General features: G+C 42.3%; 5 protein-coding genes across 5 annotated transcripts; 4 read left to right on the forward strand and 1 right to left on the reverse strand.

The window, feature by feature from the left end:
• The first annotated feature begins 23,173 nt into the window (after positions 1–23,173).
• On the forward strand, positions 23,174–35,866 carry gpatch1 (G patch domain containing 1). Its single transcript, XM_079555206.1, has 20 exons — positions 23,174–23,259; positions 24,189–24,323; positions 24,430–24,515; positions 24,741–24,901; positions 25,193–25,290; positions 25,383–25,441; positions 25,971–26,210; positions 26,309–26,456; positions 28,364–28,443; positions 28,667–28,883; positions 29,983–30,351; positions 32,369–32,550; positions 32,630–32,757; positions 32,833–32,921; positions 33,773–33,996; positions 34,681–34,984; positions 35,075–35,152; positions 35,248–35,366; positions 35,456–35,586; positions 35,778–35,866. The coding sequence occupies exons 1-20, from the start codon at positions 23,187–23,189 to the stop codon at positions 35,809–35,811; spliced, it is 2,955 nt and encodes a 984-aa protein (XP_079411332.1). The 5' UTR covers positions 23,174–23,186; the 3' UTR covers positions 35,812–35,866.
• Positions 35,867–45,729: 9,863 nt separating this feature from the next.
• Positions 45,730–49,634, forward strand: LOC306962499 (WD repeat-containing protein 88-like). The gene is made up of 11 exons (XM_079555642.1): positions 45,730–45,843; positions 46,353–46,463; positions 46,582–46,670; positions 46,752–46,815; positions 46,893–47,031; positions 47,271–47,400; positions 47,532–47,716; positions 48,854–48,936; positions 49,034–49,102; positions 49,193–49,291; positions 49,397–49,634. The coding sequence occupies exons 1-11, from the start codon at positions 45,745–45,747 to the stop codon at positions 49,526–49,528; spliced, it is 1,200 nt and encodes a 399-aa protein (XP_079411768.1). The 5' UTR covers positions 45,730–45,744; the 3' UTR covers positions 49,529–49,634.
• Positions 49,635–51,805: 2,171 nt separating this feature from the next.
• Positions 51,806–53,462, reverse strand: mesd (mesoderm development LRP chaperone). Its single transcript, XM_079555554.1, has 3 exons — positions 53,281–53,462; positions 52,614–52,846; positions 51,806–52,520 (listed from the first exon to the last, which is right to left on the reverse strand). The coding sequence occupies exons 1-3, from the start codon at positions 53,434–53,436 to the stop codon at positions 52,256–52,258; spliced, it is 654 nt and encodes a 217-aa protein (XP_079411680.1). The 5' UTR covers positions 53,437–53,462; the 3' UTR covers positions 51,806–52,255.
• Positions 53,463–54,846: 1,384 nt separating this feature from the next.
• Positions 54,847–57,479, forward strand: tlnrd1 (talin rod domain containing 1). The gene has a single exon (XM_079555913.1). The coding sequence runs from the start codon at positions 56,263–56,265 to the stop codon at positions 57,325–57,327; it is 1,065 nt and encodes a 354-aa protein (XP_079412039.1). The 5' UTR covers positions 54,847–56,262; the 3' UTR covers positions 57,328–57,479.
• Positions 57,480–71,056: 13,577 nt separating this feature from the next.
• Positions 71,057–108,576, forward strand: il16 (interleukin 16). The gene is made up of 25 exons (XM_079555363.1): positions 71,057–71,084; positions 80,027–80,294; positions 82,904–83,177; positions 85,605–85,720; positions 86,244–86,361; positions 88,005–88,151; positions 88,221–88,326; positions 88,432–88,577; positions 89,977–90,099; positions 90,494–90,608; positions 90,693–90,766; positions 90,858–91,116; positions 93,539–93,656; positions 93,734–93,866; positions 95,789–95,876; positions 97,562–97,785; positions 98,514–98,651; positions 100,053–100,128; positions 103,106–104,079; positions 105,535–105,674; positions 105,926–106,061; positions 106,236–106,337; positions 106,811–107,030; positions 107,252–107,380; positions 108,317–108,576. The coding sequence occupies exons 1-25, from the start codon at positions 71,072–71,074 to the stop codon at positions 108,472–108,474; spliced, it is 4,395 nt and encodes a 1,464-aa protein (XP_079411489.1). The 5' UTR covers positions 71,057–71,071; the 3' UTR covers positions 108,475–108,576.
• Positions 108,577–111,428: the final 2,852 nt, after the last annotated feature.

Raw genomic sequence — 111,428 nt, forward strand, 5'->3', positions numbered from 1 at the left:
AATACTTTATACTATAATAGTAAAAATGGATGGATGGATGGATGGATGGATGGATGGATGGATGGATGGATGGATATTATAAGGCCACAATTTGTTGAAAGACAATTAGTTTGAAGATGGAAAATAATAATATCAAGACAAGATCAAGACTGAATGTGCCAAAGCGCTGTATAAATCGAGACCATTTACTCTCAGCAGAGGAACCGTCAGCCTCCTCACCCTCTCCGCCTCTTCCTCTTCAGTAGCTCAGCACTGATCTGCTCATTTACCTGTATTTTTGCTCCCCAAACTCAATGCCCAAATAAGGTGCAGGAAGAGGCTGTGTTTGTTTAGCTGGAGGTTTTAAGTGGAGCGGCTCAGACTTTAATTCTGCGTCTGAAGAAATAAATGTTTGAAAACAAAACAAACCTCTGAAAATGAGTGGATTATCTCGCTCTCTGCAGACAAGAGCCACCTCAAGAGCCCATAATCGGTCTCCCACGTGTCCCTGCAGCAGCACGGTCCGCCCACACCCTGTACCTGTGCTCACAGGACGAGAGCTGCAGCGTAATGTTTACCCAAAAGCCTGACAGGGCAAAGTACGAGTGCGGTTTTCATGTTTTTCTAATTATTGCTTAGTGTGATGAGATGATGCCCGTGGTCAGTGCGGAGTCGATCGCAGATTTACATATATCAGTGAAGTGGCAAATGTATAAAGGATAGCACTAGTGACATTGTAAAAGAGGAATTATCCAAGGATAGAACCCATTAGTACAATTTGGCTGCATTTACGGAAATTCTACCAGTTGGAATGTCACAAAGACTACGTTTACATGCAGTCAATGATCCATTCATAACCGGAATATTAGTGATAACCTGGTTGCACATGGCCATCTAAACACCAGCGAAATGTTTTTAAAAAATCAGAATATGACACCTACTTGTATGAACCATCTGGCCATGAGGCACAATAGTGTCGCGTACTGCTGGGTCAGTACCTGCACCAAAGCGCAAAAGTCTGATACTTTGGAAGGCTAGTCACAGAGTGAGCGTCCTCTCGCTGCAAATAGGATCTCTGTCAGGCTTCTCGTCAACAGACTCGTCGCACGCTGCTCTGTCGCCAGAGTCACAAGCAACAGAGGCCAAGCACGTGCAGGTCCGACTCCACATTCTACAGGACTTTCCCTGCACTTTGCCGCGAAGATAAACCCTGCTAGCATGCGGCACTTGCCTCAGCTAAACACACACCGTCTGAAGTCGGAAACTGCTACGGCAAAACGTCAGTCGGAGCTACGATTGTCTCTTTGAACCATCGCACAGTGGAGAGGAGTCCCCCTGTCGTGCAATGTGACATCTAAAAATCCTTTAAAAATCACTCGGCCATTAAACATTAGATTAAGATTCAGTTCAGTCAACATCAAGGTCATATTTGCATTTAGATCTTCGATCTTAATCTGTAGGCAAAGAACAGTGAATAGAAGAGTGTTATTTCAAACCATGGAGACAGATTCATCAGCAATGAAAACCAAAACCCTAAAAAAAGGTGTCCTGGAGCGTCCTAGAGGCCTCCAGGATGGAAAGTAATTCACCATGTTAACTACCCATATGGCCACTGAGTAACTGAAAGGTCAAATACGCAGTAGAATTTTTTTTCCCCCCTATAAAAAGTTACACAATGCACCTTTAAAAAGACTTAAAAGGCTCAAATAGTTAAAAAAAAATCATTTTATAAACTCAGGTAGTGTTTTACTATTTCAGTGGTTCAATATTTAGGAATATTTGTTCTCAGAAGCAGTGGGAGACAAAACTGCAGCCTTTTCCACATATTGGTTCAGAATTACCTACAACCCTGGTCAGCGTCAACAGAGAACGTTCCCAAGATCTTTGTCATCGAAACCTGGGCTGATAAGATGACACTCTGCACAGCAAAACATCACACTGCCTGTTTTTGGAGGAATAAAGACAATCTGTTGGTGAACTGCACTGTTTTTATTTTGTTGGTTTTAAACATCACACTCAATTTGGTTTTCTTTGGAGTTGACTTTATTTCAAGTGTGATTAGAGGTCCCTTCCGATCCCCGCTTTAACTTTTGTTTGTTTCGAGAGATTGTTTCAGAGCCACAATTATAGGTTTCGGTTTTGGAGACGCAAACTCAGTATAATGTGAGGGAACCACAGCACTGCCTATTGAGCGAGGACATGGACTCGGAGGAGCAGAGGGGAGAGGGAACTGGGCCCAGAGCTGTCGTAAAAAATAAATAAATCCTTCCTTATTCAGTCGGGGGGTGTTTAAAGACTCCAATGCAAGTGCTGCAGCAGCCAAAAGGTCTAAGATACAGTCCCGTTTGAGACCACTTGAAAAATGGCAAATAATTCACATTTTGCATGGTTGGATCTTAACAAGGTTCCAAGTAGAACTTCAATACAAGAAGAAAAGAGAGTGAGACATAAAAACAACAACCATTAAACTGAAATAATGACTCTGTTTTGCTGCTGATCGACATGCCTTTAAAAGGCCAAATCTGTGCAAAAATGTGTATTCAGTGTCATTTGCTTTCAGGTATTCACACTGTCGTGATGTCCTGATGGCAAAGGCAAAAAACTTCTCATTTTGAGCATGTTTGGGTTGTTGAGCAGCATAAGCAGAGCCCCTCGTAGCGCGCTATCGCTGCTGAGGTGGGACGCAGTAAAACGTCAAAAAGTCATTTGAAATTTCTTAGATGATCCTGAACAAAAATGTCAAGTGGAAAACCCCCCAAACATTTCACCAGCACTGAGCCGGAGGATCCGACTGGCTGTCTGTAAAGACATCGGACGACCCTCGACCCAACCGTTACTGGAGCCGACTGCAGCACAATAACCATCAGCGACTCAAAAAAAAAAACCTTGTCAGTGGTCTCATCTCCTTGAACGCCACAGAACTGTCCGTTTGGACTTTGGAGCGAGACCAAACGTGGGACATTGAAAGGTGGAAGAAAGTTTTATGTTTTGTTGTGTTGCAGAGCCTGAGGCCCTTGTCTGTGAGAACCACTGGTTATTGAGCTGCAGTCGGCTCCAGGAACAGATTCATTTGGGTCGAGGATCGTCCAGTGTCATGACGGACAGCCAATCAGATCCTCCGGCTCAGTCTTTTACTTGATTTTTGTCCGGATCTTTTCAGAAATTCCTAATGATGTCTTACTTTGTCCCACCTCAGCAGCGATGGCGCGAGGGGATCTTATTATGCTGCTTAAAAACCCAAACATCCACATTTTTGCACTGACTTGGCCTTTAAAGGCATGTGGTCTTAAACTAAATTCTTCTTGTAGCATATTGAAGTTCTATTTAGAACCTTGTTAAGATCCAACCATGCAAATTGTGATTCTTTTTTTTTGCCATTTTTCAACTGGCCTTAAAGTTTTGATCGGGACTGTATTTATTAAAAAAGAACTGGAGTGAAGGATGACAACACATTAGACTTTGGTAAATTTGATTGATCCTCAAGAGAAATTGTGTAGTCATAGTCACAGTAGTTCAATATCTCAAGTAAACACATCAAAATGTGTATTCACTTGTGAACGAGCCAAACCAACAAAAGTCCAACTTGTCAGTATTCTCACCTCATGATCATTTCCTGTGAATGATGGCCCTTGAGGAGTTTGAATGTTTTCCGTCTTCCTGTGTCTAAAAGTTTTACGATTCCAACAACTTGAGCCTCCGGCGAGTTACTCTGGTCTTGACCAAGTTTTTACTGCCAGCATTGGAGTGGGAAAAGTGTAGGACATGTCTTGCTTACCTCAGATTTACTCAGTCACCCAAAGTTGACAAGGAGGTTTTAAAGGAGGTGGTCAGTACATAAATGTACTTAGCTACTGTACTTAAGCAGGGTTTCTAGGTGGCAGAGAGTCATTTTAAAGCTTTTTAAAGCCAGAAGTGCAAAAAATCTAGGCATACTTAACTACGCAAGATTGTGTAAAATTTCAGTCAAAACTGCAGTGTAATTTGGTTTAGACCATAGTTTTTGTGTTTTTGACAATTGCACCGCTGGCTCACAATGAGGGTGAAGGTTTGTCCTTGTCGTGTTGCCGAGGGGTAGAGGTTTCTGGCACAATTTTCATGTTTCAAGGTGCAAAGTGATCATTTACAACATTTATATCAACAGATTTGTACTTTCTCTTTACCAGGACCAAGCGAACTCGTCTAAGTCCTCTTGACGTGGGCGAGCAGTGGCAGGATCTTGTTGTGACCTAAATCTCATGACCAAAGGTGAGACTAGCAACGTAGACTTATCCGTAAAACAGGAGCTTTGCCTTTCGGCTCAGCGTTCAACAGCTATAGAAAAGTAAAATGCAGACAATGTTATGTAAACCGCAGAGCAGCACATATAAAAAGGTCAAAGAGTTTGAAACACTAAATAGCAGAGAGGAAGGCCATGCGGAGGTCCCAAAGCAGTCGCTAAAGATCCACTCCTCCTCCATTGTTCTGGAGTTGTTCTATTTAAAGAACTGTAAGAATTGTTTCTGGATTAAGTGCGATTAATCCGACTGAAGCAGAGGAAGGGGCTGAGTCATGCTTACAGGCCAATACCGGGATTAGAGACACGTCACAGATCTATAACAGTGCATGATTTTTGACTTACTGGATTAAAAATACTGCTCCAATATCACTCCCATAAAAGTAAAAGTTGCTCAGACGTATGCTCAATAAAGAAAATAAAGAAAGTACAAATCAGTGTGCATCACATTAAATGAGACCAAATATGATGTGTTTGAGTTTTTTATACTTTGGAGCTTTTATAGAAACTTAGTGGGGTAGAAAGTGTTTTGCCTTTCAAATGAAATAGTAAAAGTAGCGATGGGCAAGTGAAGCAGTGTGACGCTTCAAGGCTTTCCTGGTCTAAAGTCTCATAAAGATTCGGAGCTTCAAAGCTGCTTAATTCTGTTTGAACACCTGCATCTTGTGGCTAAACTTTATTATTGCAACTTATCATAAACACCCTGATACTTTTACTTAAAGCAAAACTAAGTAACTCATGCCCCTAGAGGACAAAAGTGCCACTGCAGGTGTCGTAGCACGTTAAGGTTTTTTACTCATTAACTGTCCGTGAGAGTAAATACTACGATGACAGAAAAGATAAAGGGAGAGAGGGATATTGTACATCCAATTACACAATGGAGATCATTTTATTTCACTCAAACTTGGCTGTAAATACTGTTTAAAGTGACGCAAGCCCAGTTAGCTTTGCATGTTAGCCTGTTCTGCTTCTTCTTATTGATTCCATTAGTGTGTATTGGTGACTCCGACCCGGTGCAGGGAGGTTGCAATTGTGGTTTTCTGGCCAGAGACACCAGGGGGAGATGAAAGACCCCCCAGTCGTCCCATTAACACTTGTATTACCACCAGAGGGACTACGGAAAGGATTTTTTAAGGTAAACAAAGTTACTTAGTACTGCTTTAATCATTTTAATTATCATCAAGTTATATTTCAGTTTTATTCTCACATATTATTTTTGAGTAAGCCAAATTTTATATGTACATAACCAAAGTAAGGGCCAGAAAACCTCCATGTTTAGCGCCTCGCTGCTTAAAACTGTCCAAGGCAAGGAGGGAAGCACTTTTCGAGACATTTGACTCTTTAATGTGACCAGTAATAAGTTCTCAACAAAACTATCACTCAGATTCTCAAAAACGTACTTAATTGACTTGATTCTTGACTACCTGTGCTTCTATTTCAGAACGTGTTTGTACCTCCCTGCTCGTACCCTAACGCTATTCACTTCTGTTTTAGCACATAGCTCGCAAACATCAGTAGCTCTGTCATCGCTGTTCTCCGTCACTTTCTCGCGTTCATCCTTCAGCCCGATAACAGCGGTAGCGGCCAAACACCCCTCATGTTTCCCACATGAATCTTACCGAGGCTGTGCAGCGTCTTCGTCCGTGAGGAGGACGTGCAAGAGCTAATCCCTGACATTCATTTCTCTGACGGTTTGAGGAGCAGGAGGAGCTCATCGTGCCGCTGCTATCGCGCCGGATTTATGCGACGCCATTAGGGCTCCGCTCGCTGCTGCTGGAGAGGTCAAAGATCGCGCAGAAAAAAGGCAACAACGCGCAGTAAGAGACAGGTCTTATCACTACAGTAAATGTACAAGAGATTTGGAGGAGTGTGAAGTGTTGGTGTGATGGATCTTTCTATGTTAAAATGATCGGAATGTTACTCAATGAACTGACGATGAATTATAAACAGTGTAATGGCAGTATTATTAATTCTTAAATCTCAATCATTTCTTTTAAGCTTCAGTAATGCATTTAAGTTTGCTGTCTAGAAACAATCCTTTTTCCAGTTAATTAAGATGGTTAAGGCTTTCATTAATGGGTGCTCATTATACAGACTAGATGGAAGTTGTCATTTTTTTTACTCACTACTGCCCCCTCAGGTCCTGCACGTAACTGCAGTTTCTATCTAAAGAGATATTTCAGGATTTTTGACATAGGGCCTCATTTCCTTGTTATCCAGAGTGTTGCTGATTAATGGAGATGTTTTATTTTTATTTTTATTCATGCAGTCCTTATATTTGAAGAGTTTAGTGGTGCTAGGCTAGTGCTTGGCTAGTCTATGTCTATGGTAACTGCATTAAAAACAGTCTGACCCAAGCACAGTGCACCTGAGGCAAATCACTTATAACACCAGACTACCAATATAAATGTCTGAGTTGACAGATTTTTAATTTTTTTTAAAAATATAAACATTTTGCATTTAAAAGAACTTATATTTAAGCAGCATCAGCTTGCTGGTTGTAAGCTACGCAGCGGCGGAGTGATCTGCTCGGTAACCAGATCTACAGTAGCTTGTTTACCTGCGGCCGCATTACTACACGTGGAATTCACAAAGGAGCTTTATACAAATCAGATATGGCAACGTTTGGAGGACGACTACACAATGATTTTGAAGAGGTTTTTAATGCAGGCTAGTAGTCACCATAGACATGCGCTAGCCTAGCACGAGCTGAGCGCCACTAAACTCTTCAAATATAAGAACTGCACGAATTAGAAAAAAACATATGACTAGGAAATGAGGCCCTATGTCAAAAATCCTGAAATATCCCTTTAAGCTTGTGCTTGACGGCACTTCGGACCCGAAGTAACAACTTGTGACAGTACAGGCTTTTAGCGGCAGTTGTAGTGAATAGATCCAGGCTCCTTCTACACATTAGGACATTGCTGGAGCAAGAAGGGAGTAGAAAATACATAATTTTTAACATTTTTAAACTCTGTCTAGTCCCTAATGAGGTATTAATAAGGATTGTAATCTGTTCAGGGTTATGGTTAGAGACAGGATTAGGCCATTAATCAGCATAGTGTTCATGGCCTATAAGCATGGTAATTGACAATAGTGTAACAATAACGTCTTTACAAAAATATTATTCATGGTCTATTCATTAATAATGGTTATTAATACCTTATTAATACTTTAAGATGCATTATGCAACTTTTTATGTGAAAAAAGTTGATAGTTGTGCGTATTTGACTGTGTGAGTGGTCCGCATGGCACCTTTACTTTCCATCACAGTGGTCTCTAGGACGCCCCAGGATCAAATGTTTAGAAGGTGTTCACTGCTGACGGACCCTCTCATCAGAAAACCTACAAAACAATTTATCATGGAGCGTTGTAGAGACCACCGTGATCGAAATATAAAGGCGCCATGGGGACCAGTTCAAATACACATAAAAATCGACTGTTTTTCTCCGCGTAAAAAGCATAATGCACCTTTGACGAGCACCCCTTAGCATAAAGCATTACATCTTTTCTTTTTTTCAATCTATTTGGCAGATTCACAGATTTCTTCACATCCGGCTTTACTTATTCCAACACATATTTACTTATTTCTAGATTACTTTTGGAAGTGTGGAAGCTGGAAGGTCAAATATTTTATGAGGTGGTACGAGGTGCGTTTCCCACTGACCTGGAGTTTGGTGGCTTCACTGCTATAGGAATTTGTGTGTGGTTCCTTTATTACTCTTGGGCTAAAAATATTTTCTCTTGCGTCTGATTCAGCTGCATAATCTGTGTAACAGGATGAGACGGGTCTAATTCAAGGACGAAATAAAAATAACAGTTTTAAATAAAGACATAAAATGAAGAAATTGTGGAAAGTGAAGCTGCGGTGAATCAGCATCAATAAAAACAGACATCGAGGAAAGACAGAAGTTGCTTATCAGACTTCCTCTTTCACCTTTAACCTGAACCAGTCTCCAACAAACACCAGACCTAAGACGTAGCTTCACTCCTTTACGTTCCCAAACTTTTCATACACCAACAAAGAAATTGCCACTTTCTGACAGCAAATAGATCTAAACCTTGTCTATACCAGGACTTTCCCTGCTCAGAACTGGGGATAAACTGGTCTGAAAATTAACAGAAATTGTAAAGAGCCCAGAAACGTTTCTGGGATATTTTCACTTTTTCTTCGTGAGACTCCAAAAACTATACAGAACTTTGAGAATTTGGAGACGCGGGGAATCCTCTTAGAAAAACCATGTGTTCCCTCGTCATCAGCTCCATCTGGACCAGTCAGAGTTATATAAGCGAGAATAGTAATCTGAATTAAAGAGCTTTGTAAAACTCAAGTCAGCGTGAAACAACAGTAACACGCGGGACGTCACAGTGGGGCTGCGGGCGAGGGCCAAGCTCAGGTCAAGAGGTCTCTAGATTTTTAAAGCGCTTTTCACTCACATTTGGGGCAAAAGTGGATGAGGGGTCGTTTTATAGGCTAAGTGGTACCACTGTCATTGTGCAAACACTTGTTCATCCTTTGTGTGAAGATCGGAAAATCAGCTTTGGTGATAAAAGGGATCTTACCACCTCTGAATGTGGGTAGCAAATAAATAATGGCCTGTGTTAGAAGTCTAGAGAATCTAAAGGGAATGAAAGGGAATCCTGCTTGTGTAGCACGTTCTCGTCAGTTGCAGCTCTTCATTTTTTCACACAAAAAATTCTGAATGAAATACATTTTATTTAGCAAATGTATGTGTTAAATATCATGATAAATCCACTAGAGTGTGTTAAATGTTCAGGAGTTTAAGTCTGGTCTTCCCTGTCGTCTCCCTGTCCCGCAGAGCTGCTGAAGCTTGATGTGAATTTCCATTGATGCCCTGCTCATTAGAATACAGCCTCTGATTGGCCGACTCTTGATGCTCGGAGGCTCAGCATCAAAGCAGAGAACGAGGTTTAACACCCACCAGCTGAATGCTGATTGGCTGCCTCCGAAAAAAGGGGAAAAAACAGCTCCTCCTCCTCCTGACGCTCCTCTGTGTCTATGAGAGCAGCTTTAGCATTAGCATTAGCATTAGCTGCTGTCTCTGTCAAGCTACAAGAGGAAACTGAAAAGAACAACATGACAGAGATGGACTTCCTTTCAGTCATGAACGACATGGTTTATGGGCGCTTTAAAAAAAATTGTGTGATAAGAAGACTTTTGTAGAGAGAAAACAGTGTTTTTTTGGCGTTAGCTCCTTTAGCTGCCGTTAGGGGGTCGGCCCGATGTTCCCCGGGTCCGATGTTCCCCGGGTCCGATGTTCCCCCGTACCTCGGGGAACATCCCCGATGTTACGTCATGACACAAACAGCTCAGAGTTAGCCCTAATGTGGGCCTGGTTTGTTTGTTTAATCCTAGTTTGGACCTGGTTTAGTCCCAGATTTTCTTTGTTTAGTCCAAGTTTGTATTGTTCCAGATTATACCTTGTTTTGGTCTTGGTCTAGTCGCTGATGTAGCCTATTAGTCTACAATTTCTCATAAATATCAGGCCTATGAGGAAATCAATTATTGAGGTTTACCATTTTGATTTTAACAATGAGTCAAAAGTCTGAATAAATCTTGTTGTTTATACACACAAAAGGCTGTGTGTAAGAATGTAGGGTAAATGTTGGTGCAGATCCGTGATCAATAACACGAGCTTCCCCTGGTCCACCAGCCGCCACTGGTTCACATGACTCCCAAAGTGATTCACGTCTGCGCCAACGGACTCTCAGAGGAACACCAGCCACTGACTCACTCACACACAATTTTGAGAAACCCTGAATGTTCAATTTATGATGACACAAATTGTGAAGTCTTGAAAAACAACAACGCAAAATCAGGAACAAAATGAGGTTTAAATGTAACTACATCAGACTGACAGTTCCAAGAATTGTTTGTCGGCTCAGTTTGCCAAAAATTTAAACAATCTCAGTAAGATGCAAGACTTTAGTGCTCTTTGTGGCTTTTTGCGATACGGATATAGTTTACATTATATTGCTATTCAGTATTTATTGTGATATATTGTGCTGCACCACCATGTTATTACACAAGGGTGTGTGGTAGCAGTAATTTTACTTGGTGGTGGTAAGTTTCTTGGCACAACAGCCATGGGGCACTTTGATAGAAAGGTGCTGCCATTTTGCCCGAATGATGCAGAGACAACCAAAGCTTGAGCAATTTTGTTTCAGATCGAATTTTAATATTTCCAGGCAGATACGTGTTGGGTTCCTGGAGTGTGCTAAGCTTCTTGAAAAAAGGTGTTTGCAAATACTCCAGTAAAGAGAAGTCCTTCCTGTGACTCACGGCAGTGGAGTATCGTGACCTTTGGTTCAGGCGATGCTGCTTTTGTTTCACCTTTGACTTTTTCTTTTTACTCAAGTCCGGCCCTATCAATCCTGTTGCCATGGATACGGGTCTGCGGTCTGAATGTGGGACTTGGTTTACTGAGTCCAGGGTAAAATCAAGCAGCAAAACTTTAACATTTGGTTTATATCATGTATTATCATAGTTGACTTTCTTTCTTATGTTGTGTCTTGAAATCAGTGCCTCGCGAGGGTCCTGACCCCCACTTTAGGAACCACTGATTTAAATTTTCTAAAATAAACTTGTTCTCAAAGCAAAAGAAGTCAATATGTTTGTGTCAGGAGTATCAGGTTTCAGAAAGTTGTCAACTGGACTGGTTTGTTTTGAATCAGAAACACTTCACCTCTCATTGGTCAGGCTCCTCAGCTCTGAGTTTACCCCGGATTCAAAGAGGTGTTTTGTCCGTGGGATTTGTCACCACAAAATTGTTTTCAATCCACAGTTTTCTTGGATGAGAGTCAAAAAAGCCCAGGTTACTTTTGGAAACTTTGGTTATTGCTGCGGTTCATTTGAATTACAAGTTAATATTTTCCTAAATGTCACTCACGCCCTTTAGATGTTGGTCTGATATGGTGATTCACAGCGGCAGCTGCTGCTGCTGCCTGATAAATGTCTGTGGGTTGGGTTTGAGATGGGAATAGGAGAAGAACAGTGTCTGTGGTAAACTTTGACCTTTCAGGAAATCCCACAGATGTAAACAAATAAAACATGGGTCTAAGGAACTACTGTGACCATTAGAAACTCGCTGATGCCACAATGTCACGCCCCAGTGCTCCTTCTGATCATTTCAATCCAACTCCTGGTTTCTGATTACTCTTTTGAAAAGTAGTCTGGTTACGTCTTTGATTACGTAATTTCTAAAGTAATCTGATTACTAATTGCTCGTTATTTTGATTTAGAAATTAAAAAGGTTCTGTGTGGCAGCTGTATGATGTGGTTTGTGGGTATTTTGTCGATACGCAGAAATCAAAGGGAGCTCAAAGCAGCAGCATTTCTTCCATGATATGTCCAGCAACAAGTCTATTTAGTTTTCTGCACTTAACCGACAACGGACCACGAAATTCAATGCTTTAGTCGAGATTACTATAAAAGTAATCTGATAACAGTAGTTAGTCATCCACACTAGCAAACTCCTGATGGAAACTTGACTGTTTGTAACGATGGCATTTTGAGTGTGAACAGAAATGTACGAATGAATGACTTATTTTAAGCTTGAAGGGACTATACGGAGTTTAAAAATGTTAAAATTAGGTATTTTCCTCCCCCTACATGTTCCAACAATGTCCTAATGTGTAGAACGAGCCCAGACCTGTTCACCACAACTGCCTCTAAAATCCTGCACTGTCACTCAAAAACGTGTTACTTCGGGTCCGATGTGCGGTCATGCACGAGCCTAATATAGAAGCTGCAGTTACATGCATGATCTGAGGTGGCAGTAGTGAGTATAAAATGGCGAACTTGCATCTAGCCTCTTCAAACAAAGGAATAAATTGTTTGTTTAAGAGCACAGATTCATATTAAGAGCAGTTTCTCTCTGAAAAATATCGTAGTCATTAGATGTTTGAGCTGTCCCATTTAGTTTCATTTTAATTTTCCAAACAAACGGTGCTTACGCTCCAGTGAGTTTCTGAATGACGTCCCAACTCCTCTGAAACAACAGGAAGGACCAGGCTCTTTGGACTGGAAACATTAGTTTTATTTCATTGAACCGGAGACACCGAAGGCTGTTGAACTCAGCGCTCAGACACAAAGCAGCTGCAGGAGAGACAAACCGTGAAAAATCAAGTTTGCAAAATAACTTAATAGACTAATGACAATCAGCATAAAAACATAAGCATGCATAAAGTAAATAGTAAAAGTAGTGGATCTTCATAGATTTAATTGTAGCCATATGAAAATGTTTCCACAGCATTTGGCCTCAACCAGAGCCTTTATCATTAAGTTTTCAAAATGAAACATTTGGAAGAGGATGTAAGTGTTAATGTATTAAAGTGATAGTCTGGAAGTCTTAATGTTCTACAAATTTTATAAAATGTGCAAAATCGACCACCAGGTTTTGCATTTTGATGTTAAGTATTATTTTTTGTAAAGTCCCTCCTTCCCAGATTTCTGCAGCTAATCAGAGTGTAGTTAGCATCCTCCCGCACTGACCAAAGAGACGAGCTTTTCCTGTGAACCAGCCTGTCAGATCCAATCAGGAGGGAGGGGGAGGAGCTTGATTGTTTACTCTCAAAATGCTGTTCCTGCTCTCCTCATTTTTGCAATCTAAAAATGACTTTCTGGTCCAAGAGGGGAGGAGTTCACTTTCACATTTCACCCTATCTCTCCTTACTTTGCAAACTTACAGACTATCACTTTAAACCCAGAGGTGGACAGTAATAGGGCATTAACAACTACATATTTTCAAAGGTCAACTTATTTTATAAGTTAAAAGTTGTAGAGATGATGGGCCACGGTAATGATGGAGAGAGAGTCCCGGCTTCAGCTCACTCATATCAGCTGAATAGGAAATAAAAAAAAAATATTGGATAAAATGCTACACGTGGCTTTAAGTTTGCACACTGATCATTTGCCTGCTGTGTAAAAAGGATATGTTTACACATGTTTTGTTTACAGAACCGACCTTTTAAACTTTAAACTCTGACGGCAAAGTCCCCGTCGGGTCACTCTGACACGATTTCCGACATTTAGCAACACGACGGTTTGAATGATTTCACTACAGACTTAACTGTGTCAGACTTAATGAAAATGACTTCCTGCACGGGCCCAGATAAGACTTTTTGTCTTTGTTGGGGAAGAGTTTTATGGAGTATTTTATCATTGCGGATGCTGTTAAGGTTGTTTACATGTAACAAATGCTCAGCTGGTAGCCACTAATCACCCATCACAGCCTCGTAAAACATTATTGAGACCTCCTCTGTAGGAATAAAGAAGCCTCTGTTATCTGATTGTGTGGTGAAAGTTGACGTTTTAACCTGGAAATACTCTGTTTATTCTGTTATAAATTGTAACCACCATTCAGTATACTTCCTGCCTACATCCTTCGGTGCCTGCAGTTCATACGATCAAGTCAAAAAGGTACTGCATTGAACAATGCAAGTGAAATAATTGATTTGAGAAGTTGTTGTTGAGTCACGACCCCCCAGTAAGAACTGCTGGAGTTTCACAATCATCACTGCTTGTTTTCCAAACAAACCACAAAAAAGTGGCCACCTGGATTGAAATAACTGTTCTGAGGTCACTGCAGTGGGTCAGGTCTAGGTTCAGGAACACAATGTGCCCCAAAGAATGCTGAACATCAGCTGAACATCCTGAATGACCAGGTTATTCTATCGAAGGATTTCCTCTTCCCTGATGGCATGGGCTTATTCCAAGATGACAGCTCCAGGATTCACAGTCACACATGGATTGGTCTCTATGACTCTCTGGACTCTGTGCACAGCTGGAAAAGGCTTAGCACAGTGGTCACACTCTCCCATCATTTATAAGAGATCTCAGTGAATAATAAATGCACCACTAGATCTTTTGACGTTGCAGAAGCTTATTGATGAATATGTGCTGTAATAAATGCTGAAGGCGCTACAACCAAATATTACAGCGTGTGACCTTTACCTTCCAGTGCTTTTTTTGCACTTCTGCCCAAATAGAGTCAATAAACCACACTTAATATAACCACACAATATATAAAATGAAATTCATCATAGGGTCATGTTGTAAGGCCATACCATCTCTGTAGCACAGTTGTGATTCTGCAATAAATAAATAGATTAATCAAAACACATTTGTTAATGCTAATGAGGCTAATGCTAACGTCCACAGCAGCGTTTAAATACGCTCCCTGAGGAGGGTCTGCGCCGCTAAAACATAGTTGTTGTTACGAAAGACTTACCTTTGCAGTGCTTCAGTGTCGTCTTTAGCAGAGTAATCGGGTCAAACAGGTGTAATCGAGAGCTAAACTACGTCCTGTCGTCTCATTGGTCAAAGTGAAGCCTGGGGAATTTGATTAGTGTCTGAAATCAGCAAAAGGGGGGACTGTGAAAATTATATATATTTGGAATTGTATATACTTAATGTCAAATTGCAGGCCACGGCAGTCAATTATACACACATCTATCACATTTGTCAAACATTGAAACTTACAGACTGTCACTTAAACAAACCATATTTTGGATGCATGCCGCTCTCAAACAACTCAAACTTATCTGATCTCATTCTGAAAACTTACCTGAAACATACTTTTGTTTATTTCCTTATGTAAGAAATAGTGTGCCACTCATTACGTGACATTATTCTCAGTCTTGCCAGTCTTATTACACAACTATCAATATAAAAAATAAACGCTTTGCCATTCCATGCCCGCTGGTGCATGGACTTCCCATATATAAGGCCTTGGAATAGAAAGCCGGCGTAATCCCCTCCAACATGTTAATCTGCATAAAGTGCTGCGAACGAGCATGTGATTGAGCGGCCAATAGAGCACTGCTTGTTTAGGTGACATTTTTCACAGTTCTACTCTCATATGACCACCTCAGTCAGCTTAGAAAGCAACGCACAGTGAGCCGCTACCAGGAAAATCAGGACAATCTATGCTACGGCCTGGAAAAGGTTCGGGCGAGGGTCAACCTGTTGGGAGTTGTACGCGGCCGTAAGCAGCTAACACTGGGGATAAAGTCAAAAACACAAACTAATCTAAAGTTGTGGTGATTTAAGCGGTCACAAAATGCACAGAAATCTTGTGTCAAGTTCGGGTTAACGAGGGCTCAGCGCGGGATGCAGACGAAGAAAAATTACGTAGAAGTTTATTTTAATCAACCGGAATGGAGCCTTGATCAGGAATAGATACAGACGGCCTCTTTGGAAGTGCCTATATTTGGTCAAGTTCGAAGCAGCCAGAGGGGGAAAACAAAGAAGAGAAAAAAACTGAACTTTTACCCATTTCTCTACCATTAAACACCATTTAATATGTTTTTTTATATAAATTATGAATATACTAAATAAAGATACAGAGGCATGAGCAAAGTGCTTCAAAAGCCCATAAATACTTAAAAAACAGACAATCTAACCAGGAAGCTAGGTCAGCTTCAGGTTATGTATGCCAACGTTAGCAACGAGTGCTGTTTTTCGCTTCTACTGAGCAATTTGCTGAGAAAAAAAAATCTGATTTTGGCATTGCCTATTAACCTTATTCTGGAAGTTCATGTGGGCGTCGTCATGAATTGTGCCCGCCCCTTTTCTCCTATTAGTTAACATAGGACTGTAGAAGTCCAGATAAAATCAGTTACTAAAGGGCTTCGTGCTCGACCGCATGTGTCAATACAGAGGAAGTGCCAAGACAAAGAAAAAAGAGGCAAAAGTCATGTTCATTGACATGCACTGTCCCTGTAATAGATAGATAGATAGATGGATGGATGGATGGATGGATGGATGGATGGATGGATGGATGGATGGATGGATGGATGGATGGATGGATGGATCACGTTTCTGTCTCTGCTACTACGGGTATTGTATTATTGTACCCTTGAGCAATACCATTCTCCACATGTCAGCTTCAAGCCTGAAATGGACCAAGCCGTTTTTTTTTGTCTTTAGCAATTGGAGATCGTGTTGGAAGGTCGCCAAAGATTTCTAGGTTTGTTGCTGGTGTGTTTTTTCACTGTGGAACTTCAAGTGATATTTAAATACTGGTGAATCATATCAAGTGTACCTTTTGCCCTGCGCGGAGCAAGCCATCTGTCAATATAAATGTGACAGCTCGCAGCAGTGGCAGTGGAAAAATAGTTTCTCTGGTGCTTCACAGCTGACTTCTCCTGGCCCTTTGAGCCGCCTCTGTCATAACTATAACAATAGGAACCTCTCATTGTGATCATACGAACCACATCTTTTCACTGCCAGTGCCCCGCACATCTCTTTGTCCATTGTCTCACACTTTTCCTCCTTCATGCCGCAGTTCAAAGTCACCAGGAAGCATTATTTAAGAACGCAAGTCGAGCAGGAAGAAGCCTCGTCGACAGTATACCTGCTGGATCCTCGGCACACGGCTCACCGACCCATTCATCTTTTGTCTCGGGGGGAAACTTGTGAAACGCCGTGACCTTTTTCTTCGTCGCTTGGATGCGCTGAAGTGTGAAAGTGTCGATGACAGCCAAACAAACTGCGGTTTAATCAGATATAGTTTACGAACAGAGAAACACTCCCCCATTGTTCCGATCGTCCCACACAAGGATTATTTCTGAAGAAGTTATTGCGGCTTCGTGACGTCAAAGCAAAACCGTGACATGCGGGCAGCAAGATTGTTTTGTTTTTTGAGCGCTTCTCTTAAACACTTTCCCCTTAAGTCAATTAACTGTTATCAAAAGAGCAACCGTCCTCAAAAATGTATGCCCCATAGTCCATGTCAGTAATTGTATGATCTAACTTTATTTTCCAACTTTATCAGAAGGCTGTGTGATTTGCGGAACGGACAAAAAGAACGCAAAACCCACATCCACAACTTTCATTATCTGTTGGCCTTTACTGCGGACAATGATCTTATTGTAAAAGCTTCAGAAACAGCTACCTCCCTCTCTCTTGGTACAGCTGCGTTTAACTGCATTTGTGGTTTCTGTGTTCCACACTGTTTTGCTGCTTTTGTGTGTCTTTGCCATGTTTTTGTGGGGATTATTGCACTGCAGAGAGTCCATGATGGTCCCAGACAGTTGAGACCTACACATTTCTTCTTCTGAAACACCGAAGAGGCACCAAGAGCCCCCCCACACCTGCAGCACAGTGGAGGCGTCACAAGAGGGACAAACGAGGAGGTATCAGGCAAGATTCACAGCTAAGCCACACATGTTTTCTATTGTTCTAATGGACGTTCACTGCAGAATAAAACAGATGAACTGCTGAGCTCTTCCCATAAGATGGTGAAAGACTGTTGTGGAGCGGAGGGAGCTGCGCAGGAGTAAGAGGAAGGAGGAGGTGGATCTGACCAGTGCAGGACACCACGCTCTTAAACAGGGACAAACACAGGAGCCTCTGCACCGCTTCAGAGGATCAGAGCAGGACTGAAGGGAGCCAGCCAGGTTTGCTCCGGGTACTACGGTTTCCCCGAAATACTTGCCGACAACTCCTCCGACCACAAACCGCCCCGTCACACCAAGCACAGGTGTGGTGAAGCGTCTGGCTCAAATTTCTATAGTATTTGACCTTTGTTTAACCAGGAAAGTCCCACTGAGACGAAGAACGTCTTTTTCATGGGAGAACTGGCCTCAGAGGGGAAATGACTTGACACAACGACAAGTCTGCACCTGAGCCACCGTCGCCCCCATGACGATGATGTAACAGGCACAGAATCCTGTTCACTTCAGAAACACACTTGGTCAGCTTTTCATCTCAAGCTCACAGTGACAAATAAGATCAGCCAGAAAGTTCTTGCCGTTCTCCCTGTGTGGGTGAAATTGTTCTGGATGCACCGGTTTCCCCTTAAACATCGTAGAACCAGCACGGCAGGGTACAGTCTGCTAAGATCATTATGCAAAACGTATAAGGCAGCGTTGAAGGATAGGTCAAATGCAGAGGACGCATTTTCCAACAGGGACAATACAAAATATCCTAAATCTACATTGATTTGAGTCAAGTCGGGGAAAAAGTAACACTTTTTGCTTGAGCGCTTGTAACTCACTGCGCTTTTGGGCTATGTCTCTCAAACCTTTACAGGAACACCTACATTTACACGCGAGTCGATGTCAAATTCAAACGTTTCCTCTGTTGCAATGGTGACGCAGGTTGGGGAGAGTTGTCACCGTGGAGAAAAGCAAAGGTTCAAACCAGACTTGGCACAGATTTACCTTGAACAAACTCAAGTGAGAGCACAACGGCCGCAGGCGAAACAGGTGAAAGCTTCATGCATTCAAAATGAGTTTATTTACTTTATTCACATACAGAGCCGTGGGAAGATATTTTAGTTAGGGGGCGCTGAGGGACAAAATTTACCCCAGAATACTTTTTCTGTGCATAAATCCTATTTATTAACCTCTTAACTCCCGCCTGAACCGAGAGCATTTTCTCCAGTTCAGCTTTACCCAAATCCTGTAGGCCAGTGTAACGCCTCATTTGAAAGACCTACAAAACTAAATTGATCTTTTTCCTCACATCAGATTTTTTTTCATCACTTTTTTTGTTGGGCAGTCGTCTCATTTTTGTCAAATTTTCGTGACTTTTTTGTAACTTTTTCGTCCATTTTTCCCCAATTTTTCGTCAAATTTTTCTCACTTTTTTGTCAAATTTTTGTCCATTTTTGTCAATTTTGTACTTTTTTATGATTATTTTTTTCGGCAATGTTTTCTCACTTTTTTCACATTTTCATCCTTGTTTTCGTCTCAGTTTTGTTGCTATTTTCACACCTTTTTTTCCCAGAAGCTTTTGGACTGGGGGTAAAGCTGGAGAAAATGTGCTCGGTTCAGGTGGGAGTGAAGGGGTTAATATTGCCTGCAGTTCACAAACTATCCACCAGGGGGTGCCGCAGCGCCCTCAGCACCCTGGATTCCCACGGCCTTGTTCACCTACAGGTTTTTCTAAGTTCCATCTTGAGTTTGGATGATCTGAATAAAAGATGTGTCTGTCAGCAATTGAGTCATATGAGTTTTCTGGCCGACTTCTTCAAAATGGAAGCAGGACCAAAGCTCGCCGCGTGAGTGCAGAAAGAATAATCAAAATGCCTGACCATTAGTTTTGGTTGTTGTTCCCGACTGGTGCAAGTGGTGCTCAACTGTCTCCTCCATACAACTTTTTTCCCTACTTTCTTCCACACCTCCACTCTTTCTCCCGTGTCTTGTCAGCTCAACTCTCTCTCTCACTTCTTCCCAAACGCTCTCGCGTCGCCACTAACGCGCCGCGACTCCCCGCAAAGTGACACCGCTTTCAGCCCCAAAATGCATTCATTTCGGTTCAGCTTTATCCTCCTGTACTGCTCTTATTGCCTTTCACTTTCTTCCCCTCTCCTCTCCCGCTCCTCCGCAGACGGTATGCGCGGGGGGTTGCAGCGGGTTGCCTCATGCGGCCGACCTGCGGAGTGCGGATCAGAAACGCGCGGTAATGCTTTAGTCATGAGTTTTGTGAGCAGCGCATTCACTGTTCCACTCTTTAATATTTCAGGCGGCGCTGGCGGCTCGACATTAGCGCGCCATGACGACATTTAGCAGCGAAGAAGTGAAACACGGGCCCCGAGACAAGACCACCACCACCATATCACCACCGCTGTTGGAGAGAAGGTGTTCGAAGAGAGAGAGAGAGAGAGAGGGCGACCCTGCGCGGAAAGTTCAGGCTCTGTTGAAAAAGTTGTACTCGAAGATGTTGTCGGCCGCTTTCTGCGTGGTTGTTTTATTAAAGAGGGGGGATTGTGTATTTTTCAATCACATAGCACCCGTCTATATCACACTACAATGATGACGAAACCTTCTGTTGGTCTGTAAATGCAGTAAATTAGAATAACTGCCTTGTATAAAATGTCTCTCTCAAAATGGCTGTAGCGAATGTCTTGAAATAGGCCTCTGTCTCTTTAAGAACCTCTGACCCTTTCAGACACGCCCCCTCCACACGCTGTCTGTGGCATCAGTGGGGAGGGGGTTCTGCTGAGGAGCAGTGGTTGGTTACTCGGCTGGTGACGAAAGCTCAGAGGCGTGTCCAGGAGGTGGGGGCGTTCCTAGGAGGACTCAGGCAAACCTGTCCCTAAAATGGCCGCCATCAGAGTTTTTACAGATTACTCAAAAATACTTGAATGTGCCAAGGCAACACTTCAGCCATGTTTTTAATGAGGGAATGACATAATAACATGATGTAAAGCTTGAAAAAGTCGATTTTGCGTAATACCCCCCCTTTAAAATCGTGGATACAGCGCGGATAGGGAGCTGACGAGAAAATCACTGGTGCCCGTTCTTCTCTCCGTTCAGAACATTTACTTCCAGCGCCCTCCTCTCATGGACAGTCACTTAAAGTGGACATATCATGCAAAAAACGACTTTTTGGAGCTTTAAACCATGTCGAGTCGTATTTCACTACATTGATGCGGTTTTGAGCAACCCAATCCAACATTACATCGTGTATATCTGGTTTTGCGCTCAATGTGTTGATCAAGCCGTGCTTTAATCATTCAAGCCGTGCTTTAATCATTTAAGTGATTAAAGCTGCCCAGTCAAAGTCTTCACCAGTTCTGTCACCTGTGATTCATCGTTACTATATAATACTTACAGACACATAATATATAAATATCAATGCAGAGGCAAAATTATTTTTGAAAGTTTTAGCTCTATTTGCATGATGCTGTATATCCACTTTAAAGGCCCTATAACTCAATTATAACTTCCCAAACTAATTTCCAACATCCCAGTTCTTCACAGGGATGAGTTTATAAGCGAGTTTCACAACTGTTCAGGGTCACTGTCTCAGTCATGTAAAAAACAATTGCAATAAAAAGCTTTATCATCAAATGTGCAGTGTCTTGTTTCTATACTTTTACTGTTTATAAAAGGGGGATAAGAGAATATCAGGTACGGGGTCTTTACATTAATGTTGACCTATACTGTACGGTCCAGGTTTTGCGATGCACTTTTTGCAAGGAAGTTTCCACTGGCATTTCTTATGTTGTGTCCTTGTGTTACATGAGTCCAGAGACGTTGTTTGGCAGTAAAGCAGACTATAATAAGACCCAATAAGGCATGAAGTTTTACAGGGCTGAGAGCAACACTACCATTCTGCCACCACGTCTTCCTTGCCCCAATTTAAGCACGGACAATTATTATATTTGTGCATATTTGGAGGTTTGAAAAATAATATGGACCAAGTTCATTCAGTTCATTCTGCTGTTGCTCCGATGAGAAAAACACTGATAACTTGTTGCACGTGCTACTATGGTAAAGAACACACTTATGACTTTACGTCAATATATTTTTGCAGTTAACCTCTTAACCCCCGCTTCAACCAATGCATTTTCTCCAGTTCAGCTTCACCCAAATCTACAAATCTCATCTAAATGGATGATTTTCGTATCATTTCCTCCACATTTTCATTGCTTTTTGTCACTGTTCTGTTGATCTCTTGTTGCTCTTTTGTTGCATTTTCACACTCGTTTCTGTCTCATTTTTGTTGCTATTGTGAAACTTTAAGAAGCTTTTAGATTTGGGTAAGGCCAAACTGGAGAAAAAAGTGCTCAGATCAGGTGGGGGTTAAGAGGTTAAGCATATATAAACTTGAAATGTAGGCCTATCATTACAGCCTTATGACTTCATGCATTTGTGAAGTTTTATCATCACAAATAAACACTTTTCCAGAATTCCTCCTTTTTTTTATTTTATATTTTTTCCATTATATTTAATCAATGACATGCTTTTCCCCCGACTACAGGTGTTTGACTGTAGACATTGTGGTAAAACTCAAAGCTCAGCCCGAAATGATTTTCACCAAGTGCTTCTCATTATGTTTTGTTTATTTGTGGTCTAAGGGAGACTCCTACTGGCCACTACTGTTGCTACTACTACTACTACTACTACTACTACTACTACTACTACTACTACTACTACCTATACCTATACCTATACCTATACCTACTGCTACTTTAGTGTATTTTGTGGTAATAAATGTTAAATTAGTAGGATACCTCTGTTGTCGTCTCAGAGGAATGATGTTGCTCTCCATGCCTTGTTTTTTTTCTAATTCGAGACACCATCTCAACAGCTTCAACATACAGTAAATCTATTACATTTTTCTACCCTAGAAAATTCTACAAATGATCAAACTAACTACAATTATCAAACTGAAATATGTTGCTAAAAAGTTGACAATATGGCCAACAATTATAAAGTTGTATAAACTTATAGCCTACAGCCTATAGTTAACCATGGTCATAATAACTGCCAAAAGATTTGAAGCACATAATAAGTTAACACTGAGTCATCCTTCTATTGTCATGATTAATCAATTAAATAAGAAGAGGTGCAACCATACTGTGCATAAGGGCCATGAGCGAGACCACTGTAGAACTCTCCCTCAAATATGTCACACAGTTTCAGAACACATATATTTGTGCTTCTGTCGTTTAAAAACAAGACAAAACAAAACAAATGAAACAATTAAGTAATACCCAACACTATTCTGTTAAAATATGAAATAAAAGAAATATGCATAAAAGTTTAAAGGTTTTTTTTTTTTAATCCAAGAATCTAAAACAGGAGTAGGTTTGTGTCATGGAGGACCGATTTTCATCATTGCCAATAAATACTATATAATAATAATAAAATACTGACAGCATTTCCCGAATGTTTAGAGTACTTTAACAGGTAGGCTCTTTGCATAATAATAGCCTATTTCTCTAAATCATCATGGGGACCATCATTTGGCCCCCGGGCCTGACGTTGCCTACCCCTAAAACAATGTTTTAAAATGTGTTAATAAAAGTTGAAGCAACAACAAAAACGTTTGGCTCAGCTCTGCCTTTCCCACCGTCGCCACTAGATGTCAGCACCGTTTAAATTACCATTGACTCGATTTTTTTCCTGACTAGTTTGTTCCTCCGCAGTTGCCGTATTTGTAGTAAAAAACATGGCGGCGGACAGCGACAACGGAGGGACGGATTTTGTTTCATTCGGGACCCCTTTAGAGCCTTTAGACGAGGGTAACTGACATATTAACACAACTTATTGTGCGAAAATGTTGTTGTTTAAGGTGTTTGAATGTTCTACGGGAATCAAACAGAGCAGAAATACGTAAGGGCTGAATTGGGACAAAACTAGCCAGCGTGCTAAAGTTCAGTCCAACCTGCTTTACTCATTTATCATGGCCAGCTAATTTACGATGTTTCATCACTTTGACTGTCCATTTACTACACATATTACAAATGCATAACAAACTTGGACATTTGCAGAGGATTGAATGGCAATCGCGTTAAAAAAAAAAAACAATGTGAATGGTCTCAAAGGAAATACTGCTCATATAAAGTCCTCTCCAGTTAACTAAATATCCCTGTTTTTCATTTGTGTTATTATATATGGAACAAGCTCTCTGTGACTTGTTACACCTCTATAAACAGGTTATGAAACGCATTCTTGTACTGTCACATTTCAACCGTTTCATAATGTTAATGCTCCTCAGCACGTTTAAAATGTGCACTGTAAATAATAGAGTTCGGGAATGTCCACAGTTACCATGGAGATCCGCCATCTTTGCAGCTGTTAGCATACATTTCCATAGACTAACATGAGCTAAAAACAGTATAAAAAGTGGAGAAAAAACCAGTGGAACGACTCCGTTAGCTGCTGAGATACTGCTGGTAAATACATCTAACACACTGTGGTCTCCAAGTGTTTTAATGTGAACAATAACTCCAGTATTTTAACTTTTAAAATCTCCATTAGTTTACAATGGCTGCTAATCCCATAATGCTTAGCGATATGACGTTACATTCCCGAACTCTATAATATACCATATACCAAAAATGCCAGTTTAATTTATAAGATTTCTTTGGTCTCTGTTACTGTTCTGTATTCATTGAAAAGACATACATGTGTGCGTGTTGATTTAAATGTATGTTGTGTTTTGTTACAGACGAGCCTCTGAAGAAGCCAGTGCCCATTTATGAACAGACAGTGAAGGATGAAAAGGGCAGATACCAGAGGTTCCATGGGGCGTTCACTGGAGGGTTCTCTGCCGGTTATTTCAACACCGTCGGCTCCAAAGAAGGTCAGCGAACGCCTCGTAGTTTTACAACTCATGGTGCCTCCTTGTGAGTGGACTGCCACGACAATAATGCATCTGTGTAAGAGGAAATGTTTGCACTTTCTTACAGGATGGAGTCCAGCAACCTTCAAGTCTTCGCGGGAAAGTAAAGCGGAGAACCAGAAAGCCAGACCAGAGGACTTTATGGATGAGGAGGTAACGTCGGGTTTGTTCTTTAGTGGTTTGCGTGTAGCTTCCCATTTTTCTAAATACCATTTTGTGTAAACATACAGCCACAGACAGACATACTTCGCCTGCTTCTGTAGACATTAATTTACACAGCTCTCCGGACATGTTAGCAAATATCGATTGACTTGAGATCTGCACAGACCTATTCGTTTACATGCACTTTCTGCAAATACCGCCTGTTCTCATTTTCAGGACTTTGGCGAGCATGGCATTGCCCCCAGTGAGATCACGCGGAGTGCGGAGTTTCAGTCGGGACACAAAGACGCAGCCACAACAAAAGCTCGAGCCGTGAACGCCCAGTCCTCTCTGATCCCGGGAGACACTCTGGTGGAGGAGATCATCGCGCCTGCCGAGTAATACCGATCATACTACTTAATTCTAATAGTTTATTGAGCAAGTCACAATGAGCAAAGTAACGCAGGTGGTTACCATTTCAAAGTATCAGTCGGTTGCTAATCTCTTTTTTCTCCCCCTAGTCCCTGGCCTTTTGGTTAGCCCTGAATTGTATTAAAAACAAGCCATTGTTAGATGGCTTGGAGTGAAAAAGTAGATCCTTTCTCCAACATTGTAAAATCAAAGTTTGTCTTCATCCGAATATGTTGGTTAGATATATTGCTACATTTATATGTTTTGGTGTTTTTCAGGTCGTCTATTGGTGTTGAGCTGCTGAAGACAATGGGCTGGAGGGAAGGTCAGGGAATCGGGCCTCGGGTGAAGAGGAAGCCAAAGAAACAACGGCCAGGTAATAATTTAACATCGAAACAATACATATTTGGTATATTTTGACTGTGAAGTTGTTGAAGCACTAATAAACTGTCCTTTTCACCTTGACAGAAAAAGGTCCCAGAGTTTATGGCTGTTCGCGTCCACCTGCTGGTTCAGAGAGCTCTGAGGTGAGAGAAAAATGCCAGAAGACGCCCTCTGTGAGCAAATAATGTCTTATAAATTAGCTTTTATTATTAGTTTTTCAAAAACTGCCAAAATTAAGGACTTAAATGTCTTTACAAAGCATTAAATGTAATCTGCTTCCCCTTCGCTCTTCTCATGCCCTTGATTCAGCATTTTGGCTACATCGTTTCCAAGCTCTCACATGACAAACTACAAACTTTATTCATCCCACTGTGAGTTAAACATCGGCCATGTCCTTAGAGAAAGAATATACCGATGGTCACAATCTGGCGCTAGTATTGTAGAGTACAGGAAAATTCTCATGTCCGGCACAGTCTGTAGAAGTAAAAGCGGTTGTATATGACATCGCCATTTGCCCTGTCTGTCCAGTCCACATACTGTGCCAGAATACTGAATACATACTGGGCCTTATCTTGATAACTTTTTGCAGTGTGCATCTGGGCAAATAAGCCACTTAAGAAGCTTTTTGTATTTTAGACCAGTTTGTCACAATCGTTTCACTTTGTTCTGCAGGAGGAGGACGATGGGGAGTTTGCCCCGGAGAATGTGACGTTCGCTCCTAAAGACGTGACGCCGTTCGACTTCACGCCCCACCTGGGACTCCAGGGCCTGGGGTACCATGGCCTGGACCCGGGTCTGGCTCTGGGACAGGCCGCTGAGCACATAAACCTGTTTGACCCGCAGCTGGAAATTAAGACCAAACTGTTCGGAGGGAAACAGAAGCACACCAGGCACAAAGGAGTCGCGGGGCAGGTGACCGGGTTTATATGTTTGTTTGGAAGTTATTTGAAGTCTGCGATTTTATTCGTAAGTGAGTTCATCTTGTTACCGTCTGCTCCTTTATATTTCAGGGTTTTGGAGTGGGGGCTATGGAGGATGAAGATGAGGACATTTATCAGAGAGACTCGATGTCCAAATACGACATAGAGATAAAAGACGAGGAGCCTGGGGACGGGCTGTTCGGATGGACCGCCCCTCAGGAGTACAAGAAGAAGAAGGGTACGCAGACATTTAGGTTCATGACAGGCTAGAACGTCATGTCATCATTTCAGTTGGAGCAGGGGCCGATACAACTCAATGGGAGAGAGGGTTTTGAAAAGAAATCTCCAAACACAAAATCTCCAAATGTTTTGCTAGATCATTATCTTATGGGTGAAAATCCTTTCATCTGACCAACATCCAGCATTATTTTGAATATCGTTACCGAGTACATAGGCTGAGAGAGAAAACGTTTAACTTTGTGTCAGTTTTTGTTTCATGTGGATAGATCTAGCCAATACAGAGAAATTAACCGTAAACCAAGTCAAAAATTCAGCATTTTGACAGTTACCATAGTTACCACTATAGAATTTTTAGCTGCACCAAGTCGATTTTAAATGATAGGCTGTTTATATTGTTGTGAAGTAACTTGAACACAACTGTTAACCTCTGACTGTATTTAATTGCACAATACATTTTGTATACAGGATTTCAACTGGTCACAGCAAGTCAAATCTAATGCCATTTTATGTCCAAATATTATATTTTAAGTGCCATCAACACAAAAAAGTGTGTGCACATTTCATTTAAAATTTTCAGAAATATCCCATCAGACAGACACATTTCCAAATGTGGGGAAAAATCTATTTTTAGAAGCAAACTGGGCCCAACAGGCAACGTTTGAGCAAGTGCACCATGTCAGCCAAAATTGCAGTTGAATATGTTTTGAACCATACATTTTGTATCTAAAGCAAAAGTAGTCGAGGAATGTCATTACTTTCCAAGAAATGTAAAGTTAATTGGAATCCAATTTAAGCTCATGATGGAAATGAATCAATAAACTGTTTTGACTATGGCTACCCAAAGTACAAAAAAGTGGCAGCTGCAAACAGGGCTGGACTGGCAGAAAAAATCGGCCCGGGACTTTTGGGTCAAGACTGGCCCTCCAAAAAAAAAAACTGTCATATTCAATGCAATAGTCGAGGTGAGCAAAACAATAAACCCTTGGCTTGAACTAAAACAGTATAAGCTACGAATCGAGGACAATAGTTGCATTTTGTTTCTGCCGAATTCAAGATACGCCTCAGAGACTCAACACTTTAATCTTTTCATTTATAACTTGAAGGAACTTTTGTAAAATTACTTAACAATCTTAAAATGTGCGTTCCGTTAATGAAGTTCCACTCGCGACTGCAACACAAATAAACTTCTCAAAACCAACCAAATGATCCCAGTGTAGATTAAAGATGAAATGGTAAAACTCACCACAGAGTCAGAGAGGTGTGGAGTGAGAATAGAAGTCCCAAAAAGGCCAAACTTTGTAAATCCTTTCAATGGAAACTAGAAGATTTCCAAACTGCACTGACGACGAGGGGCAAGACGGAGTCACCTGGCCAATTCCCAGCATGCACTTCTTTGCAAACATTTGTCTAAAATGTACAAAAAATAGAGGTCTGAGGTTCTGTGGGTCCTGGAGGGAGTTACAATAAACTATTTCCTCTTATATTCACAATGTGAGGGGCATGAGTGTTATGTCCCAGAGGCCCATTGCTCATTATACGAGATTATCTGTGAACCATGACTCAAGGATGCGCCACCAGATGGGAATAAAAGGCGTCACATCCCTCTAGTGGAGAAGTTGTGTAATTACATAAATGTAATGATAGAGGTTCTGATGGCTTTTCCCGTTAGTTGTGGGCCGGTGTCAGGTTATATGGGCCTTATTTCGGTGTGATTGGCCCATCCGGCCCGAAAGTACGTCGGCCCACCGGGAAAACTCCCGAATCTCCCGATGGCCAGTCCAGCCCTGGCTGCAAAGTTTCACTATGTCTGCATTTTGGTCATGATCAGAACTTTTCTGACATGAAATAGTTTCTGAAAAGTTGTGCTCAGTTGGCACTAATCTTGCATATCATTCCTGTTTATAGATTCAAACAAAGACACGTCTTACATCGGCAAAATCCTGGAGGGCTTCACTTTGGCTCAAAATAGAGAGGCAGAAAAAACTGTGAGTATTTATTGTAACACATTATCTCATTATGTTCATTGTGCAGGTTTGAAGCACGGACAGTTGAGTTGGCTGTGATGAGTGTAAAAAAAAATAATACTATCATTATTACTATTGCTAATATAATTTTTTGCTGATGTTAAAATTAATTTAAAAGCCAAAACAAAACATAATATTGGACCTTAATGGAACTAGCTGTTTACATCTGTTTGTCTGTTCTCAGATCTTCCCTCCGCCCCGACTGCCGCGGGACTATCGCCCGGTGCGTCGCTTTAATCCGGGGACGTTTGTGACTCACGTCTCGGGTGTCAGTCCAGCTCTGGCCCAGGCTCTGAAGACCTCCAGGGGACACATGGTCCAAGACGAGCCCCAAACGGGAGGACGCCATCAGCTGGACTCGGGACAGAGGGGGGCCCTGATCGGAGAGGAGGCGCTACAGGGTAATAACTCCCATCTGTGGTCAATGACGAGCTGTGTAAAATGATTAATACAACGGGTTTTTTGGGTCAAAGATTAACAAAAGACTAAAGTATAATAAAGCCATACTGCCCAACATAAGTCTTCTCTTGCTCCCCTTTGCTGTGCAGCTGTTTCAATAAAAAGAAAGAAAAATGAATTGTCCATACATGTGGCTGCTGTAAAGCCCTGGGAGGGTTTTTACTTTGCAATGAGAGGATAGTCCCTGCAGTCATTTCAAAGGGGACTAAAACTGTGCTCAGAGCCATAAAAAAAATACTCCAGATATGTTTTTAATGAGAGGACAACGTTGTAACTAGGGCATTTTTTTTCAATAACCGTGCTTTAACGGTATTTGGTTTTTGATACCGACACCTATGCTAAAATATTGGTCATCTAGAACCAGAAAACAGAACAATAATGTTTTGGAAAATATGCAAATCAGGTTTGTCTCCAATGTCAAGAAATGTGTGAAAACTGGGGAGTAATTTGGGAGAAAATGGGGGGAAATTGGGAGAAACTGTGTCAGAAATAATAAGAAATTGTGTAAAAAAAAATGGGGGGAAATGATTTAATTGAGCTGAAACAACCAGGCCACTTTGTTTTAATGCTGTCCCTGGACCAAAAGCATCAAAACTTAGATCTAAAGATAGACAATTTCTTATTTTTGGTACCTGCTCATTTTTTTCGATACCAGTAATCGAAAGTTAATGGTACCCAGCCCAAGTTGTAACATAGTAAAAAGTCAATTTTTCACAATAACCAAGTTAACAAGAGCAAGTATCCTTTCACAATGTGGCTGTTAGTAGAGTCAATTAAACAAAAATGCTTTAATGGTAGTAACTCCTCATAAAAAATAAAATCAAATTCTGAATTTTTTTTTTTTTGGGGGCGGGGATTAAGATAAAGTTTTAATTCAGCATTCAGTTTTTGGCAAACACACTTACACTTTGCTTGCACCGATTTGTAAAGTGCCTTTGTGTATCTTGAAAAGAGCTAAATAGAACTCTGTTTATTCTCTTTGTGGGAACATTACCAAGTGTGCTTTCGCGACATATCAAACTTGACACTTTGTATTTTCAGGTCCCAGTTCAGTGATGGACCTGCTGCGACCCGAGGACAGAGAGCGGCTCAGAAACATCCGACACTCCAAAGACAGCAGCAGCAGCAGCAGCAGGAGCAGCAGCCGAGAGCCTCAGCCCCCGAAAGACTCTGTTTCCCAGAGTGCACGGCGGCCCCCTCTTCCTCCTCCACCTCCTCCTGCGTCTTCGTCAAAGCCCGGTCAGAGCGTCATGGCCAGTCCCTCCAGTTTTCAGAAGCAGCAGCAGGAGCAGGCTCTGACGGCGTGGAGGGGTCAGACCGCGGCCCAAACGTTTAAACCGTTCGAGAACAACCCGGAGAAACAGGAGCGATACGAGCAGTTCCTCAACTGCCTCAAACAGGGGGACACAGGTATTCACTCTTTAGAACTATTCAATATTGAAATGTCTATCACTATTTTTGCATTATTTAATTTCTTCAAAAATACTTCACTGTATGTATTTATTTATTTATCAATTTGTGGGATGGTCATGTATGATCGGTTCCTCTAAGCCAGGGGCGGACTGGCCATATGTCCATTCTGGAAGAGCACAGAAGGGCCACTGGTTCTAGGGCCACGGGTCTGGCCTCTCACTTTATACCTTACCCTTACCCCCGGGCATAACCGAGCTTTACCCAAATCTATGGGGGGTATTATGCAAGTGTTGCCTTGGCACATTCACGTATTTTTGAGTAATCTGTAAAAACTCTGATAGCAGCCATTTTAGGGATAGGTTTGCCTGAGTCCTCCTGGAGACGCCTCCGAGCTTTCATCACCAGCCGAGTAACAAAAAGTAATTAAAAAGCGGCAAAAACGTGACAAAAAAGCGGAAAAACAAGAGACGAAAACACAACGAAAAAGTGACGAAAACGTGACGACAAAGCGATGAAAAAAGCGATGAAAAAACCACAATAACATGAAAAAAAAGCGAAAAACAAGAGACAAAAACACAATGAAAAAGTGACAAAAAGTGACGAAAACACCCCAAAAAGCCACAAAAAAGTAATGAAAAAGCAGCAAAAACATGACAAAAATGCAGCGACAATGTAACAAAAAGTTACCGTCACTTTTCTAGATTTTAGCTTTCAAATGAGGCGTTACAGTGTTGCTCTCCAGTCAAGAAGCCTTTTGATTTGGGTAAAGCCGAACTGGAGAAAACGCTCTCGGTTAAGGCGGGGGGTAAGAGGTTAACATATGTATTTGTGGAAGTGTCGCATTTACGCTAATTTGGGCCAGGCTGACCAGAGTCCAGGGCTGTTTTTCAGTCCCAGTCCGGCCCTGCTCTAAGCACTTAAAGTAAATGCTTCATTTATGTCCATTCAATAACGTGCAAAATCAACCTTTTTTCAGCTTCTAAAGTAGGACTAGGACAATATGATACAATACATTTGATAGTCGATGGCCGATACAATGCGTATTAAAATACAGGGATATATGTAACCCCCACTTCAACCGTGCGTATTGTCTCCCTTCTCCAAACTGGAGAAAATGTGCTTGGTTCAGGTGGGAGTTAAGACATTAACTGTTAAAGGTTGAAAGGTGCAATAACACAACAAAATGTGGGTTTAATATAAAGTGCTGTGTAATAAAGGTATCTCTGTAAACAAAAGCAACAGAGATATCAGCAATCTTTCATCTTTAAAATTAGCCATTGATGCCACAACATCCTTGGCCTGATAAATATTGCGATGAAAAAAAAAAAAAAGTTTGTAAACCTCAGATCATATTTTGTATATGTTATATCGTTGCAGACTTTTATGCTTTTAATTTCGGAACCATAAGACATAGAGACTTACTCTTTTTGATTTTGGAATCTACTGATTGTTGTCTTTAAAGCGAGCTCAAAACTGAATAAATCAGCTCTATGCCTCTAATAAAGCGCCCCCTGCAGTTCAACACTGACATTTTACCATTTAGAAGCTTCACACACAGGATTATAGGCAAGACATTTGGAAAATTCAGCCAAATATATTGGCTATATATCATTTAAAGTTTTCGCAGCCATTTAAAAAGAATGGAAAGGATTGATACTTTGTTATGGTGTCAATACATTAATTGTTTATAATAATCAATACATTGATATTGCTGCATAAACGTATGGCGATATATTAATTGTAAAACAATATTTTGTCCCTTCTCTATTCTAGACCATGACTTGCAGTATTATTTCATAGAATCTGTATTTCATAGAATTTTGTGCATAATAGATAGAATATGGAACAATCCTCCTCATTCTTAGCACCGTAACCAAAAGTGCCCAAAGTCTGGCATCATTTTATTGTAATGATGCCATTTCTTTAGTTTCCGAGCCTAAAGAAATGTGTGGGGAAAGAAACAGAAAGCAAACCGAATGTATAGTCTCGACAGAGTGCCTTGTATTTGTGTCAGATGCCCTGGAGGAGAGCCTGGACTCTGAGATGACGGAGTGGGAGAGGAGCAGAGAGAGAGAGGAGTTTGTCCGAGCGTCCATCCTGTACCGTCCCTCCTCGTCTTTTCTCTCCTCCAGATTCACGAGGGGCAAACAGCAGGACGACGACGACGACTCTGTGGAGGTCAACAGAGACGAAGAGGTACAGCCGCATCTACGGGACAGTCACAGACACTTATAAGGCTGATTACGACTCCTTCTGTTTGCATTGGTGCGTTTAGAGAGACATTGACGACAAACAGACGGCGGTGAAGATGAAGATGTTCGGACAGCTCACCAGAGAGACTTTCGAGTGGCATCCGGACAAATTGCTCTGCAAACGCTTCAACGTTCCCGACCCTTTTCCAGGGTAAGGCTGCTTTAATATCATACGTGAGGCATCGGAGCGTTTGTGTTACTGACTTTCACCTATCCTGTTCTCCAGGACTAGTGTGGTGGGTTTGCCCAAAGTGAAACGGGACAAATATTCAGTGTTCAACTTCCTGATTGTTCCTGAGAGCAAAGAGACTTCAGGTAACGGTTACTTCAGTCTTCGATAATGGTCTTAAACATTGCAGTAACAATATTTTATCAAACCATTTCACAGTATATATGTTACATTCTAGGGCTGCTCGATTATTGAAAAAAATAATAATCACGATTATTTTTGTCATAATTGAAATCACGATTATTCGAACGATTATTTGTTGCCTTTAAAAAAAAGTCTATCTTTATTTTATTTATTTATTTATTAATCAAAACACTACACTACACTTTGTTTTCTGGATAGTCATAAAAGTACAAATGATTTCAGGTACGCCTTGATTAAAGAGAGGTCCCTGTTTCACACCTGCCCCCTGCTGGCCAGCCCTCACACCTGCGCAAGTAAACTAAGCACTGCGGCCTGATGACATCATCACACAGCGCCGTTTGTTTTTATGTCAGACAAAAGCATGAGCCATGGCACGTGAAAAGCGAAGGGAAAATAATCCCAGCGCCCTGAAATAACGCAAGTCTGCTTTACAAAAAAAAATGGCCAAAGAAGAAAAAAATATATATATATATTTTAAAAAAAGACGTGAAAAAAAAAAAAAATAGAATCGATTTTTTGCGATTATGCTAATTTTGTAATCGTTACTGTTGTAATTGAAATCGTAATCGAATTTCGATTAATTGCACAGCCCTATTACATTCAATCTATGCAAAAATCTTAACTCTTAACTAAGTAAATACACATTTTCTATCACACATTTATCTACAAATATTAAATGCATTAATTTTTCCCACTAGGCATTACATCACCATCAATCGTGTGGTATAGCTCAAACAGGAGTGGGAGATTTAAAATGAATGATCTATTTTAATGCTTGTGTCCCTCTGTTCAGCTCCTCCTCCGAAGCCCCCGGAGGTGAAGAAGTCTCGATGGGACGTTTCCCAAGAAATGAAGAGCAGCAGCGACGCCCTGAGTGACATGTTGACCGCCGCGCGAAACCAGAGCTCCGAGACCGAACCAGACCCGACCGGCAGCACGGACCAAACCGGGACTTCAGAGATCCCGGCTTTACCTGCTCCTGACTCTGAAGATCAGCGTTCAGACACAAGGACCGAGGTGGGAATCATTGCAGATGTATTTTTCGACACGATACGGGCACAAAAGATGATTAGGGGTGAGCCCATCAGAGGGACATCGACTGAGATGGTTTGGCTTAATATTTTATAATATTTTATGGCGATGGTCCTGATGCCACATAGTAAGACTCCGTAGAGAATATTTCTAGATCGCAGAGTACACTGTGTTACCAAAATAATTACTCAGTGATAAGTAGGGCTAACACCAAAAAAAAAGGTTCAGATACTGCTGGTATTGAAAAAATAAGTATCGAAAGCAGACACTGAAAAGAAGTATAAAATCTTGATGTTCAAGCTTAGGTGCTGTTGGTCATCAAAATTCAAAAGAAATAAAGAGAAACACTGGTTGAAATTTTGTTTTAAAAAAAGGTGAACATTTAGAAAAAAGTGGAAACATTTGGGAAAAAATACACATTTTGGGGAAAAAAGTGGAAAAAAAAAATTTTTTAGGCAAAATACAGAAAAAAAAGTGGAAAAGTGTGGAAAATTTGGGGGGGAAAAATGAAAAAAATTGCGGGGTGAATTTTAAAAAATGTGGGGGAAAAAACAGAAACAAAATTGGGGAAAATTTAGGAAAAAAATAAGGACAATTTCGGGGGAAAAAATTGGGAAAATTGGTTAATAAAAAACTGACATTGTTTTGATTTGACAAACTTTCTCGCAGACGAAGGAGAAGCAAAAGGACGGCAAAGAGGACAGCAGTGACTCGGACTCAGACTCGGAATCGGACTCTGACTCCGAGGCCGAGGAGGAAACGCGGCCCCCGATGGACCTGTTCAAGGCCATTTTCTCCAGTTCGTCTGATGAGAAATCTTCATCGGAGTCAGAGGACGAGAAGCCGAGGGAGGGGCCAGAGCAAGGACTGGTGACGCGCAATCTGTTTAACATTAACCCCGCTGTCACCCCGGCAACGAAGGCCTCCGGAACGACAGCCACGCCCTCCACAGCTTCGACGCAGAACAGCAGCGGTATAGATACAATCTGACGACCTTTTTTTTCCCCCTTGTAATGTCATTGTTTTATTGTTTCAGTGAACTTGACTTATTTCATTTTTGTAGCACCTGTTTTAACGAAAGCAAGAGAAGACCCTGAAGAGTTTGGTCCGAGGCTGCCTCCGCCATCATCATCCGCTTTCAGTGAGTTACATACTTTATTGACACTAAGCTACAAATCTAACAGAGATGTGACCTGGAGTTTAATTATTTATTTGATTGTTTTAAATCATTTTCAGGCTGCAGCAGAGGCCCACGTGCCATATCCAGCTCTCCCATTCCAGAGGAAAAACCCAAAAAATCCAAAGACAAAAAACACAAGAACAAAAAGGAGCACAAGCACAAGAAGGAGAAAAAGGTTCGAGGACTTTAGACTGTAGATAGTTTGAGTGGCCTCGTGCATGATACATTGAATGGACTAAAATAACTTTTCCTTTGTTTCTATAGAAGAAGAAACACAAGAAACAGAAACACAAAGTGAAGCAGAAGAAGAGTAAAAAAGATGAAAGCAGCTCTGACAGCGACGAGGACAGTGAAGAAAACACGACTGAGGTGTCCACAGATGAGCTGCTCAAGAGGTCTGTGTGTTTGAGTGCTGTTCATGTATAATGTGCGCTTTCAATAATCAATATTTCTGACTGAAAGTTTTTTGTGGGGATTTTTAAAACCCCACCAGTCTGGAAAACTAGACTAGTGAAAATCAGCAATACCAATTTAATGTGAAATAGACGCGACACAGAAGATAACGCTTGTTTGTGTCTTGTTTCAGGCTGAAGACGATCCGCTCCCAGTGTCCTCTGTGAGGGCTGTTCTACAAACTCTACAATTAGTTTTGACAATAAAGTGTAAATATTGTGACACGAATGTGCTGGATTTCTTTATTTTACTTGTATACTGTTTTTCTGCGAATAAGCTTTATACAATATTATGCTGCCTGCCCCTTGCATTGAGCCATTAATGCAAGTGTCATGAAATCTGAATCATTCAAATGAAGGGGTTGAGAAATAATCTGGTTTATTTTACATATTTATTGCAATTTCATTCTATTTGTCCAGAATCTGCTTCGGATGTTCACGCTACTAACAAGCCAGTGTTGACAACTTTCTCAAAGCACTTCAGTCGAATTGTTGCCTTGTCCCTCCAAAAATGTGTGGGTCGTTCTAAATGCCGTTTCTTTGTGTTGAGTTCCAGGGGCGTAGCACCAAATTCTGGGCCCTGGGTACAAACTATCTTGGTGACATTACAGAATCCACCTCATCAAGTCACTGCAGAGTTGAAGCGCACGGTGCTGAACACCGGTGTGGGCTGAACCATTTGGCACATTTTTAAAGGGGTGTCAGGGCCCTGAGATATTATCAATCATTGTTGTTTGTGCAAAATTCTGTGTAGCAACCATTGTATTTTAGCCGGTTGTGTTCAGTTCTTATAGCATCAATTATGAGGAAACTATAGAAAGTACAATACAGAACGCTTTTTGCAGCATTTTTGAGGGCCCCCACCCTGCTCTGGGCCCTGGGTACTCAGTACCCTTTACCCCCCCAGTCCGACGCCCCTAACAGTATTAGAACATAATTATCATTGTCGAGTGTGGCCACATGGGTGTAATATAAAATACTAACCACACGAGGGCAGTATTTCTTCAGAAATAACAGCTTCCTTTATTTCTAAGAAATCTGAATTCCTCCTCCTTATCCATCCATTCTTGCTTACGGTATTCCCATCATTTATCCAGGATAGATTACATTTCTACAACTGAACGCGACATCCAAAAAGTGTTTCAAAGGTTGTGATTGGAGAACCATAAACATGTCTCCTTGACAAAAAGCTGTTTGTGTGTGACCGGCGGATTCTTCTCCGGGACCCGCAGCCTGGAGCCCGTGTCCGTTTGGTTCCATCTCCAGGCAAAAATGGCAGCTGACTCTGTAGCACCTGAAGAAGCCCTGGTGTTTGTGAATCACTGGACTTGCAAAAACAAGGACGTTGACTCTCTGTGTCTCACAACTACAAACTCACCTGTTATGACCAGACCACTGGAATGTAATAGTGGCACAACTGAAAAAACAAACTCCTCTGTCTCTGCTCTGTTTATAACACTGTACTTACAACAACTCCCCAAGGCTTTCTAAATAAGAGCTGAACAACAAAGACAATACAAATCATCTTTCTTATTTACTCAGGTTTATTTATCACTGCTCAAAGTGTTCTACAGGTGGCGCTGCAGAGTCAGGGGGACACGGCTGCAGCGCCGTCTCACCTCTGCCGGAGCTCCTCTACGGGCAGGTCAGTGACATGTGACTTCCACAAGACAGGAAGACAGTGGTGCAGATGGTAGAGCGGGTCGTCTCGTGACTGGAGAGTCGCTGGTTCAAATCCTGCAGGTGCACGCCGTCATTGTGTCCTTGGGCAAGACACTTCACCCTCCTTGGTGTCTGTGTACACTGGTGTATGAATGAGAGAGTGAATGGGTGAGTGGTTCCTTGATGTAAAGGTGCTTTACAAATGTGAGCATTTACCATTTAGAGCGGGTGGTCTCGTGATCAGAAGGTGGGATTCCTGGCTCCTGAGCGTTGTGTCCTTGGGCAAGTGGCCCACCTGGCCTCCAGTACCTGTGCACATCGGTGTATGAATGAGAGTGTGAACGGGTGGGCGGCTCCTTCTATATATACAGTATATACATATATATACATACATATAAAGTTGAGACAATTTACCATTTATAAAGAGCAGCGGCTCCTGAGAAATCACAGGTCACTCCTCGGTCGTGTGGTGTCGGGTCAGGACGTCCTCTGCTGGTGCGGCGATCACTCCCAAATGTTTCCCCTGTAAACAAACAAAACAAACACACACAACCCCACCGACGAAAACACAGTCCTATTCATCTCTAATATTCATGTCTCAGTCGTAAATGGAGGCATTAGGTTGATTGATTTATCCATAAATATTCCACTGTCTCTGAGATTGGTTGGTCTTTATCACAGAAATACATTATTCCCGGAGTTCAGCGAATTTATAGCAGATGTAGTGCTACAAATAAAACGCCTGTAAAAGTGCCAAAACAGTCGTTCTGTTTCATAAAATAAACGTTTGTAACAATAAATAAATTCAGATTAAAAATTAAAAAAACACATCTGCACGCCGCAGCGCGCGTGACGTCACGCAGCGCAGAGAAAGTAGTGGCTCGTGTCCGAATCGCCAACATTAGAATCAGTGACCATGTACTCGACTATATAGTGCGGGCCTATGAATGAGGGGTTAGTGTGGACATTCAGACACGTCCTTGTTTGAAAATCAGTCGCATTCCATGTTTTTGATCAAACCGCATGACGTCATGAACATTCGTCGTTAAATAGATCTGTGGGTGAGGATTCTAACGGGGGCGCTGTGGCCTAGCGGGTAGCGCGTCGCGCACAACCACGCTGTCCGTAGGGCGCCGCAGTGTGCGGATGCTCGCGACTTCGCGCCGTATCTGCATTGGTATGTAGGACGGGCTCGCCCTGCGGTAGAGACAGGTTAGGTACTTTCTAGGGGTTAGATGGATTAGAGCTCTGGCTGCGCCTCCCTCTTTTCATGTACAAGGCATGTTCTTTAATTCAGTCTCAAGGTCGCTGGTTCGAATCCCGACTTGGGGAATATGTTGAATCTCTCTCCCCGCAATTCAGTCTCTTAACAGATCATTCGTGAGATCAATAAAGGTTTATCTTATCTTATCTTAAAGTAAAGCACAGATAAAGGTAAAGAGCTTTATTTTGTAATTGTACAACGAAATTACGGATATCAGATGAAGAGTTACACGGGGGCCACACCGCCGTGAATAAAGTGGGGCGATGATTGTGGCCACACCACCAGCAGCAGCGTCCGGCCGCGCCACAAAGGAGAAGAGGCTTCCTGTCAAATAAATGTCTGTGCTTGACGCACGCCTCCAAAAATAGGATTGATTCTATCTTCTAAACGCGTGGCGCCACTAGCGCCCTGTGCCTCGGGCTGAGTAAGACTCAGCTGATGCCAGCAGCGCTTCGCACGCGGTGGTGTGGCCCGGCCTAGTCCTCAGCCGACTAGACAAAACGCAACTTTTCCATTTCAAAAAAATTAACCTAGAAAATGAATGATGGATCATCTTTTGCCAAATGCGTTTTCAATCAAAATAGAAGTCCTCAAAAGGCCAAACATTGTAAATCCTTTCAATGGAAACTAGAAGATTTCCAAACTGCGCGCAGGGCAAGACAAAGTCACCTGACAACTCCCAGCATGCACTTCTTTGCAAACATTTGTGTAAAATGTAGGGGTCTAAGGTTCTGTGGGTCCTGGAGGGGCATGAGTGTGATGTCCGAGAGGCCCATTGCTCATTATAGGAGATTATCTGGGAACAATGACTCAAGAAAGCGCCACCAGCAGGGTATAAAATGCCTCACATCCCTCTATTGGAGGAATTGTGTAATTGCATCCATGTAATAATAGAGATTCTAATGGCTTTTCCCTCTAATTGTGGGCCGTGTAAGGCATTACGGGCCTTATCTCGATCTGACAGGCCCAACCGGCCCAAAATTAGCCTACGTCGGCCCACCGGGAAAACTCCCGATTCTCCCAATGGCCAGTACAGCCCTGCCCCTCGCCCTGACCTATGTTAGAAATATTTGTATTGAATCAGTCTCGTGTTATTGTGACCCTGCCGGGCTCGAACCCGTGACCTTGAAGTCGGCGTGTTTCCAAAAAGAATCCTAAAAATCTTTAGCCACTGTACGGCTATTCGAAGCAGAGACCCCCTTTCCCCCGGTTACTACAGCTCGTGTGAGCGCGCACACGAAGCCGAGTGCCGACGTCCTCAAGGTGTGCGGGGCTCTACCCGGGCGGGCGTTGCGCTTGTGGCGGCGGAGCGCGCTCTCCGCTTGGCCACCGCCCGCCGAGAGAATCCAGGACCACGAGTCCTTTTATCATTAACGCATCAAAACATTACGGTGCCCATGGAAACCTCAGAGTTCTAAGTGATGACGTGATTGTGATTATTTAAATGATCACACAATCTTTAACACATTAGACTATCAACTTTTCACTGAAAATAATGGAGGATAATGTTTAGTCCAAGGTTTAACCTCTTAACCCCCACGTGAGCCGAGTACATGTTCTCCAGTTTGGCATTACCCAAATCTAAAAGCTTTGTAAAAAAAAAAAAAAAAAAGAAACAAAAACGTGCAGGAAAGGAAACAATAGCACAATTAAAAAAGCGACAAAACCACAACTTAAAAGTGACAAAAACATGACAAAAAAGCATTAAAAAAAACTAAGAAGAAAAAGCGAAAAGAAAGCAACAAAACATGGCAAAAACGACACAAAAAACCAATGAAAACAACATGAGCAGGTGCATGATTCTAAAGAGCTTTAGAGCAGCTATAGCTTCACACTTCACGGTTCGACACTTGTCCCGAACATCAAAATAATCAATGTATCCAGATACTAATCCTTACACCCGCATCAAAACTCTAGATACTCATCTGGACTTTCAAGAATCTTTAGCAGAAGTGGCGGAGGTCAAGAGGCTAAAAGCATGAATTTGTCATATTCCTAATAATCAACAATGAAACAGTTTAAGTCTTTGGGATATTATTTTTAAGCCTTTTGAAGGAGTCCTCTAAAAAGGTTGGACACCCCTGGCCAGGGTTGGACTGGCAGAAAAAATCGGCCTTTTTGGGTCAAGACTGGCCCTCTAAAAAAAAACAGTCATGTTCAATGCAACAGTCGAGGTGATGAGCAAAACAAAACTTGGCTTGAACTAAAACAGTATAAACTACGAATCGAGGACAATGTGGTTTCTGCCGAAGCATCTCACACAACACTTTAATCTGGTCAATTACAACTTGATGGAACTTTTGTAAAATTACTTAACAATCTTAAAATGTGCGTTCCGTTAATGAAGTTCCTTTCGAGACTGACACAAATAAACTTCTCCAAACCAACCAGATGATCCCGCTGTAGATTGAAGATGAAATGGTCAAACTCACCACGGAGTTAGAGAAGTGTGGAGTGAAAATAGAAGTCCCCAAAAGGCCAAACATTGTAAATCCTTTCAATGGAAACTAGAAGATTTCCAAACTGCGCGCAGTATTAGAACATAATTATCATTGTCGAGTGTCCCACATGGGTGTAATATAATACTAACCACACGAGGGCAGTATTTCTTCAGAAATAACAGCTTCCTTTATTGCTAAGAAATCTGAATTCCTCCTCCTTATCCATCCATTCTTGCTTACGGTATTTCCATCATTTATCCAGGATTGATTACATTTCTACAACTGAACGCGACATCCATAAAGTGTTTCAAAGGTTGTGATTGGAGAACCATAAACATGTCTCCTTGACAAAAAGCTGTTTGTGTGTGACCGGCGGATTCTTCTCCGGGACCCGCAGCCTGGAGCCCGTGTCCGTTTGGTTCCATCTCCAGGCAAAAATGGCAGCTGACTCTGTAGCACCTGAAGAAGCCCTGGTGTTTGTGAATCACTGGACTTGCAAAAACAAGGACGTTGACTCTCTGTGTCTGACAACTACAAACTCACCTGTTATGACCAGACCACTGGAATGTAATAGTGGCACAACTGAAAAAACAAACTCCTCTGTCTCTGCTCTGTTTATAACACTGTACTTACAACAACTCCCCAAGGCTTTCTAAATAAGAGCTGAACAACAAAGACAATACAAATCATCTTTCTTATTTACTCAGGTTTATTTATCACTGCTCAAAGTGTTCTACAGGTGGCGCTGCAGAGTCAGGGGGACACGGCTGCAGCGCCGTCTCACCTCTGCCGGAGCTCCTCTACGGGCAGGTCAGTGACATGTGACTTCCACAAGACAGGAAGACAGTGGTGCAGATGGTAGAGCGGGTCGTCTCGTGACTGGAGAGTCGCTGGTTCAAATCCTGCAGGTGCACGCCGTCATTGTGTCCTTGGGCAAGACACTTCACCCTCCTTGGTGTCTGTGTACACTGGTGTATGAATGAGAGAGTGAATGGGTGAGTGGTTCCTTGATGTAAAGGTGCTTTACAAATGTGAGCATTTACCATTTAGAGCGGGTGGTCTCGTGATCAGAAGGTGGGATTCCTGGCTCCTGAGCGTTGTGTCCTTGGGCAAGTGGCCCACCTGGCCTCCAGTACCTGTGCACATCGGTGTATGAATGAGAGTGTGAACGGGTGGGCGGCTCCTTCTATATATACAGTATATACATATATATACATACATATAAAGTTGAGACAATTTACCATTTATAAAGAGCAGCGGCTCCTGAGAAATCACAGGTCACTCCTCGGTCGTGTGGTGTCGGGTCAGGACGTCCTCTGCTGGTGCGGCGATCACTCCCAAATGTTTCCCCTGTAAACAAACAAAACAAACACACACAACCCCACCGACGAAAACACAGTCCTATTCATCTCTAATATTCATGTATCCGTCGTAAATGAAGGCATTAGGTGAAGATTTCACAGCAGTTTTGGCATATTTTAAATTCACTTTTTATTATAATATTTTTATGAAATGATGAAAAGCTCCTTCTCTGTCACACCTTTTAATGTTGGTTTTGTTTCTTTTGCAAACCAAAATCAAGTGCAAAGAGACGAGTCAAATCTTTTTATTAAACATATTAATACAGTTAATACAATACCAAACAAAAACATGAGAAATGGGGGAAGTAGGGAGTGTCCCACAAACTGCTGAGTTCATGGACAAACCCAAATCTCCTGGTTACAGTTGATTACAGTCATTCACCCACACACATCTACACTGGGGGCAATGCGGGTCAAGTGTCTTGCCCAAGGACACAACGACAGTGTGCACTGCCAGTACTAGAGATCGAACCACCAACCTTTGAGTTAGAGGTCGAACTCTACCAGCTGAGCCACTGCTGCCCCAGAACAACGTTCAGTTTACAACACACACAGCTATGGTAGAAATCACATCGAAAAGTTTGACTGAAAACACAGAGAAGCAGTCGCACCAACAACCCTCTGGTTACGGGACGTCCTGTCTAACCCGGCCCAGAGTGGAAAACAACCCTCTGGTTATGGGGCGTCCTGTCTAACCCGGCTCTGCCCCGAGTGGAAAAGGGCCCACACAGAGATGAAATGAAACACACACAGCTACTTTTACATTTAGAAAACTAGAAACACAGATACTTACCACAGTACTACTACTACTACTGAAGAAATATGTTTTTTGTCTTTTTGTTTTGAAAGCACACAAAACGACTACTACTACTACAGAAATATGTTTGTCTTTTTGTCTTGAAAGTTTTTGAAAGCACCCAAAACTACTACTACTATTACTACTACTACTACAGAAACGTGTGTTTTGAAGCACACGCAGACACGACTAAGTGAAGGTTATTTACAGGTCAAAGGTCAGCGACGTGGACGGTGGTAAATGTCGCCATTCTGGACTTTCCAGGTCTGGGGTTCAGAGGCTAAAATTCAGTCCGAGTCTGAATCCGGGTCCTGGAGCAGGTGGGGGTGGAGGAAGTAGCGGGTGAAGCCCCCGGGCGTCCCAGCTGAAGTGGAGGGGCCGTCGGAGCCGTCTTCAGAGGAGGAGAGGCGCGGGCGCTTGCCGTCGTCTTCCTCGTCTTCATCATCTTCATCCCTGCTGCGCTTGGATCCGCCGAGGGGCAGGAAGTCCGGAGCAGGGCCTGAAGACAAATCCAGGACGGGACGGGAGGGTGCAGGGGGAGAGAGCATCCTCTGCAGGGCGCTGAAGGCTGGAGACGGGCTCTCTGCTCGCTGCTGTGGGGCAGGGATCTGGGGAAGACCCACCGGCTCCACAGCTTGAGCAGGAGGGGCCCGGAGCTCCTCTCCAGGAAGGCGCTGGTCTTCATCTTCCTCTTCCTCTGCCAGACTTCCATAGCCAGAGTCCCCGTCGTCCCAGTCCTCCTCCTCCTCCTCCTCCTCTTCATCAGAAAGCACGACCACCTGCAACAAAACAGGAGCCCAATGCACATGAACCTCACCTACGTCGTCCTCGTCTGAGTCGACCGCCTCCTCTGGAGCGTCCCACGGGTCGTCCCACGGGTCGTCCCACCACGGAGCGTCCACAGGGTCTGAAACGTACAAACTCGCACCAACCAGTGTTCATTGTGACAACATAATTTTAGTTCTAGTCTTTTGACGGAAAGGCAATTCAATTTTAGACACGATTCAGTCAAATAGTTCTCTTCAATTTCACTCTAGTTTTAGTCGACTAAAATTGCGGTTGAAATTTTGTCGACCAAATCTAAGACAAACCTTTTATTTATTGTGATCATTTTGAATCAAGGTCCTCGGCTTCATGAACAAAGCTCAGAGCTGTTCCTTTGGCACTGACTGTAAATGACATGAGGCTCTTTCAAATTGTCATTGGAAGTCGCTGTATCAAACCGGTGACATTAAAAAACCCGCAGTAATGGTCAGAGACAGCCAAGTGGACGATAGAGGACACAGTAGTGGACAGGCCATACGTGATGACCAGGTCCAGACTGTCCTTTCTCGTGAGTTGGCTGCGTGACGTGTTGTGTGAAATCCATGTAGTTAAGAACATTCAGAAACTCGGTTGAAATGGGGTCTAAGAGGTTGTCTATGTGTAGATTAAAATCACTGGTTAGAATGATCAGATTAAAAGAGCTGTGTAAAATTGATAGAAACTCTGAGAATTCATTAATAAAGAGGGGACATCTTTTGGGCGGTCTATAGATAGTGACATATAAAATCGGGGGCTACTAAAAATAATTGCGTGGTGCTCGAAACTCAATTATTAATCAAATAAAATAGGTTTTGTGGCAAGAGTGTTGATGCTTATAGAGGCAGTCCCACAACCCCTTTTTCCATTTCTAGTTGAAAAGGCGCTATGCTAGAAGTGAGTAAATAAACATTGTACAACCATACAACCAAATGTTGTCCTGAGCGCCACCATGTGGGCCAACCTGACCAGCATGTTTTTGGAGGTAGTTTTGGTTTTGGTGGCTGGCTGCCTTCAGTGCTCCTCTGATCCTCTGAAATGGTGCACCGCCTCCTCCTTTGACAATGTTTCAGAGCATGGTGTCCTGCACTGGTCAGCTCCTCCTCCTCCTTCCTCTTCCTCCTGCACAGCTCCTTACGCTCCACAACAGTCTTTCACCATCTTCTCCTTTGTCCCTTCCTTTATTAACGATAATAAGCCCTTTATCTACACGTTTCACACCTTTTATGTTTTTTTTATTTGTATTTTTGACAAACCGAAGTCGAGTACAAAGAGGCAAGTCAAATCTTTTAATGACAGTACATTTAAAAAAAAACACAGTATAAACAGGGAATAAGGGAGAGTCCCACAAACTGTTTCATGGACAAACCCAAATCTCCACATTACAGTTTATTTACAGTCAGTGTCTCCAAACACACTTACAATACATCAGGCAGCCATTCACCCATTCACTCTCTCCACACACACACACACACACACACACACCCACACTGGAGGCAACGCGGGTCAAGTGTAGTAAGTAGTAATTATTATGATTATTATGATTATTATGATTATTATGATTATTATGATTATTATGATTATTATGATTATTATTATTATTATTATTATTATTAATTTATAAAAGTTATCCCACGGCTGCCTGCCCCACGAACTCTGCACAGTCTGTTGCTATGGTAACCAGTATCTTTAGCCTCTTAGCTTATTATGCTAACAACACAAGGCTTAAGTTTCTGGTCTCTCTGTCTGGACTGGACCGAAGTTGTTCAATAATAAATGTCTGGAAACCAGGACTCGTCCTTAGACGAATCTAAAGCGAAGAAAGAAGCAGAAGAAGTTCCGGAACAACCCCCTGACTGGAGCTACGAGACGCAAGTAAGCTAGTCATTGAACTATTCACAAAAGTTAGCAACTTTCAGTGTTGCTTCACGGCGTTCTTCCAAAAGTTATCTGTACCTCATTTGTTAAACCTATTATTTTCAACTAATAAACCACAACAACCTCATAGAAATGTATATGATAATGAATTCATGAATTAATTTATTCTTCCATAATGTGACCCAAAGCTGTGGTTTCTAAAACTTTTTTTTTCTTTTTTTTTTCCTTTTGTTTATATACTTCCTTGATCTGTGTGAAGGTGTATATTTTTTTTATCTTGTGCACAGATATAATTTTACAATTCATGAGAACTCAGACCAGGAAGGACCAGGTAGGACCAGGCTGAAGTGTCACTGTGAGGGCTCTGAAATGTGTAAAAATCTGAAAATGTGCTCCCACAGGTCTTTCTCAATTTCAATTTATTTTATTCACACATAAGTTGCATGAAAGCTATGCCAAAGCCCTTAAGGCAGGTATTTAATGGCACCGCATCATTTTTTTGTCAGGTCCCAGTGAAGACTCTGAGGGCCCACACTGATGGAGTCACAGCCGCTCGCTTCTGCTTCAGAGACAGACACTTCATCAGCTGCTCCTCGGACGGCACCGCTCTGCTCTGGGTACGACGACGCCCGGTTACATGCCGCGATACGTCCCTGACACACGCTACTGTTCATTACAAAGATTTATTTTTTATAAAGCTGTCAAATTTATCATAAACACCTGTTCTTTTTCAAGGAGGTTGAGAGCTGTCGACCTGTCAGAGCGTTTAGTGGAGGCCATGACAGAACCATCACAGAATGTGCCATGATCCCAGACACAAACAGGTGAATCCTTTTTTTCCCTAATATCCACTGATCCGTATTTTGGCCAAATGCCCATTTTGTGTCTTTGTTTTGTTTTGTCAGGATGGTAACAGTCTCGTGGGATAAGAAGATGGTGTCCTGGGACATGGAGACAGGGCAGATGCTGGTAACGGCACTTTTCTCACTTGTTGGTTGTTTTTTACTGCCCCTCTCTCTGTAAATGCGTTTGACTGTTGTCGTCAGTGGAAGTCCCGTCAGCCCGGGCTTTTGACCTCCTGCTGCTCCTCTCCCGATGGACGGCTCCTGGTCTGCGCCGCGGTGCCACAGTACGGCATTTACATCAGCGACGCGGCCAGTGGACAGACGGTGCATCAGATTAACGGTGTGGAACACAGGCCATATTTATGATAAGGCTGCACAGAATTAGTTAAAAAATAATGAGGTAACGAAATTATTCAACACTGTTGAATTGAATAATGTTCAATTAAATATACAGAATCATAAGCAATTTGTGTGACAATAGGCTTTTTTATGCTGTAACTCTTCTTCATTTTAACTTGCGTACGTTACACACCTCTCTTAAATTACCTATAGTCTGATTTTTCTCTATTAACTCTGCAGGTTACCATAAAACCACCATCACTCGCTGCCGTTTCGACCCTCAGAGCAAACGCATCGCCACAGTGTCCGCCGACCGCTTCATCAAACTGTGGGACTTGTGCAGCCAGAAAACCACGGTGGCTATAAACAGGTGACGAGCAGACACAGTCACTTTATTGTTGTTGAAAGACCAAACCCTCAACATCTACTTTGTCGTCACCACATTGGATTTTTTATTTTTTTTGCCAAAGGAGCTTAACCTGGCAAATTTTTCTTCTCCAGTAATCACTCCAACGCCATCTCGGACTGCTGCTTCACCTCAAACGGACACTTCCTGTGCAGTGCATCGTGGGACAAAACCCTGAAGCTGTGGGACCTTCAGAGCGGAAGGTTCAGGAGTCGCGGCGGGACGAGTCTTCAGACGGGACACGAGGGCAGCGTCAGCTCCTGCTCCTTCTCCCGGGACGGTCAGACTCTGCACATGCAGCTATGGTCGAAATTTAGTCTGAGGGTCAGCTCAAAAGACATAGTATCTGAACTTTAAAGTGCTAATTTGAGTGAAATGAAGGAAATGTACAGGAAAATATCATTGCTTTTGTTCAGTTTTTAGTGTAAAACGGTATATCATCTGTGAAATCCAGTCAAACATTGAAATATCAATGTTTCCCCAAAGTAGTATCAGAGACAATAACCTTTCCCAGTGGGGGCCTGGGTTGTTTGCGTGGCAATTTTTAGGGGCGCGGCCAAAGAAAGTTCAAGAACCCCCAATCTACAGTATGTTTTCAAATATCAGAAAATTATTGTGAGCAGTGTGTCAAATGTCAAAAGCATTCGTTTATTTAATATACTACACTTTAATATCATAAATGATGCATTTACTTTTGTATGTACAATACAGTTTCATTTTTTTGTTGGTTGTTATAAAACACTCAAATTTAAAGCATTTGCTCACATTTCATTAACCAAATGTCCACAGTTTCATCATTCTATTTGAAAAGCTCAACAGCTTAGAACAGGGATCTCACTCGCCCAAGGCTTTCAACATTTCTACATGCGCTTGAAAAGTCACATTTTAGATACATTTTCTTTGGTGCTGAATATTTTCAACTGAATCTGCAAACCTTTAGGTGCATAAAGTAAAGTATAAAGTCAAATTAGACAGGCCTCTTTGCTGCATAAGTAGCTCTCTGTCGCTTTTGTTACATAAAAGTACCTCATCATGTGAAAAGGTTGGAGCTTACATGTATTTAATACAAAGTGCTTTGTCTTTCAGGTCATGTGTGGCTCAGATACAGGAGTGTGATTTAATCTGCAATTAATGCACTAATAATTTGTTTGATTAATAATTAGCTAAAGTTTTAACTTTGATACTTACTGAATATTATTTTGTGTGAAAATTAATTATCAACAGTTATTGATTTATATGTAGCTTACCTTCTGAGATAAGGAATGAAAAAAAAAATTGACCTGCTTCATGTCAAACAATTTTGTTTCCCTGTTTTTAGTGCAAATAACATACAAAACGATTCCTTTCAATACCATTTTAATGTATTGCCGTGAACAAAATGATGAATGATTTTTCTAAACTGCTCCTGTCTCTTTAGGGGCTCTTCTTGTGTCGGGCTCCTATGATAAAACAGTTTCTCTTTGGGACATGACCTCCCTCTGTCAGAGCGTGGTGTTGAAGGTGATTCATTGTGACTCTATTGACCATATTTTTACTGGATCAGTGTGAAAAGAGTGAAACATTTATGAAGTACTGTATCTGCTCATGTTTCCGTCAGGGCCACAGTGACTGGGTGACTGACGTGTCGATCAGCGCGGACAGGAAGATGATCATCTCTGCCTCAAAAGTAACGACTGTTCATAGGAAGATGCGCAGAAAAAAAGTAATGAACAACTTATTGGCTCATCTATAATAGTCATTCTGGTGTCTTCGTCAGGACCGTACCATCCGGTTGTGGGACACTGAAAACATTGATGAGATTCCAGCAGTGATGGAGCAGAAGAAGACTCAAGGCATAGGAGTTCACATACTTAAAGTAAGTACAAAATAAGATGCAATCTCTAATCTCTAGTTCCACGCATGTATAATCTACAAATATTACTATTAAAATGCAAAGGAAATCATTTCTCTCTACTTCCAGTGCGAAGAGTGTGGAAAGCCATTCCCGGTGTCCAGGCTGCAGAGCTCAGAGCTGCTGACCAAATGTGTTTTCTGTCGCCTCAAGTCTCCGCCCAGATACCGCCCGCAGCCCCCTCCGCTCATGCCCCTGTGAGCACGTCCCGAAGAGCATTAGGTGACGCAATATAAGCCACAATATATCGCAAAATCGCTGAGGTCTTTTTTGGGACATTTTCTGTTGCTGAGTCATCTTTATGTGGAATCCAAATGGTTTTTCTTTTCTATTTTCTCAAAAAGACATTATTTTAACAATGCAACGCTATAATAATGCAGCCATGATGTACAATGTCAATGCTTGTTTGACAAAAAAAAGTTAGAAATATTACAGGTATTTTATTTATTACCATATTTACACATTTACTGTAACGTAACTTTGTACAGTCACCATCCGCTTTCAGTGAGTTCATACTTTCTTATGGACACTAAGTTACAAATCTGACAGAAGTGGGACCTTTGGTGGTATTGAGTTTACATTTTTTGTTTAATCATTTATTTAATGATTGTTTAAAATAATTGTTATGCTGCAGCAGAGGCCCACGTGCCAGATCCAGCTCTCACAATTCAGGGAAAAAAAGAAAAACAAAACAAAAAATGAACAAAAAGTAGCGCAAGCACAAGTAGAAAAAGGTCATCACTAAGAAGACTTTACTGGAGGATAGTTGCATCTAAAATGGAGGTACTGTGGTGTGATCCAGGGCTATAGTTGCAGCACAATGAAGGGACTCTCACACCTGGAGGATCTGGATTCAAACCCTTGTGTCTGGTCTGGTCTGGTGGTCTGGATGTGAGAGGGATCTCCACCCCTTTGTCAGGATATGACAAAGGGAATACACACCAAATAGGGATGTGAGTACGTATACTTGAGTAACTTTTTTAAGAAATTGTACTCATTAGAGTACAATTTCAAGTGGAGGAGTTCAAGTATCTCGGGGTCTTGTTCACGAGTGAGGGACGGATGGAGCGTGAGATCGATAGACGGATCGGTGCGGCGTCAGCAGTGATGCGGTCGCTGTATCGGTCTGTCGTGGTGAAGAGGGAGCTGAGTCGGAGGGCAAAGCTCTCGATTTACCGATCGATCTACGTTCCCACCCTCACCTATGGTCATGAGATTTGGGTCATGACCGAAAGGACAAGATCGCGAATACAAGCGGCCGAAATGAGTTTCCTTCGCAGGGTGGCTGGGCGCACCCTTCGAGATCGGGTGAGGAGCTCAGTTACCCGGGAGGAGCTCGGAGTAGAGTCGCTGCTCCCTCACGTCGAAAGGAGCCAGCTGAGGTGGCTCGGGCATCTGTTTCGGATGCCTCCTGGTCGCCTCCCGCGGGAGGTGTTCCAGGCATGTCCTAGTGGGACAAGGCCTCGTGGAAGGCCCAGGACACGGTGGTGGGACTATGTCTCCGAGCTGGCCTGGTGTCGCCTCGGGGTCCCCCCAGAACAGCTGGAGGAGGTGTGTGTGGACCGGGAAGTTTGGGCATCTCTGCTGAGACTGCTGCCCCCGCGACCCGGCCCCGGATAAAGCGGAAGAAAATGGATGGATGGACTCATTAGAGTAGTTTTATCATTTGGTACTTGGAAAAAAAAAAAACAGGATTTATTTTGCTCATAAACACAGAAACCCTCAGAGTCTTTTCTCTTTAAACCAGAAACTATTCTCATGAAAGCATAAACTTGATTTTTTAAATGAACACAATAAGTTGCCGTACAGACCAGTCAGGAGTTTTTTATTTTTCTAAACCGATATATTATTTTACCATTCACATAGCCATTGATTATGTGAGACAAATTCTAAATTGGTGGGAGTGACTTAAATTGATCTGCAGTAGTGATTAAAAAGAGGTTGATGATTCACCAAATGACCAACCATGTAAAAGGTTGGCTGTACATTTATGTTTCTTCTGCAAACTATTGGTCTTCGCATGTGTGCAAAATAAATGACTTATAAATTATTTCCTGTTCTCTGTGTTGCTGAAATCTGCTGTTGTGGGGGATAAGCCTGGGAGTACTTACAGGAGAACACAGCATGTCACACAGCCGTTTGAAAGGAATAAGTAACTTGCCCATGTAAAACATTTACTTTTACGCAAAAGTTCACCTGTAATGTGTCTTTACAAGTGAAATTTTACAAGAAACCTTTACAGGCTCATGCCAGACTCATGAGTTTAACCATTATTCACTAAACTATAGTTTAGTGAATAGAATTGACTTGACATTTTACAAAACTCTACACAATGTTATATTGTTTACTGTTACATCAAAATGTAGTATTTTGATGCAACAGTAAACTGTGAAAAATAACCAACCCAATGTTTATACATTATATAAAAAGGTTTATTTATATTAAGTGAAAATCACATAAGTGCCTTTACCCACGATAAGGACAATACAGTTCAAACATGATTCACTCCTTCAGTACCATCACATTAATATACAAATGCCATTTCTGTGGTGTTGTTCAGTTTAAGACATAGAAAGTTGAATAATAATGTGTATGTGTAGTCTTTAAACAACTGATTCATTACAACAAATGAATAGGGCATTGCTTTAAGGCTCAGACACTTATATCATGGCAACGAGCAAATGGATCAAAAACTAAATGAAGAATCTGTATGATTTTAAGTCAATTAAATTTAATCAAATCACTGACCAGCTCAAAACGTTCCTCCATTTCTCTTCTGCTCTCAGTAACAAACAAAAGGCATTATTGGTGAAGAAAACAAATCTGTTGGACCAACGTGAATACTTTTTCAGAACTTGACATCCAGATTTCCAGTCCCTTGAGTGTCTTTCATCTCACAGTCAAAATTGTCCAGCACAGACAGTCCCCTCACAGCTCCACCTTTGGTTTACTGGCTGCGTTCCCCTCTAAATCTGGTTTCTTCTCGCTCTTCTTCTTGCTCTTCTTTTTGGGGTTGACTTCGTTCTGCGGTTTTGTTTTAGCGTCATCGCTCTTGGCCGCTTTTCCAGGGAACACCTGCCCCTCCACGGTGACATCCGCACACCTGTCCTGAGACACCAGGAAGTCCTTGACCTCCCAGGCCATACTGCCGTCCCGGAGCATGAAGATGACACGATTGGAGCCCACCACAAACCTATGGGGAAAAAAGATTTGGAGAAATGTGGAATAATCAATAAATACTGCAATTCCGGTGCAAACTAAATACTGATTTTCTTTTGACGCTGACCTCTGTATATCGTAGTTGGCGTTGAAGAGGCTGCCCTGCCACAGCCCTGTGATCTCCTCCGTCTCCTTCTCCGTGGGGTCCCCGGACACTGTGGCGAACACCATCAGAGTGCGGCCCTTCTTGGACATCTTCAGCAGCTCCTCAGGTTTCTTGGCGTCCACCTTGGAGAAGTCGATGGGCGGAGGAGAGCGCTTGTGCTCAGGCAGGTCCCCCTCCTCTATGTCGTCATCCTCCTTGAAAAAGTAAATAGCACACAGCAGCATGTTCAATAACAATCACACAGTTCTGACAGTTTTTATTTATAATAAACAAGAGAAAAAAAATCAATGACATTAACCTTTGTTGTTATGAAAACACCTCAAGTAGAATCATATAGCAGACAGTACAAACTGAGTCGTATCCTACTCAGTTTGTCCGCTCATTTGCCTTTTACAACTTTATGATGCGTGACTCATCTAGGAAATGCACAAACATGAAACAGTTGCTCTGCCCTGCACGTGGACAGCTCAATAAGGACAAGTTTAAAACATTAGTGAAGCTTACAAAGTCTTCATATTGATACTTCATGACTCTTCTTTACACATCACCCTAATAAGGCTAGGCTAGGGGTGGGCTAGCTTTAGCTTCCTCCTCGCTCCTCTGAATGAAAACTCCTCCGTTGACGTACCTCCCACTGCTCCAAAAGCCGGGCCATGTCCGCGTCATTGTAGTCTCTGATATCTTTCTTTTTCTTGGGCTTTTCTTTGTTTTCAGCCGCTAAAACACAGAGCAGAGCGGTGCAGAGCAGCAGCACCAGACACCTCCACCTGAAGTCCGCCGCCATGTTTCCAGATGGAGCGCTCTGATTGGCTGGGACAAGTGCCGGTCACGAGACTCACAGAGGCGGGGCTTGTGAGAGTAAAACAGAAACCGGATGTTTCAAAATAAAATATCACAAGCTTTTTATTAAGACACTCGTACTTTGTTTTTACACACTGCTGGCCACTGTGGAAATATTATGGCATGTTCTGTGCCACTCTTAAATGCGTTAAGACGTTTTGATTCATTGGTTTGTCTAAAATATCAAAAATCAAAACAAACACATACTTGGCCTCGGACGGGTGTACTGCATAAAGGCCTGACCATGAATATTAAAAGATATGGCAAAAAATATCCACCCCTTGGTGCTACGTGGATCAATAATAGGATCATAATCTATTATAGACCAATGTGTTCAGGGAAGGTCAAATGGAGAAGGAATTTGATTTATGTTACATGTTATGAGATGAGGGCAGTGCATGCACACCCTGAGTGATCTTATTGAGGGCCGAATGTAACAAGTGAATCTCTCCATTGTGAGATCAATAAAGGATTGTCTTGTTTTCTCTTACTCAGTTCCATTTACTGAAAAGAATGTGGGCTACTTGAGTTACTGCACTTCTCAGAGATTAGGTTTATTTCTACTTGAGTATTATTAATTTGAAGCAACAGTAATGTGTGTAACTGTGTGTGACAGTCCCTGCAAGAGCTGGGATTCGAATCCACGACCTGCTCTATCATCTGCGTCACTTTCACCCCAAATTCTCAGTCATCCAGGTGGATTTCTCTTACCCAGTGGTTCTCAACCTCGGGGTCGGGACCTCCATGGGGGCCGCGAGACAAATTTGGGAGGTCGCCAGATCATTTAGATAAAATATACATATTTTCATTAGCAAATAATGTAATGTTTTATTGTAGCACGTGTTTGCTATTGTACCAGAGTGCCATTATTTGTTAGGAGTTTCATGAATTTTCTTTCAGCCATTTGTTTTTTTCTTTGTTTTTTAAGAATTATGTTGTGCTAATGTTCCTATTTTTCACGGTGTGACCCGGGCGGGGGGTCACGAACCCCTTTACCTGTTATAATGGGGGTCGCGGCTCCAAAAGGTTGAGAACCACTGCTCTAACCTATAATTCACATGAATTCTCTGAATAAATCTAATAATTCTAGGTATTTGTGGGTTCACCTAGGGATACACACAAGAATAACGACAAAAACACATAATATTTTTCCAAACTAAATATCTAATGGAGTTGCTGTTTGTTGTTTTGAGACTTGGTAGTGATTGGCAAGTTGGTGCCTGATCCCATCAGCAGCAGATTTTGCACCACAAGTTCGCCCTGTTTCCAGCGCTCATGACCTTGCCAGGTTAACGACGTTTAACAAGGCTCCTTTTATTGTGGAGGGGCTTTTCCGGCGTGGTTGACGCACGCTTGACGCAGCCGGGCGAAGTCTCATGGCAGCGAAGTGACGAGTTTCTGCCCAAAGAAGTTGTTCCTGGAGAGTCCGCCGCTGGCTGCCTCCCTCCATGTAATCGGAATCTTCCCTCTCGCGGAGCAGCCCCACACCGGGACCGCAGCCTCCCAAAATCCGGCCCGAAGCTGGACTGAAATAACGCACCGCACTCCTGGTGTCGGAGGAGCGCTGCAACTACAAACTTCACTTGGCTGAGCCCGACCACACCCTCCCCGCTTCCTCATACAGCGACCCCGCTTTCATTCTCTGGGAATAACCGCTACGTCTCCCCCACACAAGCGCCAGCAGCCCCCCGGACTCAGCCAGGGCGAACGCGCGGATGTTTTGAGGGTCATCCAGCGCCGTGTGCATGGAGAGGGGAGCGGAGTGTGTCCCCATGGAGGGTGAGAGAGACTCCTCCACCACGCTGTACACCCTGGGGTTGAGAGACGCGGCCGCGGAGGGGAGCGCGCAGGGCGGACACACTGACGATGCATATGGCGTCTCAGCGACCCTCGGAGCCTCTGCAAACTTGCTGTAACCCAGGGCTGAATGGGAAGAAGAAGCGCTTGAAAGTGGATTAAAAGTTGCGCGTATTTTTTTGGGGATCTTATTGGATTCTGTTCACGAGGAGGAGGAGGAGGGGGTGAAACGATGGTGCTTGAGGAAAACGAAAGAGTGGACGCTATCACGAACAGTCACCCGGGTGGTGTCCCGTTTGGAGCCAGCATGAACACGCCGAGCCGGTCACACGCAGTGGAAACAAGTCGGATCAGACTTGGTGCTACCACAAGCTGCACGCTCTTTTCTCAACATTGTATTAAGTCCCCTTTAAATAGTTAAGAAAGTTACTAAAATGTCACACAGATGATTGGGTGGTGATCCCTTTGAGAACATGTTCACATCTCAAGACATTATGTTTCATAACAACCTGCACTTTGCCTTTTTGGTGGCATTTCGGTGGCGCTGCAGTTTTGTGTGACACATTTCAGATCCTGTGAATTTGTGTGGGCTGTGGATTAATAGCTTTGATCAGTGCATTTATAAAGGTAACTTCAATTAACGGCATTTAGTTTGATATCTTTTTTGTTTTTGTTTTTAACACTTAATGTATGTAGTTGTGTAGGCTATTACGCCCCAAAAAATACTAGCTTTGTAACAAGATTTCGAACGTGCAGCAATGTAGTTTTACAAGTTTACATTGATAGTAGATGTCATGTGTGTGTACATTATCAGAAGGAACACGATTCAGACTGTCAGGCCAGTTTATCTATTCTCTCTTCTATACTAGTGCTTATTTTGGACATGTCCTAAACGGCGCAATGCAGAGGCACAGACTATAAATAACAGAAGAGCAGTTGGACCCCACCCTCCCGGACCCTTGGCCCCTTGATTATGGCGAGTGGAGGGTCTGGGAAATCTGCGAGCGAAGCATCCGGCGTCACCCCAAACGCCAATGTCCAGCAGAGAAAACGGCTCTCCTCTATCTGTGACTCGTGTAAAATCAAAATGCAACTCGTGGCTGACCTGTTGTTGCTGTCCAGCGAGACCCGGCCCGTCATGGCGTCGGACGGCGTGCCGCTCGCCGATACTTTCGACCAGTGCCGGGACACGGTGATCGCGAGGACTAAAGAGCTCTCTATACTCACCCACGATATTCAAAGCCAACTCAACATGGGGCGTTTCACCGAAGTGGGCGATCGGCTTTTGGAAATGGCCGATCTGGTAGTGTCGTTGACCGAGTGCTCCGCCCACGCGGCGTACCTGGCTGCCTTGGAGACTTTGGGGTCCCAGTCGTGCTTGCCCGGCCTGGTGGACCGCTACAAAGTGACCCGCTGCAGACACGAAGTGGAGCAGAGCTGCAACGTCCTGCGGATCACGGCCATTTCGGACCTCACGCCGCAGCTGCTTCTCGAGCTCTCGCAGAACATTTCCACCAACCTCAAAACGCTCACCGACATCTCGTCCTTGGCCAGCGAGCGATCGAGGGACCGCTTCGCCAAAGAGCAGTTCAAGCTGAGCGTCAAGAGCATGGCCACGAGCGGGACGGCCTTCCTCGCGTGCGTCAAGGAGGTCAAAACGCAGCCCAGCGAGCTGACGCGAAACCGCTGCGTTCTGTTCAGCGCCGCTTTAGTCCAGTCCGTCAACGCCCTGGTGGGGTTCGCCACCGAGCCGCAGTTCCTGGGCCGTCCCGCCAGCATCTCCTCCGAGGGGAAAGGGGTTCAGACGGCGGTTTTGGGAGGGGCCATGAGCGTGGTGTCGGCCTGCGTCCTGCTAACTCAAGGGCTAAGGGACGTGGCGCAGCACCCGGACAGCAGTTCCAAGATGGCCGACTACAGGGAGCGGCTGAGGAATTCGGCGTGCGCGGTGTCGGACGGGTGCACGCTGCTCACTCAGGCTCTGAGGGAGCGCTCCTCTCCGCGCACGCTGCCCCCCGTCAACTCCCACTCTGTGAATTAGATACGCAAACGGCCACACTTGACATACTTTACCAAAGAGTGGGCATGAGATGGTATCGGATCATTTTTTAATACATTGTTTTTAAAGCCGCACCGCGAAACATTTGATCAAAGTCATTACGGCGATTTTGTTTGCGTATTTGGAGTTTTATGACATAGTTTCGGGACGTAGCAAAATACATTAGGGAATGTTCCGCAGTGTGGCTTTAATTCATTCACCTTTGTTTAATCCTACACTGCAAAAAGTATTTAACTAGATCAGTATAAACATCTCAATTTGAGCACAATAATCCAAATTTTAGCTGTTTTGACTAGTTAAGAAGTTCTTGGGCGTTTGTCCTAGATTATTTCACTGAGATGTTTCTGACTCGTTTCGATACATTTCGTCCTTATTTCAGGTCATTTTCTTTGCCAATGGGGAAAGAAAATTGGTCTTATCTCATTTTACTTTCTTATTTCAAGCGAGATTTACCCTAGAACTGGTCTGAAATGTCCTCAAACAAGCAAAGTAAACTTGGTCCGATCAGGAAAAGTGTCTAAATGGGTATCTTGTTTTGTTGCTCAAAACAAGATACATTTCCTCAATTCAGGTCGTTTAAGCCAATGCTTGATATTTACTACTTTTTGTAGTGTATCCTTTCAAGGCTTGGGACTGGGACAGTTTCCACCCTAGCTTGTGAATTTTTGAGGATGAAATTCGGATCAATTTTGTGAATTGGACGCGATTCAGTGTAATGATTATAATAGAAATCAAATACGGCCATTCCATGTGCCCCAGCTATTAAATAAGAGTCGCGTTATCATCCCATGCCTACAAAAGACTCACTTGGTTTTCTTCCTTCGTGGGTTTTGTGTAATATTTCCGTCACGTTTCTGTTTTGGTTTTTCATTGTCATTGTATTTCTGCAAACCATAAATTTATACAAAATATTTTCGCTAACTGTTGGGTATGACACATCGCTTAAAAATGTCATAATATTTCACATTTCTTTCTTTCTTGTTTGGCAGAAAAAAAGATTACCCCTTGATTTTGTTTTCCCAAAGCTATTCCAAAGTATGTTTTAAGTGAAAATTGCAGCAGTATATGTTGCCAAATACAACACATAATTGGATATCTTGCTTTATGTGGTCTGTACAGATTGTTAACCCATCCGTAACTCATCTGATCTTAGTGATTTTCTTTCCCATTAACCTTTTTTTTCTACCTTCCTGTATGTTTATGGTTTGCAGTACACGCAGTTCTCACAATACCCCCCCCTCCCTCCCCGGTTTGGTCAAGGTGGCTTTGTTTCACGCTGGCTGTGAACGTGCCCCACTTTGGCCAACGCCCCCCCCCCGTCTGTCCAAAGTAACATCTTTTACCTCGAAACCGCAGTGTGGTGGATGTCGCCCGCTGTGACTGTGCGTGGAAAAGGACGATTGGCGTAACTTTGTGTGAATCTCTCTTTGGTAAAAAGCTGCTGCCAGTGTGTGCCATATGTTTGTTTTTTGTTTTTTACACTATCCACCGGACTTCCCCATATCGTATGTGTTTGGATCATGCATGTAATGGAGTATTTATTTCAATTATTAAAATGTCGTTTTGGATAACAGTTTTTATGAGTGTGTCCTTTTGGCTACAATGGTCTTTTGTGTATGTTCGCAGTGGTTTCATTCCTTTTTTTTTTCTTTTAATTGAAAGCTTTCATATTCACTCGAGCAGTTTTCGTAGAAAACATGTACTTTTCTGAATCCTTGAAAAGTAGCTTTAACCCTTTAATAGTTTGCTCAACGGTTTGGTAGAGCCCAATTTATCGAATCATGTGTTGTTTCTAATGCTGCCTATCACTACCATTTGGTTCAAGTTTGTAATACTCAAAATATCCAGTTTGGACTAGTATAGGTTGGGGTTGTAATAGTTTGGACTGGTTTATGCTGGTTTAGAGCAGGTTTGGACCAGTTTAGAGCAGTTTTGGACTGGTTTGGACCAGTTTAGAGCAGTTTTAGACTGGTTTAGACCAGGTTTGGACTGGTTTATGCTGGTTTTGACAGGTATAGAGCAGTTTTTTACAAGTTTAGAAGAGACTTTGATTGGTTTCGACCAGGTTTAGATCAGGTCTGGCTGGACTTGTTTGTGCGGGTTTAGATCAGGTTTGGACTGGTTTAAGGCAGGTAACTCAGAGGTCTATAAAAAAAAGAAAATGCTTAGAAAATACAAAAAATGGTCTAGGGAGTAACATTAATGAGTTAAAATATACTTTCAGGCCATAAACTCGGACAAAATTCTGCCTCATAGTAATCTGGAGGCCTAAGTAGATGTAATTGGGATAATCGAAAGTTAGTTAGAATGATGGCTCGGTAAAACACTTAACAACACGTTAAACACGTTAATATCATCCATTTATTTCCTCATAGCTTAGCAGCCAGATCACATTGCAGTCCAACAGCATTGTTTCGCTAAATGACAGTTGGTCCAGAAATAGAGCATTCAAGCAAATACCTTTCATGTTTATCTACCGTAATGGGTTTGCTCTAAGTTAGAGCCGACACCTGAAAAGTATAAGATCTATATTTACAGGAAGCATTGTAAGTTTTTGACATTATTGTTCATCTATACAAAGTCTGAAGTGAACTGTGTGGGGTCAAGTGTCCTTAACAATATCAATTTCCCAGATGACGGTGGCATCTATTAACAACACGCATATCACCAATGTTATTTTGTATATTTGTATTTGTTGACAACACTATAATGGGTACAAATAATCGATTACACGGCATATTAGACGTTGTAAAAGTGGTAAAATGTCAGGGAAATCTCCTTATCTCATTGTGAGTCCGAGAAGAGCTGTAATGTTATTGTGTATTTTCCCCCTGCTTGCTTTGATTATGACTAGTGTTTGTTCACACACGTGTCAGATTTTACAGAAGTTCAGTCCAGGACGCCTCGCGAGTAAATCTGACTAAATCTCCTTGAGATTTGAAAGCAGAAGCAAAATCCTTTATTTATTAAAAAGCACTATATATAGGCATGAAAGTATTCGAAATTCCCCAATACAAATCCCCAGTGCTGCACCATATGTATGTTCATGTAGTGTCAGCAAAAATCCGCGTGAACAAGTGTAGCTTAAACACAGGCAAAAGCAAGTCAGTTTATAGCCTTTAATGAGGTGTAATAGGGCGTGACTCAGTAGTGTAGATTATTAGGTTTTTAAAAAGTCCACAATTAATGAATTTACTAATAAATACATCACTTAGTTAAAATGATTGAGGTGGATGGAAGGTCAGCACTAGATTTTGACCTGGCAACATCCCTGTAGAATGTAATGCTCTTACACAGACACTGGCAACAAATTCAATGTCTCTGTTTTAGCACAAATGGTGGCATTTAGTTTTACCTCTTAACCCCCACCGGAACCGAGCACTTTTACTCCAGTTTGGCTTTACTTAAATCTAAAAGCTTCTCTAAAAAAAGCAGCAAAATAGCGACGGAAACGAGGATGAAAAGCACAACAACAATGCGCCGGAAAAGCTACAATAACACGATAAAAAAAGCGCTAAAAACACGACTAAAAAGTGGCAAAAACATGAAGCGCCAAAACAGCAACAAAAACGAGGATGAAAAACAAGACAAAAAGGTAACAAAAACACGACTAAAAAGTGATGAAGAAGCAAAAAAAAGAGGCGCAAATGAGTGATAAAAAAGTGACCAAAATGCAGCAAAGAAGTAACAAAAGAGCAACAAAAACGAAAACCGAGAATCAACAACAACACAGTGAAAAAGCCACAAAAACACGACTAAGAAGTGACGAAAATGTGGCAAAAAGCGCGTCAAAATGCAAAGAAAAAATGACAAAAACACCACACACACAAAAAAAATCCTAAAACGTGACAAAAACACGGCAAGAACGTAATAAAAAAAGTCACGATCAGCTTTGTTGGTCTTAGCTTTCAAAGGAAACGTTACTCTGGCCTAGAGGCGTAACCTCCAGTCAAGAAGCTTTTAGATTTGGGAAAAGCTGAACTGGAGAAAAATGCACTTGGTTAAGATTAAGGCAAAGTTTGATGATTAGGTTCAACATATTCTGAATTTTCCTCTCAAAATGAAAAGTATGATTTTCCCATATGTTCTCTATCTGAGCTTAAGTCATCACCAAATTCTGATTCATGAGCTCAACCTATTCTCTCAATCTCAGCCTGTCCCTCTGTGGCAGCGGTGTGTGTGTGTGTTTTTCAGAGTCCTGTGTGTGATGCAGTGGTTTTGCTCTATGCCCGGAGCCCGCAGGAACAGGAAGCCGATGGCCCGAGTGCTATCAGGAGTGGCTTCCTTCACGTGAAAATACCACTGTCATAATTTCTCCTCTGTTTCGCCCTCTTCCTGCTGCAGGGGAGGCTCAATCGTTGCCTATCCAGTTTGCACTTGGGCCAATGTGGAACAATCTGGGAGTTCAGGTAACTTCACAAAGCTACATCTCTGGAATCATGCACCTCATATACACACAAAGGTTAATGTCTTCTACAGGATGTGAAGTTTGTCATCATAAGAACACAAACAGGGTCAATTTGTGAAAGGCGTACCATGACCTTCCAACTGTAGGGATAGATTAAAGGTCACATCAGGACTAAACCGTGTCTTAAAATGATCTCTATGTTGAATAAAGTTTTGTCTCAACTGTGTGTAAACTATGTCATCTGACATTTGAATAGTGTGATATGTTACCACGTTAATCCTACGCCGTGAGCTAAGCACTTTCCTCGACAGGTGAGGCGGAGCAGGTGTCCTGGTGTCACCTGATCTCAACAAACCGATCCTCAGTGCATTATTTATACGCAGCTGATTGAATGACACCTGTAACTTTAGCTGCAACGAAACCATTTTCTTAGACTGCAGTATGTAGGCTATGCGAACCAAGGATCACCGCAGTGTTTTAACAGGACAAGGACATCATTTTTTGTTGGAATGTACAGTAGATGTTAATAACTTATTGTCAATATGTCGATCCAAGGATTTGATTTGGCTGTTTCTCGCTGCCACTTTTTGACTTTTGTTCGTAACTTTCCTTTTTGTGACCAAATGGCTGTACGAGTGTTCATGGCGTCTTTACTTTCCATCACAGTGGCCTCTATAATGCTTCAGGATCAATTGTTTTGGTTTCTGGAGCATCATTAGTGAAAAGCTAGCAGAAACTCTATAATTTATTGATCCTGGAGCCACCGTAAAGAAAAGGCACCATGCTGACCACTCACAAAGCCATTGGGTCACTAAAAGGTACACAATAGAAAAAAGTCACATAAAAAGTTCCAGTATCTACCTTTCCTTATTTGTTTGCTGCTCATTTTTAAAGCAGAACTAAGTAACTCTTGCCCCTAGAAGCCATAAGCGCCACTGCAGGTGTCGTAGCATATTGCGTTATTTTACTCATTAATTGTCCGTGAGAGTAAATACTACGCTGATAGAAAAGACACAGGGAGAGAGGGATATTGTTCATCCAATTACACAGTGGAGATATTTTTTTTCACTCAAACTTGGCTGTAAATACTGTTTGAGTGGCGCTAGCCCGCAGTTAGCTTTGCCCGTTAGCATGTTAGCTTCTTCTTCGTAATTCAATTAGTGTGTATTTCCTGAGGCAGCAAAGTTGCAATTGTGGTTTTCTGGCCAGAGACACCAGGGGGAGATGAAAGACCCCCCCACTTGTGTTACCCCCAGAGGGACTATGAAAAGGATTTTTTTAAGGTAAACAAGTTACTTAATACTGCTTTAAATGTTAGATCAGCACACATGACTTTTGCTTACTCTACTTGTTAGAAATGATGCATTTCCCTATATTTTCCCTTGAAGCATTAATGTATTATAAAGTAAAACATGTTTGCAGGGGCGGAGCTTAAGGGCCCCGGGATGGCCCTTTTCGTCACATATTGACTATTTGGGTTCACCGTGCACAACATCAACAAATCATAATACAATGTAAATCTCCCGCATTAGGATTATTTTTTCCCCCCACAAAATAATTATTTTACAACATACTTTTATGGGGCAGAAAGAATGTTGCCCTACAAAGAGGAACCCTAGAGAGCCCTACTTAAGGATTGGAGAGTATTCATATATGCTTCTTTTTACTCTTCAATATGTAAATAAAGTATTTCATTTCATTTATGTATTTAATTTTGCAGGCTGTGAATTACTATAAGCATTTTTTTAAATCAGGATGTTACAAATTAAAATAAACAAGCAGAAAAACGCCATCCTCCTGATGTAGGAAAAGATAAGATGAAATGTTCACAGTGAGGAAATGCACTTGTCCCTTTTACTGTAAAGTCAGCCCTGTTTGTTTCGGTTTGAATCCTGACGTCACAAAGTTCAGACCTTCAATCACTCCTATAATTGACGCTGACACTGCCGACCCCTTTTGGACCTTTTTTTTTTTGTTTCATTCTTGCAGCGTTTTTTTTCTTCTTTCCCCCTGATGAGCAGCACATTGTTAGAGAAGCCCACTCCCCTCTGACCGCACTCTTCATATCCTGCTGCAGAACAACCACTCCCTGCTCCACTATTGTCTCAGCTCAAAACACAAACACGAACCAGGGAAGAGAACAGAGATGCACGCCGGATTTTATCCATTTAGGCCCTGACAGTGAAACAATGAACCCGCTCCAATCTGTCGGCGATGGGTCGGTGAGGTCAGTGCCATTCGCGGTGAGCCTATTTAGCAGATGACAGAATATTCTAGTCTGAAATAGAACCAATGACATTTTAAAGCAGAACTAATCCAAAAGAGAACAGAAAGTAAAATGCTAAACTAATCTAAGCTAACTTAAAGGTGCATTATGCAACTTTTTATGTGGAAAAAAGAAGTTATAATTGTGCGTATTTAACCTTGTAGTGACCCAGCGGCTGTACGAGTGGTCAGCATGGTGCCTTTACTTCCCATCACAGTGGTTTCTATGACACTTCAGGATCAATTGTTGGGAAGGTTTTCACCGCTGATGGAGCCTCTCATCTGAAAACCTACAAAACAATTGATCCTGGAGCCTTGTAGAGACCAACGTGATTAAAAGTGCTGACCACTCATACAGCCGCTGGGTCACTACAAGGTCAAATACGGACAACTTTTTCATGTAAAAAGTTGCGGAACGCCTCTTTAAGTATTCAAAGCAGAAAGTACAAAAAACTTGCACCGAAATGACCGTGTTTTGAGTCAATGGCATTCGACAGTACGTCTCCACAGCGCCACCTACTGCTCATAGAGTGTTAGGCTTTTTACATGATCAAAACATGTGGCCAAATTGGAGTCTTTATCGAAATGTAGCGGAGTAGAAAGTATTATATTTAGCTTTCTAATGTAGTGCGGTTAAAGCTTCTCAATAAAAATACTACAGCCTTTTTTGGTCCAAATTCCATCTATTTTGACCTGGTTTCGTTCTGATTCGAACTTGATCTTCAGACCTGGAGGAACTTTGGAGATGAAATATTTTTACTGAGGTGTTACTTGGTCTGAAATGTTTGAGAACCACTGCGTTAAACAACAAATATTTTACTATCTGTCAAATGTTTATTTATTTATTTTTTAAATAAAACATCAACAAGTATGTATCAACAGTATGTGAAGTGTTCAGCTGTGTATGAGCTTTTTTTTTGGGTGTTTTTTTTCAGTGTGCAGTGGAGCAGGAAACAGCAGGTTATCTCCAGTTGCAGTTGATGGTTCTTCAGAGCACACGGATCGTATGTGAGGAGTCTCCACCCGCTCCCCCGAGACTGACACTGAGGAGCTGCAACCACCGCGGTCTGTTCACACACTCCAGACCTCACTCTGTCTCCAAGATACGGCAGTATGTGAGAGCTGAGGCGGGAGTTTCAATAAAGATTAACCAGTGCTAAATGAAGAGTTTCCACCATACTCCCGGGTTACTATTCAGCTGCTCAGGAGTTTGTCAGAAAATACACTTGTTTACTGCAATAAATGAATCCAAACTCATTTAACAAAAGTGGTAGATTGCTGCACTGGTTTCCCATTTGACTTTAATTACGTTTGTAGTAGTATAGTAGTATAGTATTTTAAAGATGAATTTATAGCTTTATGCATTAATTGTGACCTTATAGGCTTGGGGGCAAAATACAGCCCTGTGGCACACAAGATGATTTTGATGAATATTGCAAATATCTGTTGCTTTCTTACCCCCAGCCAGAACCGAGCACATTTTCTCCAGTATAGCTTCATCCAAAAAAAAAAAAAAAAAAACGTCAACGAATTTTCATAACAAATAGGCTGTAGGGCAAATGAATCAAGGTATCATCAAATGTGTGACTTGAAAATCATTTTGTGACCCAGTGAAAAAGGCTGCCTCTTCAGGTCTTATAGATACAGCTGTGATATAGTGAAAGGATCCTTGTGTAATCGGTTTCTCCAGCACCGTGTTTACGGAGGATGTTTTTCATGACCTCTTTTCCCCTCGGCCAGTGAGGTGTGGTCCTTCTCTCTCTCTCTCTCCCTCTCTCTCTCCATCTTTCTTCTCTCTCACTCTCTTCTCTCTCTCTTTCGCTCCCTCTCTCTCCATCTTTCATCTCTCTCTCTCTCGTCTCCCTACTCTTCTCTCTCCCTCTCTTCTCCCTCTTCTCTCTCTCTTTCTCCCTCTTCTCTCTCTCCCTCTCTTCTCTGTCTTCTCTCTCTCCCTCTCTTCTCCCTCTCTCTCTTCTCTCTCCCTCTCTCCTCTCTCTCTTTCGCTCTCTCTCTCCATCTTTCATCTCTCTCTCTCTCGTCTCCCTACTCTTATCTCTCTCCCTCTTCTCCTTCTCTTCTCTCTCCCTCTCTTCTCTGTCTTCTCTCTCTCCCTCTCTTCTCCCTCTCTCCTCTCTCTCTTTTGCTCTCTCTCTCTCCATCTTTCATCTCTCTCTCTCTCGTCTCCCTACTCTTATCTCTCTCCCTCTTCTCCTTCTCCTTCTCTTCTCTCTCCCTCTCTTCTCCCTCTTCTCTCTCTCTTTCTCCCTCTTCTCTCTCTCCCTCTCTTCTCTGTCTTCTCTCTCTCCCTCTCTTCTCCCTCTCTCTCTTCTCTCTCGCTCTCTCCTCTCTCTCTTTCGCTCTCTCTCTCTCCATCTTTCATCTCTCTCTCTCTCCTCTCCCTCTTTCCCTCTCTCCTCTCCCTTTTCTCTCTCTCCCTCTCTTCTCCCTCTCCCTCTTCTACCTCTTTCCCTCTCTCCTCTCCTCTCCCTCTTCTCTCTCTCTTTCTCCCTCTTCTCTCTCTCCCTCTCTTCTACCTCTTTCCCTCTCTCCTCTCCCTCTCTTCTCCCTCTTTCCCTCTCTCCCTCTTTCCCTCTCTCCTCTCCCTCTCTTCTCCCTCTTTCCCTCTCTCCCTCTTTCCCTCTCTCCTCTCCCTTTCTTCTACCTCTTTCCCTCTCTCCTCTCCCTCTTCTCTCTCTCTTTCTCCCTCTTCTCTCTCTCCCTCTCTTCTACCTCTTTCCCTCTCTCCCTCTTCTACCTCTTTCCCTCTCTCTTCTCCCTCTTTCCCTCTTCTACCTCTTTGCCTCTCTCCTCCCTCTCTCTCTCTTCTCTTGCTCCCTCTCTTCTCTCACAGACCCAAAGTTAGAGTATTTACCGTTATTTCATCTTATTCTTTTATTTCCACTTATTCACACAGATTTGCAGTCTTTTCCTAGCCGTATGAGTATGATTTAGTGTGCAAGACTTTATTAATGCCAGATGCCGTTCCTGCAGCCACCAAATCGATTTAAACAGGCTTGGGGCCTTTCTCCAGTTTGGCTTTACTCAAGCCTAAAAGCTTCTTGGAAATAGCGATAAAATAGCGACAGAAGCAAGACGGAAACAAGGATGAAAACACAACAACAACAAAAATCATCATAAGAGCAACAACAACAACAACAACAACAACAACAAAACACTAAACACTAATGAAAAAAGATCCAAAGAGTGACAACACAGCAACAACGAGGGTAAAAGGTCTTTCAGTTTTGTAGGTCTTAGCTTTCAAATAGGGTGTTACACCGGCCTATAGATTGTAAACTCCACTCAAGCTTTTAGATTTGGGTAAAGCCGAACTGGGCAGGATTGGAGTTAAAATACTCCTCAAATATGTAAGTGTGTTAACAATATCTGCGTTGTTGTCATGTTTCATGTTATATTCTGATGTAGTTATGTAACATTATGGATTCAGGCACAGATTACACAAATCTTTGGTGGATCAGTAGTTGTAAAATAAAGCGTTTTCGCAGTAACGTTGAAAAGGCACTAGAGGGAGACACAGCGCAGCCCACAGAGATTGTTTTCAGACAGTAAAAGTGAAGGTTGCAGTACAGTGACCAACCTTATGATTATAGCTCATGGTCATCACCGCAGATCCCACAAACGCTTGTACACTTAGGTCTGCACTCCTCCCTCGACACGCTCCTCTCATGTCCTTCCACTGTTGCTAAAAACAGTGACCAATGACTTCAGCAATCGCCTCCATCATCAGTTTAGGAGGACTATTTGTGACAAGGATGTTATTGAGGAAGAAGAGACTGGTTCACCAACATCTAAAAAACTCACAGAAAGAAGGATTACAAAAATAGCTATAATATAACAAAATGAGGCGATGAATAAAATTGTTCGACTGATTGAAATCTGTGCTTGTTTCTATAGCTGCCATTAAGTGCTTTGTCTCTGCCCCCTAGTGACTTACTGTACGCTGCAAAAAGTAATCTTGTGAAACGTTCTTGAAAACAGTGCTTTTGTCCTTGATTTGAGAGTCAAAGAAATCACTGCACTCAAAACTAGCTACAAAAAATATCTAAATTTACTTGAAATAAACTGTTGTAGTTGTTTTCTTGTCAGTTAACTTCTTAACCCCCACCTGAATCAAGCACGTTTTCTCAAGTTTGTGCTTTACCCAAATCTAAAAGGTAATCAGAGAATAACAAGGATGAAAATGCAATAAATGAGAGACACAAAAGTGACAAAAAGCTATGAAAATGTGACCCAAAAAAATTACAAAAATGCGTGATGAAAATGCAACAAAAAAAGCCAAAAAGTGACAAAAAGCGATGAAAAAATGTGACAATAAAGTGACAAAAGAGCAACAAAAAAATGACAAAAAATTATGAAAATGTGGCAAAAATGTGACAAAAACCCCAAAAAGCGAGACTACGATGCAACAACGCAAGGGAAATGATCAATTTTGATGAGTTTTGTCGGTCTTAGCTTTCAAATGAGGCATTACACTGGCCTATTGGCTGTGACCTGATGGATTTGGGTAAAGCTGAACTGGAGAAAATGCCCTTGGTGAAGGCGGGGGTTAAGAGGTTAAGTGTAATTATCTTGCCCCATGGACAAATTTCTTGAAATTAGACTCAAATCATTTACTTACTTTTTTGCAGTGTGTGCAAATATAAGCATGGCAAGTTTCTCAATTCAAAGCACAATTCATACACAAGGCAGTTCAAAGTGCTTCACAGTTGCATACAATTACAAGAAAGCAGATCAATCGAAAAAACATCAACATAAAAATGACTTTCATTCACTGCTTTGCCCCAGAGATGACAGATGTTTCCACTGAAAAAGTCATCAAGTCTCCAAACACGCAACCTGCCCAGCACTGCCTCACCAGCTCAGGGCGGCAGGAACCTTACTTTATATCATACTAAATATAAACAACTTTATTTTCAACAAAAGGTTTAAAAGTGAACAATAACACAATGTCTATCCAACAATCAACATCCACAGTGTGTCTACTTTGTGCAAACTTTTACTTTTAACCAACAACAACTTCAACCTGCACAGCCACAGGCATCAGAAAAAGGTTTTGTTCAAATGGCAAACCCACACAGTTCAGCCTTTTTGTTTTGGGCCCGTATGTCCCATAATGTTTACAGTGCAGTGTGCGCCTCTGAATGACTCCTGAACCACACTGAGTTCTCTGTGAAAAACGCTGCTCTCTGAAAATAGCTCCGTACTTAAAACCACACAGTAAAGACACACACAGAACCAGGATACTTCTATTTCATATTGCCTGCATAGAAGTTGTCTCTTGTGGTAGTATTTCAGAGACTCAGGCTAGCTGGTCCTTTGGTGAATGAAGAAGAACACTCTGCATGAATTGGTTAATGTCCAGAGTTTCTCAAGCAATGCAGTTACTCGTGTTGCACTCACTTGTTCATATGGGTGGGACTTTTAGATTCATGGTAGTCCTGCTGTAGCTCTAGTTCTCTTTAACTGGTCCTTCCAAACGTCTCCAAAAAGGCGCCTCAACGGTTCTGCATGATGCTTAATGAGCATAATGCTTTTTGTTCTGATCACGTTGAGCACAATCTGCAAACATTTAGCCTTACATAGTTAAGTATAAAGAAGAAACTCAAGTCATTTTCTTTGATTGTGTTGAAAAAATCTGCTTGTCTGCAGACACGTTGTTAGACAAGTGTCTTCTAGGCATAAGTCTCATCATTTTATCACCCAATTGTAGCTCACGATGTAAAAAATATAGTTTGAAGGTCCTTTTTTGGCCAACTGCGTTTGTAGTTTCTGTGCTCCACATTGTTTTACTTAATGCTTCCGTACATCTTTGCAGTGTTTTTGTGAGGTTTAGCTTTTTTAAAGTAAACAAACAGCTAGCTTATGAGCAAAAGACATTTGAGACTTGCAAGTTTGTTCTTCTGAAACACTGAAGAGGCACCAAGAGCCCCCCACAGCACACAACAGAAACAAAAAAGGGACAAACCAGGAGGTATCCGGCCAAGACTCGCAGCTAAGCCCCACAGGCCTATCCCTATATTGTTCGGGCTAATGCACGTTCACTGGAGAATAAGATGGATTATGTTCGTCTGCTACGCTCTTCCCAGGAGATGGTGAAAGACTGTTGTGGAGCGGGGGGAGCTGCGCAGGAGGAAATGGAAGGAGGAGGTGGAGAAGCTGAACAGTGCAGGACACCATGCTCTGAAACAGGGAAAAACCCGGGAGGCGCTGCACCGTTTCAGAGGAACACTGATGGCAGTGCTCCGGCTTCCCCTCCCTCCACAAACATGCTGGTCCGCACGTTGTTCACTTACTACTAAAACACTTACTTTACTCCATTGCTCTCAATGTGGAATGTTCGCAGCATCAGGGAGCCCTTCCTCATCTCAGGCTATTTTTAGATTTGGAACTGTCCTGGCTTAATGTTTATGGCAGAAATCACATCATTAATTATACATCAATGTGTGGCCTCGATTATCCGGATCCAAACAGGCCGTTCAGTAACATGTTTTTTAATAGGGCTCGCTCTGTCTCTTTACCAGCGTAGTCTAAACTATAGCTTAACTTTCCATTAACCTTTGCTTGGCTTTGACCGGCCTGACCCTCCTCCTCCAAAATAATGAGAGGATCTAGTGTTTACGCGCACACTTTGCCCTCCTTCCACTGAGCGCCCATTCATGCCCTGAGACGACAAAACGGCCCTGTTACAGACGTCCTGGCAGCCTACAGCAATATAAAGTAGGTGTGATCCCGGGCCCTGTTAGACGATCATGTGTTTCCCTTTTTGGTGCAGCCTCACGGGAAAAAAAAAGAAAAAAGGGGGCCGAGACTTTTGGGGGAGCTGGACAGAGAGAGAGAGCGAGGGAGGCAGGGCATGAGGTTTTGGGAAAAGTCAGTCGTTTATAGAGAGAGGCATGGAGCAAAATCACCTCTACTGTAAACCGATGTGATTTCACCTCGAGATCGGAGACTGTTCTGCGGGGTCAGAGGAAGAATAGGGATTTTTATTTTTTATTTTTTTCCCTGAGTTTGCACCTGGAGCCCGAAAGCAGCATGCTGGATTACGGTAAGTTCTCAGACTCAAAACACATGTGCCTGTTTCTGCCCTGATGTGCTTGTGAGTGAACGCGAGGCTTAAAGGTACAGTGCATGTCTGGGTTAAGCTGTGGATGGGGCTGCTGACTATTTCAAACCAATGTAAAGAGTGAAGAAATATGTCTAAACCCAAACTAGACCTGGAGCTTTCTTAGAGCTGGTCATGTGGGGTTAAGATTAATTTATCAGGCAGAAAACTAATTTGAAACCTAGTAGTTGAGAGGTACGTCTTTTGATTCATATTTTAGAAGGAAAGGCCCTTAGAATTATAAGGTTCTAATAGTAGCCCTGAGATACTGTATTTAGGTTTAGTCTTTTGACCACGCATAGAACAACATGGAAATAGACCTACAGTGCAGAAAGTATTCAACCCCCTTCACTGTTTCCACATTTTCTTATGCTACAGCCTTTTTCCAATACAGTCCACACACACAATATCTCAAAACTAAGCTTTGATGCATCCTGGTTCCTCTGATCGGTGTTGAGATGCTTCTACAACTTGACTAGAGTCCACCTGTGATATAGTCAAGGACCCAGGAACAAGAATACACTTCGATATTGACTACAATGTCTGATGGAACCTTAAACATTCAAAGGGGATGAAATTTAGTGAGAAAAACCTTCTTTTCACAATCAATTCAGTCACTAACGTCACAGCATATTTTAGTTGTGATGTTATAAGATTACATGAACGTTGATGTCATTTTAGTGCCACCATTTGTGCGAGTGCCACCGATTGAGAATCACCAGATGTACATCAGATGGTTGTGCATGTAGAAGTGTGGTGTTGATAGGTTTGTTGTAGAGATAGTTGTAATGGAAGCACTTGTTTTGAAGTAGCTCATGTAAGTCAGTCTGTGTATTCACTGTATGGTATAGTGCGTTAGTTTTACTGCTTCACATTCACATGGCTCAGCTCACAGATTAAAGCTATGGTGTATATTTCTGTGACTATAGGGTTTATGTTCCTTTAGACAACTTACTCTAAGACTTAGAGAAAACAACATGCCGACTTGAGACAGCGCCGGGAACCGAGTTGGTTCTGCAAATGAGTTTATGACGGCTTAAAATGAAAAATGTCAGTGGCAGGAGGAAGAAAGAACCTTGGCAGATGACATGCAAAGTTATTATTTTGAAATGGCGTTACAAGCGTTCAAGATACTGGGTTAACTTGTTCTATATTTAGATTTATTGGTGACCGATTTTACACAGGAGAGAGGTATGAAATAATAAGAAAAAAATACTATGAAATGTTATTTAGTAACTCATTTAAAGTGAGAAGGGGACAAATCTCTGTTACATACTCTGACAGGGTGGGTGGCGGTACTAATGTGAGTACCACCTGCAATAATGTAATAAAGGTAAATGAAAAAGTTGCATGGCTTTGAACAGGGGTGCCCAAAGTGGGGCCAAATCAAACAATTCCGTTGGGCCGCTGGAGTGTGACGCTGCAGCCGCTTATGGTTAGTACTAAACTTTCCCCATTCATTCACAATACAGTATGGATGCAGTACACTTAATGACCACCAGCGCCAAATTGGGGGCGCTATTTCACTCCCCGCGCCAAGTTAAAGGAATTAGCCACCGTTTTTACATACTGAGATATGTTCTTACCTTAGCTTAGACGAGTTCATTTGCACCTGTCTGGTCTTCACGCGTGCTCTCAGTCATGAAACACAGCCCAGACGGCGTTAGCATTTACCCTCTCCTCCTCTCCTCTATAGCTCCAAACCAGGTGAGGACAGAAGCTACCAAGCTCTTCCACGTTTTCCCTAATTAAATATGGTTACGTGAAGCGTTACACTATAAAGTATAATTACACAAAATTAAACAATGTGGATTTTCTAAGCGGATAAAAAGGGGAACTATATTGTAAGGTGTAATAATACCAGGAGTAGTTCGACATCAGCACAGTAAAATCTTCACTTTACTGTGCTGATGTCGAACTACTCCTGGAGCTATAGAGGAGAGGGGGAGAGGCTAAATGCTAATGGCTGTCTGTGCTGTGTGTTTACGTGACTGAGGGCACACGTGAAGACCAGACAGGTACAAATGAACTCGTCTAAGCTAAGGTAAGAACATATCTCAGTATGTAAAAACGGTGACCTATTCCTTTAAGGAAATACTGTTGCTCAGTGTTTATCAATCACAGAGCGTCGCAACAGATCGACTTTTCCAGCTTTCTAACTTTTATTGCAAAAATTATTGACATGAACAAAGGTTCATGTTAAAATTGACTTCTAAAAGAATTTATGCAAAATTGACATTTTCACTTTCTAATAACTCATTTTCTTTGAGTAAACAATTGAATTAGGTAAAGGTACGATACAGGCGTTGCCATGACACTGATAAGCACTCGTTTTGCCGTAGTGGAAAGATACGAAGTAAAGTAAACAACAGTCCAAGTAAAACTACAAAGTTTTGGTAGCACTTACATCTGTGAGCAGACTTTATTCCCTCAACAAGTCCAGACTCAGAGGTCACTGACTGACTCACACCTTGATGACATACGAGCCAACTGCAATAATAATGTCCAAAGATCAGTTTCATGTCTCTCAGTATAAGTACTGCACTGTTACAGATGCGAGGATCATTGTTGTTTACATTTTGCAGAATATTGCTGCAATTTTGTGGCTGCAATTGTTGGTTTTGTTCGACCAAAACTAGGTGTTAGCCATAGTTAACATTTACTTTGATGTCACATGTTATTTGCACAGATACAATAAAATGCAAATGTAAACCGAAAAAAGTAAATAAAGTAAGTATTATCATTTGCAGTTATATGTGTTTCACGCTTGAAATCGCTGCGTTTGCCCGCGGCCCACAGGCACATTTTCATTTTGGCCCTCGGAAACAAAAAGTTTGGGCCCTCCTGGTTCAGAAGCAGCGCATATTGGAAAACTCAGAACAAGTGGTGCATATTAGGGACAGCAAATATGTGTAAAAGAGATTGAATTAGTTTTCTTGATTTGAAAAAGAATTATCGACATATTGATTTAGCATTGCTTGATTCAGGCTCTTTTGGATCCAAGAGGCCACTCCTCCGTTAACTTAGTGCTACTGAATTAGAACAGAGATTAAACTGGGACAAAAGACAGGACTTCCTTAAATCCAAAGACCTGAAAGATTTGGAGTAATTCAACATGCCTCCAAAACCGAACCAATACTTATAGTGTTTTTGTTTCAATTCATTCATTTTTTTAGAGGCACAAATGGGGCGGATAAAAAGCACAAACATTCTTGGCCAAACTTGCACTTGTCTAAAAGCTCAGATGTCATAAATCGCCCCTGACCGAGGCCAGTGTCCCGCTGTGGAGTGGCCTCAGAGCGCTGCTGTTCAAACCACAGGGGCCGCTCTCATTCCTCACTAAGGCGACAGGACTTCACTGCTGCCTGTGAGAGGTACAGGAGCTCAGTTCAAGTTCAAGACGGACTCGGGGACGGACTCAAACTGAGGTAGTTTACGCTTCTGTGATAAATAATGAAGGATTTGTAGAAGCTTATGCTATAACACTACTTTCCTGTGCTTTAAATGGGAACGTTTAGAAACCTCTCGCTGTTAAATCTGGTCTTGTTGGATGTGGGCTATGTGTGGTATGGTATTTAGTTCAAACATTGTCAAGACAGGAGTCACAGAGTGGTTCGCTCTTGAACACAGTTGATGCGCTCACTGGCTGTTCCTGATGTCATGGCATGGATTTTGAGGACTTTCTGACTTCATTTCAATGGCAAACGACGGTTCTTCACTTGACATCGCTGTAAAACCCATCGATGGTGATACAAACCCTGTCGGTGTCTGGATTCGTGTCTAGTTCACCTGATCATTCCAACATTTGCATGAAAATAGCAAATCCTCCTGGCAGTCAAGTCTTGGTTAGCCTTAATTTTGTAGTTTGTAGAAGCCTCTTACCATTTTATAATGCTAATATTTCCTCTACAACATGCCATGAGTAGTGTTTTGTTTCTTTTGCGCATGTTTCAGTAGCATGCATAATTATCCCTCTTCCACACGCCAGCCCACACTGCGATAGAGAATCATGGTTTTGCCAGTCATTTTAATCATCATTATAATATTCTCAATTTGAACCATTTCCCTGTTTGCTGCCTGCAGCTCGCCACTCCATCTAGTGGCAGTAAGAGACATAATACACTATATAAGTGAATTATCAACAGTTGTTTTCATGCATTTATTACACCTCATTATGTTATTTTAAAAATGCTGTTCTTGCTTATATTACAGACTTTAGAGCCTTTTCACATGTCCTCAAAAGCTCAGTGTTGGTGGCTTGTTTGTGGTTGTCTGAGAAGGTTTTTCCTGCAGGTGGCTCTGTTCCCTGGTCCGGTCTGAGACCGTGTCCCCAGAGTAAGCTCCACCAAACAGCCCCCCTCTGTTCAGCTGAAGCCCTTCCCCTTGCATCTCTGAATGGGGCTCTGTACCAGTCCATAGAGACCACATTATATAAGACTGTTTGAATATTCACACGAAAGTTTATGCTCTGGAGAATAGAAGTCTTTAGGTCGATGTGCAGAAGCAGGTAAAGATTTAAAGTTTAAGTGCTGTTAAGGCAACTATTAGAGGTGTTGTTTCAACTGAATGCACACAGCCAGCCAAGGCAAGTTCATTTCTATCCAAGTGTTTTACACTTAGCTATAAAACCAGCTCAACAGAAGTTGAGGCCTGTCTTAAATATTTTGAAAGACCAGATTTTTGCTGCAACAACAAACGTCAAACGCAGACACACACACTGAAGTCAACGCTCAACACATGTCCACAGTTAGAGGGTCATTTATCAAGCCTTTTCTCATATGCAACGAGTAACATGCGCAAAAGTGGACCAGCAGCAAAGTCATTTATGCTGTTTTTACCCACGCCACATTACCTAATTTACATACCAGATTTGGGGCCCTAAGACAGTAACTGTAATTTAGGTGCACAACGTGCCCATAAATAGCATTATTTTTTCAGCTTGCACTCGCTATTTTGCACCCGTCTTGATAAATGACTCCCTTAGTGTATTAAACAAACACAAAATCATTGTGTTGGTTATACTTTCCTCCAAATCCGTATGAAAGTGCTCTTCTAGTTTATCGCAAAGACTAATAGGTTTTGTCAGTCATCCCATAGCAAAAGTTTTCAAACAAGTAAAAGGCTCGTGTGGCATGCTCTTTAAGGGTCATGGTTTTGGGAGCAGCGTGGAAATCTACTGAACAGTATAAGGCTGGAATGACACCTCTGAGAAACCCCTTTACACCCATGTTTTCCATGTCCTGTCCAGTTGAGAAGCCACATGCTCAGGCCGCTGTTGCAATAAGTGAGACACAGGGAGAGAGAGGAAACTTGGACCCACTTCTATTGACATCACGGGGGGGGCGGGGCCGGCTGTGAAACAAGTGCTTTTTATTAGACTGGTTTCTATAAATACCCTCTCATAATCCAGAGAGGATACACACATGATGACAAGGAAACATTGTACTATTTCAACCATACCTGTGGGGATTAAACCTTTTCGATGTAATGTAGGCTAGAGATTCCCACAAAGTAGAACTGCATTTAAAGAGTATTTCGTACAATGCTGCAAAACAAATGGAAAGAAAGTCCATATTCATAAATAAAAGGCAGACGCTCAAGATGGTGCTCTGCATATTTTCATAAAAATCTGCAGAACAATAGATGCAATTCTTGACTAAATGTACTCACTATTAGCTCTAAGTAAATGCAAGGTCTCCATCGTATTGAGGCTGGGGAGCTGGAGAGATAGTCTCTTCACTCAGAGAACCATGGTTACTCCTGTAACTGTAGCGTTATCTTAAATTCGCTAAACCTTTACTATCTTTTAGAACAGGCATTAAACAGATAGGTCTGAAAGATCTTGCTTTGGAAACTTCGGAAGTCACCCCACTAAAGTCTAAAATAGAGAATGGGTGATCAAAATACGTGGTTCTCAAACTGCTGACCATCTGGTGGCCTCTGGAGTCTAAGATGGTTACTTCATTGAGGGTTTAGTTTCAGTTTTGTCCGGGTTCAGCCTTTGTTTTGTTATAAAGTTAGATATAGTTAGATATTTGTGAAAAAGACCTTTGATGCTCTATCTGTCCATCTGATTTAAACTCATTCATTTAAAGAATTGCGATGTGAATAATGCGGATAGTCAGGATTGATTTTGGTCCACAACTAAGTAAAGAGTGAGTTTAGATTGTTGACTCTTGACTTTAGGAATTAATAGCTTTGGGTTATTGCAAGTCCAAGTGTATAGTCTCCTTTTCCTGGGACTTGGAAAGTTTAATATTTTGTGAAGTTGTGCTCGGTCGGTCTGAAAAGTTTGAGAATGAGAAAATGCTCACAGAGGCATCTTGTGTATACTTGTAAAACCACCTGGAGTGGAGTAAACATGGAAACAGTTTACAGTACAGCAGCCAAATCACATGCATAATCGCTCTAGTGAGAAAAATGCAGGAGTTTATCAGTGGATCTGCAGGAAGCCTTTAGGCTCTATATGAAATACTGCCGGTGTTTAAATAAATTCAACATCTATTCTCACGACACACGGACACTGCACAGAGAGTAAAAATACTTCCTTGGTGAGCGGCACATGGTTGAAGCAGACAGAGATAAGAGTGAGATACAGGGCAATGACCTACAGCTTGTCTCTGCTGTTATATACTCGCACACATGACCTCAACCCCACACAAGGCCCTTTGTTAAAACAGCTTCGACTTGTCCAAGAACCAAGGAACATGAGAATTATGATCATTTTCAAGACATCCAGTTTGGTAGACTAATTTAATGGAATGTATTATGTTGAAATGGTTTAATATCGCAATAATATCATCATCGCAATGTCAAATGTATTAAATATCGCAATTTCATGTAGCCTGTGTACGTGTGAATCACGAGCCGACACTGACACCGCTTTGTGAGGATTTTATTGCAGCACTGTGAACCTAACGCCGTAATGGTCTGAAGAGGCCTTGCACTCCGTAATGTTTATGGACATCGGTGTAGGTCGGGGTAATAATGCGCTCTTGCCTATAGTGCTCTCCCTCTGCATCACTCATGGCTCACTAATGGGACCAGAACAGCTGTGGCTTCCTCCATTATTAACCCGGGGATAGTGTAGGATATACGCGTCGGACAGTAACAGAGTGGACGGGCCATGATGTCAGCCCCGTAAAGTCTGTGGTGAAGGCGCAGACGTATGGAAGCCCAAGATGGACCTTTTGTTTTTGTGAAAAGGGCAGCTCGCAGAAACCATACGGCCACAAACATGCCATGGGAAAATGCACATGCTAACACTGCAGATTTTTATTCTGGACTGTGCTATTTTTCGTGCTTTTGGGGATTGCTGTCGGCCACGTCAACTATAGGCCTGTATTTCAGCAACCAACATCCAATTTATTTGTTCCCTTCAGCCATTCTTTGAGTTCATTTGACCATTATTTGCATTACCATCAGAAAGTCAGATGCTTTCTTACCATATTATGGAGATGGCCTCGATGGGAAACGCAATTTTCCTACAAATATGGTTAACAGTATTGGCCTAAAGCTGAAATCATGGTCAAAAAAAGAAGACAGTGTTTTCCAGTATAAATATTGACATAAATGTTCCCCTTGAGGTTAGCTTGCGACCCTTTGAAAAAGGCTATATAAGGCAACAAACTTTTGGTTCCCGAGTCCCGACACACCAGAACCACTAGCCAAAGGGTTTTATACTCCTGGCAGACAGTAGCCTGTAGTCCAGGGGCGGGAAAAACTAAGGCCCGGGGGCCAAATGCGGCCCGTCTAGCCCTTCAATCTGGCCAGCAAAAGATGATAAAGTCCAATATGCATCGCCTAAAATGGAGAAAAGACACTTGTGTTTTCATTAACATGAAAAAAGATAACACATACGTAGCTGCAGCTGTTTTGTTGCTTTTAAAAATGTGTTTAGGCCAGTGGTTCCCAAAGTGGGGTCCGGGGCGCCCAATAGCTTGTCTACAAAAAGTATATTGAACACAAATCATATTGAAAGGATATATCAGCGTAAACCAGTGTTTAACTGGTTTAAACTGCTAGATGCAGCTTTTTATGTAACTTTAGCTTTAAATCAATAACAAATTCCTTTGAATGGAGTAAATTATTATGATTTGGGGGCCCCAAGAGATTCTTGGATTGATAAGGGGGCCAAAATGTCTGCTTAGGTTTCCTCCGGGTACTCCCCTCCCACTAAAAACATGTGCAATAGGTCAGGATGAATGAGAGTGTGTTTGAGAGTGCGCATGTGACGGTTGGAAATTAGGCCAAGGCTACAATCCGGTGTGGCGTGTTTACATGCAGAGACCATGTATGTTCATTAACATGCACTGTCCCGACCAAATCAACCAATAAATAAAGAGATAAAATAAAAAAAAATAAAAAAAAATAGATTGTAGTTCAAAAACCCATTGTGGCCCTTACATCAAAAGGTTTGTCCATATCTACTGCAGCCAAACGTAAAACGCCATAAACTATCAGGCCTCCAAGTGTTCACTTTAAGACTTGTTGTTGTTTTCATTCATGTCACATTCTCACAACATGTCTTTCTGCAAGCTACTCATAATCTCATAATTCTATTAAAAGTGACTTTTTACTGCTTGTTGTTTCCTCATAGAGTTGGAATTCCTGTTTTCTATTTCATTGACATCATACTCACCAATCACCATACAGCCTTATCTGCCTATTTGTCAGTTTCACCCCCTGACAATGCAATTTTTTCAAGTCATGAGGCAATCTCGCTCATATTTCCTCCACAGCCGTGAACAGTGCAGCTCTTGTATCCCCCGCTGCCGGTGCATTTGCCTCCGCTTGCTTCTGAGAACACTCTTCCTCTGGGCTGCAGTCAGACGCTCCTAGTCTAGGCCTAACTGGATTTTTTGTTGGTTCTAATTGCCCTCCAGAGCGCCCGCCGTGCAGTGCATTAGGCTCCGGGCTGCCCGCGCACTCGCACATGCACGCCCCGCTGGCTGCCATGCCCCAGCGCTACTCCCACCAGAGGAGGAGGGCCAGCACCGCGGCGGCTCGGAGGATGGAGCGCAGACGGAGGGACCATCCTCCTCATCAGCGCAAGGGGAACAACAACAACAACAACGACGCGAACAACATGAGCGGCACGGGCGCAGCGAGCCACAGCAACCTGCGCTCCAAGAAGCTGGTCATGCTCTCCAGGTACGACACTGTTATCGGCATCACGCGCTCAACTTGTGTGTGTTTACTTTAGCCTATTTAGGGCAAGTAGGCGTCATTGATCGCTTTTCATTAAGTCGTGCGTTGATAGTTTGCAGAGACTGTGGTTGAAGTTGCTACTGGTTTCTAAAGTTGTTGATGCGCTTTATTGTTGAGAACTTAGAGTCTACTTTTATGCCACTATTTGTAAGATAAAGTACTTTCCACGCCACTACATTTCTAACAAGACATCATATGAAAAAAGTAGCCTAGTATATCTGTTATTTTGTCTCATTTAAAAATGCTATGATGTACACTCCAGAACAATAGGTGGCGCTGTGCAGATGTACTGTCAATGTCACTGACTCACAAGGAAGAAGGAAGGCTGCGTGGCCCCACAGGTGGTGATTTTAGGCGCCTCAATTTGTTTTTGAAGTTGCAAAGTTAAGTTGCAAACATTTTTCGCACACTTATTTAACACTTATTTAAACTTAAGCCTATTCATATTTTCTTTGAATACTTAAGTATTTTCTACAGCAAACACTACTTTTATCTTAGGCAGTGGATATTTTGCCGGGACTAGTTTTTCGATTATTTGCACTATTTTGCCGTAGATAGCTCCTAATTCGTCAATTTGTATCATGGGGTAACGTTCACTTTGCCGCACAACACGCGCCATGGTTAGTGCTAACGTTTTTTTGTCGAAAAATGTGAATAAACCTAAATTCATCGTATCACTGGCCCTAACCCTAATTTGTGAAATCTCAAGTTTTCACAGCAGACCCTCCCTCCTGAGCAGACCTAGCACTAATCATATTAGATTATTGAATCAAAGTAGGCTGCAAAATGTCTAGTTTACCATAAAATTTCAACATACTTTCTAACATGGTATTAAGACAACCACACACTGGAATGCATTGGACCCGTATCGTCATATTGGACCCGTACGTAGTTCGCTAGTCCAGGAACTGAACATACATAGTTACCTGGAACATTATTGCTCCTAACAATGTCAGTGATGGGACAGCTCTGTGCGTTTACATGTCTGTGTAGGCTCTCAGTCGTACAGGAGTTGGCCATCTTCAATGAAGGTTCTTGAGTCATCTTCTGTACTTTGTAGTTGAAGTGTCGTTTCACTTCTCATCCAGAAGGCTTCGTCAGCGACACTTGAGCTCAACCTGCAAACTAGATATAGACCACAGGGAGGAGTTTAGCTTGGCTAAGTCACTCCAATCTATTAACGGCTACTCTCACCTGTGGAAATATCTTTGTCGTTATAAGTCTTTGTAGTTCTAAGTCCTAATGACCTAGCTCAGTCTGAAGTGAGTTTCAGTCTGAACGGCCCTACTCTCAGCTGATCACTGCCAATTACCTGCCTATTGATCTGTCCTGGGCTGAGTTTCAGCCTCATGTTTCAGCATGAGAGAGCTCTCCAGGCCTGGAGCGCAGAGGCTGCTGCACAGCTGGGACAGGTGAAATCTATGCCCACCATTCCTGTTCATGGAGAGATTTTGTATCTTCACAAAAATTGCTTCTGTGACTTTTCTTTCAAACCAAAGTTTTTCTTTAGCTAAAATTTTAACCTCACTGTCCTCGAAGGAGTGGTTGGCGGCTTTGACGGGGAGGATCGCCGACTGAAGGCCACTTGTGCTTTCCCTGAGGTGTTGATAGTTCCGTAGAACTACTGAGAACTATATTTACCCACAGGTGAGAGTAGCCGTTAGTAGATGGGAGGGACTTAGCCATGCTAAACCTCCCAGTGGTCTCTATCAAGTCTTAGTAACTTAGTAACTTAACTTAGTGTCGCTGACGAAGCCTTTTGGATGAGAAGCAGAGTACAGAAGATGACTCAAGAACTTTCATTGAAGTCTGCATTTACGTAAATCCGCTGTTTATTTACATGGCACATGGGTTAACAAACACTTCAGGATTAACTGTCTTGGCACAAAGCCCGGAGTTTTAAGTAAGCAGTTTTGCTGGGAAATAATTTCAGTGCAATATTCAGGAACGGTCACTCTTCTGCCAACAGCATCCACCTGAAGAAATATAACTAGCATTAAATTTCCACTTTGTCAATGGACTATTTGTGTTGTTTGTGGTCACTGAGACCGGAAAAGCGAACTGGAAACTCATTTGCCAATATGAAGCTGAACCACAGACTGGTCAACACAAATATTTTCAGCAGATTTCATTCAATGCGCCTCTTGCAGCAACTTTTTCCAATAGCATAATGTCTGTGGGAAATCTTTAAGTCAAAGCTGATTTTGAGTTTCTTTCATGTTAGGATTTTGAGCCCTTTCAAAAACCTACATTCTCTCTCGTTTCTTTTATAGTTTTTGTTATTTAATTTCTTATTTTCAATAATGCGTCATCCAGGTAGTTTATTCTGATTGGTTTAGAGGAGGAAGCATATCTGAAACCGTCCTGTTTTCTTGGTTTTCCTTGCTCCGAACACGACAACGATGTGATTACTGGTATCAAAGGAGGACTTCCTGGAAATAACAAACAAAAAATGTTTTTATTTCCTGCCTCTTCTGTTGGCCTGTTTCCGTAGCAACTTTAAACTTTTTAGGCTATTTCTTACAAACATTTATGGTTATTCCCCCCCTCAGGTCTTTAATCTTATGTCACTCCAAAACCACTGATGACCTCAGCCCGGAGGAGCGACCGCCCCGGGACACCTCGGACGGGTTCAGGACATGGGGGCCTGGCTGGGGGGCGGAGCTATCATCCGGGGTCCAAACAAACTGCAGAACAATCGAGAATGGACAGTGCTGGACCAATTATCATCCACAGACACCAGAGAAACACATGGAAACGGACAACCATCGAAGTGAGCCACTCAGGGAGAGCAAGAAGGGGCTGAGGAGGTCGTTCAGCATCAAGGTCAGTCGCCAAAGCTAAAATGTTAAGTGTGTTTTTGTGCTCACTAATCCATGAAAAGGCAGGATCATGAACACGGTCAAATTGAATTAAGCAACATCCCAGAAAATTCTTCGGTCTATTCAGATCAAGTTAAAATACCTAATGAATAATGACTGGGCGGGCTGTGTGGAGCATGTGTCGTAAAAATGCACCCGTAATTCTATAAATGGACTAATGACACAGTGGAGTATTGTAGTATGAGCCTGTGATGTTTTATGACTTTATGAACAAGCTCAGGTTTCAAAACAGCCGTGTCCTAATGGAGTTTCCCCTCCGTGTTCAACTTCATTAGTGACGAACAAGACCCATAGACACTCATTAAACTGTGGTCATTCATTACAATTAAGAAACCTTGAGTGTGTATCATTTTGTATCATCTTTGGGACCACTGTTTCAACTTTATTTTTGTGTTTTTTTGTGTTTTGAATGAGCTTGTGTCTCGTTGTTTCTACTGGTTTTCAGTTCCCTGAAATCCAGTCGCTGATATTGTCACAAAGCTCCTGTGTGTTTGTGCAGTTTGGAAACACTTCATGTGCTGGTTTTTCACATAGTAGATTCTCACTGGAGGCATTCATTTAGTTTGGTTTAGTTTATTTGAGCAACATACGAATATACTGTTCTTAAAATCTAATACCAGGAAACTGGATGACATCATAAAACTCAATTCCTTGTTACAAATATATAAAGCTGTAAATAACCATCTCCCTAACAATATACAACGAATGTTTGGTAAAAGAGAGGGAAGATACGATCTAAGGGGAATTCATAATCTGAAAGTACAATGTAGTCATTCCACCCTAAAAAATCATTGTATCACTCGGAGGGGTGTAAATCTGTGGAATAATTTAGATGAAGACTTAAAAGGTGCAGCTACTCTACTGCAATTCAAAAGGCAGTAAAAGAGATCTGTTTTTGAGAAGTGTGCTAAAGACATGTGACCTTGTCTCTCAGTCACTGTCTTTAAGTAATCTGTATTACTGTGAATTTGTGAAATATCATTGCTGATATAGTCAATTGTCGCCTTATAGACTATTGAGTCTATTTAATCTGCTCTAAAGGAACTTGAGAAAAATTACAAGGAATAAGGTGAATAGTATCTTGAATATGGGGTAGGCACATATAAGCTTTCTTGCTTCGGCCTACTCCCTTTGAGCTATTATTTTTTCTTTGGCTTCATGTGACATGAATGTAAATATCTTAATGTAAATAATGTAAATTATTGCTCAAATAAATCAAATCAATTGAAAGATGCATTCAGGCATAGTATACATATCATTCACAGAAAATATTCAATAACAGCAGAAATATTTAGTACAGTGTTGCTCAAAGGAAGTAGGAGGAAGTTGCTAGTTTTGTATATGGCCCTACCCCTCGATTTGAACAGACCCAATTTACACTACTGCTCACTGAAAAATCATCATCATATTCTAGACTTTGCCATAGGATCCACAGAGCAATTCCAATCTGTGGAATTAATTGAAAGCAAATTATCATAAATGATACAGCCATGAATTAATAAAGGCCTTTTAATATTTTTCTAAACCCACGAGTGCCTCAGGGTTTTTTTCTTTTCAAAACATATGGAATTATGTTTAAATAGATTCTTTAAAATATTCGCTTTTTGCTTTGATTACCGCTTTGTACCTTTTCTCAGTGAGCTTCACAATGTCGTCATCTGAAATGGTTTTCACAGCACAGGACTGTTGAAAACCATTTCAGATGACGACCTTATGAAGCTCATTGAGAAAATGTAAAGCATATTTTCAGCTATTTCACACTTTTTTGTTTCCTATACAATCCCATGAGCCCCTCCTGGAACCGCCACCTTAACGTGGTGGAGGGGTTTGAGCACCCGAATGATCCAGGGAGCTCTGTTGTCGGGGTCTTTGTGCCCCCGGTAGGGTCTGCCATGGCAAACAGGTCCTAGGTGACGGGTCAGACAAAGAGCTGCCCCCATGACCCGGAAACGGAAAAGTGGAAGAAGATGGATGGATGGATGGACAATCCCATGAGTTCATAGTTTAATGTCTTGCCGGTGAGAATCACACAATGGAAACAATATTGAAAACAAAGAACAGGCGATACATTAAAAGCGTTTACAATCTTACTGTACATGGCTAGTGTATTGTGTCTCTAAATGAGCGGCTAATCATGATAACAGGTGTCTGTGTACCACCAAAACATGTACAATACATTTCTGTCCTGTGTGAGGTCTCCTGTGACTAAAAGGTTCCATAATCTCAACGTGACATACCCGGTTAAACAAAGGTCCATGATTTCTGTCTCACAGGAACAGAAATATCAATAAACAAAGAAACTATGATTAGAGCTGTGATGTGCCTTTGAGGTGTACAGTATGCCTAAATATATAATTGTTTTTGTGTCCAGGAGAGCAGTATCTGGCGCATGTGTGTCGCGGCTCGTCCCCATGAGGAGGTGATGCCGCAGATGTCCGGTAACTGTGTCCAGACGGAGCCCAGAGTGGAGTCAGCAAACCTACAGAGGTGATACACAGGTGTCACTGCATGAGAACCATATTAGAAATGACATATTTTACCATACGTTTTTGAATGGCTGATTGATGACTAGAAGCGATTGACCCCACCCCAAAACTCCAAACCCGTTAGTGTCTTCCACAATTGCAAAACCCATAATCCATCATCGGACCCATTCTGAGCAGTTCTACGTTCAAAGTGTCTTCATTTCGGCAATATTGATTTTCTAGTATGCCTGAAAGTTGTATTGCTGAAAATGAAACCTTCTATTTTTTTTCTGCTAGCGTTCTGTCTTTTCCTTACCAGACATTATTTTTAGTTATATAACTTATTAAAAAAGTGCTGCCTGAGTCATGCGTGATAGCAACATTGTAGGGAAAGTTTGGGTGTTTTCTGGATCGTCATAAAAGGCTTGGATTCTCTGGTGCTCACAGAAACGACATTTCTCAAAGGAGAGATCTATTGCATTAATTTTGCATATTTGAATGGGGGAGAGTGCACTGTGGTCACTTATCTGTGTTTTTCTCCATAGGGCTTTCCTCGGCACAGACAAACTGTCTCCTGGTCCCTGTAACGGACAGGGCCTGAACGGGAGCGGCTGGATGGAGCTGGAGGGAGCGAGAAGTGTCCACATTAAAGCCTGCTGTGAGGTAAGAACACATATTTCAAAAAAATAATGGTTTAGCCCGTATTTAGCAGGACACACTGTAACAAGTAATCCAGGAAGAAATACAATTTTCTTGAAATAAGTACATTTGTCCTTGATGTCCATGAGGCAAGTTTTTTATAAATTGTGTACATCAACAGCATTCTTATTTCCAATAAATTAAGATTTGATTAGATTTGATCTTCTCCTCTGCTCTGTTTCATTCATACTGTTTTGGCTTGGCGGTTTGCTGTGACTGTTTTTGGATGTCACTTTTGTGTATAATAAGTAAATTAACTGACAAAAATAAATAAAAATAGTTACCCAAATCAAGGACTCTGTGCTCTGAGGTTTGCGCACATTGCTATGACTTTGGCTACATTGAGTTGCATTACTTGACAGAACCTTTTTCAGACATAAAGTCATGTCATTTGATCAAAACAAAGGTGGTCACAATGTCATTTCAGATACTATATGTATGTCGCAATTTGTTTCTGAGATTGTTGTTTTTTCGGTCTAAAAAGTAGATAAAACACACTAGATTGAATGCTGGAATTTCTATTTCAGTTTATTATTGGAAAACCCCTTGAGACGACACATCTCGTTTGCAAGGGGGACCTCGGAATTAAAAGCCCTGTACCTGATATATTTTTTTCCTGGTAGTGGCTTGAGATTGTTTTTGTTCTCCTTCAGTAAATTGTAAAGGTCAACATTTGTAAAAAAGACGCAGCACTTCTAGTTATAAAGTGTTTATTTGGCTCAAGAACTCACAGGCAGGTTTTTGTTAACGCTATTGCTAAGGTGAGCCTGAAAGTTTAAACCAGGTTTATAAAGCACAAGAACAACCTAACAACACACCGAGCAACTTAAACTTTACAAACACTGAAAGCAACAAAGCAAGCAAAAAAAACAGGCTTTTAAGCTTAAAGAGTTTCTCTGCTTTTCACTGTAGCAATATCCAAACTGATCTAAAATGCACAAATGAGTAAAAGCTTTGAATTGTGAGTGAAACAGTGTTGAGGTGGATCAGCTGAAGGCTCAGTCACATGGTGCATACTTTCCTACTGCACTTTGTCCCCGCTCCAGACTCTGCCTCAGGTCTCCGCAGACTTTGATGTGGCAACGAAACAGACTCTCAAACAAACTCATTGCACATGCAGCTTAGAAAATGTATTAAAATGTATTGGTTACAACGTGCACTCAACCACTGTCACCCCCAAATATGTCATTTTGAGTATTAGACACCGCATTATATGTTGTAATTGAAGTAACAAGGTGTCCATTTTTCCCCCTGGTGTCGTAAATGTCGGAGTTTGTGTAGGACGGACAGGAATGTTGTGGAGAGCAGTCAGAAAATAGCAAACCCACACAGACTGAGATAGAACAGAGAGGCTGGGGTTTTGCTGCGTGGTGTGCACTTTTGCTCGGATTTTGGTTTGCCTAAAATGCTTGCAGGGTTTGTTTTCTATAGATTATATACGGTATCTGTTTCGGCTGGTTCTATAAAAACACAGAACACATCTTACCCCGAGAAGAGTTGATGTCTGTGTGGAGTTTGCATGTTGGAAAATGCCCATTCTTTGTCTGTGGCATCGAGACCAGAACTGATTTTGTATTATTTTTTTCGTGCGTGTGTGTTTTTTCCAGGACAGTTCTACGTCAGAGGACACTCTTCACTCCCTCAGCCTCAGCACCAGCCCCCACCACCACCAGAGTTACCTCCCAGATGCCCTCTCTCTGCCCGGGTACACGGAGAAGGAGGAGGAGCTGCTAGCCAACAACAACCACCTCAAGGTGCCGATTCTGTCAAACAATGTTGGACTTTATTTTATTTTCCTTATACGTTCTAATGTGGCGTTTTAGCTGCCGATCCCAGAAGTGAATGAGGACAGATACTGGGAGACAGAGAAGACGCCACAGATACCAACAGGACAGACTGACAATAATAAGAGGAATCACACCTCTGCTGGTACGGCATGTTTTTCTAATGCATCTGTTTGGGGATTTTCCAGAAAGCATCAAATCTGACTAAGGCAAATCTCTGCTTCCCTTCGCCCCTCGTGTTGCTTTGCAGCTGGTGTCCATCCATATTGGATTGGAGATCTTGAAACCATCATCTTGAAGAACCCGGAGCTGTACCATCCTCACAGGAACCACGCCTTTTATGGAAACAGGAAGTCTCTGTCACAGCAGCTGGAGATGTTTCACAACAGCACACGGGTGAATCATCTCCTCTCTCCTCATCTCCTGTTGTGTGAAATGCCTCTCGATCAGTGGCTCTTGAGCAATTTGAGAATTCAGACGAATTGATTTAGTCCAAAATAAGATGAGTTAGCTCAGTTTTATTCCACATTTCTTTTAGTCATTGTTGAGTCTAGGTTAAGTCCTGTTTCCCAACGTCTTCTGTGTTTTGGTGCCTGTAGCCGTATCTGATGAACAGATCATACAGGCTTGGGTTCATAAGGACATAATTCATGCGTACGGATATAAAACTCCCCACATCTCCCTAAAAACAATCAAGTGTTATAATGTATAATTATTATAATCTTCTTAACCCAAAATAGATAGAATTTGACCATGACCCTAAAGCTGCCCTCAGCGATTCCATTTTGCCGACCCAGAATGGTTTAGTTCTTTCATACTTCGAAACAGCGAGTTAACTTTGTCCCGCAGAAGCAGAGACAAGCTCCGCCCCAACACACCCTCACCTGCCACCATGTCAACACAAACATGTGTCGGGATCATATACAGCATGTTTGCAGCTGCAGAAGCACTAACAGTTTGTGGCTGGCACAGTCAGAGTTTAGCATTTTGACAGAAGTTTACAAAAGATTGTGAACTGACAAACATCTGACCGACCTGCTCTGATGCAGCTGAAATCCTCATCAAATGTCCGTTTGTTTAATAATCCAATATTTACAAGATCTACAGCAAGCCGTCATGTCTTATTTTGTATTTTTTTTGACAAAGCAAGCACCGAGAAGTGTTTGAGGGTTGCGGGAAATAAAAGCTCTGCACTGTAAATCTAGTTCAAAATGGAACATTAACGTTCTAAATGCTAGAACTTACATAAAAAATTGCAGTTAAATAAATGTAAGTTGCAAAACATTTACTTTGCCACATATCTTTTTATTCTGCTGATAAAAGTGTGTTGCGCACAAGATTAATGAGATTTGAAGGGGGAGTGAGGGGCGTGGGTGAGATGGGAAAGCCAGGTGAGGGGAGTGGAGTGGGGGCAGAGCAGGGTTCACTACTGACCCCTACTGACGAGAAAAGGAAGGAGTATAGCTGGAGGCAGCTTTAATACTGCGTATATATATGTATATAACAACTGCACTTGACTCTATACTGAAGAGAGAGTCCCACTGGTGACTGATCCAAGACATTTTTAGGTGCAAGTCCACCCAAATTGGTCTCGCTGTGGCGTCCTGTCAGATCAGGCCCATAGCTACGCTGTTTTTGACATATTTGACCTCACTATAACTTTTTTGATTGAGTTTGATGACTTTTGTGAACTGCAGCACACTCGCAGGATGAATCGCTTGAGACGCACTGATACAGTACGTGGTATAGTGTGAAGAAGTGAATCATAAACCCATTTTTTCCACATATTTTCCAGTGCGTGTCTCGTCCCTCTCGGTCTCTCAGCTCGGCTCAGCTCCTTCACTCCAGCAGCAGCAGCAGCAGCAGCGCACAGGCTTTCATCATCTGCAGCATCGTCCTCATGAAGGGGCAGGGCAAGGCAAGAGACTTTTGTGTTGAGGGATAATTGCTCTACAGTTTTCACATTCATTTTAGATATACTTGGGAGTCCATAAGCTCGATACAGGGGCCCTCCTTCATTTCATCGCTCAAAATGCCTTCACCGCCAAATGTCATGACAAAAACTAGCTTCTGTTTCCTTTGTCGTCTTTAGCCTAATTTCGATTCAATGAATTGACAATAAAATCGAAATCATGTTTAGTAATTGAAAGCTTTTCCTGCATAGTCACAGGGCTATAGCTTAGGCTTCCAGCACAAAATCACTCAATTATTGCTATATATATTTCAGGTTCCTGCGTACACCACTCTTAAATGTAGTTATGGCTTGCAGGCATTAACCGTAAGTAGTAAAACGTATGATGTTGTTACTGCAGGGCCTGGGCTTCAGTATCGTGGGAGGTAAAGACAGTATGTACGGTCCAATGGGGATCTATGTGAAAACCATCTTCCCCGGAGGAGCCGCTGCTGCAGACGGGCGACTGCAGGAGGGTGAGCACATTAGTTCTATCTTTCTATCAACATTTGTATTTTTTACTTGTGGCTCTGTTTGACTTCTCGATTTCGTGTCGGCAGGCGATGAGATTCTGGAGCTGAACGGAGAGTCGCTCCACGGTCTGACTCACGACGAGGCCCTCAACAAGTTCAAAGTAAACAGTAGAACAAATGGATAAAAAATCCTTCTGCTGCCGTCGGCGCCACTCGTGCACATTGCTCAAGTCTTTCTCGTGTTCCCTGCAGCAAGTCCGTAAAGGGGTGTTGTCTCTGGTCGTCCGGACGAGCCTGAGAGTGGACGCCCTGTGCGGCCCGTCCCAGTTGGCGCTGTGCAGGTCCCGCTCCCTCAGCTCCACCGCCGCCGTGTCCCGGATGAGCGCGGACCTGACTGACCTGAGCTACATACACAGCCCCGCCTCCCACTCCACCCCCAACTCCCTCACCGCCCCGGAGCTCAGCCACAAGCCGCGGGACAGGGTCATGATGGAGATCGTCCTGCACAAAGGTCAGACGTCTCCTACAATCGGCAGTGACTTTTGTTTCCGCTTTAAGAGCGCTACATTCACTTTACAGCGACATTTATAACTACATACATGACTTTTGGTCATGTATGTAGTTATAAAGTAATGTATGGTCGCTATGGCGACGTGAAAACAGGAAGTGACCTCCCTCTCTCCTGGTGCAGCTGAATTGTTTGCCTTTTTCAGTGAATTGTTTGCCTTTTTCAGCGAACCACGTTGCTTTTCTGGATACTTTTGTACATCTTTGTCGTGTTTTTGTGGAGGTTTGGTGGATTTGTTTACTTTGAGAGTCCAAAATGGTCCTGAAGAAAGCAGCTTTTTGAAGGTAAACAAACTGTTAGCTTATCAGCTAAACCCATTTGAGATGGGAAACATCTTCTTCTGAGACACTGAACAGTGAAGAGGCACCAAGAGCCCCCACACCTGCAGCACGGAGGAGGCGTCACAAGAGGAGCTACAGGAAACAAGAAAAGGGACCAATGAGGAGATGGTGATAGACTGTGGAGGGAGCTGTGCAGGAGGAAGAGGAAGGACGAGGTGGAGCTGACCAGTGCAGGACACCACGCTCTGAGACGGGGACAAGCCCAAGAGGCGGTGCACCGTTTCAGATGATAAGAGGAGACAGAGGGCAGCTACAGTTTCTCCATCCTCCAAGGTCATGCGGGTGGAGTGGCTGAAGGACAACGAGATCATCGACCCGGCCGAGGACAGGAACTTCTACATCACCGTGGACCACAACCTGATCATCAAGCAGGCGCGTCTGTCCGACACAGCCAACTACACCTGTGTGGCCAAGAACATCGTGGCCAAGCGCAAGAGCTCCACCGCTGTGGTCATCGTCTACGGATTTCCCATCAACCAGTGCTCCTCCTGTGACCAAAACAGTGAAGATGGCGGCCGCGACACAACCATCTTTCACCAAAGAAAAAAAAAAAAAAAGAGTGGTGCGCACTGAATGGGTGCTGCTGCCGGATGCTCTCTCATCGAATGCAATTTCTCCATCTGTGAGATCAATAAAGTACCATCTTATCTCTTATCTTATCTTTTATACCCACATACAAGAGTCATAGATGGAGTTTTACATCATTTGACACCCACAATCTGTGTGTAAAATGTAGAGGTCGGCCGATATATCAAGCCAATATTTGGGGATTTTACAATATCGGCTATCGGCTGATCTAGTGCCGATAAAAGCCGATATCTCCAGGACCGAAAGTGATTGAGACTTCCTGTTTTTTTTGCATTGGAAAGGGCAAAATGAGGGCTTTTTCCTTGGCCTCAGGGGAACAGAGAAACATTGGTTAGCTACAAGTTTGTTAAACACAAGTTTCACTAAACCTCAGTGAATATGGACATGCTGCACCTCATTTTGAAGCACTGAACCAGAATTCAATCGCTGAGTTAGTTTTAACCTCTGCAATTGCATTTTTGATTGCGGAAATGCCACGGCTAGCAACAGTGTCCTAATGCTAACGGTAGGTAGTCAAGTCTGGGACAGAAACTATGATTGAATCACCTAAAGTAAAAATATCGGCCATGGCTGGAGTGGCCAAGTACTATATTTATGTTTTTACAGGATTACAGACCATACATTTGGAAAATTGGCCAAAAATATCAGTCAAATAGATCGGCCATGTGTATCGGGATCGGCCTTAGAGAAACCCATATCGGTCGACCTTTAGTAAAATGTATTAAATGTTTTATGAAGTAGCTAAATGTGTGAAATATTACCATAACCTGTGTTGTCGCTGATCTTCTTAGGGAAAATTAGCTCCAAATGGTAAAAAAAATATGGGCAAAAAAAAATTACACAATTTTGCAGAAAAGCTGCATGTTGTGCTCAATTTGCTTTTGAATATAGAAATTTCTCCTCACTCCTCTATCTGATGGACTGTTTGCATCAAACATTAAGAAGTGAATTATGCAGTTTTTCTTGGTATTTCTTTTATTGGGGCATTAAAGAATATAGTTCTTGGGAAGTGAAATGGCATTAAAAATGTAGGTACCCTGTCTGGTACAAATCATATTCTCATTCTTTAATTTAGATTTGATTAATGCTTCTGTACCTGGGTCTTTTGTGCAGTATAAGCCAAATAAACTCAGCCAGAGATCTCCAACCAGTAGTTCTCCAGCACTTTCCAAGTAGCTCCCCAAAGGCTTTCTGCATTTCTACATAGAGTTAGATTAGTTTCTGAACCCACTGAATACAATCTGCAAACAATTTCCGTAAAAATAGTCGAGTATAAAGAGGAACCAAGTTCTTTTTTAATTGAGTTGATCATTTTGGCAGCTAGTGCCAGTGTCACTTCCATGAGTCCATCACAGGAGGGTTGGCATCATGAACTAAATATATCTGACAAATTCAATGCTGCCATCTAGTGGTCATGTAGTGCTACGATTCAACAGAGTCCGGTGTGGGCCTGGGGATCGGTCTCTGCTGTGTCCCGTCGGCGGATGGCTGTCCTGGGATCTACATTCACACGCTGTCCCCCGGCTCTGTGGCTCATATGGACGGCAGGCTACGGTAGGAATAATACCCAACAGCCTCTGAGGTTTCAACATTATATACAGTAATACTCACTTTCTCCTCTGCTCCCGAAGGTGCGGCGATGAGATCATGGAGATCAATGACACTGTGGTTTACAACATGGCTCTGAACGATGTCTACACCGTCCTGAGCCAGTGCAGCCCCGGGGCCGTCCACATCACCATCAGCAGACACCCCGACCCTAAAGTATGCCCTCGCACTTTCCGATTTCTATTTGCCGCAGGGATTCAGTTCACATTGGGGGTCGGGGATATGAACAAGAATGAACACATCAATATTTCAGGGGGCATCTCTCCATAACAATGATGAAATACATAAGATCATTGTCTTGAATCAAGCATGCAGGAAAGCATAATCCTCTCCTCTACACCCTTTTTTGAGAGATTACTCCTCAAGTACATAATGTTTCTTAGAGGAGATATACTTCATATTGTAAATGTGCATTATCTTCCAAACAATATTTTCAACAATATGTTGTCCATATATTGCGCTCCTCTAGTTGGCGTCACCATAACCATAATGTTAGTGAAGACACAGTTTCTGCCATAAACTTCATGGAAAGTAAAATGTGTAATGTTAATTTTGAGATGTGTGGGATAAATGTAGAGACATAATGAACCTCGTCACTAATATAAAGTCGCTTCAATAATATTTAATGTTATTCTCAGCTTTTTTTTTCTTTTTCAACCAATAGTCAGGTCACTGTTGACACTTTTAAACATGTCCAGGAGCGTTCACAATCAAGAGAAGACAGAATTTTCTTTTTTTTTCGTACTCCTAAAAACTGCCAACTTGCCGATTTTGCCACTTCCAACTATTCAGATTGTGTTAACCTCTTAACCCCCACCTGAACCGAGCACATATTCTCCAGCTTGGCTTTACCCAAATCTATAAACTCCTTGAAAAAAAAAGTGTCAAAATAGCGACAAAAATGAGACAAAAACGAGGATGAAAGTGCAACAGAAGAGCAACAAAAAAATGAAAAAAATGAGTGACGCCGTCGCAACAAAAAGGCCAAAAACAGAAATGTGATGGAAAAAGTGATTAAAAAAAAAACGTGACCAAAAAAGCCACAAAAGAGCAACAAAAAAGTGTGGAAAGCGATTGAAAATTTAAAAAAAAGAAGCTCCATTTAGATGAGTTTTGTAGGTCTTGGCTTTGGAATGTGGCGTCACACTAGCTGGAACCCTTTAGATTTGGGTAAAGCTGAACTGGAGAAAATGCAGGCACTATATCCAACCATGCCCCAGAGTCCCTGTCCTGATGTTTTCTGACATCCAAAAATAAAACTTGTTAATGTGATTCTGGACTTTAACACTATTTCCTTTAACATTACGTTTTATGGCTTGGTCAAAAATGTAACTATTTTATTTCCTCCACTGAGTCATGAAGGGCCGTTTTTGGTTCGTCTGAATACTCTCATTGTGTCTTTTTTATTCATTTCATCAATGTTAGTCGCACTGTTGAACTGTGTATTGTGGTTTTTTATTGGTTTCAAGTAAAGCCATGAACTTTTTGGGACAAATGGTGCATTCATGTGCCATTGGAAAGTCAGGGAAGCCGTCCAACTTCCTAACCTCAAATGCATCATCAGTGCTAAGAGACTGCATGATTCATTCATTTGGGTATAGACTATGTTAAAAGGTCTTATGTTTAATATTATATTAAAAAAATGGCTGCACAGTGTGGGAAAATAATAGCAGTATTTGATAGTTTGGCAGTTCATTTGTTTTTTCTTTGGCAATGTTAAGACCATACCGCCTTTGCGATGCCCAATCCCGTGAGACGTTGGAAGCTAAGCAGGGAAGAGCCTGGTCGGTACTTGGATGGGAGACCGTTTGAGAACACCAGGAAGCCTAGCGAATGTAGTGAGTGGTTGGTGGTGGTCGGAGGGGCCGATGGCGCAGACTGGTTGCCTCGCTTCCGTCAGTCTACCCCAGGGCAGCTGTGGCTACAATACTAGCTTGCCACCACCGGGTATGGAGTGAATGAATAGTGCAATGTAAAGCGTCTTTGAGTGTCCAGAAAGGCGCTATATAAAACGCATTATTATTATTATTAAGACTGCAGGTGTAGGGTAAAACGTCTCGTCTTCCATCTGTTCACAGGTGTCAGAGCAGCAGTTGAATGAGGCGATCGCTCAGGCCGTGGAACACAGCAAACTCAGGAAGGACAAGAGTCAGTGGAGCATCGACAGTGAGTACATCGCACACTGTAGGATTTTAGTACTTTAACTTTCAAGACATTCTGCTGTGTGACTTGTGAAGCTGCATGATGGAGCTGTCACTCCTCTGTCTGTGTAATGATAGCAAGTATAAAACTACAGTAACTACAGGCAATTTGGATAAAAACGTGCTAGAGTCTGGAAGTTCATGTGTATTATTTCATGCCGATGCCTGTTGTGTCTGGCATTCAGTGAACTCTCCATCCTTTTTTTCATTTTGTAACTGACAATGCATTTACATTCCCTGTACCTCACACCATTTTATGTACTAAAAACATGCACACTAGATCAGGACCAGTGAAAAAGAGATTCTGAAATCTCAGTGGCCTTATCCAGTTTGAATAAAAATGGCTGCCATGTCAAAATAATGGTCCATGGCATAGGTTTTTTGGTAAAATGGGAGAAAAAAATATTTTTGAATCCTCATTGTAACATTCTGCTGGACGGAGTTAAATGTGTCTAAAGATTCTGCAGGGACTGAAGAGATTAATGAAACAAAAATCTCAATTTGGTTATAAAATGACTTGGTTATTATTTAAAGGTGCATTATGCAACTACGCAAAAATATATATATTTGGGTGTATTTGACCTTGTAGTGACCCAGCGGCTGTATGAGTGGTCAGCATGGCACCTTTTAATTTCGATCAGGGTGGTCTCTAAAACACTGCAGTATCAATTGTTTGGAAGGTTGTCACTGCTGACAGACCCTTCCACCAGAAAACCTACAAAACAATTGATCCTGGAGCGTTGTAGAGACCACTGTGATGAAAGTAAAGGTGCCATGCTGACCACTCATACAGCCACTGGGTCATTACAATGTGAAATACGCACTGACAACATTGTCAACATTTTTGTCCGCATAAAAAGTTCCATAATGCACCTTTAAGCAAGACGACAATACAACTTGAAATTTTCTAAGATGCAATGTAAAATCCATAAAGACAAAACACTATTGGTCAAAAAGGCCATCGTTCATTTAAATTTGACTCTGGCTCAAGCGGAAAAGTGGACGTTCTGTAACAGAAAGCTTCAAATGCAGCTCCGACCAAAATATTCACATGATTCAGCCCCGCCCACTCTTGTGGTGCAAGCATTTCCGCTCCGTCTGAGCACGTCCTGTGAGCGGGGATTTCAATTGTTGTCAGTTGCAGAGAGAGTGAAAAAGGATTAACTGGAAAACCTGTGAAAAATCTCAAAGGAAATTAGTTTGCGTGGCCTGATCACAGAGTGGGAAAAGAGTGGATTATTTTTAGCGATTTTCTTTTTTTTTTGCTTTCTTTCGTGACTCTGCAATATTGGTTTGGCTGTTGAGATCGATGAAGAAGCGAAGTCGACCAATACATGTATCCAGCTGTAGGCTATAAATGACACATGTTACATCGATATCATAAATTAAAGCCAATGTCAGCTTAAGTTAGACCAGCAGTCTGGCCATGAACACAACATGGCGCCACAGCACCTCCTGAATAAGGTGGTGAACACACTCGACCCCTAAGCTGCTGAGCGGGCCTGAGTGGTTGACCTGGTCAGAGGCCGTTGCCGTGTTTTCATCAGTCCTCTCCTGAGCACTTGGTGTGGAGTGGATGGAGTGAATGAATAATGCTCTTATGAGCGCCACAATCCTCGGTGCTGACACCCGCTGCCCTGTGTGTGTGAGGTCTTCGTAAGGAGTCGGGCTCGTACCGGCGGCAGAGGTGCGAGCGCTGTGTGGACCACAGCGTGACGTCGCTCCGCGCTCAGAGGAACATGACGCGCTCCTGCAGCGACAACACCAGCTGCAGAGACCACGCCCGCTGCCCCACCCTCCACGCCCTCCACACGCCGCATCACCAACACCACAACCAATCAGCCGCCCGAGTGCACAGCCTGGACACGCCCACGGTAAATGAACACTGTGGCCACGTGGTGTGCCATAACAAAAGATAATTGTGCAGCATCTCAGTCCTGTAGATGTTTTAAAGTTGTCAACTAAATTTGGTTGGTTTGCTAACTTAATACCATGATCGAGAAGAAGAAACTAGATGAGTGGCGTAATGTCTTCAACTCAAAGCATTCTGGTCCAGATGACAACTTTGAATATACTACACAATTCAAAAGCTAGAATATATTGTTTAAAATTCTTAATACTAATATTTCATCACTTTATGCTGCGTTCCGGTTATCCCCAAAAGTTTAAACTCCCAGCTGGAAAAGCCATTTTACTTTGAGTTACAGTGTTCCAGTTGTTACGTCGGAAAGTTTAAAGACTGTGACACAAATATAAATCTTTTAAGATACAGAGCTAGTAAAAATCTGACAAAATATGGCCCTGAGGAGGACAACTAAAAGGTTAAGAAAACAAGAAATGTTAAAATACTTTAGCCAGGTGTTTTTATTTACTTCTAACACAGGACGCCACAATTTATTTTTTTCTTCTTGGACATGAAAGATCCAGCCTGACTTTCCGAGAAGGAACTCCAAGTCGTGAGGGTGTTCCATTTGAAATGTATAGGTCGTGAATGGGAAAATCCGACTTCATGAGCATTAGTCCCATGGATAGAGCACGCTTGCTGTGGCAGCCATACCTCAGTTCAGTACTGCTGTTCAGTCATGTTCTCTCTCTCCTGTAGTCCATGTCTGAGACGTGGTCGGACAACAGGCTCTCAGTCCCCGTGTATCCAGACGAGGACTACAACATCCCGTACAACTGTCCCTCTGCCAACAAGCCCAGCCCCCTCAGCCTGGACCTGGGCATCAGAGGCAACAAGGTACTGCACTCAGCAAGCGAATACACAACTGATCCCTGGAGTATCAGCCAAACCTGGGGTAAAATGTCATGGTTTTGAATCTCAAATGGAGTGAAGCATCCGATATTGTGTAGCAATCGTTGTTCTAAATGTCCATGCACTAATCACTTTTTCCATTTCTAACCAAAGCTCCTCTGCTTCTCTCATCTGCCTGTAGCTGGTCTGCAGTATTGTCAAAGCCTTACACAAACTCCTGAGGTTCATACTGAGAAATGTATGCAACACCACTAACATTTTGCATGTGGCTTGTCAAAAAGATCTTGCTTGTACGACGGCTATGTGTCACTTTCTCTTCATAACACAGGAGGTGAAAGTGAACAAAGCTGTCCCCTTTTTTAAACATAGGGCCCACCCTGTGTTTATAGACGTTCTGCATGTTGTGTTTGCATGGCTGTACACACCGCCGTCATTTAGGTGTAGCTTCGATAGGCTTCACAATCAATGACAATGGAACGGGACAATTTGAATAGTCATTATCACTAACACTGCAGTTTTTTAGGCAATAAAACTCCATGAACTTTTAATGCATAAAACCTTTCATTTTTCATTAGTCTAGCAGGTGGAATTGCAGTTTTCTCTCTAATATCTGTGCTCCTCGACATGTTTAAGGGAGTGTTCACTCTAGGTCCACTTGAAGTGAAGCCTGGTGTATTTCCTGGGAAAATCTGTCTCATTTGAGAAGCTCATGAGTGCACCGCCTCACCCTGGTGCTTACAAACTAAACAAGAGGAGCAAATCCAAATGGACAAAAATACTAGCTGATAATCCAGTTAGATCTGTTCAAGTTTTAATGTCTTTAATGCTCCTTTTCAAACAGTGATTTTCTGTCAGCTTTCTTCAGTTAGTCCTAAATGGTCCATAAGCGCTGGTGCAAATGATATTCCTTCATTTCAATAGGGACAGTGCACAACAATACACTGACCAAGACAAATATGAAAGGTTATAGCATGAATGAAAGAAACAAAAGCATGAACAAAAGAAGTAGAGATTTTACCTGGAAATACACCAGAGTGCCCTAAAATCAACTTGCGATTGATTTTATAAATTAATTGAAAGCATATTCTCGATTGTAATTCTTTTCCATTTTTATTCCAAATCATGCAGCACTTTCACATAGATGCACTGAACTTAATTTTTTGACTGTACAGTAAAAATACACAGCAGTGCTTTCTTTTACTTCAGCAAATGTGGATATGTGAATGGGATAAACTGCATGTTGTCTTCCGTTGTTTCAAGTGATCTGTTTCTGGGTTTGATAATGTAATGTGTCGCGCGAGCGAGCGGAAGCAGGCGTGCTGCACCTCGCTGTGGTTTTTTGATGCTTAAAGTCTGTGTCACACTCACTTCCTGTTTGTTCGCCAGGAAGAGGAAGATGCACGGCCCGATTCTGAGGTCCGAGATCTGAGCTCCTGCAGTGAAGAAGACAGACCCCTCTCAGGTAAAAACACAGCAGAAATACACAGAGTCACTTTTGGAAGGAGTAGTTGTAGTGTGTGTATTTTTGCATACACTATTGCATAAGAGTACTTGAACTTGAGTAAATGTTTTGACAGCTCTTCGCAGTGAGCAGACGGTTTGTGTGACGTTATGAGAATATTAAACCACGTATTTATGTACCTTCAACAAAGATATCATTTAGCCTACCATTATGTCATGGTATTCAAGAAGTAAAAAAAAGCCTAGGAAGAAATCTAGAATGAAATGCTTAAAAATGAATGTCTGGACAAAAATATAAGTTAGATTGTAAACACCCATCCCTCCCTGTATTGCACACCCATGGTATTTTCAATGAATACTTCCTCCTTACTAACAATTAATCGCTTGAACTGACATGTTTCTCACAGCACTGCACATAGTCGTCGTTATTCGTTCACTCCATCCGGTGGTTGTAAGAGACTATTGTTGCCACAGCTGCCCTGGACTGATACAAGGGAGGCTGCCAATCTGTGCCACTCACTCACAGACCACATGCATGGTTTTGGTGAGTGAAGAGAGTCTAGCCCAAGGACACAAAGACAGTCTGCACCGGCGGAAACCGGGCTTTCGACACACTAACCTTCCAAATATGAATCTTTTTTTTCTTCTATTTTTCTATCTGACATCACTCTTACACGAGAACATTTCAGCCTCTCTCCCACCGCGGCAGATATCCTCTCAGACGCAGCTCTGCACCGCACCGTGACGAGTGGTGTTTCCAAATGCGTTGTAAATTGCATTGGGCTGCGATATCTGATCGTTCCTGCTATAAATGTCCAGACAAAGTGGGTTACGGCTCCATCAAGGCATCAATGGTTGTATTCAGTGCAAAGGGGCAGACGGTTGTGACATTTGCCGGATATGGCAGGAGAAAAGTGAGATGAGACATGTTTTATTTGCATCCAAGGTTCAGGAAATGCTTTTACCCGTGTCGATTTTGGATGCACATTTTTAGAAGGAAAAATATTGTTCTATTCAGTGCTTTTAAATTGCTGAGCTACAGATTTATAATGTGCTGAATACAGGGATAGATTAAACAAGAATAATGATTAGTAACCAACAGAGAGAGAGAAAAAAAAGATATTGCGCCGAAATGTGACTTGCTTCATGAAACAGGAAGTCTTAGCTGAGTTCCTTCTTTAGGCTGCTGTAAAAACCAAAAATGTTCAACTCGTGCGTTTTCTATTTGAGTAAACTGCTTTTTTTGCTTTTAGCCAAATATCGGTAAGTGCAATTAATTTCTGTAACAAAGTGCATCCCCTGGTCTGTTGAACCTTTGTAAACCTGTTTCTGAAGTAGCCTCAACACAAGCAGTCTTTTAATATTCAAAGATCCTACTAAATTATTCATTGATGAGGCTTTTTAAAATAACTGACCATCATTTCGGTTTATGCTAATGACAGCAGGGTGCCCAGGACTGGACTGGAGAAGTTTAATGTAGCCAAAAACAATAGTTGTTCTTTGTAAAGTCAGTTCTGTTTGGTTTATCTTCAATTCTACCACAATTCTTACACTCAAAGACACTTCTGACAGAGCAATGACCAAACATATGTGTGCACAATAGGGGGCAGCAAAGGAAGCGAAGGGAAAAGTTCAGCTTCCATCTGGTGGATGTTGTTGTTCAGTCAGTGTGACCTGGCACAGATAGAGATTCCACAGTCTTCTCTTTGATGGCCGGACTTAAGACACTGAAAGATGGGTGTGGATCTTCCTCTGAGAAAACTTGATAAGTTGAAGGGCTGAACAATATCGCAATATACGGTAATGCAATATCCGTATTGTACTTTTGCTGCTTCCTGGCCCGGGACTTTCCCAGATGAATAAAATAAAATAAATAATAATAAAAGAAGCCACAATATATGGCAAAATCTCTATATTCTTCTATCTTACTGAGATCATAACTAACTCCTAACTCAGCCTATAATGACAACAAATACAAAAAATGCATGGAACTTATGTGCAAGTTCACTTTTAGTTCTAGATTTCCTATTTTAGTTCAGTTATAGTCTTTCTTCGGACACAATTTGTTGAAAAACAAATCCATTATGATTTGTTTAACCTCTTAACCCCCACCTTAACCAAACACATTTTCTCCAGTTCGCCTTTATCCAAATCTTCCGGCCTACAGCCAGAGTAACACCTCATTTGAAACTGATCTAAAAAAAATTGCTGTCACTTTATTGCCGCATTTTTGTCGTATTTTGGTGTTTTTTTTGGTCATCAGCTTTGTTACTTTTTAATCACTTTTTGTCATATTTTTATGCTTTTTCTGTGCTTTTCTTTGGTCACTTTTTTGTTTCCCGTTTGGTTGCATTTTTGGCGTTTTTCGTTACGGTTTTTGTCATTAGTTTTGTTGCTTTTCGTCACATTTTGTTGTATTTTTGATGCTTTTTTGTCACATTTTAGTTGCAGGTCTATAGCTTTTTTGTCCATCCATCCATTTTCTTCCACTTTTCTGCTGCCGGGTCGTTCATATTGGCCTTATGGCTCCTCCTGCAGGTGGTGGGTCCACAGAAGGACGGCCTCATGGTTCTAACCGGGCCTGTTGGTCTCTCAGAGGCTCCTGAACCCTCTTTGTCTGACCCGTCACCTAGGACCAGTTTGCTATGGGAGACCCTATCAGGGGCACGAAGCTCCCGACAGCATAGCCCCCAGGATCATTCGAAGCTTTTAGATTTGGGTAAAGCCAAACCAGAGAAAATGTGCTCACTTCCGGCAGGGTTTAAGAGGTTAAATTGACTGGAACAAACTGTTGTAACGTTGTGGTAAAAATATCACAATATTGCAAGCCCTGTCAAGTTTGTGAGTATAAATAATAAAAAGAAGGTATATGGAGTTTAAGAACAAACAGAAGTACTTCCTCATCCAAGGCATCAACAGGTGAAACAGAGCATTCAGAGCCTCTTGAGTAACGACCATTACTTCCTTTCTGCCAACAGGTGATTCCTCTCTTGCCTCCCAGTCCAAGAAGAACGCTCTGAGGAGACAGGGGCGCATCGAGACCCACACCCCAGAACCGCTGCAGGACCCCTGGGTTCGCCTCGCAGACTGCTCCCCTAGGACACACCCAGCTCTGGATCTCCATCACCCGCCTGCCCAGTTTGTCCACCACAAACCAGCGAACATGAGCGACGAAGAGGCCAGTCCAGACGTGAACGGCAACACTAGCTACACTATAGAAAATGAGTTTAGTCCGGGGTCTAAGCAGGGACCTCCGGTGGCGCCGAAGCCGGCCTGGTTTCGCCAAAGTCTCCGAAAAATCCGAGAAGAGCAGCAGAGCCAGAAGAAACCCACTAAATCCAGCATCGATCCGCCATCCTCAGTCAGCTACAGCAGGAGTTTTGGCGCGAGGAATCAAGCAGCCAACACCAACTTATCCCTAAGGCAGAAAATCCACTCCTTTGAGACCTTTTCTAGTCCGGAAAGTCCAGAGAAGGTGAACGCTGGCCGGAGACCAGCCGCTGCTTCCAACTCGCTTCCCATAATCGAGAAGGACACGAAAATCAAGGAGAGTGAGGACAGCAACGACGTCAACGCGGATGAATCGATCGCGGTTTTGTCGACGGAAACGACGAAAGACAGCGGCTCAAATTGTCACGTAAATGCTTCTTCAGATGCCTCTGCAGAAGCAACCCACATCGAACAGCTTTTGCCAACTATAACTGTAAGCCAAGACGCAAAGGATTCTTACTTAGCACAGGAAGACAATGCCGACGCGACGGGGGAAGTCTGCGAGGGAGAAAGCTTTGATGAGGCAACAGCTCGGTCTGCCGCAGAAGATGAGAGTTTAGAAACCGTCGCGCAAACAGAAGACCTGGCGGAAAAAGCACAAGACTCAACGCCTGCAGAATGTAGCGTCATGAAAGGCTGTGATGGAGAGAGTCTGGGGAAGATCTTGGCCTTCAGTAACCAGGTATTTAACATCCAATAACTTGCACAAGTTTAGATGAGCTTCAACTTCTGAGAACTTATCACCTTGGCAATAAGTGTAAAATGTTATAAGTGTCCTTCTTCTGCCAAGTGAGGCCTTTCTGTGTGAGTTTGCATCTTCTCTCTGTGCGTGGGAAGGTTTCCTCAGCTCCCCCTACCACTAAAGACAATAGGGTTAACACCAGGGACCAGGAGGAATGAGAGTGTGTTTGTGTGTGTGCGAGAGTGAGACAACGGATGGAGTGTCACATGTGTTTAAAACAATGCACTTCCCCGACCAAATCAATAAATGAATACAAGAGTTTTTAATGTAGTGACTATGAATGAATATGATCATTGACAAAAACTGAGCATTCTCTTTTCACAATAAGGTACATCTTAAAGAGGGGGTATTATGCTTTTTTCACTCACATAGCACCAGTCTATATCACACTACAATGATGACCAAACCTTCTGTTGGTCTGTAAATGCAGTAAATTAGAATAACTGCCTTGTATAAAATGTCTCTCTCAAAATGGCTGTAGTGAATGTCTTGAAATAGGCCTCTGTCTCTTTAAGAACCTCTGACCCTTTCCGACACGCCCCCTCCACACGCTGTCTGTGGCATCAGTGGGGAGGGGGTTCTGCTGAGGAGCAGTGGTTGGTTACTCGGCTGGTGACGAAAGCTCGGAGGCGTCTCCAGGAGGTGGGGGCGTTCCTAGGAGGACTCAGGCAAATCTATCCCTAAAATGGCTGCCATCAGAGTTTTTACAGATTACTCAAAAACACGTGAATGTGCCAAGGCAACACTTCAGGCATGGTTTTAATGAGGGAATGACATAATAACATGATGTAAAGCTTGAAAGAGTCCATTTTGCATAATACCCCCCCTTTAACATGAAAAAAAAAGGCTCTTCTGTTCTTTAACGTCCCTGTATCACGTGAGAAAATGACAGACTTAGAGTGTCAATCGATTAATCACAGTTTTGAAATCGATTAATCGCTGTATTTTTCTCTTTGATCAATATTCAATATCAATACTAGAGTGACATGAAACAAAATTGAAAGCGTTTGCTTGCATTTCTTTAACCAAAAATGAATGGTTTATTAAATCTATGGGAAAAGCCCAACAGCTGATAACAGGGATCTCCAACCAGTCTCCCCCAAGGCTTTCAACATTTCTACACCCACTTGATAATCACATTTTAGATACATTTTCTTTGGATGGTGATCATTCTGAACAGAATCTGCAAACTTTTGGGTGCATAAAAACAAAATTCAAGTCTCTTTAATATACAAGTGCTTTGTTTTTCAGGTGATGTGTGTCAGATACAGGAGTGTGTTTGGTCAAAACATGTGACCCAAATAGTTCATGATTAATGCACTCATTATTTGATGTTTAATTGTGAGTTAAAGCTTTGACTTTGACAGCACTAATAATTGTCTTCTTTCCTCACAGGTGTCTCATGCACTGATGCGGTCCCTCCCACTGTCCCACAGCCATGCCCCCCCTCAGACCCAGGACCTCCAGGACCAGAGCTCTGAGTCGTCTCTAAAATCTGTGTCTGAAACAGGACTGGAGTCTGGCTTCTCAGTCAGGTCTGACCTCCACTTCCTTCAAACGGATTTTGAAATTGCTGAAAACAAATCTAGATGTAGGAAAATACAGTATCATTGTTATTTAAGTCAGACACACTCGGTGCATGAAGGACAAGTCCAAACACGTGGGATTGTCCACTTAGTCTATCTAAAAACAGTCAGTCTCCTACAGTAACTACAATGCACAATAGGCCCAAACTGCATATGCAAATTCACAACAATACATTTTTCCAAACTCTTCTTGCTCACAGTTTGGCGCAGCTGAGGGAGTGCTCCATGAAGCAGGGGGAGTCTTCAGGAGCTCAGTCCGTCCTATCAGTGCTCCCGTCACAGGAGATTCAACAACTCATCCAGGAAGTGCAGACTCTCGACCAGGACCAACTAAAGGTACCATATAATTACACAACTAACAGGGGAACCACAGGCCTTAGGTGGACTGGAAATATGATCGATAGAAAAGAAGTTAAAAGGTTTTATGGTGTGATTTAGCTTTTGAGTCCTTTCATAACAACATTTTAATAGCATTTACCCTTAAAATACTTGTACTGTTCGTCTCTACAGCAGCTGGAGGACATCCATGTGGTGATTCTGCACAAAGAGGAGGGAGCGGGACTGGGATTCACCATCGCAGGAGGATCAGACCTGGAGAACAAGGCCCCGACTGTAAGCATCTGCTGAACTGTTATGACAGGAATCATGTTTGTGACACAAACACTGGTCTGGGTTGAATCAATTGAGGACATTTCGCTTCTACATGAGTGAGAAGAAATTGCTGATGATTGAAGCTCAATGCAGCTGACCCCGTCCAGTTGGCAACATTTGAAAGGCTTCTTGGTAAACAAAGAGCTTTCACAAACTTTCAGGAGTGAGTCTGGACACACCTAACAAGTGAAACTGTACAAACAATGAAAGCAAACAACGCACATACTCCTTCTCATCATCGCGGCACTGGGTAAGGCATTACAGTCTCAACGCTCAAAGTGGCAGCTCTGTGGAGAGTTGCAGTGATCTGGATCTGTGAAAAAGTACAGGTAGAAATAATGTGTCAGTGAACTATGGACAAAAGCAATGCATGTTTGTCACTCTTAAATGCTCTCTAACAAGCTCGATTGCCCGATTGCCGTCTTCGTCTACAGGTTCACAGAGTGTTCCCCAGTGGCCTTGCGGTTCAGGAGGGCACTATACAGAAGGGGGACCAGGTTTTGTCGATAAACGGACAGAGTTTGAGCGGAGCCACTCACTCGGAGGCCACGACGGCGCTGCGTCAGGCCCGGACCCTCAGCGTGGCCGTGGTGGTCATCCGTAAGCGAGCGGAGGAGGAGAAAGAGGGCAGCGGCGAGGAGACCACTGCCGCTGGTAATAAGTTTAAACACATTTCAGTCTCTTTTTGTTATGTACCTCGCCTTCATCGTCTTTACGCGAAGGGACGATGCGCCCGATGGAAGCTAAATCAAGCTAATTTTCATCATTAGTCCTCGATAGAAATGGTGTATTTTGCTTAGCATATTGGCACCAGCAACAATGTTCTTGAGGATTTGTTCTGAATAACGCAAATGATTTCTTCTTCCGCATGACAGTGGAGGTGGAGGGCGGTCAGTTCACCGTGAAGCTGGACAAAGGCTGTGGAGGAGTGGGCTTTACTTTAGAGGGAGGCAGAGGCTCCATCCACGGAGACAAGCCGCTGGTCATCAACAGGATCTTCACAGGTACAGACGACGCACCGTAGACTCAGTGGGTAAAGATAGAAGATTTAACAATGCTAGGAAAAAAAGAAGAGTTGGATTTTACAGTGCCTCGTCTTGAAACTGAATGTAGTTCCCGGCATTTCAAGTTGTCAGAGCCCTAAGGGAAATCAGTGACACCTAGTGGAGCAAAGTCAAAAACACACCCCGGAAAGAAAAGCCAATAATCAGATCTGATGCGTTTACATTCTGTTCAGAAATCTGAGAATCAAAAACTCTGGGTTCTACATGAGCAAGAGAAGATTTGGATTTTTAGAGCAACTGAAATATCTCCTTCCTTCAGTTAGGCAATGATTGCACCTCCATGTTTGGACTCGGAGTCAAACTGCAGCAGCTTCTTGTGCTTGGTTGCCGAGTGGATACAGCAGGTTTAGTCATTTAAAGGTCTAGGGTTCAAACTCAGTCAGCCATGTCTTATCTTCATGTCCAAACTCAATGAACTTCATTCAATTTCATCAAAAATACTTTGTCGTTTCATAATATGTTTTAATCCTTGTCTTTGTGTCGTTTGTTTGGCCTCTTTGCGGTATTTTTCTTCGGTTCTTAGAAATCAGATTATATCAATATCAGATCACGTATATCAGATTAGGCTGTTTACGTGCCACGTGCATAATCTGAGAACCCCAGAAGTCAGATTATGATCAGATTTTTGGTCTGCATGTAAACGTAGCCCGTGATATGATGATTAAATTAAATGAATCCAGCCACTCAGGGCCCATGTTCCACAAGTCTTTTTTGAAGTACTGCATTTTTCACCAGTAAAATCAACCACAATCAAATAAATGGTCTGTATTTTACTGTTTATGGGGTGAAAGGTTACACAGTATATCCTTAATGTTGTTTATGTGCAAACTAAATGTATTTATGCTATAATGACCGTAACTCCCCTTGTGCCTCCAGCCGGGGCGGCGGAGCAGTGCGGTCTTCAGTCCGGGGATGAGGTCCTGTCGGTCCAAGGTATGAACCTGCAGGACATGAGCCGTTTCGAGGCCTGGAACTACATCAAGGGGCTGCCTGAGGGCGTCGTCACGGTTACGGTCAGGAGGCGGACCCAGTGAAGTGAACACCAAATAGGTTTACAGCAAAGTCCAACTCCGGTTCTGTTTAAAGACGATCCCCATGCTTTTTTTTCTCACAAGCTTGTGGAGAAATTCCTGAGTAAAAAAAGCGTTTCTTAATTCTTAATGCAATTCAAGTCAATGAGAAAAAGCATGGGGGATTTTTCTACAGAATCGGAGATGAGCAACTGAGCAACAGTATTAATGTTTTACACAAATCTTAAGTCAGGTTCCTCTCGGTACAACTGTATTCATGTAATTCCATTTCACAACATTACCAGATCATGCAAAAAATGTCATAGAGGCAAATGAAGGAATATGTCTAAAAGTATTTATGTTTATTTCAGAGCAGAGAGTTATTAAAGTCTTCAACAAACCGCACATCTTGGTGTTGCCTCTCCTTGACTCAGTTAGTAGTATTTGTAACACAAGTTTATATTGTTTGTGTTTGCCAAATGGGTTAATATGACATAAAGGGACCTAAGATGGTTGATGACATATGAACTACAGCATTTTGGAGTAAATGGCCCTTTTTTCCCCTGAGTATGATGAAAAATACAATCAATAGGAATACATTTTAGGCAATAAAAGGTTTGCAGCAGTGCCATGTAATGGGCAAAAGTCAGAAAACAATTACCAGACTGCACGTTTGAGACATAGGTTTCTGTTTAGTCAAATTGTTGCCTGTTTATCATCATGACAAATGTTATTAGGTTATTTGTCTGAAGCCCTGGATTGGTACGGCCGCATCTCACATTTTCTTCCTCTTGTTCTTGAAAGTCTGCCTTTTGTCCTCGTATGATCCATAATGAATCCAGGCCAACTGATTTCACTAACTGGCAGCAGGTCGTCGCTCATTACCTCATGGCCTCACGAACTCAAGACGAATGTGAGACGTACGAGCGCAGGGAGAAATCTATGCCTTTCAGATATTTGGATTTAAGCACAAGTTTTTTGGGAAGCAACATTTTACTCTTTTCACATTTTATTTGATTATTATTATTATTATGAGCGCTATTATCGGTGAAAACTTGTTATTTTACTGTGGGTGAATTCTCCTCTCCTCAGAACTGATTTGTTACTTTGCTTGGAGCGCTACACGAACATGAGGTCCTGTTCCAAATGTTTAGATAACATTGGTGGTGTCTGGCTGAGTATTAGGAGCGAGTTTAATGAGGGTCGCTCCTATAGCCTGGAAGTTCTGCAGTGTGGCATTAAAAGCGCATTATGCAACTTTTATTCAGAAAAAGAGTTGATATTTATGCATATTTGACCTTGTAGTGACCCAGCAGCTGCATGAGTGCTCAGCATGGCGCCTTTACTTTCCATCATAGGATAAATTGTTTGGGAGGTTTTCCCCACTTACAGAGCCTCTCACCAGAAAACCTACATAACAATTGATCCTGGAGCGTTGTAGAGACCACCCCTTGGTCACTATGAGGCCAAATACACACACTTTTTTTTTTTAAATTCCCGCATTCAAAAAGTTGCCTAATGCACCTTTAAGTTTTCACTGAAATCCATGTTAAACACCACAAAAAATAAATATCAGGCATGGGTTTAAATTACTTGAATTAAGATCCCATTTAGACTTTGTTCCTGATCGGACCATGAATACTTTGCTTGTTTGGGGACATGTCAGACTGGTTCTCAGGTTATCTTTGTTGAAATAAGAAAGTAAAGCTGCCAATGGGACAAGAGCAACGTTCTTACCCCATTGGCAAATCAGCCTGAACTAAAGACAAAATGTATTGAAGCCAGTCAGAAAAGTCTCAGAACAAGTGAAATAATCCAGGTCAAATGCCCACCTAAAACCACAACTCAAATTTAAAATGTAATCCTCAATTCGAGACATTTAAACTCATACACACATACTTATACACAGTTTTTGGAGGGAAGTGTAAGAACAACTGCGCCGAGTAATGATCCAGTTTTTGTTTATTCAAAATCATGCCGTTTACACACATGCCTGGACAAAAGTGACCGATAAAATAATAATCAGGAACAAAAAAATCAATCTACTACAGTACAAATGGTTAAGAAAAGTGTATTCGATTCGGAGGTATGTTAATGAAGAGGCAATTGGTTTTCCATTGATCGAGAAATAAAAATTGAAACAACACAGATGAAGGAAAAGCGGTAAAAACTAAAAACAAATGCCGCAATGGGAAAGTTGGGTTTGTCACGTCGCATTCCAAAACAGCAAAATGTCACGCTTAAAAGTAGTTTCCAACAACAATGCTACTCCGGTCGGACTCTGATAAAACTGTAAATGAGGTAGAAACCATAAATGAATGTCCCGTTGCAAAAGATAAACATCTGTTAGGCATTTATGAGCACAAAATAGTGACAAACAAGCCCAAACCCTTTTCCTGAACTTAGCGATTCCTGACCTATGCCTAACATTGACCAGACTCAAGTGGCAGTGTTTCTACAGAAATGAGACGATTTTAACCTGTCCTGGTGCTTAAGAGGAATGATTTGTCAATGTTTTATAAAGGAAACAAAGCCTAAATAGTGCGTTTCTATAGGAAGTGCTATCAAAATCTTTACCTGCGCACAGTAAGTCAAGTAAGATCCTAGTTTTGTGTTACAAGAAACAAGAAAACAGAAATGTCCCGGACAAAAATAACTGTTCAAGCAGCAGCTTTTTTGACATCAATAAAATGCCTCTGTTCCCGTCAGACTTCTAAAAAGAGGCAGTGGGCGCACCTTACACAGTCGACGCACATTTTGAAAATGAGTGCTATTTATCCAAAATGGACACGGATACAGCATCAAAAGACGAGGGCCATGCAGTAACATGCATGCCCACAGTACACACAGGAGTCTCCCGAAACGGGTTCAGGAGCGCACGGGGGGCACTGGCCATGTTTAAGTGGTGTGTAAAGAGATGCACATTTGAAAAGTAAAAGGCAATTGAATATAGGGCTAAGAGTACCATTCAATGCAAC

Source organism: Gobius niger, assembly GCF_951799975.1.
Source record: "Gobius niger genome assembly, chromosome: 4".
NCBI lineage: Eukaryota > Metazoa > Chordata > Actinopteri > Gobiiformes > Gobiidae > Gobius > Gobius niger.

What these genes read in the sequence shown, in the direction of transcription:
- gpatch1 (XM_079555206.1), top strand. Translation starts at nt 23,187, where the DNA reads ATGGCGGCGGACAGCGACAACGGAGGGACGGATTTTGTTTCATTCGGG. An exon ending in GAGATCATCGCGCCTGCCGA is followed by an intron (nt 24,902 to 25,192) that starts GTAATACCGATC and finishes GGTGTTTTTCAG; the next exon opens with GTCGTCTATTGGTGTTGAGC. An exon ending in TTCGACGCAGAACAGCAGCG is followed by an intron (nt 34,985 to 35,074) that starts GTATAGATACAA and finishes TCATTTTTGTAG; the next exon opens with CACCTGTTTTAACGAAAGCA.
- LOC306962499 (XM_079555642.1), top strand. Translation starts at nt 45,745, where the DNA reads ATGTCTGGAAACCAGGACTCGTCCTTAGACGAATCTAAAGCGAAGAAA. An exon ending in ACTGGAGCTACGAGACGCAA is followed by an intron (nt 45,844 to 46,352) that starts GTAAGCTAGTCA and finishes TTTTTTTGTCAG; the next exon opens with GTCCCAGTGAAGACTCTGAG. An exon ending in GTCAGAGCGTGGTGTTGAAG is followed by an intron (nt 48,937 to 49,033) that starts GTGATTCATTGT and finishes TGTTTCCGTCAG; the next exon opens with GGCCACAGTGACTGGGTGAC.
- mesd (XM_079555554.1), bottom strand. Translation starts at nt 53,436, where the DNA reads ATGGCGGCGGACTTCAGGTGGAGGTGTCTGGTGCTGCTGCTCTGCACC. An exon ending in GGCTTTTGGAGCAGTGGGAG is followed by an intron (nt 52,847 to 53,280) that starts GTACGTCAACGG and finishes TACTTTTTCAAG; the next exon opens with GAGGATGACGACATAGAGGA. An exon ending in GCCAACTACGATATACAGAG is followed by an intron (nt 52,521 to 52,613) that starts GTCAGCGTCAAA and finishes TTTTCCCCATAG; the next exon opens with GTTTGTGGTGGGCTCCAATC.
- tlnrd1 (XM_079555913.1), top strand. Translation starts at nt 56,263, where the DNA reads ATGGCGAGTGGAGGGTCTGGGAAATCTGCGAGCGAAGCATCCGGCGTC.
- il16 (XM_079555363.1), top strand. An exon ending in GAGTCAGCAAACCTACAGAG is followed by an intron (nt 85,721 to 86,243) that starts GTGATACACAGG and finishes TTTTCTCCATAG; the next exon opens with GGCTTTCCTCGGCACAGACA. An exon ending in TCATGAAGGGGCAGGGCAAG is followed by an intron (nt 90,100 to 90,493) that starts GCAAGAGACTTT and finishes TTGTTACTGCAG; the next exon opens with GGCCTGGGCTTCAGTATCGT.